Source organism: Anoplopoma fimbria, chromosome 17 (assembly GCF_027596085.1).
Source record: "Anoplopoma fimbria isolate UVic2021 breed Golden Eagle Sablefish chromosome 17, Afim_UVic_2022, whole genome shotgun sequence".
Taxonomy (NCBI): domain Eukaryota; kingdom Metazoa; phylum Chordata; class Actinopteri; order Perciformes; family Anoplopomatidae; genus Anoplopoma; species Anoplopoma fimbria.
In genome coordinates, this window is record NC_072465.1 from 29,437,980 (window position 1) to 29,559,988 (window position 122,009).

The window sequence follows — 122,009 nt, forward strand, 5'->3', positions numbered from 1 at the left end:
GGGATTGCAGCAGCATAGAGTAAAGTGCAACACAAGAGACATAGTAAAAGAAAGACAAGATAAAAATAAAATGAAATAAAAAACAGGTATTATAAATAAGCAATAAAAAAAGTAAAAAAAAAAATCCACAATAACTGAAATATTATATGTACAGACAGAAAAACTATTATAGCTATAAATATAAATTGCACCGTGTATTTTATTGCACATGTGTCATGTGGTCTGCTGGGAGCAGAGTTGGAAACTGTGAAAAAAAGTGAAACTGCTGCTGGAGAGTCCCGCTGTGTCCACTCGCCCTCACTCTTTAAACCTACTCACACTCATACAGGACTTATGAGCACACTTTCACTGTCCGTCATGTCTACAGAGAGGCGTCCAGGTCGTCACCGTGTCCCTTTAATCCGGCTAAGCAGCTTTACAAACTCTGTCATGGTCAAGGTGTCTCTCTCTCTAAAACTCTGGGACTCTGTTTTGGCTGCTTGCCTGTTTGGAGTCTCATCGTTGTGTTCTGGGAGATCGGTTTCTAATTCCACACCGAGTCTAAAACGAAAGTTAGGAAATCTTATTTTTGATTTACAAACAATCAAATCTGTAGATTCTGACATCTCCCTTTTATTTAATAGTGTGTTAGCACGCTAAAATCTGCCACAAACTAGCACCAAATACAAACTTGAGGACCTCTATAGTAATATTCAGAAGTGTATTTGTTTGATGGTACTTCTCCATATTCAGTATTTTACTACAGTAGATGGAGTTTGGAGAAACAAGAGTACCAGCAATAGAAAATACGCTCTACTCAAAGCCACCAGAAAAAATAAATAATAATACAATTATTTATGTAGATCATCTCTAAAACAGATTAAAGAAAATAAAAGCCATTTTGACGCATTAAACAAATTAGATTAAACGTGTTGATATTTAAACTTTAGAGGTGTTTGTAAGTGTATTGGTCAGCCATGCGAGCTGTTTCCCCTTACTTCCAGTCTTTATGCTAAGCTAAGCTAACAGCCTCCTGGTTCTAGTGACATATTTAGCATCACCCATACAAGAATGGTATCAATCATCTGATCCAAACTTCCAACAAGAGAGCAGCTTATTTCCAAAAATGTGGAACTATTCCTTTAATTTATTTTCACTTTTTTATTTTGTTCTCTTCTCGCCAACGCTCCTCAAGTTTACACAACATCTTTGTTTGCATCGCTGACGATAAGAAGTGAAACAAAAAATGTTGCCTTTGAAAACACGTAGTCCTTTATTGTCCTTGGATCATGTGTGGGGCGATCGGTGTGTGTGTGTGTGTGTGTGTGTGTGTGTGTGCGTGTGTGTGTGCGTGTGCGTGTGTGTGTGTGTGTGTGTGTGTGTGCGTGTGTGTGTGTGTGTGTGAGTGTGCATTGTGGTAACACACGCACAAACACAGCAGCTGCCGGCCTCCCGACTACCAGCCGTCCGACAAAAAAAAAAAAAGAATCTTTTCAAAACCAACCTCAGGAACCAGCGGAGAGATGATTAAATTCTCCATGCGAGGAGTTCAAAAGCAATAAAAAATGAAATGAAAACACGGGCGGTGTGCAACACAAAGACCTCATTGTTGCCGGGCAAAGGAATGCCTGTGTGTGTGTGTGTGTGTGTGTGTGTGTGTGTGTGTGTGTGTGTGTGTGTGTGTGTGTGTGTGTGTGTGTGTGTGTGTGTGTGTGTGTGTGTGTGTAGCTGTGGGCAGAGGCCGGGAGGAATTTGAGTTTTTGCATGGAGACAAAAGGTGGCCTATGACTGTGAGAGAGGCAGCGAGGATGAGGCACCGAGAGGGAAACAGAAAGACAGACGGTCGCTGCTTCCATTCATGTTTCCACATTCTGACACGTTAAAACTCCACTTATTAATGAGTTTTACATCAACAATGAGTCAAATGACTAAAGGGGTCCTTCGAATCCTTGTTCAGCCATCTTTGTTTAACAAAAGCTAACATTTGCACAAAACCATCCATCCATCTGCTTCCATACAAAGTTTCATTTTGTGGATAAAAGAAGTCTCAAAAACAAAACAAAAAAACTTAGGGTTAGTTTGGATTCACAGAAGTTACACAATAACATAAACAAACCGATACAACAAAAGATCAAAACTATGCCTTTAAGATTCATTGTCTGGGAACTACTACTACTGATAATAATAGTACTATAAATATTAATAATAATAATATTGTACAAACCTCTATCCAAAGTTTAATTTACAGATAAAAGAAGACTCAAAAAAACAAAACATCCCCTCAAAATATCGCTTTAACGTTTTAAAACTTATGCTAACTCTTCCTTACGTTAATCAGGCTGTACAAATGCTCACATTTGGTAATCCATACAACGTTTAATTTAGCATATAAAAGAAGTGGAAACACTGAAAGAAATCTAAAAACACAAATAAACCTCAAAATATCGCTAAAAAGCTTCATTAAGTAATCGCTATATTACTTAATTGTTACAATAATCACTGTTTTTATACCGACAAAACTTTCTTGGAGGGCTTTCGTACGAGAAAACATGAAAAATGAGATATAATACAGATCGTTGTAGACGGATATGTTTTCCATCCTTTGAGTTTTTGACTCAAGCTTTTTTAAATTACATTTTGCTCAATGTTCTTCTTCTGTGGTGGTTAAATGGAGAAGGAGCTCAATCCGCTGTTTATCTCCAGCAACCAAAAGCATATTATTTAAAATTTTCTTTTGCTATATTTCTGGAAATTTGGTTAAAATGACGGCAGATACTTTATCTAAGTTTGTTCATAAAACCTCTCTGAAGGATGACATCCTGTATCTCTGTCTGTAAATTACATTTTCATTTCCACTTTTCCATAATTTGTCACCTTTTTTTCAGTTTGTGACATAGTGAGGAGTTACCGCTGCCATACTTTTGGACACTTTGGGTTTTAATGAGGTCAAAGAAAAAGGTCAATATTATAGTTATTATCACACAAACAGCAGGAGGAATGAGGACGTAAAGCCAAAGTCAACACAACACAAATCATTTTGAGGGTTTAGAGTTTAGAGAAAATGAAGATGGATGGAGATCTGAGGGCTTCAGGATGAATGTTGATATTACGGAGCAGTGATCAAGTCATGTATATACAAACACACACACAAACACACACACACAACCTCATTTCCTGTAATCCCCGTCACCTGACCTCTGACCTCTGAGAGGGTGTTGACAGATTTAAGACCCCCAACTTCCTCCATGTCTGCGTGATCTGCTTCGTCGAGAGGTCTCACTCACTTAAAAACAAAAAATCAACTAAATGTGCTAAAAACAGTCGCAATCACGATTTCTTTGTTTCAAAATGTGAATGAAATATGTTCTATGACGGAAAAAACACGTGACCCTGAATTTAGGAAAGATAAAAGAAAAAGTCAAACAATTATTGGTTAAATGTGACGTGATGTAAAACAGACGTGTTTATGTCGTTATAAACATGTCAGCGGTTTTGAATCTGGAACTAAATGATCTGATTATTCTACTTTTTGTGTGATGGTATTTGTAACGTTTAGTGTTCTAGTTTGAAGGACAGCGTTAAGAAACAAGAAACAGAGACAAGAGACAAGAGACAAGAGACAGGAGGCAGAAACAAGTGATAAGGGACAGGGTTGAAAGACAAGAAACAGAGCTAAGAAACAAGAGACAACAGAGACAGAGATAAGAAACCAGAGACGTTAAGAGACAAGAGAGAGAGACAAAGACATGAGACAAAAGAAGACAAACAAGAGACAGAGTTTAGAGACAGAGACAAGAGAAAAAGACAGAGACAATAAACAAGAGATAGAGACAAGAGACAAGAGAGAGAGACAAAGACATGAGATAAAGGAAGACAGACGAGACAAAGTTTAGAGACAGAGACAAAAGAGTCAGAGACGTAATTATACTCTTTAGTGACGGTCTTTCTAACTTTTAGATTAAAAATGATATTATTTGTAGTTATTTAGACTTTTTAATCAAATGAATGCAGAAATGCAAATTAAATGTCACATGGAAGCACAGTTATGTGGGTTTAGATAACTACGGTTTTCTTAATGTTATACAAAACAATATGAAACAATTCTCCTCAGTACTTATCTTACTGGTAACTTGATTTATTCATGAACTTCAGACAGGAAGTGTTTTGGTCTGCAGGAAAAAAACGCAACAGTTATCTTCTAATTCTTTTAATTTAACTAAAACTGGCAACTAACTGAACGTCTGCTTCAGATTCAGTTTTGTTTTGGAGCGTCCGTTGGTCAAACACATACAAATTCATTTTCTAAACTGGGATGTCCCAGTTTCCGTGGAAAGGCTGCTTTTTTTCTTCTTCTATGGAATAGTTAAAAATAAACGCAGAAACTTCAACGTCAGTCAAGTTATCATTCATCAGAAACACAATGTGAGTTAACAACATTTGTGATAAACTCAACAGGAAATTACATCCAAATGTAGTTCCACTAACACCGGCTTCATTTCACTTCCTCCTCACATTCAAATCAGAGCTGCAGGAAGAATGACAACGTTCATCCAGATGCAAATATTAATTCGGAAACAGTCAAAGTGATGCATGGTGGGTAATTTTTTGAGATAACATTGGTGTCAGGGTCAGAAAAGTTTTTTCACTTTGAACGGTGAATGAAAACATCCAACAGGACTGAACCTGTCTGATCACCATGCTCCAGTCCTGCTGAAGAGACAGATACAAAAGGGAGAAGAGACAAGAGACAAGAGACAGAGAAAAGAGATAGAGACTGGACACAAGAGACAGATACAAAAGGGAAAAGAGACAAGAGACAAAGTTAAGAGACAGACACAAGAGACAAGAGAAAGAAACAAGAGACAAGAGCTAAGAGACAAAAGACAGAGACAAAAGAAAGCGTTAAGAGATGAATGACAAGAGTCAAGAGACAGAGCTAAGAGACAAAAGACAAAAGACAAGAGACAGAGCTAAGAGACAAAAGACAAGAGACAGAGACAAGTGACAAGAGAAGAGAGACAAGATAAAGCGTTAAGAGACGAATGACAAGAGTCAAGAGTCAAGAGACAGAGACAAGAGACAGAGAAAATAGTTCAGGAGCCAAGAGACAGAGAAAATAGTTCAGGAGACAAGAGACAGAGCTAAGAGACAAAAGACAAAAGACAAGAGACAGAGACAAGTGACGAGAGAAGAGAGACAAGAGAAAGCGTTAAGAGACGAATGACAAGAGTCAAGAGACAGAGACAAAAGGGAAAAGAGACACAAGACAGAGTTAAGAGACAGACAAAAGAGTCAGGAGACAAGAGACAGAGGCAGAAACAAAAGGAAGAAGACTAAAGAAACAAAGTCACGAGACAGAGAGACGAGACAAAAGATGAGAGCCAGAGACAAAAAACAAGAGAAAGGAGATGGAGTGAAGAGACAGAGACAAGAGACAAGAGACAAGAGACAAGAGTGGTTGAAGTACAGAACAAACACCATTCAAATTTTAGAGTTGGACACAAACAGAGTTGACTCTTAAGATGGCTACGGCCGTGTTCAGAGATAGGACGGAAAGATCAAAGAGCTTCAAAACATCAGTCCACAAACCAATGGATGACATCACAATGACTACATCCACTTCTTATCTACAGTCTGTGAGCCGTAACGCCGCTGCTGAAAAGAGGACACGTTACAAAAACTAAAAAACTAAAAAGTATATTGCAGATAATGTCCTTACAATGTACGATAATTCATTTGATTTTGTTTTGCCCCAGGCTCTGAAAACAATATGCAATCAAACAAATGCCGTGCTGGATCGTGTTTCCTTCTTCATTAAAGCAGAGAGCAGCAGAGATGGAGGCAGATAACGTGAGACAGAGGTGTTGACGTGTTCTTTGAGATGCTCGGTGTGAACAAAAAAAAACATTCTGCCTGGTGAAACACGTTCTGGAAATTCCCACAAATACTCCAAAAGACACGCACACACGGGACAGTGCGTTAAGGTGTGTGTGTGTACGTGTGAACACGTGTGTGTGTGTGTGTGTGTGTGTGTGTGTGTGTGTGTGTGTGAACACGTGTGTGTGTGTGTGTGTGTGTACTGTCAGCCAGAGATTGTCAAAACAGAGCGAGATAAGAGAAGAATGTATGTTGTTAAGTCCACAAAACCAAACACACACAGGACTCTTGTTTCCATGCTGATGCTGCAGCTCCATTGGATGAAATGTGCTAATTTGTGGTCTCCAGAGGATGAACCCTACACCACCGGCTGGTTCTAAATATATATGACTTCTCAAATTGGATTGGAACAAAGAAATCTGCACAGACTTTCATAGACTCCAAGAAGATGTATCGTATTGACTTTGGTTATTTGCTGGTTTCTGCTTTCCAGCCATGTAGCATACGTTAGCATGCTAACACGCTAAACTAAAATGGTGAGCATGCTTAAACATTGTACATGCTAAACATTAGCATTTAGCTTAAAGCACCACTGCGTCTTATTCATAGACTGTCTATGAGAAGTGGACGTATTCTTTGTGACGTCACTGATTTGTTTGTGGACGAAAGTTTTGAAGCCTCGAGTTCAGTGATTTGGTCGTCGCCTTTCAAGTTTTTGTAACCAAAGAACAGAGGAGAAAAGGGACAAGAGACAGGAGACAATAGAGTAAAAAGACAAACACAAGAGACAAGAGACGATAGAGTAAAAAGACAGACACAAGAGACAGAGACAAGAGACAAGGTATTCGATTAAGAGGACAAGAGACAGAGTAAGGAGACAAGAGGCAGAAACAAGAGACAAGGAACATAATTAAGAGACAAAAGACAGAGTCAAGAGAGAGAGACAACAGACAAGAGACAAGAGACAGAGTTAAGAGACAACAGACAAGAGACAAGAGACAGAGACAAAAGAAAAGGTACTCGTTTAAGAGACTAGGGACAAGAGAAAGAGACAAGGTATTGTGTTAAAAGACAGAATTAAGAGAGAGAGAGACAACAGACAAGAGGCAGGAGACAGAGTTAAGAGACAAGAGACGAAAGACAGAAATGAGAGACAAGAGACGAAAGACTAGATACAAGAAACATTGTGAATTAAATTAAGGTAAGCCCCGCCTCCTCTCAGGTGCGTCTACCATCAGTGATACGGATAAGTTACGTGAGGCCAAACGTTTGGTGCAAACACATCAATGTTCTTGTCGTAGTTTGTGAGGAGTTGACGGACATTCACTGGAAGTTAACCTCCAACTCAACCTCTGAACACTAAAATAACCGGTTTACCTTGTGAGGTCCAGGTTTGCTCCCCAGATGTGAGGTGAGTCCCCAGAAGGTTGTCGTCCAACCAGAGTCCCGAAAATGTACTAATCACCTGCGTAAACACACACACACACACACACACACACACACACACACACACACACACACACACACACACACACATTAACAGTGCTGCCAACTGTTTGGCTTTGTAGAGAAACAAAGTTCACTGCAAAGTTGCCCTCCGTCTGGTGTGATTCAACCTGCGTGTGTGTGTGTGTGTGTGTGTGTTTTAGTGATACATTTTTTTATTGTGTTGTAAAGATGAATGTAAAGATGATGTATGTATGAATTGTGTGTTTTTCCCTGCAGCTCAGAGCCATCCGACAGGCTACAGCTTGTTAGATGGCTCTGTATGAATGTGAACACACACACACACACACACACACACACACACACACACACACACACACACACACACACACACACACACACACACACACACACACACACACACACACACACACACACACACACACACACACACACACACATAAACCAGGGCTCTATTTTGTTCACTATTTAAATCTCTAATTTGTAGAATTCTGACCAGAAGATCCTCCTCTGATAACTTATAGATATTTAGATCTAGATATTGTCGTATTCCTTCGTTGTTGTGCTCGTTTCCTTTTTTTAGGGTGGAATTCTCTTCTTGTGCAGAGAGGTCAAAGGTCAGATATCCTGACGACGACGAGGATTCAGCGTCCTCCTCATGAAGACGGGAACTTTCCCAAAACTGCTTTGAAATCGACGTCCTCAACACTTTGTACTTCTTTGTGTCTTCACTGTTTTCTTCACATTCATGTCCTTTCGGATGCGGTTCGTTTCCCGTCCTTTCCTTTTGTTTCCATGACAACGAACGGCAGACAAAAAAAAAGACACAGGTGAGTCCCGGGCCACGAGGGACAAAGGAGGAAATCTGACACCTGGGACCTTCAAACGGCTGGAAAGAAGTCCTGATGTGGCTTCATACGGAGGCTCTCATGCACCTCTGTACCGAGGCAGTACATGTACTCAAGTACAACGTCCAGGTACTTATACTTTACTTTAGTATATCCAGTTATTATACGTGTACTCCACTACTTACCTACGTTCATTAAAAAAAATTGCAGATTCAGATTAACACAAAACATAATAAAGTATGATGTATTTATTTTCGAGTATTAGTATGTAAAGTATTTGAAATTAATTTATAATCCAATAATATAATGTATATTATTCTGAAATATACCTTAATGTAATGAGTACTTTAAGTAGGTAAGTAAAACTTTGAATGCATGACTTTCAGTACTTCTACACCGTGGTATTGCTATTGTTACTCACGTAAAATATCTGAGCTCTTCTAATAATTCTATTTTTTTAATTAAATCAAACCTAATAGCCATTTAATATATAATATTACATATTTATAAAGCTGTTTTCATGGTTAGTGGCAGAGTCCGCCATTCTCATTTATAAAAACTGCAGTTTTATTCTATTAACAATTAATGCAGCGTGATTTTTATCAAACATAGAATATTAAAAACAAAGACGAGGCGTTTTAAAATGTTAATGTGCATAAAAATAGCTTTATTTCCAATAATAAATCAGAACCTGCATGCAGAAACCAATGATTCATTGGCTTCTCCACTCCATTGGTGATTCACATGTGGTGTTTTGTGACATTAAGCAGCAGAACGTACGTTTCTCTCCCATGATCGCTGAACAGACCTGGAGACCATTACCAGCTGAGATCTTTTTAACTGTTTGCTGTCTGACCTGGAAAGTGTTTTCACCCTCAAAAGAGACAGAGAAGTTGATTCATTTGTCCAAATCTAATCAGAGATACTCCTCCGTCTGAGGCTGAGGTCAGTATCCGTGTTTTATCTGATTACAATGTTTTTATTCTTTGTCTGGAGGTAAAAAAGCCTTGAACAGTGTCGAGACCTTGACTTTCAACATTTATGTTAGCAAATTTTACCAGGCTAATAGAAAATCAAGAATTTTCTCAGAAAAAGCTGAAACTGTTCCAGCTGGTAACGAACCCGGGTCTGTTTCTGACGACATGGCTCATCACATCCCCTGAACAAACGAGATGAACAGCGACCACATAAGCAATCCTTCTACGAACAAACGACATAAATACAAAGAGCAAAAAAAACAAAAATAGGTCTAAAAGATAATAGAAACTCTTACAAAATAAAAAGTTTCAAAACTATTTGCCTCTGAAAATCTCACACTAGTGTATATAAAACTTTTTTTAAATCACATATACAACAGCTTAAAAAGGGGGAAACACCCCAACCTGAAAGAAGGCAATAAAATAATTTGACAGTTAAATTAATAAAAATAAAAAAAGAATAAAAGGAACATGTTGATCTACGGGAGGAAAAACAAACAAAAATAACCCACTGGAGATCAATGAGGAGTTAGTATTAGCATTGGTAGTATCAAAACAGTCTCATTTACATTTACAGGAAATCACATGAACGTTACTGCCGGGGGGGAAACAAAAATAAAAATAATTTGGCATTTAAATATTTGGTAGATATTTGTTGTTGCCAGGAAGTGGCAGAGAACCAAGTTCATATTTTTTTTGTTTTTGTTTATTTTTTTATCTGATGACTATATACACAAATCCTTGGTAGAGCAGTCTGAAATGTGAGCATCAAACCTGTTTCCATCACAGCTTCAGTGAATGCTCTTAGACCCCACAATGAAAAATATATAACCGTCGTTGTAGCTTATTAAGAAACTCATCAAACCCCCATGATTTAAAAAAACAAACAAAAAAACCAACAGAAAGTACCAAAAGTACCAGTTTCTCCGATCACAGAGCTTAAAAAATGTATTTTCATTTCATTCATTGAATATAAACGTTTTAACAAGTTAATGATGATAAGCACGAGAGCATCACGACAGGGAAAGCTTCACAGCTGGGAGGAGTTACGTTGATTTGATTTCTGAGGATCGATGCAAACTCTCGAGTGTCTGCAGCCGGTTATCTTAGCTTAGCTTAGCACAAAGACTGGAAACAGCTAGCCTGGCTCCGTCCAAAAGGTGACGGAGATTAACACGTTCTCTCGTTTGTTTAAACTTCATTTTAAAAAAGCAGATATTGTGCCGGACTATTTCTTTGCTGGAATCTTCCTGACATAGTTATAACCCTCCTGTGGAATCACACAAGGCTTCTTGCTCATTGGTAAACATAAGAGGGCGCTCATTAACATGTGGTTGTCATCGTAACAAAACTACATTTTGAAAGTTACAATATAAATTACTTTGTAATGCGGAAGTACCCGAGAATGAATGTAAAGCAAGTAAACCCAAAATTTGTTGGATAAAGCGCTGCATCGTCAGCGTATGGTATCGTTAACTCTCACACGTTCTAACTCTGTGATCATACAACTGTCCTGAGTTGTTGAACAACGCCAGGCTAACTGTTTCCATCAGTTTCCAGTCTTTATGCTATGCTAAGCTAACCATACCATGCGCTGGCTGTAGCGCCATATTTATCACTGATAATGAGAGGTTTCCATCGGGCTCATCTCAACTCTCCGCCAAAATGTTAAACTATTCCTTTAAGCTAAAGAGGGTCAGCAGCTTCAGTCGTCATGGTGTGTGTGTGTGTGTGTGTGTGTGTGTGTGTGTGTGTGTGTGTGTGTGTGTGTGTGTGGAATGTAGGTGTGTCACCCTGTAGGAGCATGTTGGTTTTGACTCCAGTCGAGTTCACCACAATAACAGAAAACAAACCCTGGAGGCACAGCTGTAACGATCATAGTGGTAAAAACATCCTCCAGACTTAAAAAAGGAAAAGCACGCTGCAATGCAACCGTGTGTGTGTGTGTGTGTGTGTGTGTGTGTGTGTGTGTGTGTGTGTGTGTGTGTGTGTGTGTTTGTGACCTGGGTCATACAGTATTTGCAAATTCTTTTCCCGGATTAGTTCAGCTTCCTTATCGGCAGCTACGTGCCAGACTGACGGGACTTTCCCCACATGAGGCGGTACAAAACATGCCAGAAGGTTTTAAAGACTAAAGTCGTTTTAATGAACTTTTACTCGTCATAGAATCTGAAACAATGATTTGCAAGTACTTTCCTGCCCGTCCTGTAACTGCAGGGGCAGTGTGAGGATAAAAAGAAAGGAACAAATCTTGAAATTATTAACATTTTTAACGGATGACAGAAGTAAAATCTACACAGCTTTCCAGTAGCTTTTTCTCTAGTCAAAATGAATTTGAACAACGTTGAGCTCAATTCTTTCCCCATAATGAAGGGATCTTTAATAGAAAAAAAAAAAATAGCAAATCTCTCTGCGTTACAAGGAGTTCTTTAAAAAAAACATTTCTAATAAAAGTGTTCACATAAAAGTCATTTTTCTACAGCGGTGTGAGGAGCTGCAGGAGGAATAACAAGAGAGGAAAATAAATAACTGGACTGTTAACGTGTACCGAGACAAAGAATCATTGCACAGTGTTAGTGTTTTTAACTGGAGAGGTTGGGGGAGTAAGAGAGGGAGGGGAGGGGAGAGTCCTCAGTTGTAAGTTCTGTTGATTGTTTTTAGTTTTTTCTTGAAATGGAGACAAAATGATAAAAAAAAGAAAAAAAAAGACAAAACCATGTACCGCAGCTGAAACTGTCCACTCCCGTTGCTCCTTTTTCTTGTTTGACAAAACCAAAATAAAAAAGAGGGAGGGACGAGAGGGCCAAGAGAGCCTCTGATTGGTTGAGAGAGCACCGATAACATTAGCATGCATCAGGTGGGAGGAGTCAGTCAATCGATTGTGTGGTCGGGGCTTCTCTCCTGATGCGTTACCGAGCGTCAATCCGCTCAAGAAAAAGTGAGGAGGAGGAGGAGGTATGATGATGATGATGATGAGGCACTGTGAGGCCAGACGCTGGCCCTGATTGGGTGGTTAAGGGTTAAGGGAGTGAGGTGTGTGTGTTTGTGTGTGTTTGTGGGTCTATGCGTAGATCTCTGTGGTGGGGGCTTTCTTGTAGATGGGCTTCTTCCCCAAGTCGTAGCTGCCCTCGTCCTTCTTCTTCATGCGGTAGATGAGGAGGAGGATGAGGAGGACGGCGAACATCAGGCCGACGGCGCCGCCCGCGATCAGAGCTGGAGGAGACGAACAAGAGAGAGAGAGAGAGAGAGGTTTTTTAAAGTAGGAGAAGAAGAGAACGAGGAAGCAACCTTCTCAGGGATTCAGCCGAAGAGAAGATCACATTCACGCCAACGGCTAAAAGAAGTCTTCGTCATTTATCGGCAGCGCAAAATTGTATTTCAATTATGACGACTGTGGGAAACTTTCCTGAAGATTTTGTGTAGAACTTTTCCAGCTGAGGAAACGCCTCATGTAGTTTCTCTCTTTTCAAAACGTTTGTTTTTGATTCTAAAATGTAAATAACCGGATAATCCTTTGAAAACAAATCATTTCTCAAGGACTAATACATGGGAATGTTTTTCTTCAGCCCAAACAAAAACTTGTTTGTCTTGTTTTTGTTTTTTTTACTCAAAGGCTGATGTCCTCATAAATATTTAACCAAAACACCAATCCTGACTTTTAGATCTGACGCTTTGACGTCGCTTTAAAAAAAGGAAAACTCAAGTACTGACCTGCGAGGACTTCCGTCTTGTTAAAGATGCTCTCGTCGCTGGCGTGGGACATGAGCACGTTGGACCGGTGCTCCTCGCCGGGCTCCGCCTCCTTCTTCAGGTGGGGGATTTCGTTGCGGTTCTGGACGAGGTCCACCTCGTTGACGGTCGGCCGCACCGGGCGCTCCACCTCTGGGATCTTGTTGTCGTTTACGTCAGGCTGAGGAGGAGGAGAGGGATTTCTTTTTTTAAAAACACACCTTCCAAATTCCATCAACATTAAACTGAATTTAAATCATTTTGATTTAGTCCAAGAAATAGGACAATATCATCAATAAAAAAGCTGAATAAAAGACAGAATAACAAATACAGATTGTTGATACGACACGAGAAGTGAATATTAGAACATCTTAAATCAAATCTAAACTCTGGACGTTTCTCACCTTAACTGATGGTTTGGACTCTCTAACGGGTGACACGGTTGTTTCTGTGGAAAGAAGCAGATTCTTCAGTTAATCTTCATGGTTATAGATACAGAATTTAGCTCCATAACAACAAGATAAACATCTTTAAATGTTCTGAAGGGTTCGTAGAGACCGACCTCCATCACCGGATCCGGAGAACTCGTAGTCCTCGTCCTCGTCCAGCGTGTCGTCGTCTTCCTCGTCATCGAATCCGTCGTTCGTGTCGTCTTCGTCGTCCGTGAAGCCGAAGTCGGAGCCGTTGGGCGAGTCTCCCGACGACTCCAGGTTGCCATGGCGCGTTGACATGGCGACCGTCTGCGGGGTCTTCATGGGCATCCATGTCTCCGTCTCCCTCACCTGCTGGGACACCAGGGACAAAGCGGGGGTCAGAGGGAGCGTCTGACAGGTGATGTCGGATCTCTAATAAGAGTATTAAAGCCTTTTTTCACACATTAATCACTGGGATAAACTTTCACACGTGTGCAGGAGGTTTCGTATGGGAACACTTATGGAGGCCAACCGCCATAAAAATCAACAGAAGTAGCCAAAGTAGAAGAAAAACTAGAAGTAGAAGAAGTAGAAGAAGAAGCAACGGTAGAAGTAGAACAACTAGAAGACGTAGAAGTAGAAGCATTGGCTCAGGATCTGGGAAATTGTAATCAGCATTTTTCGAAATGTTCTGACATTTTATTGGCCAATGATAGATAAAGAAAAGCACAAGCAGAATAACTAAAACATAAACATAATTTAGCTGCAGCCACTATCCAGCTTCTGCCTCGTTGAGACATTTTTAGACCAAACAATGAATCCTAAAATAGTTGGCAGAGCCCATAATGAAAACCTCCGTCAGCCCCACATGAATAAGCAGACTTCCCTCGGCAGCCTGTAAAGCCGCTGTCGCTCTAAATCACCCTGAAGATTAACATAATGAAGACACATCAACCTCCTCTAATCACATTAGCACACTTCATTTCATTGACCATTTGCTCAGTAAGCAGCGTGAATGGGATTAAAACACATGGCTGTTGAATGGGTTCGAGAAACACACACACACACACACACACACACACACACACACACACATACCTTCATCAGCCTAATTGTCATTGCAGCACACATGTACTTAATCAGCATTAAGGCAACACCAAACAGGAGGTGAGAAAAGCTTCAAACCAGCTCCTAAACCTGTAGAGCAGCTCAGTTTAAAAGCGAGATAGTTTGTCAAGTTTTTCCTGGCATACCTACAAATAAAGACAGGTTGGTTTTTTTTTTTAAATGTTTTTACTCCATGTTATCTACAGAAAGATCAGAGTGCAACAGTAAAAAAAACTGATTTGTAAGAGATTAAAGAAAGACAATCAGACAACTGAGATTAAATGGCAATAAAAGGTAAAACTGAGAAAGAAGGAAAAGCTGCTGCGTCTTTCTCTCTCGTTACATTCATTATATAAATAAATCGCTCTGTTAACGTGTAAATAAGGTAGAAAACATGGTGAAGAGATTAATGTCTCGTTGAAAACATTTTAATCCCATCAGGCAGTAATTCAATCAATGCAGAGCTGAAACGAGCGGCACATTCCTTGATTTGTCAAATGACCACGAGTCATTTAAAAAAGGCAGAAATGGAAGAAACTCTCAGATTCCAGCTTATCAAACATTAAGAGCTGCTGTTTTATATCAATTAGTATTAAATTAATATATAACATTTAAAAAAAAGAAGTGAACAACTGTTTCCAGTTTCTTAAATGTGAATATTTGCTTATTTTTTGGTGTTTTTTTTTAAACATTAAAGCAAAAGTTTTGGGGTTTTGACGGTGCGAGTTTGAGACTTTTGATCTGTTAATTGAAAAGAAAAAAGCAACAGATACTGAAGATACTAGAGAGCGAAACATTTTCCAATGCAAACCGTCTATTTACCACACACACACACACACACACACACACACACACACACACACACACACACACACACACACACACACACACACACACACACACACACACACACACACACACACACACACACACACACACACACACACACACACACACACACACACACACACACACACTCTGTTGACATCATGAGTTCTCATAATTACTTCCATCCGAGTCTTCACTTCATGTTTTAATGGTTAGCTGGTGTTCATCCAAATACTTGGCAAAGTAACAACTTGTGTTTTGAAGGCAATTCCCCCGCCTTTAAAGTAGCCTATATGAGAAGAAAGAGTGTGTGTGTGTGTGTGTGTGTGTGTGTGTGTGTGTGTGTGTGTGTGTGTGTGTGTGTGTGTGTGTGTGTGGGGGGGGATTGCCCCATTGTGATTGCACAAGGGCTTCAAACAACGGCGGCCATTTTACTGTGATTCCTCTCAGCAGCCAGTCCGGCTGATGAGGACTCCAAAGCTCCGTTTGATTTCTGACATTTTCTGCCTTTCTTTGTTTCAACTCTCCCTTTATTCCCTTTCATTATTGTGAGTTCTCAAAGAGACACTTTATGTTCATCTAATTAAATGTTCCGGTCGGTTGGGTCAAGCTTTTAGACGTACCATTACCACTTAACCAGTTATCTTCCACTTTAACCATTTAAACTATTCATCCCGTAGGCTACTTATAGCATCTGTATTGTGTACTTCTAGCTATGTATTTCTATTGTGTACATTTAGCTCACTATTTACATTGTTTAATTTAAAATCAACTAATTCATTTACTTTTTCGGCCACTGTGTTCGCTTGCTAACTTCTTTTCATAATGTTACAGCCGACTCTGGTTGGTGTAGGCGTGTACTTTTTTTAACAAATAATAATAATAATTCTAACGATTTCAAATTAGTTGAGCTCCTCCACAATCTTTCCACGTATCCCCTGGCAACTACAGGAGTTACCCCCTGGGGTACAAGCCCCCTGGTTGGGGATCACTGCTCCATTATGTCCTCATTTAAACCCTATACATGGACACAGGGGAGGTGTGTGTGTGTGTGTGTGTGTGTGTGTGTGTGTGTGTGTGTGTGTGTGTGTGTGTGTGTGTGTGTGTATAATCCTGAGCCTTAAAATGGTGACTACTGGCTCTTCATTTCCGCACTGCCATTCAGATGGAATTTGACTGCTGCTGCGTCGTGCTGGAACAAGCCCGGCGAGTCACATTTATAGGAATCACGCTCATTCAGATGATAATATGGATCCATCTGAGTCAGACTTATTCAATACTGCATGTCAGCGTGAGTCATACTCATTCAACCGCTAGTATCTGACTTCTACCCTGAGGCAAGTTTTACTATGTGTACTACTCTGTGGTTCAGCATGAGCAGGTTTAAAAAGACCTTCGGACCTATAAAAAAGGGAAATTAGCTTTTCTTTTGAACTAAATCTTTAATCTCCATATATGTTTATTGGTATCCTTGCCTTTTACTTGTTGGATAAAAAAAGAAATACTTAAATAAGTATTTTTGGTGTGTTTGCCTTTAAAAAGACAAGAGTTTGCCTGATAAGCAAAAGACAGAAACGTCCTGGAGTGTGGATAAACCCTGGTCCTCCTGGCCGCCCCTGACCTTTAAACCCCCCTACGGTGAAACGTGGACATACACTTGTGTCCCAGAGAGACCCGCTAAAAGAAACTTCACCCTTTGCGTCCTTTGTGCGCTCTGAAACGACATCATACGGTCTTACGGGCTGACTGAGACCTGTCCCAACAGGCCCGCTTTATTCAGTAAGACAGCAGGAAGAAAAGGATCAAAAGCTGAAGGTTTTTCTTTTTTGTTATTATTATGGCAGCCACTGAATTTACTATCAGATGTGGGCGGGGGGTGCGGGGGAGATATTCCATCTTCACTATATTCTCCCAGGAAGCGAGGCCAGGCTGGGATTCGGGCCAAACCCCGGTCGGCCTTGACAAAAACAAGCTCACTGTTCCCAAAACCCAAGAATGTATCCAGGAACACAGCACAGAGGGTGAAACGTCACTGTACATTTCATAAAAACAGTAATAAATCTGTTTTATAGTACAGAAATAATGAAAGGAGATATTCATGACCATAAATGTCAGCCAGGATTGCGTCTCTTAATATTAATTCACTGGGTGTGTAACCAAACACCGTCATTATCGCCCAGCATCGCTGCCAAATCCCAGCCGAGTGGGAAACTGGTCGCCCTCGTATTAAACCCGATGTGTTCACAACAAACGCAGCCTTAATGGGCTTAGCAGCACAAACCGGCTACGTGCTTTAATTAAAGCGTGGTTTTCAGAGGGGAGCCAGAAAAAAGGCTGACCCGACATCCTGGAGAGCTGAACAGCAACATACTTCATGTACTGTACACACACACACACACACACACACACGCACACGTACACACGCACCAGACCGATGTTGACGCTTTTAACAAGAGATTTTCCAGGAATGTAGATATCCTAAAAGCTCATGATTGCTTTCTGCCAACCATTGTTTCCAGGAGAAACCAAAAAGAATGTCCATTAGGGTTGTGAAAACAGTGTCATTAAATCTCCTTTCAGAGAGAAAACTCTTGACTTAAGAGCTGGTCAACCACATCGTTTGTCAGACGTTTTAAAAAGGCCACTTTCGACACAAACAGATGAGCGTTTAGTCCTCCCCTCTGTGATTCACAGCCTCTCGTATGCTGCCCAACAGCTGAGAAGCAGCCAAACGCAGCGGGTTTCATGGAGACGTACATCAGTATTGCACCACGACACGCTGCAACAATGGAGTTCACCACTCTCCGGTTCCAAAAAGGATCCACGCAGTGAAAATATTGGTATTCAAACAAACATTCCTTGTGAGATTCCTGCCTCATAAAGACTTTAAATACTTAGTAGAAAGTTCAGACGACCTTTTCTCTGGGACTCACGGAACAAGGCCTTCTCTTGTTTAATGAAAAACCTCTTAATTACAGAGCTTCATTTGGCTTCTTTGTTTCAGAACAGAGACTGCAGTCTGAGAGCGTCGACCATGTGACCTGTCGACCATGTGACCTCCACGTCATCACATCTGACAGAACAAACAGGCCTTGGTCGACAGACAAACAGGAAACAAAAAGGGAACATATTTACTTTAGCAGCAGCTCTACCGTGACAAACAGATGGATATTTACCATGACAATCAATATCCATTTCCCTTCTAACTAAACAAAGACATTCATAACTGGGGCTGCAACTAAGAATTCATTTTCATCATTGATTATTCTTCCATTAAATCAATAAATATTTTTATGAAATAGCACCACCTTGGGAAAAATGCCCAACACCAGAAATGGTCGGACTACAGCTCGTACAAACTCTTGGTTGGTTTCCACACTTTCCTCCTCAGTCTAGCCTCTTGTTTATCCTGCCCGTCTCAGCATGGAGGTCCTAAACTTTCCTACTCCCTCGATTGTCCGCATTCTCTGAAAAGGCAGTCTGTCAGGACACACCCGCCACCCGGCCTTCGGGTCCGTCCCTTCCATTGACGCCGAACAATGCCGGTGGACTCCTCGAGAGCATATCAATGACCAAGGTAACCGGGGATAAGCCTCCGGCAGCCTCCCTTCATTAAAGCTGGGGGAAACAATCCCCCCCCCCCCATCTGCCGGCACACTGAGAGGCATCTGGTCCATTCACACGGCGGCCTGGAGGAGGTTCGGACGCATGAAAAGACAGAAAAGAAACACCAGCACTCAGGAATGTGCTTCCTTGTTCTTTGTGATGTCCAACGTCTCTTGACCTTCTTCAAGAAACACAATTATTGTTGTTATCTAAACTTTTCTTGTCCCCCCCCCCCCCCCCCCCCCTTTTCATGTGATACTCGGCTGCCATTTTGTGGCCCTGATATGGACTCAGGTGGCCAAATAAACCAAAATGGAAGATATGGTTTTAACTCTTAATCTCCCTTCACTTCCTTCCTTCTTTCCCTCCTTGTACACTCCCCTCTTCCCTCTGGCTCTCAACATCTCACTCCTTACGTATCCCGTCCTGTTTTTCAACTCCTCTCCCCCTCCCCCCTACTGCTGCTGCTGGGTGATACCTGAACCAGCAGGATTTGCACCATGTATTGTGTCGCCTGGTCTGCTTGTAAGATGCACTTCTGACCCCTGATGTAACTCTGCTAAAGGACACACACACCAAGTTCTAGAGTTCATGGTGTCCAAAGGGCCCCATAAGGAGGGATCCATGATGGGGTCATTACTTTGTTAATAAAGTGTTTTCTGCTGCTTCTCCGTACCCCACAAGGCCTGAAAACCACTGAGTGACCTTTTTCCAGTTTAGGCCTCTTTCCTCCTTTGATAAGCAACTAGAACCGTGCTGCTTCTCAAACACACACCTACCTTTGCCTTTCGCTCTGACAGCCGAGCTCTAGATTCCTTCTACCTACGCCCGTTCTATCTATAGCAGTATTTCCACCTGCCAGCACCATGTGAGACTCCGCTACACTCAGCAGCCTCCGGTCCTCACAACGTACAGGCGGAGCGACAGGATCTAAAAATCCCTGACCTACGTGACGGGCGTGTTGAGTCAACGAGGGCTGTTCTGTCTTTATCACAAAGACAAATATTACTCAGTGAAGGGAGTAATACTGATGCATTCAGCTTTGACTAAGACCTTTGGCTGCTTGTTTTCTGTCTGGCTGCTTTACTGACAGTTACAGATAAAGACTGTGGCCGTACAGACGGGGCCAGCTGGGCAGCAGACAGTGTTGATTCAGTCTCTGCTGATAAGCCTAATTGAGTTTTGATGAGCACCTCCGGAGGGAACGTCCCCGGTCTTATCGCAATGCCCTTTATTGGTCACTTCCTCCCGCCGATGAAGCCACCCTGTCACGCCGATCGGATGATTCTCCGCGTTATTACCAAATCCATGACTGATGGGGCAAACCAGCCCAATGCCAGCGGCGAGTCGAGCTCTTCCAGAAAGGCCGAGCCTCTGTAATGTCTTCCCTGCTGCTCTTCCATCTCTTTGATGTCACTCCCTCAGGCGGGCATATCGCTGCCTCGGATCAAAGCCACCGCAGCCTGATGGACTCGGTGTACGCTGCTGAGGAGCCATTATCACCAAAAAGATCGGCTTGAGGCTTTAAATGACAGGAAGTAATAAAGGAAAGAAGGCAGGAAAACAGGAAATATCCATCAAAGACAAATCAAGTCAGTGTGTAATAAAAGCCTGCATATGAGTCATCCAGTAAACTGACTTATTTATACTTTAGAGTGTTTTCAGACACGTGAGGATGTCCTTTCATTCAGAGTGGGATGTGATTCACAAAGACCCCGATTCAAGAGCAGACGTTTAAAAAAAAGAAAAAAAAGAAATCAACCCTTTATAGCTTTGAATCAGTCAAATGTCAAGCTTATGATGCCAGAAAACAAAAAGGGGCACCAGAGACAGTGTGAAAGAGTTTCACGTTGATATAAATCACAGCTCAAGTTAAATTAAATGTTCAGACATTCATTAACGCCACAGCAAAGAGATCTACTTTTCTTATGTTGGGGAGGTTAATATTCAACACAAAAGAGACGAAACATTACTGGATAGAAACTTGTTTGGTATAAAACTCTGGTACTGATTAACCTGCTGAGGTAATGGCTGCGTACTGTGACTCTGTGTATGAACTAAAACTTTTCTACTCGAGTCAACACATTCAAATTACCAACACTACATTCTAACTAACCATCTTCTTTTTTTAACCGATTTAAGCTTCTCAAAAGAGAGGATGAGCTGCTGTTCTTCATACTCTAAAAAGGTAACAAAGATCATCCATCATCTCCTCTGAAGCTCACTTCACTAATGAACAGTTTCTCCCTTTTGTTTTACCACTTCATGGGAGATAATGTGCCAAGTCTTTATGCTAAGCTAAGCTAATCCAGAGCGTTATATGCAAGTGCCAGTGGAAACAGGAAGTAGATTGGTTTCTTAGTTACAGAGTATTATAGTACTCTTTGATGATAAAAAGGTCATGCTTGATGCTTAAAATATCTCTCTTTCTCACACACAGATTAATCAGATTAATTTAATACATTATGTGTTAATAAAATTTGATCAACACACATCTCAACTCCTTTTTCAGTGTTGTCGTTGTCCGATTTCACTTGTAGCTCAGCCGGAAGCTGAAGTCTCAGTCGCACTGGAAAGCATCCATGCTTTTGTTTTGAAACTCGTAGCAAAAGTAGCAAATATATGTGCTTTAAAATGGAAACGGTGTAGTGTGGATGTGGCTTTACTCTCGGAAGGGAAGCAAATAAACACATTTCCCAAAATGTCAAACGATTCTTAATTTAAAGACATCGAAACAGCTGGTATCTGCGACGGACGTGCATGGAGCCGTGTCTGCTGCTGTCGAGCGTGTTTGGACTGAGGAATGTGTCTCTCCGTGAGGGTCAGCTAAGTGGCAAAGACCTTGGTGAGTCAGTCAGCCGCCACATTCCTCTCCTCTCTACAACGGAGCCAAGGCGCTCTGCTCAGAGACGCACAGCAAAGAGCTCGGGCCAAACCACCAACGCTTCTTGGTGGGGAAGTGGTTTACAAGGAGGTCAAGAAGGTTTTTGTATGAGTAAGAGGAACCCCACCCTCTTACTCATATGAACGAGGTGTGTTTAAATGATTCTGGGTTTTAGGGAGGGATCAAATTAACGCAGCACGGCTCCTGATGCATTAAAAAAGGGGTAAAATTCCTTTACACACCTCCCTGTAATCGTTTCAGACGGGCAGGGGCAACACCACGGCTGGAGCTGGAAAACCAATACATCAGCAGCTTTCCCTTCAAGTAGTTAATACTCCATGCAGAGGAAAAAGCTGATGTTATGCCTTTACACACCTGGGGTTACTTTACGCGATTCATTTGCATGTAAATATATTTTTTCTAACTGTTTTTGCAATGAGTACTTTCACACAGAACATAAACATTACTTGAATAAAGGCATCAGCCAATCACGTTGTGTGGAACAGACAAAAAAGTACGACAACACAGACACTCTGTAGTACGTTCAACACTAAACAGTGCAGGCCAGATCCACCCCTTCCATTCTTACCTTTCACAATAAAAGCCCTAGACATAAACATGTCTAGTGTACTCAAATTCCCTGAGAGGAAACTGAATAATAATAATAATAATAATAATAATAATAATCTTACAGTAGCTTACATTACACAACAGTTTACCTCAGACAGACTGCTCTGGGTGATACAGTGCAGATACACACACACACACACCACATCAAAGCGGTACTGTATTATTGAGACACATTTGTCAGGAAGGAGGTCTGAAAGGGGAAGCCCACATACCACCCAAAGCACTCTGATCTCCGGTGGCTCTCTCTATGAAGACGCCCGACCCGAAACTACGTCAATAAAGTTGTTCGCTGGAAGTACATTTCCAGAAAAACACAGTGCAAGAATTCCATTTAACACAAACAAGTTTTTACTATAGAAGAGCTGCAAAAAGTCCCACTAAAAAAACCACACATCATATCAAGAACAAATGTTCTGCCACGAGCAGATAAACGGCTAATGTCAATGGTTGCTAGGTGACGGACATGGTCATAAGCTTCTGAAATATCAAACAAATACCAAAACCTTCTTTTAAGAAATGAAAATGACTGAAATAATAACAGTAGAGTTGACTAATCATTGCAGCCGGGGGTGTCATGATATACCGAAATTGACAATAAAACATGTTGCTGCCCGGCTGCAGCATGTTGATCATTTCATGCGACGCTCCCTCCCCTCCAGTTATCCAGTCAGATACATCTGTGCTGCACTGAGTGCATCAGCGCCGATAGTTGCAAAGAGTCTGGCTCCAGGCCTGGAACAACCATCTGTCAGAGTATGACAGAGTATCATGGGACAGCAGAGGCATCAAACGGCTTCCCTCCAGGCGCACCGATACGTTTCCCGATGGAAACACAGCAGGGATCATATTCCATGTTCTGCTTTTTGATTTTTACTCATCCAGGAAGCCGCAGCAGATTCTCTTTTAAAGAACGAGGGCGCAGAAGAAAAGCCAGACCGTCGACATAAAGAAGAGCGAACCGTTGAAGTGATTAATCAATGAATCTATTGGTCCATAAAAGATCGTGATCTTCTCAGGGGAGAATCACACTCAAACAAACGACTGTGCTCTTGTTTTAGTAAAGACCAGTTATTAATTATCATTTGATCACGAAACTGGTCGGTTTGATTTACTTCATCCACAGACATTTTAGCTGCAACTATTCTTAACGGATTGATTATCTTGGTCATTTTTCAAGCAAAACAAACCAAACATTCGATGGTTCCGGCTACTTAAATGTGAGGATTTCTTTGTCAGATATGATAAAAATATATAAATGAATGAACGGTCATTGCGATCAGATTAATTGGATCATGAACACAACAGTTAGTTGCAGCCCTTTATACTTGTGTGCTGCTGAAGGTCCAGACTATGTTGGATGACCGTGATATAGCCCGAGTCGGAGGGGTTTACCTTAAATGTATTCATATAGTTCCCGTTACAACTGCCAGAATATGTAGTGGTTGAAAAAGGGTGATGGGAGGGCGATGGGGGGGGGGGGGAAATCAGGTTCTTGACTACTCTCCATCAGTGGCAGGAAGGACAAAAAAAAACCCTCCTCTCTGTGCCAACATTCCTCGGCCCAAAAGGGATTTTATAGACCAGCGGACAGCAACGCAGGAACCATTATTACATCCTAGTGATGCTATTTATCATGCTCCCCCCCTCCCTCCCTCCTTTTCAACCACACAGGCTTTCAGTGCATCCCATCATGCAAAAGAGACAAGACAAAAAAAAAAACTTCCTTGGAAATAAAAAAAAAAAAAAAAAAAAAAAAAAAAAAGAAACCCTGGCTCATTCTCGTGCAAATGATTCAGGGCTAAATGCAAAACCAGTGACATTCCAACAAGACATAACAAATGGACTCAGCCCGAAGGCTCCAAAGGCAACAAGCTGAGGTTTGGTGGAGCAACATGGATTAACTCTCAGGCAAAGAGGATAAAAACCTGATTAACCATCATAGATGCAAACACAAGCACATTTGGTAAATTGAGGTGATTTGACACGGCTAATTGGAATAAAAACAAAATTTGTCCAATAAAAGATTGGACAATCACCAACTCAGCTTATATTCCAGACACAAAAACAAACAGTCCCTGTACTTTCCTATCTTTCACATTCACTCAATACTTGGTCATGGAGGACTTGTGCTGACGTTTGCTCCCATACATGGGCAGGAAATGCTGAGGTCAATGGAAAAAAAGAAAAGGCATGACGAACAGGATTTGTTGGGCCCGGCGTATCTTGGACAAACTGATAAAAACTGAACATAAAACCTCACCGCAGCTCAGCTTATCTCACAGGAATCAAAAAGGTCGACTTAAAAGACGATTTCTTCTCATCGGGCAGCAGAAGGCTTTGCTGAATGAAGCAATAACTTCCCAGGATTAGAAAAATCATAAGAGTCCCTTTGCGTCCACGTGATGGGACGGATAACAAAACAAATTCCGATCGTGCCAAGTTTTTTATGCATTCAAAGCACGATCTTTTGTCAGGTAGCAGAACATTGTTATCGATTAGCTGGGAACGCACAACCCACATACCAATAATGACCCCAGTGGGTAGAGAAGAAGAAAAGGCCGGGAGGAGGGAGGGCCTGTCATAGCGCGGAGGCTAAGTATCCATCAAAGGGAAGCGCAGCGCAAAAAAGGAGAAAGAGAAAAGGCAGAAAAGCGGCCGACTTAAGAATGACAATTGATCAGAGAGACTGAAGACGAAGTCTAGAAAGTAAGAGCTCGTTTAAAAAAGGAGCATAAGAAAACATAAAGTAGCACGTCTTGGTGGGAAAGCTGTAGGTGTATCCACGCTAGGCTAGGGGAGGAGAGTGTCCCTTGTGAAAAAGGCCCCGGGGCCCTATTGAGATCCCTCCAAGTGTGCAAAATCCCCAAGAGGGCCGGTCAAGGTCACCAAAGGTCACATTCCAGTGTGGAAATCAAAAAAAGCAAAGAAGAAGAAGAAGAAGAAGAAGAAGAAGAAGAAGAAGAAGAAGAAGAAGAGGGTAAGGGAGTGTGTCTGTGTTGGGGGGGGCGATGACAACGAGATGAGGCAGAAGCTCTGAGGCGTTGAGGAATGTAACGGGTCTTAAAAGGCGAGGCGGAGCCGACCAACTGGGAGTCGCCGGGCTCACCAGTGCAACGTGATGCTGACGATGAGAAAAGCTCCTCTGTCTCCACACGGGGACATTTTTAAATACAAGAGGCATCCCAGTGACACTGGTGCTCCCTTTAAAATCATTTCAAGACCTCACTTAAGTGTAACGGGTATTTCAGGAATGTGCTAAAGTCAGTGTGTTGCTGCTATTCACCCATTTCACACCATTTGTACTGACCAACTGGGCTAACTGCTGGGGGAGGGGGGGGCATGTGCTTGTGTGTGGGTGGCATCCGGACAGACGGAATTAGCACCGCAGTACACACAGAATTAGTAGTTGAAGTACTTCAAAAGCTGCAGAATGTGAGGTTGGACACAAATGATGATCAAAGATATTATTATACTTCGATGCCGGATGTATGGACACCAAATCTGACTTATACATATAGTAATTATCCATCCATGGCTCGGTTACTCTAACACACACACAGCATTTGTCTCCTTTGAGTGGAGCAGTCTTTACGTTTCATGTATAGGTAACGGTGGAGAGGCGTTCTGGCAGAAGACTAGAAGGTGTCGGTGATAAACAGGACAGCAGTCGGACTATATGTGACTAAAAATGATGGAAAAGATAACAGAGGGGACCTTATATGTCATACACAAACAAATCCAGAAAGGTCACATCTTCATAAAAAAAAGATATAACAGCACATGACTCCTTAAAGTCAGGAATTAACATTTGTAATAGTCAGTGACGCCTCAGCACACAAACTCTGTTGGCGTTAAGTCAGCGTTTCGCTTTTCACAACACAGGAAGACGACGTAACTTATCCCAAAGTATCAGAACCAGGAACGCACACTTTACTTTACAGTCATTTAGCAGACGCTTTTATCCAAAGCGACTCACAATAAGTGTATTCAACATAGGTATTCAAGAGAACTACTAGTCACCAGGAGTCATAAGTGCATCTCCTTTCTTAAACAAGCATAAACCAGAGCAAAAGTACAGAAACAAACTATTACAAATACAATAAGTGCAACAAACTAATAGTAATAAACATAATAAAAAGGTTCCACATAAGTCTCTCTCTACTGCACATCGTTATGTTAACTGTACTACTCTATATGCTGTAAACTTTTATCTCTTGACAGCTTCATCATTTTAAAACAATGTATTGTTCTTCAGATTTAAATCTATTTAAAGTATGTTTTCTTATGAGAACTTTATTTTTTTATATATATATATATATATCACTATATTCATTGTTATGCACCAAATCTCCCAAAACTAAAATTCCTTGACTATGCAAACCCTCCTTCAAGATGCTGGAAAAGAATAATACCTTCATTCATAAATCATATCCACACAAACAACAACAACAACAACAGGAGGGGAGTTGCAGTCTGCACATTGACCTCTGACCCTTCCTGATTGATGTTAAACAGCAGAACCCCCCCTCTCATCCGGGTCCTGCAGCAGGCTGTGGACTCCAGAGGTTCAGAACCAACACCCTGCAGAATCTCACTTATGCAACTTTTGAACAACAACAACAAAACCACGTGTGCACACTTTAAACCAAAACAAATCTACCAAAACTAAAAAAAAAAAACATTATTTTTATTTATTTTTCAAACTTGCATTTTAAGTGAAAAGTGAGAAAATGTTTAAAAAAAAAAAATAACAATAACTTACCGATTCTGAGAGAACGGAGGCAGACAACAAGAACACGAGGCAGATGTGCAGCATGGTTGTGCCGTAAAGTGAAGAAAAGTGTCGTTAAATGTTTGCGTTGAGGAGACTTAAAAACCAGTGTTGCGTTCTGGTGTTTCTTCACTGGGAGTTCTTTCTGAGTCCCAGTATAGTCCAGGGAAAGTGAAATCTGTACGTCCGCCGGTCCTCCCGCTGTGCTCCTGCTTTACGTCTCCTCCTGCTTTACGTCTCCTCTGTGCGGTGCTTCACTGAGCGCTGCTCTCTCTGCGCGGCTCTATATTCACTCTGCAGCCGCGGCTCTCCTCCAATCAGCGTCGAGCTCTCCGTCATTTACGGTAAACGCGTCACAGTCAACAGGTTGGCCCCGCCCCCCCGCTGTACGCTTCAAAATAAAAGCATAAACAAGTGGAAGTTACACAATGCTTTTCTTTTTCCTTTTCTTTCTTTTTCCTTTTCTTTTATTTTCTTTTATATATATATATATATATATATATATATATATATATATATATATATATATATATATACATGCTGACTAGCCCCCCCATGTGATATACTGTACATTTTTATTTTCATTTTTATATTAACATTAATATTTCAATTATTGTGGATTTTCTTTTACTGTTTTTTATTGCTTATTTATAATACTTGTTTTTTTATTTCATTTTATTATCTTGTTTTTCTTTTACTATGTCTCTTGTTTGCACTATCGTCTATGCTGCTGTAATCCTGTAAATTTCCCCTTATTTTTATTTTTATTTTTGTTTTCATTTTTATATTAACATTAATATTTCAGTTATTGTGGATTTTCTTTTACTGTTTTTTACTGTTTTTTATTGCTTATTTATAATACTTGTTTTTTATTTAATTGTATTATCTTGTTTTTCTTTTACTATGTCTCTTGTTTGCACTATCCTCTATGCTGCTGTAATCCTGTAAATTTCCCCGCTGCTGGACTAATAAAGGATTATATTATCTTATTTTAATTTTAATTTTAATTTTAATTTTATAATATGTTGTATTTTTTATCTGTTTCTATGTAGTTGAGCTGCTGCAACACCCGAATTTCCCCCATGGGGATCAATAAAGGAATATAATAATAATAATAATAATAATAATAATAATAATGTAGGGAATGTAGGATAGGCATATATAAGCTTAATGCTTCAGTCTATGCCTTTTCAGTTATAGTGTATACTATATATTATATATAGTTTGTATACATTGTATTGTGTTTGATGACTGAATAAAAAAACACTAACTAGTATTAGCATTTAAAAAGATATTTAGACATTTCAGAATAATAACTATACTTTTACTGGATTATAATATATATATATACTGTATATTTCTTGCATCTCATATCCACTGTTCATACTGTTCATACTGTTTATACTCTCATACTGGCATTTGTCTTTTTCTTATTATTATTTATCTGTTATTTATACTGTTATTTATCCAGCACAGTGCACTGCACCTTTACTGCTTCTTTTGCACTTCTGGTTAGATGCTAAAACTGCATTTTGTTGTCCTAGTACTTGTACTCAGTGCAATGACAATAAAGTTGAATCTAATCTAATCTAATCTAATCTAATCTAATCTAATCTAATCTAATCTAATGAATGATTATTCAATGTGTTCTGTGAAATGCAATCTACTAATATGCTAATAAACAACTACTTTGCATGCTGCAGGGAAACCTGATCCATAACAACACAATATTGATATATTGAGATATTGAATAGTATGTATAATCATCTGCATCTGCAAAGTAAATGATGTTGTATGTAAATGTAATGGAGTAAAATGTCATATATATGTTATACATGTTAAATACTTAATATATATATATATTTTTAAAACAGAGATCTTTTTATTATCAGTGAACTATGTCTATGGTCACCAGTAATACCGCTTTTAACTGTTGTAGATAGGACGTCAGTAAATCATGGCTCTTTTTTTTTGTCAAAATTTTAAATACTAACTCCTACGAGTGACATACTCTTTATGGTGACACAGTTCCAATGATTGTAAATACGAGAAATGTAATATACTGATGCTTTTAAATGAAAAAAAAAAATCTGCTTGTCTTCATTAATTACTCGATGAGGAGCTAATAATGGGGCCGTTTTATAACGAGCCATAATGAGCCACAGGGTGTTATCTTATCTACCCAAGTGTGTGAAGGTCTGCTAGACTTTGGTTAAATAAAGGAGACTGTTTTCACCCAGCAGGAGGATATATATCAGGGTTTAAAACGTTGTTGTGGGAAAATATTATTACTCCTTTAACTTATAAAGCAGCATGTATGGCACAACTCTATGTTAAACACAAACAACATTAATTCCTATCAGTTAGTGTCCACTTTAAGTCACGTGGATTTGTTTTCAGCAGTTAGCTTAAGGTTTCCCTAAAAGGGGAAGCTGGATGTCTGCGGGCTTTTTGTGCTGCTTCATGGAAACTCTTTGAGTGACGACACTCTTCCGGTAAAAAGTAAAACAGTTCCTCCTCTTAACTCCTCCTCCCCTCTCCTCTCTCTCTCTCTGTTTGGCCTTTAACCACATTCCCGTTTCCACATGACGTCACCCTCTGGAGTTTTCTCTGACAGTGACTGCGTTGGTCTCCATGTTCCTGTTTTCGTTTTTCCTATTGCATCACTGATGTTTTCACTTTTCCTGAACATCTTGATGAAGTAAACTCTGCTGTGTTGTAATACTCACGCGATGCATTGGTCGCTGTGTTTTGTATATATAAGTATAGAAATACTTTATTTGTCCCCTTATTAATAAAATACTTATATCAATCACTCAAGTATCTGGGAAATGTACTCAAAGTAATAAAAGTAAAAGTACACATATACAATGTGATATAACTCTACTACAAGTAAAAGTACTGCATTGAAAATTAAACTCAAATATCAGGGAAGTGTACTCAAAGTATTAAAAGGCAAAGTACATATATACAATGTGATATAACTCTACAACAAGTAAAAGTACTGAATGAAAATGAAACTCAAGAAACTCAATTATCAGGAAATCGGCTCATAGAATTAAAAGTGAAAGTACACATATTCAATGTGAAATACTCTACAACAAGTAAAAGTACTGCATTGAACATTAAACTCAGTATCAGGGAAATGTAGTCATCCCAATATACCTGATTGTACATTACCTTGTTTTTGACTTGTAGTACAATTAACAATTTAGAATGCAAAATATTTTATTTATGTTTTGTAGTATATTTCATTATGTTTTTATTTTCATTTTTTCATTACAGTTTGAAAACTCTGATAGAGTAGAAGAAAAGAATAGTACAGAAAGAAAAAGATCCACCCATCTACGCACTCATCTAATTTAATCCATAACCTCCATGATTTCACTTTAATTTTAAAGAACTTCTTCTAATTGTTCAAAGTAAACATTGTTCCCTTTATCCATTATTTCAGGAGGCATAAATAAAACGAAATACAAATCTGGAGAAAAAACCAAAACACTTCTGAGATGATTATCAAGCCTGAAAGAAAAAAGAAATTCTTTTCACAATCAAATCACTTTCTGATTAAAATGAATGCAATTTAAATGCTGTGTGTTTTGAGTGTTTTTTTACGTCAGCAGATTGGAATGCAGTGCTCATTGTGTATGTGTTGATACAGATATATCAGTGGAAATCAATTTTAATTAAGTTGCCACTGGCACACAGCATGGGGATTTTCTGCTCGTTCAAAGGATGATGTAACACAAAGATAACGAGATACGAGCACACCCACACACACACACACACACACACACACACACACACACACACACACACACACACACACACACACACACACACACACACACACGGACTAAAGATAAGGTGAATCTGGAAAAACCCAAGACAAAGCCATATTGTAATGTGTGTGTGTGTGTGTGTGTGTGTGCTTACATAGTTACACAAATGTTCATGAGCAGCAGAGTGACATGTTTACATACCTAAAAGGATATTTAGTGTGTGTGTCACTGTACATGTGTACATTTTGTACAGTGGTACAAAAGTATTCATATTAGAAGTTAAAGTAGAAGTACCAAAGTGTATAAATACTTGATTACAAGTAAAAGTCCTGCATTCAAAATGTTGAGGAAAAGTATGAAGGTATTAGAATCATATATACTTAAAGCAACAGAAATAAAGGACTCATTATGCGGAATGACTATTTTCAGAATGAATATTACATTATGGATCATAACTATAATTCAAAATGTATAACTGGATTATAACTAATAACACATTGTAATTTGTTGTAAATGATATTCTATATTAACTATGATTCTGCAAAGTGGTAACTATAGTTTAAAACAAATGTAGTGCAGAAAAATCTAATTTTTGTGTCTCTTTGTAGTTGTTGTTTCTCTTCACTTTGTGTCTCTTGTAGTTTTTTTGATGCTCTTTGTAGTCATTTGCATATCTTTGAGGTTGTTTGATTCTCTTAGTTCATTTTAATTCTCTTCATAGTTGTTTTTTGTCTCTTTGTGGTTGGTCATTTCCATCACTTTGTTTTTGTTGGTTCTCTTTAATTTGTGTCTATTTGTTGGCATTTTGCATCCCTTTGTACTTATTTGTTTCTCTATGTTCATTTTGTGTATCTTTGCTGTCATTAATTATCTCTTTGTAGTTGTTTTGTTTTCTCTTTATGTTCATTTTGCTTCGCTTTGTCATTTGTTGTGTCTCTTTATGGTCATTTGATATTTCCTTGTAGTTGTTTGGTTCTCTTAATTTTGAGTATATTTGTAGTTGTGTAGTTTGTAGTCTTTATGGTAATTTGGCTTCACTTTGTAGTTCTTTGTGTCTCTATGTGGTCATTTTTTGTCTCTTTGTAGTTGTTTTGTGTCTCTTTAGGGGGAAGTTTGTATCTCTTTTGTAGTTCCTTTGTACCTCAAAATGAAAACAAATTATGCACCACTGCTACTTTGTGTGTGTGTGTGTTTTTCTGTGTGCGTGTGCACTACTTGGTGACATTAACAATTAAATGTAGCACACCTTGTGAAACTTGTTTGATTAGGTCACTTCATAAATAAAATGATTATAGGTGTGTTGTTTGTACTTAAAAGAAGAAGTAGGAGTTTCCAGCTTCTCTTCGCTTTCCTCACATGTTTGGTCACACCTGCTCAACTCAGATGGACAGAAGCAAAGGATTTTCACCAGTCACACTGTTTTATATATATGTGTGTGTTTGTGTGTGTGTGTCTGTGTGTGTGAGAGAGAGAGAGAGAGAGATGTTTGGATTGTGAAATATTCCCAGGGGAGACAGGAAAACTCCCTGCTCAGGTGACAATAAACAGTCAGGTGTGTGTCTCGTCTAGGTGTGTGTTGTTGTGCACAATGGGAAACCAAAGGGGGCAATGACAAAAGTGTTACCAACTATTAACACTGTCACTGAAATAACAGTGAAGAAAATAAATAACACACACACACACACACACACACACACACAAACACACACTACACACATTAAAATAAATAAATTATATTAACACACTTAAAAACTGAATAAATTAAAATAAAATCAACGGCAAATTCATTTTATAAAAATAACCTTCAATTGTGGCTGAAATCCCTGCACACCTTCACAGTGATGGACCACTCAACCATGACAGGGAAAGACATAAAGGCAAAGTGAAAATGTGGTGGTTCGGGCCTGTATGCACACACACACACACACACACACACACACACACACACACACACACACACACACACACACACACACACACACACACACACACACACACACACACACATATCTCAGATGACATTTAGAAAAGGTTCCATGATACCATAAGGATGAGGAAGCCCCAAAGGTCACCAGCCAACACACCACAAAGTCTCATTCAAAAGTAAATCTTCATATTTGATGATGAACTAAAAAGAAAAAAAAAATGTGTGAGATATGAGACAAAGAACAAGGGAGGTTTTGATAACACTGAAAGAATAGACGGAGGTAGCGAGGTGATAGACCAGTTTGAGTAACAGGAACTGAATCATAAAGGTTGGGATTATCGGAGTAAATGTTTATGACTCAATGAAAAGATAAAGATAATGAATGAGTGAAACGTTAACAACTTTTTTTTTTTTAATCTTTGATGTTTAGCATGTTTGAATCAAATCTGCTAGTTAGCACCAGGCGGCAAACTCCAGTTCTGCCGAGTGAAGCCGATGCAGAAGTGTCTTAAAACTTGCATTCTCTCTACTGACCACCAGGGGGCGACTCCTCTGGTTGTATAGAAGTCTATGAGAAAATGACTCTACTTCTCTCTTGATTTATTCCCTCAGTAAACATTGTAAACTTGAGTTTATGGTCTCAATCTCTAGTTTCAAGTCTTCTTCAATACAGCATGATGTTCATTTAGTAAATGATGCTCCATTTAGAGTCAAACAGACCATAAAGCAGGGGATGCTTTAGGGCGGGGCTACACACTGATTGACAGGTCCACACCAGAGACGTATACGGCGTCTCTACGTCACTCCTCCTCAGTCCATATATGGTCACTTCCTGTTCACTGATTGCAAAATGTCAAGATGATGACGGCCGTAATCACTCAAACGTCATTGCAGAACTCGAGGCTTCATAACGTCAGTCCACGATGACTACGTCCACTGCTTATCTACAGTCTATGGTTAGAACTGAATACAGATGTGAACCCTAACTTACATTATTTATTACTGCACATAGTATCCGCCTCCAACAATATTCCACATTAACCCTTTCCTTTGATGTTCCATGGTCTCCCATACCGAAAAAATTCACAAGATCTTACTAAATTTGATTTAAACTCCTCCACTTCATTCAACCTGCATTCAAACTTTGAAACCATCATAACTTTTGCAACAGCCTGCTGCTCTCTTCTCAGTCTACATATCCAGCAATAAATCAGTACTTTGGAATGAGACACACCTCAGTGTTACAAGTGATCCAACAACATTCAGCAGAGGAGGTGTGACAAAGCTCCACCCCTCATATGACTCACCTGAAACAAACCAGGAAACAGTTTATTATTCGTCCTCACTAAAGAGAGACACACAGACTGAAAACCAGACGATCAGATTCATCTTCAGAACAAACTAACAACTTCATCTGAGTGAGTTCAGCTACAGGAGAGAAAAGAGGAAAACTACAACACTGCTGCTTCAACCTGCTGACACTCCACACACTGAACGTGAGTTTGACTAAAAACACGACTCAAAGTTAAAGTAGATTTCAGTGAAGTTAGTAGAGGAAGGAGGTGGAGCCATGACTGACTGTTCTTTCTGTCTGCTGTGTTTTCAGCTTCACTCAGAGACAAAATGGCTTCCAGATTAGAGGAGGATCTCTGCTGTCCGGTCTGTCATGAAGTCTTTAGAGATCCTGTTGTTCTGTCATGTAGCCACAGCTTCTGTAAAGACTGTCTGAAGAGCTGGTGGAGAGAGAAACCAACACAGGAGTGTCCAGTTTGTAAGAGAAGATCTTCAAAGTATAAACCACCTCGTAACCTGGCGTTAAAGAACCTGTGTGAGAGTTTCTTACAGGAGAGAGATCAGAGAGCTTCAGAGGCTCTCTGCAGTCTGCACTCTGAGAAACTCAAACTCTTCTGTCTGGACCATCAGCAGCCAGTGTGTGTCGTCTACAGAGATTCAGAGAAACACACCAACCACAGATTCAGACCCATCGATGAAGCTGCTCAACAACACAAGAAGAAACTTCAGGAAACTCTGGAGCCCTTAAAGGAGAAGTTAAAGGTTTGTGAACAAGTTAAAGTGAAGTTTGATCAAACAGCAGAACACATGAAGGTCCAGGCCCGACGCACAGAGAGGCAGATTCAGGATCAGTTTAAGAAGCTCCACCAGTTTCTAGAGGAGGAAGAGGAGGCCAGGATGGCTGCACTGAGGGAGGAAGAGGAGCAGAAGAGTCAGATGATGAAGGAGAAGATGGAGGCTCTGAGCAGAGAGATAGCAGCTCTTTCAGACACAGTCAGAGCCACAGAGGACGAGCTGAGAGCTGAAGACGTCTCATTCCTCAACAACTACAAGGCTGCAGTGGAAAGAGTCCAGCAGCGCCCCCTGCTGGAGGATCCACAGCTGCTCTCAGGAGCTCTGATAGACGAGGCCAAACACCTGGGCAACCTGACCTTCAACATCTGGAACAAGATGAAGGACATGGTCTCCTACACTCCTCTGGTTCTGGACCCAAACACTGCTGGTCCAAGACTCATCCTGTCTGAAGATCTGACCAGTGTGAGACTAGGAGAGAGACAGCAGCTTCCTGATAATCCAGAGAGGATTGATTATTACTGGTCTGTTCTGGGCTCTGAGGGCTTTAACTCAGGGACTCACAGCTGGGATGTCGATGTAGGAGACAGTTCATTGTGGTCACTGGGTGTGTTAGCAGAGTCTGTCCAGAGGAAGGGAGACATACTGTCTGGATTATGGAGAATACGGTTCTTAAAAGGTAAATACTTAGCACGGTCACAATCAGGTCCACTCACTGATCTCAAAGTGCAGAAGAAGCTCCAGAGGATCAGAGTGAATCTGGACTGGAACAGAGGAAAGCTGTCGTTCTCTGATCTTGATACTAACACACACATACACACCTTCACACACACTTTCACTGAGAGGATGTTTCCATTCATTGACACTGTTGATGAACTGAAGATATTACCGATGAAGATCAGTGTGACAGTGGAACAGAGCAGTTAGAGATAAAGAGGATGATTATTATCTTCATGTTTATGTTTTAAAGCCTTAAAGCTTCATCTGTCCTTTTCATGACTCATGAATCCAAATATATGTTTATTATTTCAGTTATTGTTTTATTATTGCTTTCATTCCCTTTTTATTGTTATTTCATTTGAAAGTCCGCTTTTTGTTTCTATTGTCTACCTTTATACATGTTAAAATATATCACTTAGTTCCTCATGTTTTGGTTTGTTTGAGACGTTCAATTTAAGGTGGACATCTCTGTTTTAAGGTGGATGTCTAAGAATGTATGTAATTTTAGTGATTTGATAACTGAATCTTTCTCTATTTCTCTTCATGAAACAAATATAAAGATCAGAGAATTAGCAAATCCACTCCAGATATGAAAAGGTCGACAACAGAAACTTGAAAATAATGACGACTAAAAGTAAATTGTCATAAAAAATAGCAAAAGAACAAAACAAAAACTAAATTTTTAAATCTTTCAAAACACCAAACACTGAAAGTAACATCTTTGTAAGTTTCATTACTTTCGGATCTCTTTTATTAAAGTTATATTCCTTCATTTTACAGAATTAATCATTTCAAATGTTTGACTCACAAAACTGGAACTTATTGTATCTTTGCTGCATACTGTGTTAATCTTTAAAATCTTAAATTTCAGCAGGTAAACTGCAGTCTGGAGGTCATGTAAAGTATTATGAAGAGTGGACTTTTCAGCTGATGCTGTAGTGCCCTCTGCTGATCAAAGTGTGTTCAACTGAACAGGATTGAACTATCTGTGTAATGACTGTTACCATCTATTTTATTCAAGTCTATTAAAGTTTGTCTTGAAAATACCCCTTTTGATTTTATTTCATAAATCCTCAGAATAACACTTTTTGAGTCATGGTTTCTGTAGAGAGACATTGCTCTTGAGTTTCAAATGCATGTTTTTGCCACTTTGAGCATCACAAGCCTGTAAAAAGCAAGTTACAAAAGAAACTAGACTGATTAATATCACTACACAGGTAAAAGAATGTAATTTTGATTTTCAGGTGAACTGTTCCTTAAGAAAAAGTATTTATCAGAATCAGAATCAGCTTTATTGGCCATGTACGTGTATGCTTAGAAGGAATTTGACTCCGATTTCTTCTGCTCACTAACGTACGTACACAGAAATAGTCAAATAAACAAAAAACAAGGATATCAAAGAAGATCAAAGAAGATCAAAGGTAAGGATAAACATTTAACTACTATGTTCACATGAATATAAAATGCAAAAGTATATATATATACATAAAAACACAAAAACAATGCAATGAAATAGTGCAATGATGCAGAGTGCAAGGCTGCTTGAATAAATACGGAAAGGTTGTAACAGGATATTTTATGTACATGAGGAAGGTATGATATGTATATGTATATCATTTCAATCAGGAGAGACTTCTTTAAAATTAACAATAATTTATTACACATAAGATATTAATAATGCAAAGTCTTTGGCGATTGGGCTCCATATCGAAACGGCCCGACAGAGGGGTTGTGATGCACAATCTGTAACAGTTTGTCTTCTATACTCCCTGTCACTCTGTTTCACTCACCTAATTGGCTCACTCTGTTCACCTGCCTGTCACTCTCTCTCAGTTCACTCCGGCCACTCCCAGCCCCCCCTCTCTCACCACACTCTCCCTCACTCACCTAATCAGCCTCATGCAGTGCACCTGTCTGCCACGCCCACCTCATCAGCACAATCCCTCTCACCTGCTCACTCTTCTGCACCTACACCCTGCAGTATTTAAACCCCAGTCACTCACACACTTGCTGCCAGATCGTTCATTGTATTCATGCTAGACCTTCCAGCAATTTCCCGTGGACTGATTTCCCGTTGCCGACCCTGCCTGTCTGGACTTCCCTGCCTTGCCTGTGCCCCGGTCAACGACTCAGCCTTCTGTCCCCGACCCCGAGTTTAGCCTCCGCTTCCTCTGGTTTCCGTCTGCCTGATCCCCTGCCTGTTTCCTACTGTGAGTCTTATCCTGCCTGTTTGTTTGCTGTTTGTCCCACTCACAAATACATCTGCTGCACTATATTCCTTGTCCAGTCGCACTGCTATTGGGTCCACACTACCCCTCCCTGACACAATCCCCCAAAAGAGAGAATTATTTTATATAAATATATAAAATAAATAACTTGCCTACTGCTGCAGAGATGAGAGAAAGGTTATGGGTAACACTTGTTAGAATGAGCTTGCATGAATTGAAGTTAGGCCAGCATTAAGAGGGGTCAAGTAAACCATAGCAAAGGATAGGGAAGGGTCTAGATAGATTGCAGACAAGGATAGGGGGTCTCGATTGACTGCAGTAAAGTCTGGTGGGATCTTGATAGATCACGGAATTGAAAGCAGCGGTCTCGACAGACGCAGGAAAGGATAGGTGGGGTCCTGTTAGACCGCAGAACAGAAAAGTTGCGGTTCAAGTTAGAATGCAGCACAGGACAGTTGTGGGTCATGTTAGACCGTAGAACAGTATAGTTGTGATCACGTTAGACATCAGCCAAGATAGTTGGTCAGCTAAGATCGCAAACAGAATAGCAGGGTAGAGTAAGATCAGAGACAGACCTGCAGAGTCCCCGGAGACCGTATAAAGGAGAGGACAGTTTATTTTAGTTTTGTTTTTTGTGTTTACCTGAGAATGAGTAATACTGTTAGACCAGGTCTTGTTCAACCAGGAATTGAGAAAAGCAGACGTCCTTGACCAGTTCATGTTAGACCAGGAAATGAGAAATTGGGTCATCGGGACTCGGTCACATTCTGACCGGGAAATGAGAAACGGTCACATTAGACCTGGGGAATGGAAAACAGTCATGTTAGACCAGGTAAATGAGAAAAGGTCATTTCAGACCAGGTAAATGAGAAAATGGTCAGGTTAGACAGGGAGATTGAGTAACGGTCTGTTAGAACAGCAAATTGAGAACATGGACACGATAGACCAGAGAATAGTCTAACGGTTTGACAGTTACTGCTCTGTTCTGGGCTCTGAGGGCTTTAACTCAGGGACTCACAGCTGGGATGTTGATGTTGGAGACAGTACAGTCTAGGAACTGGGTGTGTTAGCAGAGTCTTTCCAGAGGAAGGGATTCACATCAGACCTGGGGAATGGAAAACAGTCATGTTAGACCAGGTAAATGAGAAAAGGTCATTTCAGACCAGGTAAATGAGAAAATGGTCAGGTTAGACAGGGAGATTGAGTAACGGTCTGTTAGAACAGCAAATTGAGAACATGGACACGATAGACCAGAGAATAGTCTGACTCAATGAACAGACAGGAGTGCAATGGCATTATACAGTGAATGAGAGAATATACGCTTAAACAATTGACTGTATGTTGACAATATCTTTGAAGTTGTTTGGTTTTATTTTTTGCTGCACAGTGGTGTAGTGGTTAGCACTGTTGCCTCACAGCAAGAGGGACCCGGGTTCAATTCCCGGGCCAGACAACCTTCTGTGTGGAGTTTGCATGTTCTCCCCGTGTCTGCGTGGGTTCTCTGGCTTCCTCCCACAGTCCAAAGACATGCAGCTTAGGTGCATTGAAGACTCTAAATTGCCCGTAGGTGTGAATGTGAGCGTGAGAGGTTGTCTGTCTATATATGTCAGCCCTGTGATAGGCTGGCGACCTGTCCAGGGTGAACCCTGCCTTCGCCCATTGACAGCTGGGATCGGCTCCAGCACCCCCGCGACCCTTAACTGGATAAGCGGTTACGGAAGATGGATGGTTTTATTTTTTTTCATTTTGCCACTCTTCATAGTTGTTTTGTGTCTCATTGTGGATATTTTTTGTCTCTTTGTCGTTGTCTGTCTCTATTTGTTAAAGGCCGTTTTCCATTCATCCCCCTCCCGTATGCGAACTAGATGGTAAGCATCTCTCAAATCCAGTTTAGAGAAAATGGACGCCCCTTTTAACAGCTCAAAGTCAGAGGAAATGAGTGGAAGAGGGTACCTTTTCTTGACCATGACGTCATTCAGGCCTCTGTAGTCGATGCATGGACGCAGGGATTTGTCCTTCTTACCAACAAAAAAGAAACCAGAACCAGCGGGAGAGGAAGAGGGGCGGATAATACCAGCAGCCAGAGAGCTTTGAATGTATCCGTTCATGGCCTCCGTCTCAGGGGCAGACAAGGAGTAGAGACGACCCTTAGGAAGAGAGGCCCCAGGGAGGAGTTTGATGGTGCAGTCATAGGGCCGATGGGGGGGGTAGGGAGGGAGCGCGGGATTTGTTGAAAACCTCCCTTAAATCCAGGTAGACAGGTGGAACATCAGAGAGGTCAGGAAAATCTGAGGAAGCGTCAGAGTTCTGGGGGAGGCAGACACAAGGCAGGATGAGAAACAGAATGCACTCCACCCCAAAATCAACCCAGTTGACCAGTCTATGTGTGGGTTGTGTCTCTTGAGCCAAGGCAGGCCCAGAATGAGTGGCACATCAGGTGAGTCAATGATCAAAAATGAGAGCATCTCAGTGTGGTTACCTGACATAGTGAGGCTCAGAGCTGGAGTGCGGTGGGTGACAAGGCAAAGGGGCACAGGGAGTGGTTCTGGGATCAGCTGGAGCTGCTTCGCTAACCCCCGGTCCAAGAAGCTCTCATCAGCTCCAGAATCCACGAACACCGCCAGTTCCAGGGAAACCTCAGGAGAGGTCAGACGAGCGTGGGTTAAAGGTCTGGAGGGACTAGGGGAAGTGGAGGTTCGGCTCACCAATAACCCTCTCCTTATTGATGAGCCCGGTCTTTTAATGGACATGAAGCCAAAAAATTACCCAGCTTCCCGCAGTAAAGGCATCTCCCTTCCCTACTGCGGCACTGACGTTCCTCAGAAGAGAGGGGGGTGCGCCCAAGCTGCATGGGTTCCTCCTGACCACTGGGAGACAATGTGGCGCTGTCCGCTGCCTTCACTGGACCAGAAGGAGGAGCAGAAAGGCAGAAAGGCAGAATGGCAAAGACTGCCCCCATCGAGCTGGCGGTCTATCGGAGAATCGAGCCTTCTCCATCCCCCTCTCATGGAGTCGATTGTCAATCTATATGGCCAGGGTGACCAGAGAATCGAAGTCGGAAGGCAGATCAAGTGGGGCCAGGTGATCCTTAATGTCCTCAGAAAGACTGTGCAGGAACGTGTCAGATAACGAATTCTCACCCCACTCGCTCTCCGAATTTAGCTTCTTTTTAGAGTTGTTTAAATCCCTTTGTGGTCATTTTTTGTATCTTTGTAGTTGCCTGTGTCCCTCTGTGGTAATTTGCATCCCTATTTTTTTGTTGGTTCTCAATTGTCAATTTTAGGGATTTTGCATCACTTTGTACTTTTTTGATTCTCTATGGTCATTTTGCTTTTCTTTCAAAATGTTTTTTTGTCTCTTTGTGGTCATTATGCTTCTCTTTCTCATTTATTGTGTCTCTTTGTGGTAATTTGCAACCCCTTGTAGTTGTTTGGTTCTCTTAATTTTGAGTCTATTTGTAGTTGTTCTGTGTGTTTTTATGCTATTTTATGTCTCTTTGTAGTTGTTTTGTGTCTCTTTAGGGGAACGTGTTATGCACCACTGCTTCTTTGTGTGTGTATGTTTTTGTGTGTGTGTGCTACTTGTTTGCATAAACAATTAAATGTAGCACACCTTGTGAAACTTGTTTGATTAGGTCACTTCATAAATAAACTGATTATAGGTGTGTTGTTTGTACTTAAAAGAAGAAGTAGGAGTTTCCAGCTTCTCTTCGCTTTCCTCACATGTTTGGTCACACCTGCTCAACTCAGATGGACAGAAGCAAAGGATTTTCACCAGTCACACTGTTTTATATATATAAATATGTGTGTGAGAGAGAGAGAGAGAGAGAGATGTTTGGATTGTGAAATATTCCCAGGGGAGACAGGAAAACTCCCTGCTCAGGTGACAATAAACAGTCAGGTGTGTGTCTCGTCTAGGTGTGTGTTGTTGTGCACAATGGGAAACCAAAGGGGGCAATGACAAAAGTGTTACCAACTATTAACACTGTCACTGAAATAACAGTGAGGAAAATAAATAAGTTTATCTAACACTCCTCCACTTCACTCAACCTGCATTCAAACTTTGAAAACATCATAACTTTTGCAACAGCCTGCTGCTCTCTTATCAGTCTACATATCCAGCAATAAATCAGTACTTTGGACTGAGACACACCTCACCCCTCACCTGACTCACCTGAAACAAACCAGGAAACAGTTTATTATTCGTCCTCACTAAAGAGAGACACACAGACTGAAAACCAGACGATCAGATTCATCTTCAGAACAAACTAACAACTTCATCTGAGTGAGTTCAGCTACAGGAGAGAAAAGAGGAAAACTACAACACTGCTGCTTCAACCTGCTGACACTCCACACACTGAACGTGAGTTTGACTAAAAACACGACTCAAAGTTAAAGTAGATTTCAGTGAAGTTAGTAGAGGAGGGAGGTGGAGCCATGACTGACTGTTCTTTCTGTCTGCTGTGTTTTCAGCTTCACTCAGAGACAAAATGGCTTCCAGATCAGAGGAGGATCTCTGCTGTCCGGTCTGTCATGAAGTCTTTAGAGATCCTGTTGTTCTGTCATGTAGCCACAGCTTCTGTAAAGACTGTCTGAAGAGCTGGTGGAGAGAGAAACCAACACAGGAGTGTCCAGTTTGTAAGAGAAGATCTTCAAAGTCTGAACCACCTCGTAACCTGGCGTTAAAGAACCTGTGTGAGAGTTTCTTACAGGAGAGAGATCAGAGAGCTTCAGAGGCTCTCTGCAGTCTGCACTCTGAGAAACTCAAACTCTTCTGTCTGGACCATCAGCAGCCAGTGTGTGTCGTCTGCAGAGATTCAGAGAAACACACCAACCACAGATTCAGACCCATCGATGAAGCTGCTCAACAACACAAGAAGAAACTTCAGGAAACTCTGGAGCCCTTAAAGGAGAAGTTAAAGGTTTCTGAACAAGTTAAAGTGAAGTTTGATCAAACAGCAGAACACATGAAGGTCCATGCCCGACGCACAGAGAGGCAGATTCAGGATCAGTTTAAGAAGCTCCACCAGTTTCTAGAGGAGGAAGAGGAGGCCAGGATGGCTGCACTGAGGGAGGAAGAGGAGCAGAAGAGTCAGATGATGAAGGAGAAGATGGAGGCTCTGAGCAGAGAGATAGCAGCTCTTTCAGACACAGTCAGAGCCACAGAGGACGAGCTGAGAGCTGAAGACGTCTCATTCCTCAACAACTACAAGGCTGCAGTGGAAAGAGTCCAGCAGCGCCCCCTGCTGGAGGATCCACAGCTGCTCTCAGGAGCTCTGATAGATGAGGCCAAACACCTGGGCAACCTGACCTTCAACATCTGGAACAAGATGAAGGACATGGTCTCCTACACTCCTCTGGTTCTGGACCCAAACACTGCTGATCCAGAACTCATCCTGTCTGAAGATCTGACCAGTGTGAGATTTGGAGACGAACAGCAGCTTCCTGATAATCCAGAGAGGTTTGACAGTTACTGCTCTGTTCTGGGCTCTGAGGGCTTTAACTCAGGGACTCACAGCTGGGATGTTGATGTTGGAGACAGTACAGTCTGGGAACTGGGTGTGTTAGCAGAGTCTGTCCAGAGGAAGGGACGCATACAGTCTGGATTATGGAGAATACAGTTCTATGAAGGTAAATACTCAGCACGGTCACCACCAGGTCCAGTCACTGATCTCAAAGTGCAGAAGAAGCTCCAGAGGATCAGAGTGAATCTGGACTGGAACAGAGGAAAGCTGTCGTTCTCTGATCCTGATACTAACACACACATACACACCTTCACACACACTTTCACTGAGAGGATGTTTCCAATCATTTACACTGATGATGAACTGAAGATATTACCGATGAAGATCAGTGTGACAGTGGAACAGAGCAGTTAGAGATAAAGAGGATGATTATTAACATTATTTTAATTGTTTAAGGCATTAAAGCTCCTCTTGATGTCTCATGAATCCAAATATATGTTTATTATTGTTTTCATTGCCTTTTTATTGTTATTTCATTTGAAAGTCGGCCTTTTGTTTCTATTGTCTACCTTTTCATATCTAAAAATATATCATTTAGTTCTTATTGTTTTGGGTTCTTTGAGACAACAGAAATTTGAAGATATTGAAGATTCAAATTCAAATTACAGTCATTTAGCAGACGCTTTTATCCAAAGCGACTTACAGTCAGTAGTATATTACATATCATTCACCCATTCACACACTGATGACAGGCTACCATCAAGGTGCCACCATCAGACTCTAACTAACATTCATCATCCAGTCCACACCGATGGCAAGCCTTCAGGAGCAACTTGGGGTTAAGTGTTTTGCCCAAGGACACAGCCGGGTATCGAACCACCGACCCTCTGATTGGAGAACTACCTTGCTCTCCACTGCGCCACAGCCGCCCCGTAAATTGTCACTGAAAGTAATATCTTTGTGCGTTTCATTACTTTTGGATCTCTTTTAATAAGATTATATTCCTTTATTTTCCAGAATTAATCATATCAAACGTTTGATTCACAAAACTGGAACTTATTGTGTCTTTGCTGCATATTGTGTTAAACTTTAAAATCTTAAATTTCAGCAGGTAAACTGCAGTCTGGAGGTCTTTTTAAATGTAAAGTATTATGAGGAGTGGACTTTTCAGCTGATGCTCTAGCGCAACTGAACAGGATTTAACTATCTGTGTAATGATTGTTACTATCTGTATTATTCAAGTTCATTGATTTTATTTCATAAATCATCAGAATAACACTTTTCGAGTCATGGTTTCTGTAGAGAGACATTGCTGTTCGTGTTCATTGCCTTTTTTTTGCCACTTTGAGCATCACAAGCCTGTAAAAAGCAAGTTACAAAAGAAACTGGACTGATTAATATCACTACACGGGTAAAAGTATGTATTTTTGATTTTCAGGTGAACTGTTCCTTAAGAAAAAGTATGCACATTGCAAGGCTGCTTGAATAAATACCTAAAGGTTGTATATACCTATGTTGAATACACTTCCTGTAAGTCGCTTTGGATAAAAGCGTCTGCTAAATGACTGTAATGTAATGTAATGGTTGTCACAGGATACTTTATGTACATGAGTTAGTAACGCCCTTCGAAGTATCCATAAAATCCAAAATAATAGACAACTTAAAGGACATTATCCCGCTCATATCATGGTAATTTCCCAAAGATTAACGAAGGTCTTAACAATCATAACCATCCCTTAAGGTTCTTATGCAATAGAAACATTATTTACTCCTCCAGTAAGTAAGACGGACCTTAGATATGACGAAGCTTTGGCTCAGCTGAGAGCCACAATGCTAACGTTATGCTAGCAGCATTCAAAGTCAGTAAAATTGCGTGGGGTTGACAAAGAGTAAATGTTAGTCAGAGTCAGTCTGTTTAACATAAAGACAAACTAGATATCCAGCCGATTCATTGTCCCCAAATCAACATCGAGATTTTCACTAAATCTTGATTAGCATAACATTAGCATAATAATTCATTTAAGACGGTTAACTGACAGTTTAAACTACTCAGTAGGTGTCCACTCATCTAGACTATGGTATGGATATTATTTTTGTAATTTAATAATTGGTACATTAACGTTACAGCTGCTAAAGATGTAGCACATTTGAATTACTTTACATATTTTCTTGGCAGCTTGTGAATTAAACATTTCCACAACTTGAACTAAATGTTGTTGAAAGAGAAAGTTTCAGTTTGAAGCAGATCAGTTTACAGATGAGATGGCTTTACACTCTGCATGTTGCGTCTTGTATTTGGGCAGGATAGCGGGGAACTGTGGCAGTGATGACCAGCAGTCTTCAGAACCAAACCCATTTTAATGACACACCTCTGCCTGTAGATGGTGCTATGCTCTTACAATCAAAGGTGCATGTTGGCTCTCTCTCTCTCTCTCTCTCTCTCTCTCTCTCTCTCTCTCTCTCTCTCTCTTCATCTTTTTCTCTCTATATATAATTATAAATATATGTATATATTTATATATTCACCTCTGAGCTTGTATTTGTTGCCAAATGTAAGTGTTTGTATTTAATTCAGTTGTGTACTTCATGATACATTGGCATTTAACTCGTACAAAGAAAATCTAGCAGTACCACAGTGTAGAAATACAGTAAAAGTACTCATTATTGAGTAATAGAGTAGTAACAGTTCTCATAAATAATCAAACATAATTCTTATCAATCGCATCACTTCATCATTTCTGATCCATTAAAACCAAAATCTTTAGCAGATCAGTTGAGTGTCTCTGTCACTTTTCTCAGTCTGGGGGATAGTTGAGATGCTGCAGGTCAAGGACGTCTGAAACCTTAATAATGACAGTATTTTATAATATATGAAATAAAATATAATATATATTGTGTATACAATCAAAATTATACTTGTAAATCAGCCTGATGGCTGTAGGTTCCATGCTAGTAATGATAATCCACACACAAGTATTCATCGTAGTACTTGCTGTAGTAGATCTACTCATGAAAGATATATGAACTAAAGTCGCAGATTTATTTTTTTTGCCAATAGTACCATGACTAGTTGTTGTAGTACTAGTACTACTATAGTATTAAAGCAGTAGGATTAGTAGTGGTGGTGTGCTTTACTTTAACTGTGTGTTAATGTAAACTGAAGTATAAGAAACAGTTTAAGTAACTGCATCATTATTTTTAGTTTATGTAAATAGAATAAGATTAGATACAACTGTATTAATCCCGAAGGAGTTTCATTAAAGATTACAACAGAAGAATAACAAAAAAAAACAATAGAATAAAGTGTAAAAATAATGATACTGAAATAAATTGCAAAAGAGAGCACAATAGCAATACGAGCAAGGTAAATAAATACAAGAGTGAGACTATCAAGTGTAAAATAAGTGATATTAACACCAAGGTAGTAATGACCTCTTAATTAACAGTTCAACAATTAACCCCGTCTTACTTTTAACCCCTGGAGAGTCATTCAATATCTGTGTGTGTGTGTAACAACAGATCTGCAGTCTCGCCCCTCAGACCCTGAAAGAGAACACATGCAGCCAGATGTAAACCACAGCCAGTCCTGCGTAACCCAACCCCCGAATTTCGCCAGAACAGATCCATCATCATTTACGCCCCTGCTGAGCGCCGTTTGTCTCGGCAGCTCCCCCCGCCTGCTAAAGGTCAGAGCATAAGAGACTGTTTAGTGGCGTATGAAAGGCCGGCCTTGACGGCCTCGGCAGCAGCAGCAGCAGAGCGAGGAAATGAGCGTGAAATGAATGTCACGTTGAAATCAAAGGCAGGGAAGATGAATGAGAGAGGTAGTTGGAAATCACCTGGACCGGGAGCGAGAAAAGACATAAAGAGAGAGAGAGAGAGACGGTGGATGGATGGATGGACGGACGGATGGAGGGAGGAGTAATTATTAGTGATTGAGCAGCTTCCCCCCGCGTGTCTTTCATTAGCAGTATGGCCGTTCACACACAATCTCCTCTCTGTTGCAGCCGTGCCAGAGCCAACTCCCGGTTTATTTGACCATCTGAAATCTTAACAGTTAATACCTGTATATTTCCAGCATAATATTGTCTCTGGCAGAGATCGCCAGAAAATGTATCCCCGCGAAAATAAACGGCCGCATTCGCGTGCCAGGTAACACAAGGGCCATGTGCTGAAAAAAGGAAGGGGCTGATAGGGAGGGAGGGAGGGTGGGGTGGGGGGAGGTCAGGCAGGTGAGGGGAAGAAGAAGGAGTAAGGATGAAAGCAGCTGTTGGACAGAGAGGTAAAAGGTGATTTAAAAACAGGAAAATACCATTGAGACTATCTACCAGAGTTACGGACCCTTTTACAGCCGATGTGATGATAACGTCACCTTGTTAGCTGGAGGCGGAACAAAGGAAGGACTGGAAACGAACTCGAATTTAAAGTTACACATCTTAAATGTCTTCTTGCTGTCATGTTGGGTGCCAGAACCATGATTTTCAGGTTCTAGCAAGCTACAATATCAGCAAAGTGTGTCCTCCTCAGCGGTCCTGTTTTCTGTTACTAGTGTTGTATGAAATCATGGTCGAATTAGCAAGCTAACTAGCGGATGGGTGGCTACTAAATTAGCGATGATTTTAATGAAACACTGGTTACAGAAATAATATCAAAACAAAGTTGTCACTTTTTTTACAATAGCAATGTCCTATGCTGAAACAAGATGGTGTCAATTAAGTTGTTAAATTTTGCTCAATAAGCAGCTGGCTAGTTAGCTAGCTACTTTGCCAATTCCACAATGTTTTCTTACTACATAAATTGCAGAAAATGAGTCCAACAGCCTGCTAGTGGTGGTTCCCTATCCGCATCTGTCCTCCTCGCTGCTAGGAGACCAGCTTGCCAGGAGGAGAGCATGCAGGAGCTCCAGAGACTTGATAGCTAACTAGCCAGCCGTGTTAGCGTTGTAGCTCTTCAGCTGGCAAAAGTCAAGTTTCCATTCAAATGTAGCACATAATCTCACATCATTTCCAGAAAATCTACAAATGAAAATGCAAATATGAGTTCACAGGTTGGTGGAGATAAACAGCTGGTGGAGGTAACTCTCCAGTCAATGCCCACTGCAGAAGAGGAAGAGGTCATTAAAAGAACTTCAAACGATGGAAAACCATGATGAGAACCAAATGGAAATATGACATTACTGATTTATTTTAAGTGTTAATGTCTCCTCATCGTTCCACACAGGTTTTTCAGCTCTTCTTGTACTTAATCATTTATTAATTACTTCTGGTTCCATTCACCTTATTTGCATTTTATTTTTTTATAAACAGTGTTCCACCTCAACCAAATTTTAAAACTTTTTGGGAATATTTCCTGGACACTCTGCTGGATGTTTATCAAGGCCAAGAAATATGGATTTTGTTAACTTTGGACTGACTGGTTACAGTCTTTATGCTAAGCTAAGCTAGCCAGATGCTGGTGGTATAGCTTCGTATTTACTGTAAAGACAGTGTTTCTCATCTCACTGCAAGAAAACATATGTGTAATTCCCCGAAAATTGTCAAACTATTCCTTTAAATGACAGTTTAAGCCTTCTTTACTCAAGCAAACAGTATCTGTGTGCTTCACCAGAGTTGCCCTCACTTATCCTCTGTGAAAACACAGAAACACCTGCACTCACGCTGTGATTCTTCATCATCATGTTACCGAGCTCCGCCTGCCTGCAGCCGTTTCCACATCCACACATTTCCGCCGTGCGTCAAAGGAAAGGGGGGGGCTGTGGAAGGTGATAGGCTACAATCACCACCACCGCCATCATCATCATCATCATCATCATCGTAAAACACACACACACACAGGGACATGTTTACACACACCGTTTATCAGAAGCCAGGGTGGGTTTTTTTCTTTTCCCCCGGGCTGGCAGGCTTCAGGGAGGAGGAGAGCTTTAAGTCAACATTTCCATGGCGAAGCTAAATGACGGAGCTGCAGCCGCTCAAACCACAGGCACGTTAAGCAAACACCTGTGGCTCAGGTGGAAAAGCAAGGCCTCTCCGGCCGAGAGAAGGAGCTCTTTCTCTCAGGATCAAGCCTCTCAGCGTATGGCCACTTGACACTCCGGCGGCTTACGACTGAAAGCTGTAATTTTATTGCAGAACGTCAACCCTCTGATGTCTAAACAAGAACTGAAACAAAGTCGAAGAATCGTAAGAAATGCAGCTATATTTTTAATCCAATAACTTTATTTGAAATGTCAATAACAAAGAGAGTGTTTAGCACCAAAAAAGTATTTTTTAAAAGGAGTGTGCACTTTTGTTCCGCATTGAAACATAAAAAATGAATCTAGAAACATGATTAAATAGCTTCACTTCATGTACATATAAACAGTCCCATACAAATACATTCCAGTACAAGAAAACTGAATTTATGAATTACAATTCGAGATAAAAGTATTTTGTCCTGGGGTACATTTGCTTCCGACGGATCACATATAAGTCCATGGAAGTCCGCGTCGGGAGGAGCTTGGGATGATTGAAGGGAATTGTTTTTCTGCTGGTTTGCATTCGCTTTGAACTTAAAAACTTCCTAAAATGTCTTAATATGAATCTCAAAAGCACCTTTGTGAATGTGCCCACTGGTGTCAGTTGATTGGTTCTGCCATGTCAACGACCAAATAAACTCCCTCTGACACACAACAACACCAACACAGACAGGAAACAAGTCAATCACAATGTATATACAAAAACCAACGTAGTCTTTCATGACAACAACAACGAAACACGCTGACGTGACTGCGGTCGGTCTGATTGTACGTTTGTTCCTCCCTCTGTGTTTTAACTCCAACTCTTTTTTGTTCCAGCGCTGCCTTAGAACTGTGTTCCACGCTCGCTGCGAGGGTCACCACGTAGAGGTTTACAGTTCACCGAGCGTTTCCGAACTTGTCACAGTTTCCATGTTTGCGCCACAGTCTCACCAGCTCTCTTTCTGTCGGCCTCTGCCGTGTCAGAGGAGCCTTGGCCCTGAACCGGAGTTGACTCATTCTCCAGCCACCTCCGATGAAGAAACCAATAAACAGACTCTCGCTGTGATCCGTGTCACATTGTTTGGCCCACCTGCAACCCTGTAAACTCCTCACCGCGGACTGGATGTTCTCAATTTGTTCCACGAGGAGGCCCTGGCTTATATTAGCCTAGAGGGGGCACTGGTAGAGCATCTGTTTCCGAGCGGCATGCAGTAAATACAGCAGCACGCTCGCCTGCTCCGGGTTCGGTTTCAAGTCAATTACCGAGTCCCAGAAAAACCACAAGACGGGGAGCAGAACTTCTGTCAAGAGAGCGGGGCAGATCAGGGCACAATGAGGGGTTTTAAGAGCTCCAACGTTTCGAGTGCCGCAGTGAGAAGAAAAAAAAGAGTCATTTCCAAGAAGTGGGGCGCTCAGTTCGTGTTAAATGCTGGTGAAAAACTGTGATAATAACAGAAATAACAGTAAAAACAGAAAGAGAAAATGACAACACAAGAAAGCAGATGTGGAGAAAGCACTCAGGTTCTTTACAGAAGATATTTGAATGTAATATCACTCCCAAAAACAATCCTGCATTTTAATATCCAGAAGTATTGTAAACAAAATATACAAAACTTAAGTGCTCTTGCAGTAAAATGTCTCTGATATCTCATTTATTAAATGTATAGATAGAGCAGCATGTTGCTCCAGGTGAGGCTAGATCCAATGGGTCTCAACCTAAGGGTTGGGACCCTCAAAAGGCTCATCATAGTAATAATGAGATGATTAACAAGTCTAATACACAGATGCATCTTACTTTTTTTAAATAAATATTGTCTTAAGGCCTTATTCATGTAAATTAACCTCAAATTTGTTCTTTGTTACTTTCCACTGCGGACAACACAAAAAGGTAGCTGCAGTACTTCAACAAACCCGAAAAGAGCTTCTCTTTGAGTATCGAACAGTAAAACTCAATATAATTTGCAGATTTCCAACACATTCTGGCCTCCCAGCCCTCTAAACTTTGCCTGCAATTTCTTATTTACGTGATGAATTTAACCAGCTGGCGACACACACGGTCACACAGTACCGTTCACACACAAACCAACCTCCTGATGCACAAATCCCATCTTCTTCTGGTTTGTTCAAAGCGCTGTTCAACAGTGAGACACCTGGTGAACACGCACAGGACAACATTTACAAACACAGTCTTAACTCAGAGCAGATGACGTGGAGCTGAAGTCAGGAGGGAAAACTGACGAGAAGCAACCGGGGACAATTATTCTGCTCCTAAAGAGACAATTCACCAAAACAAACTGTAAATGAGCTGCAAACATAGAAATCTGTTGGAGGTTTTCTTCACTCAGCCGCTGTTCCAAATATGCCTTAACCGTGCCGGGGCAGACGTACAGGAAACACATGAAAAGCTTTATTTAAGACTCAAAGATCATTAACCTCAAACAATGTTTCAACCCAGTCGGCAGAAAAAATGTTGGCATTGTACGTTTCCGCAAATCCCTTCATACGTTGAAGATCGATGTTTCTGAACCCAAAATATGTTTAATGAAGCTTTTCTTATCAGCCGCATATCAAGCTTGCAGTAACGCACATGGACATGTGATTAATACTATTCAATTTCATTTGTGTAGACAAATATCACAACTTACCTCAGACGAGAATCTGTACAGTATCTTCTGTCCTTTGTTAACGTTGTGAAATTATTGGTTTGGTTTAGGAAACAAACTACTTTGTTCAGGTTAGAAAAAAATATATTTTTGTGTTGTAAAAATAAAATAAGAATGTAACGCTACGTAACAAGCGAAATTACAACATTTAAATGTTGGTTTCACACGGGACACAAACAGCTATCTCCTGGGTGAAGGTCCTGTGTTTGTCCACATTCTTATACTCATAACTTGACTATCACTTCACTTTCAATAACTGTCATTTGATAGATTACGTCACTGACTCTGACCGATGCAAAACATTGACATTCAAGGTGTCCGTGGTATCATGAGTTTATTTTACTCATAAACCAAAGTATTGGACAAATAAAAATGTTGAGCTGAAGTGATGGGATTGCCAAAGTTGTTAGGATTCATCCTCTTGAGACCATGAATGTCTGAATCAAATACCATGGCCAATAGCTGTCAATGCAGGTCAGTGGAGACAATGAAATGTTGCTACATGTAAAGTCGGGGGATAACCAAAGTTTACAAAGACCACGAATATCTGCACCAAGTTGTATATGAATCCATTTAACAGCTGTTGAGACATTTCACTCAAAAACAGGAAGTCAACAGATGAAAGGTTAAGGGGTCACCAATATTATAGAACAAAACCCCGCTGGGGATCATAAATGTCTGGATCAAATTTGGACCAAATTTGTGGACCGACCAGCTGAAATACTGCCAATATGCAGCTAGTGTAGCTACAAAAGTATGATAATTAGCATCCTAGCTCTAATGAGCCAATGACAATGATATCCTAACAACTAATGGATGGATTGAGACCTTGTACAGACATTCATGATCCCCTGAAGATGAACAGTAATTGTTTTGGTTATCCTCTTATTTGTCCAATAATTTGGTTTATAACCAAAACTAGTGACGTTTGCGTCAAACTCAGCTTCTGTCGTTAAGATGCTAACAGGGCAAAATAAAATGTGAAACATGTTAAAGGGAAAAGTTTACCCTCAAAATCAAAAACACACATTTTAACTGGAGTTCTATTTTTCCATCTAGATTGTTTTGGTGAGTTGCTGAGTGTTGTATAGATATATCGGCTCTAGATATTATTTCAGTTTAATGTAGGAACTATTTTCTTTTAACCAGAATTACCACATAAAACGGCTCAAAACAAGGTCTGTGAGGTATCCTGAGTCATGATTTCTGGAAGGAGACACTGCTGTTTGGTTTTTAAAATGTATTATTTTTGGGGGGGCTTTGAGCATCACAAGCATGTAAAGTTGCATTATATTAGAGATAATTCAGACATCTCTAAAGCAACTCACACCACATTAATCTAGATTGATAAATAGCACTACAGGTAGGACAAAAACATGTATTTTATGTGAACTGTCCCTTTAAAGAATATGCTTTCTAAACATAAACACGTTAGCATTTAGCTCAAAGGAGTTCTGTGCCAGAGTATAACTTCTCAGTCTTGTTATAATGATACCTTCAATTGAAACACACCATTGGGATAAAACATTTAGAACTGAATATCAATACTGCAAAGTAATAAATGCAATTAATACATAAACGCTGACTCCTAACCTTCTTCACTGGACAGCATGAATAAACAATAAGGATCCCAAACAGCTAGTGGAAGGTTTTCAGTCACGAACACCACAAAGGGATTCAAACACATCCACACTCATTCAACACAGCTACTTTTGTAACTTTAATTATAGCGCAACCGTGTGTTTAGTGGACAATGTGACTAATATTTCCAATCATATAGTGAAAGACGGCCCACCGACACATCTGTTCAGCCAAACCTGGGGTATTCTATATTTCCTGCCATCTAAACAAACCTTTTTTTTCCCCAAGAGTGTGATGTTTTTATAAACACAGCGGCAGACTTCCGACAGGACGTGTCTCCAAGGCTCACGGTTATGGAAGGAGGGTGACTGGTAACAAATTGACTCTTTATTTTTATTGGTCTAACCTCACGGCAGACGCTGTCTCGCTGTGCGTTTTTTTAGCAGTGTCACTCACCCCTGTCTGTCTAAATACCAGCAGTGCAGCCTACACACCCGTCTCGCTCTCTGGGTTATTCTGGGCGTGGCGTGGAGAAGCCCGGGGGCGGACAGCAGAGCACAGCGGAGAGCACATTCAAAGAAAGGCTGCAGAGAATCTGGAGTTTCACCATTTATTGAATAGAACTGACAAGATGATCTAATCAGAAGTTTATACTAATAATTATAAAGAGCAAGCAGCAACCTCCAGTACATGAAGGAGTTCCCTCCAGGCGTTCCTGATATATAGCATTCACAAATGGACCGGACGTACAGCATTAAAACAATACAACGTCAAGTCTCGAGCCACGGCTGTTGCATAAAAAAGGCTAAACAAACCAAAACATGAGAAACAATGTGAAATATTTGTACATATGTAGCGATAAAAGAAACAAAGAGCCAATTGTCAAACTAAATAACAACAAAAAGAGAATGAAAACAGTATAACAATAACTGAAATAATACACATATATTTGTAATTATGGGAAAGCAGGAGAACAGGTCCAACTTTAGCGCTTTTAAAAGTAAACATAATGATAATAATCATCCTCTTTATCTCTAACTGCTCTGTTCCACTGTCACACTGATCTTCATCGGTAACATCTTCAGTTTATCAACAGTGTTAATGTATGGAAACATCCTCTCAGTGAAAGTGTGTGTGAAGGTGTGTATGTGTGTGTTAGTATCAGGATCAGAGAACGACAGCTTTCCTCTGTTCCAGTCCAGATTCACTCTGATCCTCTGGAGCTTCTTCTGCACTTTGAGATCAGTGTCTAGACCTGGTGGTGACTGTGCAACGTATTTACCTCCATAGAACCATATTGCCCATAATCCAGACTCTATGTCTCCCTTCCTCTGGACAGACTCTGCTAACACACCCAGTTCCCAGAATGTACTGTCTCCAACATCAACATCCCAGCTGTGAGTCCCTGAGTTAAAGCCCTCAGATCCCAGAACAGACCAGTAATAATCAATCCTCTCTGGATTATCAGGAAGCTGCTGTTCCTCTCCTGGTCTCACACTGGTCAGATCTTCAGACAGGATGAGTTCTGGATCAGCAGTGTTTGGGTCCAGAACCAGAGGAGTGTAGGAGACCATGTCCTTCATCTTGTTCCAGATGTTGAAGGTCAGGTTGCCCAGGTGTTTGGCCTCGTCTATCAGAGCTCCTGAGAGCAGCTGTGGATCCTCCAGCAGGGGGCGCTGCTGGACTCTTTCCACTGCAGCCTTGTAGTTGTTGAGGAATGAGACGTCTTCAGCTCTCAGCTCGTCCTCTGTGGCTCTGACTGTGTCTGAAAGAGCTGCTATCTCTCTGCTCAGAGCCTCCATCTTCTCCTTCATCATCTGACTCTTCTGCTCCTCTTCCTCCCTCAGTGCAGCCATCCTGGCCTCCTCTTCCTCCTCTAGAAACTGGTGGAGCTTCTTAAACTGATCCTGAATCTGCCTCTCTGTGCGTCGGGCCTGGACCTTCATGTGTTCTGCTGTTTGATCAAACTTCACTTTAACTTGTTCACAAACCTTTAACTTCTCCTTTAAGGGCTCCAGAGTTTCCTGAAGTTTCTTCTTGTGTTGTTGAGCAGCTTCATCGATGGGTCTGAATCTGTGGTTGGTGTGTTTCTCTGAATCTCTGCAGACGACACACACTGGCTGCTGATGGTCCAGACAGAAGAGTTTGAGTTTCTCAGAGTGCAGACTGCAGAGAGCCTCTGAAGCTCTCTGATCTCTCTCCTGTAAGAAACTCTCACACAGGTTCTTTAACACCAGGTTACAAGGTGGTTCTTCCTTTGAAGATCTTCTCTTACAAACTGGACACTCCTGTGTTGGTTTCTCTCTCCACCAGCTCTTCAGACAGTCTTTACAGAAGCTGTGGCTACATGACAGAAGAACAGGATCTCTAAAGACTTCATGACAGACCGGACAGCAGTGATCCGCCTCTGATCTGGAAGCCATTTTGTCTCTGAGTGAAGCTGAAAACACAGCAGACAGAAAGAACAGTCAGTCATGGCTCCACCTCCCTCCTCTACTAACTTCACTGAAATCTACTTTCACTTTGAGTCATGTTTTTAGTCAAACTCACGTTCAGTGTGTGGAGTGTCAGCAGGTTGAAGCAGCAGTGTTGTAGTTTTCCTCTTTTCTCTCCTGTAGATGAACTCACTCAGATGAAGTTGTTAGTTTGTTCTGAAGATGAATCTGATCGTCTGGTTTTCAGTCTGTGTGTCTCTCTTTAGTGAGGACGAATAATAAACTGTTTCCTGGTTTGTCTCAGGTGAGTCAGGTGAGGGGTGGAGCTTTGTCACACCTCCTCTGCTGAATGTTGTTGGATCACTTGTAACACTGAGGTGTGTCTCATTCCAAAGTACTGATTTATTGCTGGATATGTAGACTGATAAGAGAGCAGCAGGCTGTTGTAAAAGTTATATTCATGTCCTACTCTACTCGGAAGGTATGTATGTAGACCAGATAAACTTTGGTTTTTAAAGTTAAAATATAATTTAATTAAATCCTGGGAAGATTCTGAGAATGGGGGACAGTGGAACATCGAGGGAAAGGGGTCACATGTTGCTATTGTGGTTTAGTAGTACAATGGAATGGGCTACATGTTCTGTTCTGTATTTTATGAAAGGGTACTAGAGAATACTGTATAAAAAGGGAACATTGAATCAAAGGCTATCTATGGAATATTGGATAAAATAATCCTTTATTAGTCCCGCAGCGGGGAAATTTACAGGATTACAGCAGCATAGAGTAAAGTGCAAAAACAAGAGACATAGTAAAAGAAAAACAAGATAAAATAAAATGAAATAAAAAACAAGTATTATAAATAAGCAATAAAAAACAGTAAAAGAAAAATCCACAATAACTGAAATATTATATGTACAGACAGAAAAACTAAAAGGGTACCAGGGATTCTTGAATTAAAGGGTACCAGAGATTATTGAATACAATACAATACAATACGACTTTATTAATCCACAAGGGCAATTTGATTTTGGGAATAAATAAAAACAGACAAAAATTAAAGGGTACCAGGGATTATTAAATTAAAGGGTACCAGGGTTATTGAATGAAAGGGTACCAGGGTTATTAAATTAAAGGGTACCAGGGACTACCAGGGTTATTGAATGAAAGGGTACCAGGGTTATTGAATTAAAGGGTACCAGGGTTATTGAATGTAAGGGTACCAGGGTCTATTGAATGAGTAGGTATGAGGGAACTTTGGATGAAAACGTACCAAGCAATATTGAAAGAAAGGAAACCAGATAAACTGTAATACTTTCTGGACCCTTTTTGGTAAAAAAAGGAAACTTTTGGGTCTGCTAGCCTTGTGTTCTGGAGAGTGTGACATGCCAAATCTTGGTCCTTTTCAAAATGAATGGAAGTGCAGAAATGTCAGCATGTTCACCTTTTCTGGCTTTAGTTGTGCTTGTTGAGGTGTTAGAATGTTCCCACGGGCACTAAACACTTTCTAGTTAGAGGTATGCATAGAAGCCTGCATCACATCATCATTTAACCCTAACCTCTTCTTCTTGGGTATTGTGTTCTTCGTCGGCTCTCTAAGATGTTGGAACATCTTATATGTTGATCCCCATCGAGTAAGGAAAGCATGGATCAACGACATCAGTTAGAGCGCCAAAGCTGCCTGCTTTGATTTGAACTCCTTCTTCTTCCAGCTCCTCAAGAATCTCTGGGCACCAGGAGTTATTCCCTCAGTAAACATTGTAAACATGAGTTTATGGTCTCAATCTCTAGTTTCAAGTCTTCTTCAATACAGCATGATGTTCATTTAGTAAATGATGCTCCATTTAGAGTCAAACAGACCATAAAGCAGGGGATGCTTTAGGGCGGGGCTACACACTGATTGACAGGTCCACACCAGAGACGTGTACGGCGTCTCTACGTCACTCCTCCTCAGTCCATATATGGTCACTTCCTGTTCACTGGTTGTAAAAAACTAAGATGGCGACGAGCAATTTGTTGAACTAAAGACTTCAAAACATGAGTCCACAACGACTATGTCCACCTCTTATAAACAGTCTATGGGCGTACCTAGCTATCTATGCACGTAGCCACCATATGGCTTTTGGTTAATGTAACAACATGGCCTTCTCTAGCGCCACCTTTAGGCCAAACTTTGCATTTTTACCCATTTAAGTCACTCAAAATAGCTTAATTGTCTTTCCAGCTTTCAGTTTCTTTCAGCGTCACACAGCTGAAACTGAAATTATAGTCAAAGACAATTGATGCTTTCACTTGTGGTTCCTTATATGTCTTATAGCCACAATTATCTGTTATAAAGTCAGTCTGGCACGATTTTGGCTGTAATTACATCTTAACTTTGAAAAGGCTGAGAGAAAAACAACAGCATACTCTGTTAATGCAGATGTATTAGGCTGCGGGGCGTATGTTACTGAGGCTCGTATGTGCTGCAGCTACTCGGCCAGTCACCGTTTCTCACATCCTTTGACTGTTTAGTTGAATCGACTGGATCGGGTTGATTTTATACGCGATCCGTGACAGCCTCGTATTATCCAATCACTTCGGTTCATCCATCATGCCCTCATACGGAGCTGAGCGGTGACAGACAAAGACGGAGAGAAGAGGAAAGAGAGTTGAGGGAGACAGAGAGGGAAAGAGAAACGCTGAACCAGAACACCAGCTCTTGTTTCAAACCACCAGAGACCCTCCTCGACTGCCAACAATCTCCAAATTTGAACCCGAGCTTTCTGGTTGCTAATTAGGAGCATGGTCTAAACTAAATTTATGACACTGAGTTGGCGCTCCTCGTGGCATCATAAATTAAACTGGCAAAGCGTTTTAGAATCAAAAGCTAGGCCCCCCCTGTCCTCCCGCTAAAGGAAGGGAAATTAAAAAACGTTAACGTGGATTTGCACGGGGTCGACTCTGTGACCCCATCTCCATTTTCTGTCATTTCTTTTCTAAAGGCTGAGCAGAAGACAGAAGGTTGCAGAAAGATGTCAGGATCAGTTGTTTAATAATAAGTCTGCCAAAAACTTTATTTGTTTACGTTCAGGTGACAGCGCCCTCTAGTGGACGTAGGGATTATGACTCCAGGTGAGTCTTAATTAGGTGACTGTTACAGAAACACAGAGTCCTCAGAGGGTGAAGGTTGAGGTCGACGGATGATTCAACGAAAATGAAACCTAATTTTAAGGAGGAAGTTGTTGTTTATCACTGTAACCATGGCAACAAACAAGTAAGTTTGAGTACATTTTCTCAATTTCTTTACTTACTTACAATTTTAGGAACTTCACGTGAGGATACTTTATTCATCTCCTACAACACAATTATTTAGTGTTTTCAATTACAATTTTACATCTTACGTATGGTCATTAGTTTGATATAAATCTATGAGGAATAATATATTTAAAGCACATATAATATATTTTCAGACACAAACTATAAATGGCTTCATCATTGAGTTTAGGATTTTATGTATTAGTTTGCAGAAACATTTTTTCTTGCAAATGTGTTGTTAATAACTTAACGGTTCAATGCTATTTATGAACTGATGTTGTGTTCTGGTGGAGAAACGCTAAACCAACACAATACTGGGTTAACTTTACAGTGTATCGATCGGTCGGTATAAGCAGTGTTTCCAAGGATACACCTTTTAAAACAATCAGCGATGAATAGTGAAATGAGTCAAAACCATTTGTTTGACAGTGAAAAATAAAAACCCATTGTATTGGATGGTTTTCTGATCCGGAACCAGTGTTTTCTTTGGCAGCACAATTCAAAATACTAAGTATAAAAAGAGTAGAATCATCTTATAAAACAACCATCATCAAAACCCAGAATGTCCAGATGAAATACAGAGAACACGTGTCCTAAATGCTGTGTGTGTGTGTGTGTGTGTGTGTGTGTGTGTGTGTGTGTGTGTGTGTGTGTGTGTGTGTGTGTGTGTGTGTGTGTGTGTGTGTGTGTGTGTGTGTGTGCTACTTTGCCATCACCTGACACCTCTCTCACCCTTTTGTTTGGACAAAGTGGAAGCCTAGAAAAGCTGCTCACTTCAAATGACATAATGCAAAGTTTTTCTTTTCTCTTGTTCATGCTGATGGAGGTGGTGGTGGTGGTGTGTGTGTGTGTGTGTGTGTGTGTGTGTGTGTGTGTGTGTGGTGGGGGGGTATTGGTTTTTGCCATTTTGGTGTTACAGCTCGAGTGAGTCATCGGTGGAAAGAGGGGAGGAAGATTTGAGAAGAAATATTGCTGTTAAATGACTTTGGACAGCATGACATCACGCAGTAATTAAAACAGCTTTCTGGAATTCCGTTTCCAGTTCCTGCTCAGGTTTGTTGGAGCATTTTCTTTTCTCGAGCACCTGCAGGTTGGTGTGTGAGTGAAATATTTTCACTGGACGGGGTTCAAACTTTGAAGGGAAAGAGAGGAAAAAAAAAAAAAAAAAAAAAAAAAAAAAAAAAAAAAAAAAAGAGGCAGCGGCATTACGCCATTCTTGCCTCTCTTGGAAAAAAAAAAAAAAAAAAAAAGTGGGATTTAAAGAAAGTTCCTTAGAAGATATCCAGCAGAACCGTGGAGTCTACCCGGGTTCTCCTCAGCCCAGAGTCTGTGATCCCTGCTCCACACACACCAGGATCTCTGCAGCACTATGGTTCTCACACATGACGGATGGGAAGAAAAGGGTTTGCAGGATTTGTTTCTTCAACTTATAAAACCCAGTCATAGTCCACATCTTTGCCTTTATGTCTGCAGCCGCTTGCAGACGGGAGACGCGCTTTTTATCCATCTCAGCTCCGGCAGAGCGCAGGGGAGACTCAGAGGATGAGAGGCTCTGGACAAACACCACCTCTTCTGCTTCTTCTTCTTCTTCTTCTGCTGCTTCTTCTGCTTCTAACCCCTCAGGTTTAACTCATTCTGCGCTTCACTGCCATGACGGCCTGGCAAGAGGCACAAGGGCTTTAGGATGAAAGCTGGGACGCGTCTCTGTCTTCTGCTGAGCTGCTGGACTCTCCTTCACCTGCTGCACCCCGTCCTGGGGTCGCTCAGACCGGCCGACCACCACCACCACCACCACCACCACCACCACCACCACCGGGAGGCTGTGGAAGGACAGCAGCCCCACCTTGGAGCCGGTGTGCGCGCTCACAGACCGGCACCGGGGAGGATTACGCGCATCCGTGCAGAGGCCGTGCGCCCTTGGGTGCCCGGCGGGGACGCGCACACTAAAGCGCGCTCTCCTGCGGGTTTCAGCGCACATGCAGGTGGAGGTGCAGGTGCAGGTGGAGGTGGAGGCTCACCGGGGAGGAGGGTGGGGAAAGCTGCTCCAGGGCCTCCGCAGAGAGCCATCCGTGCGCAAAAGAGTCGGGGCGTCGGCAGCAGGAGCGACCGGGAGGAGAACCACAGACAGCCGCTGGTGGTTCCTCACGACTACATGCTGTCCCTGTACTGGTCTCTGACCAGTGGGGACCTGAACAGCAGCGCGCTGCACGACGCGGGGCTGGCCAACACCATCACCAGCGTGGTGGATAAAGGACAAGGTGCGTCTCCATCCTCCACTCCATCCTCCTCTCCATCCTCCTCTCCTCTCCATCCTCCTCTCCATCCTCCTCTCCATCCTCCATCTCCTCTCCATACTATACAACTACAGACAATAACTACACATACTATACAACTACACAGACAATAAATACACATACTATACAACTACACAGACAATAAATACACATACTATACAACTACACAGACAATAAATACACATACTATACAACTACACAGACAATAAATACACATACTATACAACTACACAGACAATAAATACACATACTATACAACTACACAGACAATAAATACACATACTATACAACTACACAGACAATAAATACACATACTATACAACTACACAGACAATAAATACACATACTATACAACTACACAGACAATAAATACACATACTATACAACTACACAGACAATAAATACACATACTATACAACTACACAGACAATAAATACATACATACAACTATACAATAAATACACAGACAATAAATACACATACTATACAACTACACAGACAATAAATACACATACTATACAACTACACAGACAATAAATACACATACTATACAACTACACAGACAATAAATACACATACTATACAACTACACAGACAATAAATACACATACTATACAACTACACAGACAATAAATACACATACTATACAACTACACAGACAATAAATACACATACTATACAACTACACAGACAATAAATACACATACTATACAACTACACAGACAATAAATACACATACTATACAACTACACAGACAATAAATACACATACTATACAAATCGTCCAATACATCGTTCCATATTCGGTTTTGTTGAGCACATAGAACAAACGTTTCTTCCAAAAAAACAGCTAAAAAAACGTTTTGTTTCTTTTTGGAACTGATCAAATGTGACACAATGTGATATATCTTAATTCTTGTGATATACATTATCTTTAAATACTTCTCATGTGGCTCTTCCATGTGATGTGTGCACTAACACTGCCTCAGCTTTACATTAACACTGTATGTGGTATGGATTGGGAAGGTAAAGTCGACAGCGTTGCACACTCAAAATGCAACTGTGCATCTCCTGCTTATTTCTCCTTGGGTTTGAAGCATGTTGGTCATTGATATGATCTGAGTTATTTCTCAGAAAAAACCTGGCAAAAGAAGGGACACAACAGCTGGTGCATGATCCAAAGATTCAAAGGTTGGGAATGAGGAGGAGGGTTTTTTTTGGGTGTCTGATCTCCGGGCTGGGAGTGTGGAGAGGACCGGAGGTCAAACACCCGTCTGGAGGTTACTAGAGGAGGCCAGCGCAGGGAACAGGGCTGTAAATTGTCTGGATGCAGACATGTCTGTGTTGGGGAGTCCATGAGGTAAGAGGGTTGGAGCATCTGGAGGGGAGTCCGGAGGGGAGCGATGGGAGAAGAGATGACTCTGTTACTCATAACTACGCTGAGCTGACTTCAAAGCTGCAGGAAGCTGCTGCAGGAAGCTGCTGCAGGCTGAGTGAGCTATCACACAGCCAAACGTCACTCCAGCATGTGAGAAGATTGATACCAAACTGTGTGCTAAGTATGTAGCTGGAGCCAGTTAGCTTAGTTTAGCATACAGACTGGAAACCAGGGGAAACAGCTAGCCTGGATCTGTTCAAAGGCAACAAAACCAACCAATAACGCTCATTAATAAGTTATATCTTCTTGTTCTTTTCATTTTTTTTATCCAGTCAAACCAGAGTTTAAAATCGTCAGTTTGTTGAGTTATATCCTGGATTAGATTTGATGTTTTTACACTTTGGTTTTTGTACAGATTAAACAACGTGTTAGTGAGCTGCCAGGTGGACATCTCAGGCTAGCTGTTTCCAGTCTTAATGCTAAGCTAAGCTAAGAAGCTGCTCGCCACGGCTTCATCAATCTCGTCATGCAATTTTCAGCAAATTTTATAAAAAATTGCAGATTTTTTTAACAGAATTCTTCCCCTGAACTTTAATTTTGACTGCTTCTCATTCAGCCGTGAATATGTAATATTAGTAAGAAATATTTTGGATTTGAAACCAGGTATTCAGGGGCCCTTGAACACACATGTACACAATACGTACTTATACGTATTTATGTGTGTGCAGTTGCATTATGGTTTCTGTGTGTTTCTAGCCATCTGGTCAGTCACTGGCAGCACTGCTGCTGTCAGTGATATACGGCCTCAGGAGGGTAAATAAACACTCCTCGCAGCCACAAGTAGGGTGGCCCCCCAGTGTAATGTTATCTTTACGGTGTAAAACTGTTTAAAACAATGTTTAAATGACCAGAGTTTAATATTTCTAGCCCGGCTAAAGGTTTACATTTCAAGCACTTAATGTACTTTTAATTTGGGCTTTATTTGTTTAGTGTGTCCTCAGCAAATGGCCGGTGACCTCCTCCGCATGTTGAGGGGGTGAGCGAAGGTGTAACTGATGGCCTGACACACTCTTCCCTCTCACTCGTACACAGTAACTCACTTCCCCTTTACTTTCTCTGCCTTTATACCGCTCTTGTATTTTGTCACATGTTGCTTGGATGGTTTTAATGCTTTCAGATCAGTTGAATAAGCAAAGAGAGCAGAGAGAAAATAAACAAGGGAGGACTAAAAAAAGTAAAGGAAGAAAAACTTAAAAAAAGTAAAGGAAGAAAAACTTATTCTTGCATTGTTTTGTTTACATATCAATGCTAGTAGCCTGATTAACAGAAAAAAACATCTTTGTACAATGCAATAGAGTTCAACAGCACAACAAACTAGTTCCTCCAAAATGCTCTCTCTAAAACAGAATGCAGGACGGCTCCAACAAACACCAAACGTTCACCGAGCAGACCGATGTGTGAAACGAGAAGCAAATGTTGATTTATTTGTCACCTAAGTTCCATAATTAAGTAACGCTTCTTCCATAGTTATTTTAACCCAAACAACGGTCTTTTCCTCAACCTAACCAAGTTGTTTCCTGTGAAGCCGAGGTTTAAATTGAAAAACTGTCTGCATGAAACAAGCAGAATTAAACACATGTTATTGGACTTTCATATGAAACACGCCAAAAATGAGGAATACCTTTTTTGTAAGATATCATGCGAATAGTTGTCCACATTAACTGCTGCAAAAACTAAGACGAGACCAGCTCTGCTGCAGACTGGAGGGAATTATTTTCCAACTCCTCCACCAGCCTCCACCTCCCACGGTTCATGACTTTGCATCCTTCTTTACAAACAAGGTCAGAGTGGCCAGTTAACAGAACCACCCAACTGCACTGCCTATCCACCGATTGCTGGATTTGTTGGCAGCCTTTGACACGATGATCCACCAAATCACTCTGTCCACCCTCCCAGAATAGGGCATCTACGGGGCAGCACCACTCTAGTTTGGGTCCTACATTAATGAGCGATCCTTTAAATTGGCATGGCAATGAGAAGAGTACAAGCGTCACTTTCTTTCCACTGGGGTACCACAACGACCTGTGCCTGGTCCCCTACGCTTCTCAATGTACACCACCTCCTTTGGCGTGATTATTCACTCAATTACATTTTTTTTTCTTACCACTGCTACGCTGATGAAACCCAGCTCTATCTGTTCAAACCAGGTGGCAACCTCTGGTTCTGCCGTGTGAAGGCAAAGCTTCATGTGTTAAAGCTGCATTCTCTCTGCTGTCCACCAGGGGGCGACTCCTCTGGTTGTATAGAAGTCTATGAGAAAATGACTCTACTTCTCTCTTGATTTATTCCCTCAGTAAACATTGTAAACATGAGTTTATGGTCTCAATCTCTAGTTTCAAGTCTTCTTCAATACAGCATGATGTTCATTTAGTAAATGATGCTCCATTTAGAGTCAAACAGACCATAAAGCAGGGGATGCTTTAGGGCGGGGCTACACACTGATTGACAGGTCGACACCAGAGACGTTTACAGTATCTCTACTTCAATCCTCCGCATTCCAAATATAGTAACTTCCGTTCATTGGCTGCAAAAGAACAACATGGCGACGCTGAATCGCCGATTCAGAAAATCACTTTTAAGGGACTTTTTTAATCAATTCTGGAGAACGTCCTCTCCCAGAACACGAGGAACCGTGAGTGACGTAAGCGTACGATGATTGGTCGAACACATGAGCCAACCGCTATTTTTAGAAACCCTGATCCACCAGAAGCACAAAGGCTAATAACCCTGAAGTCGATTCCAACTGAAATTGCAAAAAGGTCATTTTGTGATGGCTCTTGTGCTTGTGTTTGTATGATTGTGGCGTATTACTTAAAAGCTCAGAGAAGCTTGTGGAACATAGCACAAGTCACTAATGCACCCGCCTAACTGAGGTTCCTCATTCAGGTTCATGAGCCTTCTTGTTCACTACGATCTGCATATGAACCATCTTATTACGTTATCAAACTTGATTCAGTCAGCAGAATCCCTTTCTGTCTTCAAAACTGTTCTTACTTCACAATCTAAGTCCTACCTCTTCCTAACCTATTACTCTCTCTCTCTCTCTCTCTCCATCTCATGACACTTCCTCTTCCTCAAAATAAGAAAAAAAGGAATATATTAGCCACTTATATGTCACTTAATGCACCTGCAAGCCTTGTGTTACCTGTGTCAGGTGCACAATAAACGGAGTGTTGAGGCATTTAGTCTCAAAGGCTTCTCCCTTATCTACTGTGGCTCGGACTGAAACTCATTTGCATGTGGCAAAATGAAATAATGAAAATCTAAATCATAACTCTTTACAATTGTCGGATTAATTGTAAAGTGTTTTATTAGATAATAAAATGGTAATTGAGTGCACATACCCATCACTTAATAATTCCAGTTTGACTTTAAAACAAACACCTGACAGTTCATCTGAACTTTCGTCCTTTGTTTTTAAAGTACGTGACTCTCGGTTTGAGCTTTAATCAGATCTTCCACAGAGAAGTGCCAGGATGTGTGTGTGTGTGTGTGTGTGTGTGTGTGTGTGTGTGTGTGTGTGTGTGTGTGTGTGTGTGTGTGTGTGTGTGTGTGTGTGTGTGTTGTCGATGGTTTGTTTCCTCTACAGCAGATGCTGGTTAACTGTCTTTCGGCAGTTAAATAGCTGCAGGTCCATAATAACAGGCCTGTTTACAGTCCGATGTGGTCTCCCTGTCTGGTTCCAATGTACTTGCAATGCATGCTTAAGTCCTGGATGGGAAGGAGAGAGGAATGACGTGAGAAGAAGGGAGCAGAGTGGAGAGATCTGCTGTTTCTGATGTGCGTGTGTGTGTGTGTGTGTGTGTGTGTGTGTGTGTGTGTGTGTGCGTGTGTGTGTGTGTGTGTGTGTGTGTGTGTGTGTGTGTGTGTGTGTGTGTGTGTGTGTGTGTGTGTGTGTGTGTGTGTGTGTGTGTGCGCGTGTGTGTACTTTAGTGGATTTCATTACTGGATTCCATTTGGACATGGAAGTTCACTGGTTTCCCTCACCGACAGCAAATGAAAACATTGCACACCATTCAGTTCATTCCTGCTGATGTGTTTGTGCTTATGTGTTTATATATATATGTGTGTGTGTGTGTGTGTGTGTGTGTGTGTGTGTGTGTGTGTGTGTGTGTGTGTGTGTGTGTGTGTGTGTGTGTGTGTCTACCTGCAGAGGGAGACTATTAACATGCTGAAAGGAAATGTGTAAATATTTTTGTTATTCTTGCCCTTGACTGTGTTTTTCTTGTGGTATGTGTGTGCATTAAAGCTACAACCAACTACCGCATTTACCACAGCCCAAAGCGATGTTTCTAAATGTCCAACAGTCAAAATCCAAAGATTTTCATTCCATATGACAAAGGAAAGCAATAAATAATCCTCATCTGAGGATCTGGAACCAGCAAATGTTTTGTAAAAGTTTAGCTTGAGAAGAAAACAAAGTTGCAGATTCATTTTCTGTTGATTGACTAATCGATCAGTCGAAATTTGTCTTTGCAGCTATCTGTGCATGCGTGTGTGTTTCTACATCTGTGTTCATGTAAATCGTTTACTTCCTTCCGTGTGTAGTCGCCTCTCCGTCAGTTGGAACTCATGCGTCTGTGTCTTTGTCTGTCCTCCCTCACAGACGAGCGTGGGCCACAGCTCAGACGGCAGAGGTATCACTTCAACGTCAGCTCTCTGGAACGAGACGGGCTCCTGGGGGCCGAACTACGCATCCTGAGGAAGCGCCTGTCTGACCCCCGCAGGGCCTCAATGGGATCCACAGCCGCTGACGGAGGCGGCGGAGGAATCTCGTCCCCGTGCCTGAAGCTGTACACCTGCGCTTCAGGTAAACAACTGGCTGTTCTGCTCCAGACGAAGACCGCGGAGGATCTGCTCGGCGGAGGCGGATTCGGAGGCAAATGGGAAGTGTTTGATGTTTGGAAAATCTTCAAAGGCTTCAAAAACCAGCAGAACCAGCACTCCCAGCAGCTGTGCTTTGAACTGGAGGCCCTGGAGCACAGAGGCGGTCGCCCCGTGGACCTGCGTGCTCTGGGGTTCGCCCGACCCGGCAGGACCAACAAGGAAAAGGCATTCTTCCTGGCGTTTGGCAAAAGCAAGAAGCGTGACCTTTTCTACAACGAGATCAAAGCGCGATCAGGCCATGACAACAAAACCGTCTACGAATACCTGTTCACCCAGCGGCGAATGCGCAGAGCTCCTGCTGCGAGGGCGGCTAAAAAACCTCTGCAGCAGCAGCCGCCTTCACTTCAGATCCTCCCCCAACACCAGGTGGTGAAGATGCAGACGAGGCCGCGGTGTCACCGGAGACGACTCCATGTGAACTTCAAAGAGATGGGCTGGGACGACTGGATCATCGCGCCGCTGGAGTACGAGGCCTTTCACTGCGACGGCGTCTGCGACTTCCCCATCCGCTCGCACCTGGAGCCGACCAACCACGCCATCATACAGACCCTGATGAACTCAATGGACCCGGATTCGACGCCGCCCACCTGCTGCGTCCCGACTCGACTCAGCCCAATCAGCATACTCTACATCGACTCGGCCAACAACGTCGTCTACAAGCAGTATGAGGACATGGTGGTGGAGTCGTGTGGCTGCAGGTAGCAGAGAAAGGTGGGACAAAGAGCGAGACAGAAAGACAGACAGATCCTGCCCTCCACTTTGAGGGAAGATAGACATGTTTGATCAAACCTAAAATGAGAAGATCAACACTGAGCAAAACGGCTCATATCTCAAGCTGATTGGGACCGAACTCACTGCTATGCAACAGACATTACTCTTCACACTCAAGTGGACTATCAGACTGCATACCAAAGACGGCTAGACACTGTTCAAGACTAAACAGAGAAAGATGAACTCGCGGGGGTGATGCTCTTTAACGCCCACTCACTGAAACTAGTGTATGATGTTGATGGCGACGAGGAAGATGCAGCCGAGAGAAGCCAAAAAACAACCAGAGACACTTTTGGATTAAAGTTCTGGTCTCATATTAGACTCAAAACCGATTGTTACTGCTTTTGTTTTCTCTCTTGAGATTTGTATCTGTGTTCTGATTGATGTAAAAAGTTTGTGTGTAACAGAATTGCTATTGAAACATTAGAGAATTATACTCAAAAATGCCCTTTTTTTCAGCACTTCTCTGCCATTGTGCCCTTTGCCCATTCAGATGCAACAATGAAGAGTAATTTGTGTGTCTTATCCAAGACTTTTTTTAGGAAGCATGCAAAGAATTTCTGATGTATAAATACAGGCCAGTGATGAAGTGCATATCTGACCTGCTCCAAATGTGGGAAAGTTGCATAAACTACTCTTCAATAAAAAATGTCTAATTGTCCGAGCTCCAAACTCCTATCAGTCCGAACCTCTGCCCCCCAGACTCTGTAGACTAAACTATCACAGGAATTCACAAGACTTACAGAGGCCAAATCACAATTTAACCCAAAAGTGACTCTGTTCAGTTTCCTCAAAGTGTTTTTGAGGTCGGTTTTTAAACTGCTGCCAGTTTGGTGGACAGTCACAAGTAGTTCCAAGAAGTTGGGCAATGGAAATGAATTATGAAAACAGGTATTAAAAACACTTTTCTTTCTCAATTACCTTTGTTAATTGCAACCGGGAACTTGTATTTATAGCTATCATGTTTTATACATCTCAGTTAACGTTAACTATGCGAAAATCACATCAAACACATCCATTCCCTGTAGGCTCGATTCATTTTCATTTTGTTCTCCATGAGCACGGTTGCTGACGGCCCAAATGCCGAATTCGAGGCTCCAAAGCTGTAGCGCACTAACCAATAGGTGACGTCACGTTGACTATGTCCTTTTTTTATATACAGTCTGTGGTTTTTGGTCTGAATTATTATATTGTCAGAAGGCTATGGATTAATTTGCTCTTTTATTGGTCAGAAGAAGCTGTTGAATCTTCTTTCGGGTGTCCTGTTTATTAATTACTTATTAAATATATTAGTGACATACATGAGAGCCAATCAGAAAGCTAAAAAGAATTTAAACAAAATGGGAAACAGAAATGACATAGAGAGAGGACAAAGCAGGTCTAAAGTTAGTGCAAAAATGCTGTGCGTATAATCCCCAAAACAAATGGTAGAATTCCAGTCAACATACAAGACTTGATCCAAAATTTTACAAAAAATGTTTACAAAGAAATCAGCGTTATTTTTGCTATGTAACACATGAAAAAAGCAGCAGCACTTTTCTGTCAGTGTTTCATAAAGTCAGCAGCAAGCGCACCTGTCCGCCTGCCAATTGTAAAACTCCAAAACCATTGGACGGAGCCATCTGCACCGAGCGAATGGCTTGTTTCTCTTGGAGACGGAGTGATGTAAGCATTTCCTTTAATCAAAGCTGTGGCATGCCAGTGGTATTACCCCCCCTCGCTCAAAACCTGAACTGACAAGGCGAAGGTGGGGAGAGAGGCTGAGCAGACTGGACTTAAACAACTTAAGAATTCATCTTCCAGCTTGAAATCAGGAATTTCGGATTAAAAAATTACAATGTGCAGAGCTTTTGAGGAAGTGTCTGGATAGATGTATGAAGACAGACAGGAGCTTGGGAATACCAGCACTGTTCAGGTTGTGTTGTAATCCCAAAGCAACTCATTTGTCCTCAGGACACATGTTGAAGCCTTCTTTTTAACATTAACACATAATGACATTTTTTTTATTTAAAATCATGCCACAGTTTTCTTTATCACTTCTAGAGATGTAAAACGTCAGCTTTAGTCTTTGTATATGTTGGCTTTGAATGAAATGATAAATATGTTTGTTTAAAGGAGGTGATTTATTGCACTTGTGATTTGTGTGTTGATTAACAATCAGCTCATTCTTTTCAGATGCGGGAAGGAACCCATTCACTCAGACTTGACAGACCCAAATTTAGCTGCGTACAACAAATGCCACAGATAAGGAGTCTTGCAGTGTTAGGGTTAGGTTGTTATCTTTTTCTCAGCCTGAGACCCACTTTAAAAAACCAAGGCCAAACCCATGTCCATGTGAACATATTGCTTGTTTAATATGTTTTAAAACATAACTATATTTAGAAAGGTATGAGCTTTGCCATAAAGATGTAACATCACTGGTACATTTCAAGTCATTGCACTGTTGTATAACAAAGTCTACAGTCAAGCTTAAAGCTCTGTGAGACTTTGAGCTAAATCAGATCAGAATCAGAAACTGTTTATTGCCAAGTACATTACACATACAAGGAATTTGGCTAGGTGAATGCTGCAGAACAATAAACACAGTACAATAGTATAAGACATAATTTAAAAATAGAAAATATGAGAATTTACAATTAAATATGGCAAAAAAACAAACAAATAAGAGTATGTTATAAGAAGTATGTTATCAAATGCAAACATTGTCAAGGTAACATGCTCAAAATAACAACTCCAACATGCTGAGACTAAGCAATGTTTACCACATTCACCATCTATGTTAAGCATTTTATCATGCTAATATTTGCGAAATAGCACAAAGTGTCCCTGATGGTGTCTGTTGTTCTGCACCTATTTGTGCATAAACCAAAGTATTTTCACTTGATAATGGAATGAGATAAAGTGAAACTTCTTTATTTGCACAACAATTAGTGAGAGCAGCTGTTAGAAATGGAAATCTTAGGTCTCAGGCTTTTTAGTAATAAAATGTTGTATAAATGAGGCTATGAATGATCTATGAACAAACCCTCTGTAAAAACCTTCAGAATATAGAGAGGAATGAGACTGTAAAGTCTGCTTTGTGTGCATGGATCAGAGTCTGAGAAAAAACTCATTTAGAGAAAATGTCCTTTAAAGATATGTTTTGTTAAATTACATACATTTTGAAGACTCTACAGGTGAATAGGGTAAGAAATTACTAATAGATATCAACATGAAACTTCACCAGTTTATTACTTATATAAAGAACATTATTTTTTGTGTTACAAGTTTTCTGAAATGTTATGTTTTAATATGCAAAGTAGGCGTTATCTAATAGTAACTTTTGTTGAATTTAGGAGAAATTTGCAGACGCAAATAGACAAAGTAGCGAAATAAACACCTAAATGTGTATTTTGGATGTTTTCTTCCCTCTAGTATGAAAGGAAACATCAAAATAGACTAAAATCTCAAAATTGACCGGCTAATGAATAAAGATTGGTTTTGCCTGAAGTGTCTATCTTCCCATTCAATTGTCACATTTCAACAATCTTTGTCAAAATCCTTCAAGGAACTTCCAAAGTTCTGGTCTCATAAATTCTTGAAGTAACTATCAAGACAAACTTGTTCGTGGCTGCTACTGCGGCCCTCTAAACAGAGTCCTAACAAGTTGAAAGAGGTATTGAGGTAGATTGTTGTTAAATGCACATAACAGTATTCCCTACAGAGAGAGCGCCTGGCTTTAATTATCACACATTTCCACACATTAGCCCATCTGAGATACAGGCACAGGATTATACAAACAGCTGATTTAAATCTCCATGTATGATTTATGGCGACTGATATTTCCTATGATTTATGACAATGTAAAAGTGTGCTGGCTCGACAGGAAATGAAACATAATTGGGAAATTGACTTCACGGTATGCTTTCTGTTATGTTTTTTCCTCTTATCATGGAATGGGATTGTTTAGAAGGAGGAGAAACACAATGGCTTGGAAGCGAGGCTCTCGTTGGGTATAATGTAACTGCTCTTGGAGTAAAAACTTCATATCTTCAGTTTTACATTCTCTGCTTTCACTCAACATTTACATACGGGTTATTGTAAAGATTTTATCTTTCCGTATGAAAACCTTTTAAAAACCTTTTTTTTTTTAGCTATTATCTGTTATATCCTTCTAATACAATCTAAATATGGCACAATAGTTAACTGTGCTTTTAAAGTTTTTACTAACTTAAAGAAACAACTTGTCTTGACCTCTGTCCAATAAATCCTCCAAATCAAAAACACATTTACGCATTTTCTTCTTCCTATGGTTAAGGTTTGGTTAGTTTGAGTCACAAAAACAACTTGGATGGGGAACAATACAAAATATACCTTGTTGTAGTAATATTACAACATTTTATTTTACTCTTTTTAGTCTATGTAAATATGAAACTAACAGGATAAGACAGCAAAATTAGCTTAGCTTAGCACGAAGACTGGAAAAAGAAGTAAACAGCTGGCCTGGCTCTGTCCAAAGGTATTTCTCAGTCTGGCAAAACACCAGGAAGTCACTCTAAATAATCTCCCCATAAAAATAATTTATTAAATAATTTGTCATTTATACACATTAATAATATGTTAATTAAGGAGTGTTAGAGGTGTTGGTAGTAGGGTTTTGTTAATTTAAGACAGCCAGGGTGGCTGTTCCTCCTGTTTCCAGTCTTTGTGCTAAGCTAATCAGCTGTTAGCTGGAGTTTAACATTTACAATGCAAACACGATAGAGCGGTTTTCATTAAGTTTAAAACATTCAATAAACGCTAACTGAAGGTTTTTGCTTCCGCCCGCCCTCCTCTTGGCAAAGAGGTACCCTGGTGGTGGGGAGGATGAAATGTATGTCTAGTTCCTGCTAATTTGGATTTAATCCAATAACCAAACACATAGATGGCTACCATAAACTTTAGGCTGACACCCAACGTAAAGATTATAAGATAGGATTGTTATTTTGACAGGCTCTCAGAGTTTCAGCAGTTTGGTTGAAGTTTACGTACTTTTATTATTACCGTTGACTGTAAATTTAGATTGTGTTGACCCGATATTCGAGGTAAAATGCTACCCGCTATTTGTTTGGCGCATGTGGCCAGATACACATTGCACCTTTAAATCTCTGCCAGAAAGCATATTTCCCAAAATATGGAACTGTTCTTATAAGGTTAGGGAATAAGTGGGTGAAATAATATGACCACATTTTTAAGACAAAGATTGGAGAAGGGCGGTTGACTGTCCGTAGGAAACAGGAAGCGAACAACGATCTCCTGTTTTAAAGATGGACGTTAAAGATGGACGTTAAAGATGGACGTTAAAGATGGACGTTAAAGATGGACATTAAAGATGGACGTTAAAGATGGACGTTAAAGATGGACGTTAAAGATTGGAAAGATGGAAAGTTAAAGATGGACGTTTTGTGAAGGTTTCGTTGATGGACCCATCCGTGAAGGTTTCGTTGACCCATCCGTCGACCTCAACTTCCTTCCTGCGCAGACTTTGTGGCTCTAAAACAACGTCAAGCTACTTCCTCTTCTGCTCCAGATGGATTAAACTCACAACTCCTACAGCTGCTTGTTTCGGGCATTTTGCTGAAACAATGATGCCTTCATTTTTTGGGGGGAAACCAAGGAGTCACAACGACAACACAGAACAAGTAATCCGGTTTATTAGAGCAGCGATCCTGTAGAAACATCTCAACAAGGCGTAAAATATAAAAAAGTTCAACAACAGTCTTTTGTTTCTTGAGATATCTCAGCAAGATATCAATCTATGATGACGTTACAAACCTTGAAGTCACAGTTTGGAGGAATTGTTTGAGAGGAAATGAATGATGAACCTTAAAGCACTTTTCTTCTCAAAATGGACATTATGGAAACGGACTCCTCATATTATGAAGTTACGCTGGCCCGATGCCACGGCCGTCCCCCGCCCGCCTTTGGCCCACAGAGCCCATAATCAGATTACGTTGTAGTTTGAACTCTTCGGCTCGCCCAGGAATCTGTAGTAAAGCAGAAACATGGATTGTTTACGGGTTTCAGGTTTCCTTGTCGCTGTTTGTGGCCCGGGAATTGTGGCAAAGTGTCAGGCCGAATCCAAGTGAACAGGATCAAGAACCCCGGTTGAAGAGGGCTATTGTGTTTCCCTGCTCGGATGTAATCAGAACCATATGCCCTCCATCTTCAACGCTTTAAAAAAAAGTGAGTCTTTAACAGGGCTTAACTTCATTGAACACAACTTTAATGGTCGCCCCTATTACACCGTTTAACAGTGATGTTTCAGGAACGCTTGCAATAGCACGTGTGTGTGTGTGTGTGTGTGTGTGTGTGTGTGTGTGTGTGTGTGTGTGTGTGTGTGTGTGTGTGTGTTGTGTTTGTGTCCCATGAGAGGACCGTACACACCCAGAAGGCTTGTGTTCCCACTGAGAGCTACAGACCTGAACAACCTCCAAGGTTACTGTTCCACATCTCCATCACATTTTATGGAGCACTGCATTTTGAAAATCACATATTTTGTCCCACTTAATCTTAAATTTGTTTTTCAAGTTACCAGGTAATTACAGTGTGACAATAACAATTTGATGCAAGAATTTTATTTTATTAACACTTTTTTTTAAAGTTTGACGTATTGGCTAAAACACACATATACAAATGCAACATGCATACAAAGACTCATAGAAGTGCATTACACATTAAAGCAAACAACCAAAATAAAACAGAACCAAAAAGGCCTATCAGAGTGTATTTTATTAATAAAACATAGCAGATTATCCGATGACTAGCAGTTTTGTAATCCGATAATCACAATAATCCTTCCACCCTGCGACCTCTGGCTCCTTCTTTCTGCCCCGCGGTGATTTTCACCACATCTCCTCCTAAAACCTCTTTCGACTGGGTTTTCATTGCTATCAGATCTGGCCCGCCCGAGCTGACCGGTGTTTTAACTTCTCAGTTAATGCGGTCGTGGTTTTTTTTTTACTTGACAGATGTTAGGGAGGAATTTTATCATGTGGCAGCGCCAAAAGCCGCTGAAAGAAAAACAGAGCCTTTTTTATCTGGCACGCCGTGTATGACACCTACGTTCACAGCTGTGTATGTCTTTCCCAGCATGCATGTGGGTGTGTAGTTGAGTGAGTGTTAATAGTTTTTACTTGCCTATTATCTGTGAACTTGTACATGCATTTCCTTTTCATAGAAATAGGATTTTAAGTAAGATTTTTTAAGTATGTGTTTATGTGTGGCTATGTGTATAAGTTACCTCATTGGAACGTTTGTCTATTTTCACATTATGGGGACTCACTTTCCTTTTTGGGAGAAAATGAACATCCCTATTACATGAATCATTACATTATAGGTTGAAGACTAAAGGCTTTGTTTATACTCGCACTTTATGAAGCCTTGAGTTTGGCGATTACCGTCGCCATCTTGGATTACAGCCGTCGCAATGCCTTTTTTTTTGCAACCAATGAACAGAAGTTACCATATTTGGACAGCGAAGGAGTGACATAGAGACGCCATATACGGCTCTGTTAGCATCAACGACCAGTGTGTAGCCCCGCCCTGAAGCATCCCCTGCTTTATGGTCTGTTTGACTCTAAATGGAGCATCATTTACTAAATGAACATCATGCTGTATTGAAGAAGACTTGAAACTAGAGATTGAGACCATAAACTCATGTTTACAATGTTTACTGAGGGAATAAATCAAGAGAGAAGTAGAGTCATTTTCTCATAGACTTCTATACAACCAGAGGAGTCGCCCCCTGGTGGACAGGAGAGAGAATGCAGCTTTAACACACAAAGCATTGACTTCACTTGGCAGAACCGGAGGTTTCAGCCTGTCAAAAAGACAACGAGTGTAGCCGGCAAAACACCATAACCCAACCTCCACAATGACGAGGAGGGATTGTATTTAACAGTAAACTCATATACTACTTTATTACCTTTGTACAATCCTTGTATGGAAAGAGGTCAATTAAATTAAATTAAATTCATTATAAAGAAACAAAGGTTGAATATCCTGCAAACAATTTGATTTGGCTGGGTAATATTTACTCAAATTAACATTTTTAGGACTTTCTAAAGCGTCTAAATAAACAAATTGGCCTTCTTTGTATAACCCAGAGATATGTTAATTGTAATTTTATCAGTGAACTATTTGTGTCAGCAATGTCTAAAAAGGTGCACGCGGCAATTTAGATAAAGTTCAGTGGTTCACGATCAAGTGCCGCAACCACTTCTGGAGCTTTCTTGCCAGCTTCTCCAAGGCGACCACAAACTACACTTAAAGATTAGAGAAAGTCTCCAGGAAAGGAATGTAAGTCAATGTAATGTCCTCTAAAGTGATCGCAACACAAATGTGTGTGTGTGTGTGTGTGTGTGTGTGTGTGTGTGTGTGTGTGTGTGTGTGTGTGTGTTTGCGTGTATTAAGGACGTTGTGGGGACACAAAGATATTCACGCATTGAAGGGTCTCCTCTTCCTATTGGGGAAAAAATGCACGTCTCCGTTATGTAAATCATTACATTTTAGGGTGAGGACTTGGTTTGAGGTTAGGTGAAGGTTAAGATTTATGTATAGTTGAGGGTAAGTCTCCAGGAAATGAATATAAGTCAAAGTAATGTCCTCTCAAGTGATAGCAACACGACTGTGTGTGTGTGTGTGTGTGTGTGTGTGTGTGTGTGTGTGTGTGTGTGTGTGTGTGTGTGTGTGTGTGTGTGTGTGTGTGTGTGTGTGTGTGAGTGCACGTGAACAGGGTGGATTTTTAAAGCACACAGACCAGGTTACGGTCTAAATGTACAGCTCAGAAGGGGGTTGTTTTTCTACAGAGTTCAACATCTCCGAGCCTTGGCAGACGAGCAGCTGAGTCGATTTTCGGTCCATTTTAACCTCCAACTTTTTTTATCATGACTTAGTGCTGCTTCTGCTGCTACTTCACCCTCCTCCTCCTCCTCCTCCTCCTCCTCCTCCTCCAGGAATCACTCAAAAAAGCCACAATTTCTGTTCTGCTGTGAAAACATAGCCCTCTTTTCAAGCTTGAACGCCGGCCTGGAAAGCATTTGATGGAGGGGTACATGTTTCGTGTTCAGATACAGAAGGTCCATTCACTTCTGTTCACTCGTTGAGTGTAAGAGCAGAAGCACAACCTCGTTTGAGGACGAGACTTGTTTCCATGGCAGTGTCAACAGCTGCTTCTTGATACTTTTTCCTAATGTTTCTGCTCCCGCTGTGAGACATTGGATTTCTATGTCTACTCTCTTTTTTATCAGTTTCTGTCATTTTTATTCCTGTTTAACACACAAGGAATGTCGCCAGGTTACCTACTGCAAGAAACAACCATGAAGCAAAATCTTGTTTCTTCTCAAAACATTAATAATTATGTCATGAATATCATCTGGAAAAGTAACTGAAAATGTTTAGGGAAGTCAAGTTAATTTGCAAATTATGAAAATATATACTTTCTTTAATACAAATTTCAGCTTCATCCATCATCCAGTCCACATTAGCACACAAACGCTAATCTGCCATCCTTTGATTTAGTTTTCAGTAATTTCAAGCAAACACTCTTTGTGTTATATTTATATGGTAAAACAAACCAGGATCATTTTGACCACATAAAATATTTGGAATAAATTCGTTAACGTTTTTTTGGGGCTCTTAGATTGTGTACTTTCTGTGTCTTCATTTTGGATTTGAGTGGGTACGGTGACCCAAAAGATTTGTGCTTTGTCTCGTAGTTGCGCTTCACATTGCAGCTTTAAATAATCACCACATATGAGACACACCGGTTTAGAACTGTCCGTGGGAAGAATGAACATAAGTATGAATATAAGAGTCTGTCCATATGTGTTGAAAGCCTCTGGTTACGCTGTCCATTTTGCCTCCTGTTTGTGAATATCTCACTGGAATTGCAATACTTATCGGAATACACATATTGGATTGGATGAGTGATATGATTAACAACGCGTACAATTGGTCGGTGTGTTTCCTGGACGGCTGAACGAGTGCTGTGAAGGCTAGAAGAGCTGCGCTGGTTCAAATAGAAGTGCTTTGTCAAAATGTTATAATCCTCAATTATCTATCGATTATAGGTCGAGGTCCCGAGCGCCATCTGGGTCCAGACCCGGACTGCAGCCCGTCTGTTAGTGACCCCTGTGCTACATATGAGTGAGCAGATCAACAAAGATATTCATTAGCTAAAGAACTCCCGGTGCTGTGCTGGACCAATGCAGCAGGGTTTTACTGTGGTTACCATGCATGATAATACAATTCATCTCGAGGGGAACATTAAAGATGAACCTCATTTCACGACAAACTAAAGTCAGTAGGATTCATCCCCTGGGGACAATGAATGTCTGTGCAGAATGTCACAGAGTAAAATACATAACATCAACCGTAACAATGATGTAGAATGTTTCTTTCTCTCTTTTCTGTCTTCCTACCAAAGTTTTTTTTATTTTACGTTTTCCACTCTTAACCAGCTCTGATTCATTTTAAGCCCCTGTATCTTTGCAATAAAAGTTCATTTTAAATAGAACATTTGCATAACTTTTATTTACAATGCATTTTTAAAAAATGTACTTAATTTCACTTAAAGTTATGGATATCATGTTCTTTTTTCCACAGAAAATTGTTTAAGCTTTATGAGCCAATAAACCACACTTTAACCGTAAACAGAGATTATTTCACAATGAAATGAGGAGGACAGGATGACTTTCTCTCTTTTTTCTGCCGACTCTTGTCTCCTTCCCTCTCACCCTCTCATACATGCTTTCATGGCCACACACCGAGCCTGATAGATACTGGACACACACACACACACACACACACACACACACACACACACACACACACACACACACACACACACACACACACACACACACACACACACACACACACACAGCCTCACTCTGTGAACCATTATCATTACCAGGTGTTGAAAGGATGAGATATCATTGCTCATCAATCAGCACAACTCCCCTCACATGTACCTCCAGTTGCCAGAAGTCAAAGTAAAAAAAAAAAAAGATGTAAAACATTTTGGCCACCTGTGCGCTTCGACTCAATGCGGCCAAAACTAATTCTTCACTTTCAGAATGTCAGGATAAAGATGAACATTATGATATGAGTTTTAGGTGGAGGAACTGCCCTGCAAAAACTAAGCAAGTTTTATTTTTGATGCCAAAGGTCATAAACAAAAGCTTCAGTTTCAAAGTCAAGAGATGTATATCTGTAAAGGCTGTTATATAATATATTTACTATATATATATGTATATATAACTGTGTGAAAGTGATTATTGTATCAGGGTGGCAGCTGAACGGAGTATTTATTACTTTAAAAATCTGAGCTTTGAGGTCCGAGTAGACAGAAAACACATTTACACCATCTGCAACATTTCCAGCAGTTTATTCAAACTTTGGCCGAATGAAAACATTCTGCGTTATCATAACTGCCTGCAAATGTGAGTCCACACTTCTGCATGTAACCTGAAGCAAGTAAAGGAAATGAGCATGTTAAAGTAACGGAACATTTGTGGGTAAGAGGAAACAAGTCCAGACAAAAATCATCTGTAACAAAATGAACAGAGAAAAAACGAAATGTTGCAATAAGCATCCATGCAGTTTTTTCTAACAGATAAGAGCAAACGTCTGCTTGTCGTATCGGGGATGTAAACAAACATATATTTACTCGGATATGAACAGATAATGTCCGAACAGATTAAAACTGTGACCTGTCGAATATAAAACACTCACACCTGCAACAATCAGCTGAACTCACTCTTTCATGAGGTTTCAATCCAATATCAACTTCCATAAATGTGATTAGAAATCCTACAGAAAAGCTGCTTCCTGTATCTTCTGAGGTCATCAGATTCAGACATTTTCTTTAGTGTCAGAACAGCTGATTGTTGTCTGAACGCTAAGAACAGAAGCAGCTGGTGGATAAAGAAAGATGCAGATTTGCCCGAATTCAAACAAATGTGCATAAAACATTGAGGTGTAGATAGTTTTCATTTCAATGATTGGACATTACGTTTGCAGCAAAATCAAACCAGCAGCACCTCCAGAGCTCACTGATTAGCACGTTTTCATCACGTTTGTTTATTTTGCACAAAAGCCAGAGAGTAGAAATAACAGATAGTTCTTTTACAGGGGGATATGTGCAGAGCTATTTCCTGGTTTGGAGCGTTGATGTCTAAAGAGAAATGGTGACAGCGTTGGAGAAGGTGCCTTGTTTATTCCAACGAATGAAGCTCTTTTTTTAACACTACATGTCATTCACCCATTGATGCCGTATGCGTGTAGCAGCAGTTTATATTGGACACATCAATGTGTTATTTGAAAGCATATAGAAATACATAAGATGGTTGGTACTATTATCTATATCTAAATCTATATTTGATGAAGAGCAGCTTCTTGTAATTCTCATGTGAGATGGAGCGAATGTTGGACAGTGTCTTCTCGGTGAAACCTTTAGTGCTCTGCTCTTCCTGCTGTGGTGTCTCTTCTGGCCAAACACGAGCTGTTAATCAATCAGTGAGGGCGTAAATCACCCTTCAAATCGGAAACGCCGAGTAGCGAAACGGACCGTTTGTTTATATGAAAATGTTACAGATAATTAATATGCCAATGCACCGTGCACTGCCTGGAGACGGTTGACTGGTCTATTTATCATAGTCAGCATGAAGGGAGAAAAGGAGCCCAGACTCCAGCACATCCAAGTTTCACACTGCTAAGCACACACACACACACACACACACACACACACAAGCTGTTTTCATTCAGAAAGTTAGCATGTATACCCCCCCCACCAGACAACGAGGGCAGAGAGAAAACCCGGGTGGTACGGATTCTTTAACAGTCTCCAGTCGCAGTGTTTGGCCGACGCTCTTCTCCATCAAGGCATTCCAGGAAAGACAGATAATTTGTCTGTTTCCTCCTATTTGCATCCACGCGGCTACTCTGTGTGTGTGTGTGTGTGTGTGTTCATGTGTGTGTGTTCATGAAAGAAAGTCAGACAGAGTGTGTGTGTAATCATGGTGTGAGAGACTGTGTGTAATCGTGTTGGAACACATGCTTAAGAGACAGAACGTGTGAGTGTTACATGTGCAGGAGTAAATATGTGTGTGCACATTCACATCTTTTGGGTTTGTGTGTGTGTGTGTGTATTAGTTTTTAGTTAGATACCCGACATAACAGCTCAGTACCGTGACAGGACGTGATATAGATCGTGTACATGGGCACACATTGTCTGTTTCTTTTTTGTGTTGCTTAGGACAAAAATATAGCCAATGGAAAGTCAATAAGGACTAAATACTGCCTTATTCATGGTGGACACACAAATGAAATGCATCCATGTTGATAAGCAACAGTACTTTATAATATCCAAAAAGACAACTATTGGAGGATGGAAGGGGATGTGGACGGGTCCAACAAACTAAGACATTCAACCGGAAGACCGGTGTGAAGTCATGTGACTAAACGTCCTCACTAGAACACACTTTGCTTTACATATCTTGGATACACATCTGTGTGGAGGTGGTGAGTGTGTGTCTGTGTGTGTATGGAAACAGCAACTTTGTGTGTATATATGTTCATATTCTTCCTCAGAGTATCCCTATATGAGAATGTTTTTATGCATTTATTTAAGTGTACGTACTCGCTAAGATATGTTTCTGTGCACAGCGGTATGTGTGTGTGTGTGTGTGTGTGTGTGTGTGTGTGTGTGTGTGTGTGTGTGTGTGTGTGTGTGTGTGTGTGTGTGTGTGTGTGTGTGTGTCTGATCGCATCGTCTGGCTCTTGTATGTGTGTCCGTGCATGTGGGAGAGAGAGAGGCCTATTTAAGCAGCATTACTCTGGTTGTGAGCTGCCAAGTACCTGTCGCCTCGACATCGCCTTCCCTCTTTGTCTTCTCTTTCTCAATATGGCCAGCACCTGCAGAAACAGTGCACACACACACTCACATACACACACATGAAATCACACACATGAAATCACACACATACACGCACACAAAGAAGCACGCTCTCAAGTGTCGTCTACACCGGATACGATGCGCCCACATTTTGAGAGACTCACCCATCACACTGTCTCACTCGTCCCCACTCGGTCCGTCTGGTGTCCGTTTAGACTAAACAGCCTCTTTTTTTCTGTCTTTATGAATTTATTTATTCACATGTGTAGCTTTTAAATATGTGGCAGTCTGATTATCACTGAACACTGACAGGACCAGGCGGCAACCTCCGGTTCTGCCGAGTGAAGCCAATGGGGAAGTGTCTTAAAGCTGCATTCTCCCTCCTGTCCACCAGGGGGCGACTCCTCTGGTTGTATAGAAGTCTATGAGAAAATGACTCTACTTCTCTCTTGATTTATTCCCTCAGTAAACATTGTAAACATGAGTTTATGGTCTCAATCTCTAGTTTCAAGTCTTCTTCAATACAGCATGATGTTCATTTAGTAAATGATGCTCCATTTAGAGTCAAACAGACCATAAAGCAGGGGATGCTTTAGGGCGGGGCTACACACTGATTGACAGGTCCACACCAGAGACATGTACGGCGTCTCTACGTCACTCCTCCTCAGTCCATATATGGTCACTTCCTGTTCACTAGTTGTGAAAAAAACAACAGGCCAACAGCCCTATCATTTGCAAATTCCTTCATGCAGTCAGTCACTCAGAGTAAGAACCTGACCTTTGGCCTATTGGTTAGTAGTCAACAAATGGGTGACCTAACGACCACTACGTCCAAACCTTACATACAATCTATGGACAGGACCCATGCATTCAACTGATGCTCACAATAACATGTAATTAAAGGAGGAGGCTGACATCATTATTGTTTTGTTATTGCTCTTTACTAACATTTCCTTTGTGGTATTTCAGCTCTAAGCCAATTTATATCTACTTAGGACCTAAACCTTTAAAAAATGTAACTAACATCTCGAGTTTCATGTTTCAAAAAGGCTGGTTAATCAGCGTCATTGTAGTTTTTAGCAAAACATAAGGAAAAGGTGCATTGTTGGGGACTATTTTCAGCGGCGGATGAATCCACATTTGTTGCTCTAGTGAGTATTTGTGACAGCCGGATGGTGTATGTGGAAAAGAGTCAAAATAAACTGCAGTGTTTGTGTGTGTTAATGATGAAGGAACACGTCAACCAGTCAACAAAATGCCAGTTAGTTGCGTTTCAATCAACTGGTTGGAGCGAATAAACTACCGTAGTTCGGTGATAAGTTGGCCCTATAGTCCACAGTACAGGCAACTTGTTGGACTCGCTGGTTAACCTTCAGGACGCTCTTCCTGTCAAACATCCCATGAATGCAGTTGTGCACGGCGGCCAACTTGGACGCCCTGGAAGTTGGACATTCTCACCGGCACAATTAAAATACACAAACGCAGACTGTAGGCACCCACGCAGCGCCGGCTTTGGACAGAAGTGAACGCCTCTCAGCCCACTCTTAGCCTCTTCATAAACACTGTTACCCCAACGTTTAACCACGCGGAGCCGGCGCGCTACATAAACGCAATAGAACCACATAAATGGCTAAATAAATATCACCACAGGGTGGCCTGCTAATATTATTGAAATCTGGTTTTCACCTTCAACGGGAGGAAAAGGAAGGTGTGTGTGTGTGTGTGTTAGAGGTGTTCTCCCATCTCTGAGTTACATTTAGTGTGTGTGTCCAGTAGTATGTGTGTGCATGTATTTAGATATTTCTCTGTGTTTTATAGGATCATTGTGTATATTTCTATTGCTATTTTTGTTCATCTCTAACCTGTTTACATGCATCTATAAAACACATTCTTACGGCAGTTCTCGAAAATAGTCATGAAATGTAACCTATTGGTTTCATGTACAGGGACACAGATTGTGCTTTTTTCTGTTTGGCTTGGAACAACTTCTTCTCAGGACGATGTTATGTTAAAAATTAAAGTTAGGTTTAGGAAAAACATCATGGTTGGGCTTAAAATAACTAAGAACAGTTAGGTTTATGCAACAAAACCAACAGTTAGGTTTATGCAACAAAACCAACAGTTAGGTTTAGACAACAAAACCAACAGTTAGGTTTAGACAATAAACCAACAGTTAGGTTTAGACAACAAAACCAACAGTTAGGTTTAGACAACAAAACCAACAGTTAGGTTTAGACAACAAAACCAACAGTTAGGTTTAGACAACAAAACCAACAGTTAGGTTTAGACAACAAAACCAACAGTTAGGTTTATGCAACAAAACCAACAGTTTTTAGACAACTAAACCAACAGTTAGGTTTATGCAACAAAACCAACAGTTAGGTTTAGACAACTAAACCAACAGTTAGGTTTAGACAACTGCAACTAAACCAACAGTTAGGTTTAGACAACTAAACCAACAGTTAGGTTTAGACAACAAAACCAACAGTTAGGTTTAGACAACTAAACCAACAGTTAGGTTTAGACAACAAAACCAACAGTTAGTTTAGGTTTAGCAACTAAACCAACAGTTAGGTTTAGACAATAAACCAACAGTTAGGTTTAGACAACAAAACCAACAGTTAGGTTTAGGCAACAAAACCAACAGTTAGGTTTAGACAACAAACCAACAGTTAGGTTTAGACAATAAACCAACAGTTAGGTTTAGACAACAAAACCAACAATTTGTTTCCCGTCTTTATGCTAAGCTAAGCTAAACATTTGCTGGCTGTACTTTAATATTTGGCACACACACACACACACACATGGGAGACGTATAAATCTTCTCAAGTAACTCTGAGCAAAAAAGAAAACAAGTCTATTTAAAAATGTGGAACGTTTCCTGTAAACAGACGTGACACGCAGCAAACATTTCAAGCTCAGACGGCTGACGTGCGCGACACGCACCATCACCTGCTGAGTCACCGGGAGACTCCTCATCACCGTCTTATTTAAAGGTGGATAATCACACCTATAATTTTCACTTCTTCTGCTGTGTATATTCAGGCCTCTCTGGCCATCTGGAGTGTGGGCCGCGGTGTCTCCGTCCTACAGCCAACCACAGTTTATTTCAGACCTTTTCCTTGTTTAAGAAGAGCAGTGAAGTGTGCAGACGGATCAAAAGGCCGTGTATATCCTGAGGTTTCTATACACAGGTCAGACTTAGACTGCACGCGTTTCTATACTTACATTTAATGCATGCATACACAACTGTATAACTGTACAACTGCAGAGCAGATACAGTTATTCCCAAACCTCAAGAACTGACACTAATCTTTATAAATCCTGAAGGCGGGAGTCTTGTCCTCATCTTCCTTTCCTTATGAGGACATTGGATCGTTGGCGAGAACATTTGTTATATTCTTATCCTAAATCCCTCTGACTTTTTCTGTGTTTGGTTTGGTGTATGGGTCAGACTCACCTAACTCTCTCTGATGCACATGCTTGTTGTATTTTGCTTGTTTCAGCCTGATGAATACCACCTCTGCATGTGCAGGTGCAGGTGCACGCTCGATATGGCTACCTGTGCCACTCTGCCTGTGCTCAAGTTCTATTCAGAATCAATTTTATCTGCGAGTAAAAAAGGATTTTTACACCAGGGAGCTTCATGACATCAGTAGATGAAGACATAATACGTCGTCGTGTTGGGGGTCCTGGGAAAAAAAGTGAAAAAATGTACAGCTGCCAACTAAATGTTATCTGAACAATTGTACTGTGACAGAAAAAAAAGAGAATAGTTTGACAGTTTGATCAAGACGAAAGGAAAGCCAGACAGATATTGAATTCAAGGTTACCAATAAAATCTATTTAAAAAAGACAGATGTTGTCAAACTTTTAGTAAATTGACATTTTATCACCCGAACACTTTATGTCAGAAATGTGTTTTGCTGATTTATACTTTGTTGATTTAAGTACTTTATACTTGGATGTTTCTCATTCACAAAAGTTTATTTTAGCTTACACGTTTTTGTGACATTAAAACTTGTTTGGAGCCAATCATGGTGCAATATGGAACTCAAAGTGTGATGTGCAGGTACAGTATAGTAGGAAAAAGAACATAATTTGCATTATTTCATAGATTCTGGATCTTTAGATTTTTTTTTTTAATGAGATAATTCTACTTTTCTGTGTGAAAACCCTATTAATTAATTCCAAACAAGCGACTTAAACCCTTGTTGGGTGACTATTTTTAAATTTAAAGGTCACAAGTTCTCTTAAATCACACAAAAGTGCCGTGTCAGAATGAATCTGTTTTTTTCAGAGACACAGAAAGGCACTTTTCATTTCCAGACTCTCTCCATGTTGCGTAACATGAAACACTGATTTAGAAGCGAAACACAGTGTTCTAGTTACATCGACCCACATGCACTCTTCGTTAGCCGAACTTTAGCCTCATTAAAGGAATCCATCTCTGGTTTGTGTAACTGAACCGCAGCTCTTTTGTCTCTCACAACTGAAATGTGACCATTTCCTGATAATATAATTCCATAATAATGTTTGGCAGCTTTTCATCTGAAACCATATTGTATGCATCTTCTTTACTCACTGCTCCATTTTTGAAAGAACCCTTGAGTTCTCCAAAACAACCCAAACTAAACGTTGTATAAGCTTCTGAAAAGTCAGCTTAGGCTACGGACATTTACAAGACATACATGCATGGAAGGATTACTGATCGGAACAGGGGCCTCTGGGCCTTCAACTATAAAATGTCAAGTAAGAGACTGCAAAGATATCAAAACAACTACAAATAGATGCAAAACAGCTGCAAAGAGACACAACAAGACTCACAACTAATATGAAAATGGACAAATCAACCACAAAGAAATATAAAATGATTATGAAAAGAAAGACAGACACTACAAAAAGAGAAAAGACAAAAACAAGCACAGATAGAAAAGAACTACAAAAAGACAATTAGCAACCAAAAAACATTTCAAAGTGACACAAAAAAGACAATGAGGCTTAAAATGACCACAAAGAGACAAGCAAACAACTACAAGTAGACACAACATGATCATAAAGAGCACAGCTATAAAGAGACACAAGATGACTTCAAAGAGACAAAACAAACCAAAAAAAAGATGCAAAACTACCTCAGACAAAAAAGAACTACATAGTGACACAAAAGTGACCAATAAGAGACTCAAAACAACTACAAAGACACAAAATGACCACAAAGAGAAACGTAATGACACAGAGTGACACAAAGTAATGACAAACACGCAGAATGACCACAAAGAGACAAGAAAACAACTACAAAAAGAAAATGACTCTACTTCTCTCTTGATTTATTCCCTCAGTAAACATTGTAAACATGAGTTTATGGTCTCAATCTCTAGTTTCAAGTCTTCTTCAATACAGCATGATGTTCATTTAGTAAATGATGCTCCATTTAGAGTCAAACAGACCATAAAGCAGGGGATGCTTTAGGGCGGGGCTACACACTGATTGACAGGTCGACACCAGAGACGTATACGGCGTCTCTACGTCACTCCTCGGCATTTTAAATACGATCACTTCTGTTCATCTTCTGTTCACAAACCAATGGAGGTGGAATGAGGTGGAATCCATCTCAGTCAGTCCAGCACTAAGACGCAACTAACGATGGTTTAAAGAGTCGTATGTCAAGTAAGAAATCTACAGCGCACATTTCATTCTTTACTCTCCATCACATAGAATAAGGTCAACATTGCTTTGTCTGGATTTGTTCTAAAACGAAGGATTGGCAGCAGATATTTCATTCATATTATTTTAATGGTGCTAAATTCTCTTTTCACCTCTATAATCTGTCTTTGGGGATCACCCTTAGTGCCAGCATGGGGAACTATATAAAACATGAGACCTGTGCTGTGGCACCAACACCATAACTTCCTGTATTTCAGCAAGGGGAGAAGGCAACGAAAAGAAACAAAATCACTTCCTCAGGGAGCGTTTGCAGCCGTATCAACTGTCGAATGAACTTACTATTGGGACTTAAACAGAATACAGGTATGTTTTGTTAAATTTTATTGCACACTGCCTTTGCGTGAAACCTAAGCCCGGTGGGTAAATACAGAGTTACGCTATTTTCAACAATGGCCCTGCCGTTAACCGGCTGAATAACTGCTCAAAGTCCATGTACACAATTATGTCACTTCCTGCGTAAAATGTGGCTGCGTGCCCCCGAGCCTCACAGTTCAACTCGGTCAACGAAATATTGATGGACGTTCTCGTCAGCGGCGTTTCGTACGGTGGCAGCAGATCATTTTTTTCTGGCACTGAAATGGCTCTAAAAAAAACCCTCTTAATGTCAGGAAGGAGCTGGAGGCTAAAAGTTCAACATGATCAGGCTGTAAAGGAAACGACTGAGAGCCACTGAGCGTCCACACAGACTCCATCTGTAGCTGGGACCGTGTACACCGCAGAACCAATCGGGCAACAATAACTCAAGAATCTGAGTGAATGATGTTTCGACAGAATGAACTCTGGCTTAAGGAAACACCAGGAAAGAGGGTGGATTGTGGGAAAAGCTTTTCAAAAAAGTCAAGAAAGAAAGAAAACAACCTTTTCCTGAAAGTTATGAATGAGTTTGTGTGAGAATAAATCCACCAACACAAACATATCTGTTATTTATGGTGAGATTATCTGATTCATGGCCTCATAAAAAATATAGAGACGAGGAAAAGGAGAATTACATGAGTAAACACATCCAATACAAGCACAGGTATAATGAAGAGCTAGCACACACACACACACACACACACACACACACACGCACCACAGCGTCTGGAATGATATTTAGCAAAGAAACCAAGTCCCTTTCTAACAACGTTCACTGCTCTGCTTGTTAAAGTTGACCTTCACACAGACACACAGTCATTTTACACTTTTAAACAGTCTTTCCATGAAAGCTGTGACTGATTTCAAAAGTATGTATAGGTTCGCTTGAATGTACACAGCATTTACATATATTCCTATTATTTTTTTCACTCACAAAAATACCAAGTGGGGAACTCTGGTGCTGAGAAATGAAGCAAATCACACAAGTGCCAAAAAATGCAGTTCCTCAAATGGCCACTTGAGGCTCCAAAAGAGAGTCAATCCCCATAGACCTACTTTTTTAAAATGACAAACTCTTACAGCAGAAATAAACATGTTTACAACCTGGTAAAAAAAATAAGTATTAAGGCTTCAGAAACCTTCAGGCATATCTTATGTTTGTTGACATTTGGTTTTCACGGTCGCCTGGGTGAAAGTCCTGTGTTTGACCCATCCATCCACCTAGGCCTCCTACCTACATGGAGCTTGATTAAGATGTATTTTTGTGTGTCCAACATGACAAAGGCTCCTTATTGACTTTCCATTGTCAGCCTTTACATGGTGGTGACTCGTAATTTGAGGACATTTCTAGAGGTTGTGGTTATTTCTGTGAGAGTCTGGATTTTTTTTAAGTCTGTGTGTGTGTATTTCCTTGTACAGCTATCTTTCTGAGGACCAAATGGAGTTCCAAACCTTCAGAGTGAGGACATTTATGAAAAGTGGGGACTTTTTTGGCGGCCCTCACTCTGGGACAGACATTCAGAGGCCTGCATGAGGGTTCAGACTTGGTTTAAGGGTTCAGGTTAGAGTTGGGCAATGATTAGGTTGAGGTTAGATATTTAGTTTTAAGGTAAGGACTAGCAAATGCAGTAGGCCAATGAGTGTCCTCACAAAGATAGAAGTACAAGGTTGTGTGTATTTCATAACCAGTCTCAGAATGATAATCATTCAATGTTTTTTCAAACTTAAACAGAAACAGTTGTTGAACTTATTTTTCCATTTCGTACTGCAGCTCATAAAACACACATTGTTGCTAAATTTGATAATGAATTTGGAAGCATCTTCTCTTTCTAAAACAAATGTAGCTCTGTTCTCCCCTCAGTTGCCTCCATAATCAGTCTTACTGTAATCCTGCATACCGATTGTTTTTATTCTTTCTCCATGATATAGATGGCCACCATGGGTAACAGTATGCATTTAGTAGTGATCATACATACAGAACAGTATTCGCACAAATGGCGAATAAAAGGGATTTTATTTATTTGAAAATGTAGACACATTTCTTATGTAATATCTAAAAAAGCATAAACACTAAAGAAAGCATAGTTGGCACACTGCATCATTATAATGTTGCCCTTAACTTCATGAAAACCGGGACCAATAGCGCCACCTTGTGGCAGGTAAGGAAGCATATGTCTGATGTCTCAGTTTTCCAAACTTGGTAACTACCATATTCTGATGACCCCAAACATGCATTATCTTTTCAATGTTGCTTACTGTTTTTGGGTAATGGTCACCAAATTCTTGGAGGTGTGGCCTTTTAATATTAACTTGATTGGAACCAGGCAGCAACCTCCGGTCCTTTAAAGTAAAGCCTATGCAGAAGTGTCTTCAAGCTGCATTCTCTCTACTGTCCATCAGGGGGCGACTCCTCTGGTTGTATAGAAGTCTATGAGAAAATGACTCTACTTCTCTCTTGATTTATTCCCTCAGTAAACATTGTAAACATGAGTTTATGGTCTCAATCTCTAGTTTCAAGTCTTCTTCAATACAGCATGATGTTCATTTAGTAAATGATGCTCCATTTAGAGTCAAACAGACCATAAAGCAGGGGATGCTTTAGGGCGGGGCTACACACTGATTGACAGGTCGACACCAGAGACGTATACGGCGTCTCTACGTCACTCCTCCTCACTCCATATATGGTCACTTCCTGATCACTGGTTGCAAAAAAAACAAGATGGCAAAGGCCAAAACTCAAGGCTTTAAAACTGCTGTCATGGCGACTATGTCCACTTACTATGTACAGTCTATGATTAAGACGAAGTCTTCAAATAAGTTACCAATGTTGGACATTTATGAAGCACAGTAAAGATGCACCCCATGGGGATTCAGCAGTGAACAAACAAGGGATGCAACGGTATGTTCTGCAGATGCAAGAGGGCTGCAAGCTCCACTTCACACTCTTCATAGTAACCCTCTTACATGTCCTTGAATCATCTGTAGACTGTCTTTTCCTCACACACACACACACACACACACACACACACACACACACACACACACACACACACACACACACATGAACTGGCGAGAAGCCTTCAGCCATTTGATTCGCTACATTTGGACCTCTGGCGAACCTGCAATGAACCCTTAACTTCTCAGAGTGCACCTCAAACAGTAAAAGTGAAATGGCCGTTGTTATGAAGGGGAGACCTCGGCTCACCCGTCAGAAGGTAACTGTTAAAGTGTTTTTTATCTGTTCATCTGAACCTTGCAGCCTGCAGCCGCTGCTCCTCAGAGCTTTGCCCCGACAAAGGTGGCTTTATCCCTTCCTGTCGACCCCCTTTCCTCTCTGTTACCCCCACTTCTCTTACATAGTGTTGTATTGTTGAATCCAGACCTCCAACATCACGGTCAGAGAAAAGGTAATGAGTGGGTTGAACACAATGTTGCACCTGCTCTCACTCATTGCTTTAAAAACGCTGGGTTTTTGATATTTGGAGATACTGAGTAATCAACTGATTATTACATTTAGATTTCTTCCAAAAGTTGTTCCATGTGAGTGTTTTCCAGCTCAGAGCCCAACAAAGCTGACTTTGTCCTTCACCATCAACAACATAACAACATAACTTAACAAAATGTCAGAATACACTACAGTCTCCTGCAGGAATCACACACAGGCTGCAAACTTCAAGTAGGAGGAAAAGGTTTAACTGAAGCTTCACCATGAGCAACTCCAACTCCACTTTGCAATGCATCACTTCAAGAAGGTCACTGCTGTCGCTGAGGCTGACAAAGCTGAAGTTTGGACATGCCACTGGTTATCATTATTTTATATTAATATATATATAGTATATATCATTCATACATTTATTGTTTATTGCTCTCTTGTATCTGTTCCGCTGGTTCAGTATAAACATTTTTTTGTATTAGAGGTGTTTCAGGTGTTTCTTATTGAAATTGATACTGAAATAAAAAAGTTTCTATGTGTGTGAGTGCGTTTGCTTTATTTCGAGCCGTTCTCATACAGCATGCGTAGCTTCGCTACAAAAAATAATGAGCTGTAAACTGTAAATAGTCCACAAAATCCAATCTTATGTAAATCACATCATCATAAACCAGGAAGTATAAACACCGCAAGAAACCCCCACAAGGTGGGCGGGAGGGGAGGTGTATGGTTCAAACAAAATCAATATTTCACCCAGAAGACCGCTGTGAGTTCTCTTTGTGAAACAAGAAGTCAAAATGAATTTATTGTCAAGTAACTTCCGTATATTCCTAACTCCACTTAAGTATTTAAGCCTAAACTGTTTCCTGTGAAGACGGGAGTTTATTTGAAAAGACTGAATGCATGAAACGAGTGGAAATTATACGGACCGTTGTATCAGGACACGTTGTATCAGGACACGTTGTATCAGGACACGTTGTTTGGTAAATAAAAGGAATTCAGATAAGTTAAGGGACGTCTCCGATTCTCTAAGAAGGAGCTGGAAGAAATACTGTGGGAAACAGATATGTGGGCGTCTCTGCTCAGTCAGCTCCCACATGCTCAGACCAAATTAGGAATTGGATGGATGGATTCATCTCTCTGCATCTCATCTTTTATGTGCTCTTCATTTCCTCCTCTCTTTTCTCTCCGCTGACTTTTCAGTCTCTCTTCTCAGTTCTTTTCTCCCTCTCACTCAACCTCTGATGAATTCAAATGTCTCTCTCTCTTTCTTCTTCTACCGCTTCCTCTGGACGGAATGGAGGGGCCTCCTGGCGATCGTGATTCCCGCTGACGTTTTCACCCGTTGCTCGTCATTAAGAAAACAGTGTCCCTCTTTCTGCAAGGTGCTGGGCAAACACAGCCGTCGCCAAATAAGAAAATATCAACTCTCTCCAAGGCAATTTCCTACAGCAGAGGTTTTCTTCGAAATGTTGGACTCTGAAGTCCCGGCCTCGCTCACCTCGCACTCCATGTTCTGCAAAGAAAGAAAAAGAGAGGATGATTTATTGTGAGGCAGTTGTTATTGGTCAGTACAGGGAGACCTTATCTCTGACAGCCTGTTTGTTTGCACCTAACAGACTGCACATGTATTCGCATTTGAACAGGTATTTGTTTGTGTGTACGTGTTTGTGTTTATGTGTACACAATGGGAACCAGGACCTGGTTTTCAACAGGCCTGATGAGTCAAAGATGAGACTGTGACCCGTTTGAATCCATGAAGGTAATAATGATCAGACACCGTAGGAGCCTGTGTTTAAAAAGCAACTCATATTCTGCAGAGTAAGACTTATGAATTATTTATGCAACTACTATCGCTAATCATTAAAACAACAGCCTGTTATGGTGCCCACAGACTGAGACCTACAGACTCTTCTTGTGGTGCCACCATGAAGTTTGTGAAATATCTCCACAACTACTGGACGGTTTGCCACGACAATTGGTTCAAATGTCGACGGCGCTCAAAGGATAAATCCTGATGATTTATGACATCTACGAGATGAAATGGTACCAAATGTTGTAAAGACATTCATGGTTACCAGCAGATGAATCCTACCGACTTTGATTCCCTGACGTTTTGTCTAGTGAAATGTCTCAACAACTATTGGATGGATCTTCATGAAATGTTTTTAACAAACAACATCTTGTTAACATGGTTATATTAGCATTTAGCTCGAAATGCCGCTTTGCCTGAGTGCAGCTGCAGGCATGGCCTTAGACTGCTAAGGCCCTATGATACACGGTGCAAAGCAACGCGCGGCATAACTGTCACTGCAAGTTTCAGGCTGCCACTTATAAAGAACCACAAATGTTCTCTATGACATCGAGTGTAGGAGTTGATGAACTGCATCTTTCTGCAAATCCCCAACCTCATGTCTCCCGCTGCATTCTAGGACTGCGATACTGCAGGGCAACACAGATTTTGTTGGTGTTGCCAGTTGGCCATGTGCTGAGGAACGGCACAGTCCAGTGTCTGAGCTCTTTCAAGGATCTTGTTTTCCCAAAGTAAGGCCCAACAACTCAATGGTTGAGTTTTGGGTTTGTTTATTTGAGTTTCAGGTGGGCTGGAGACTCTGCAACATTTTATTTTTTTTCAAATCTGTGTTTTCCTTTGATGAACCTGCAACCTGCCCAGCATGGTTCACCTTCTGACTCATCAATGCTCTGATAGGTTCCAGCCCACATGACCCTCAGAGCAATTAAGCACGTAAAGGCAATTTCATCTGCTGAACTGAAGGTTTTAAGGATGACTCGCTGCATTAACTGTGAGCCACAATGTGCTTTTGCTTTAATGCCAGCAATTTGTTTCCCACAGTGGATGTATCATTTTGAGGTCACTCTACAGACTTTCCAATAACAATGGGTCTAAAATGGTTGTTGAGTCTTAGGCTAAATTTATACATGCTGGACCACAATGTGCTAATGTCTGTGACTGGATAAACAACTTCTAAGAACTAAGAGTTCAGGAATGCTCATAATGGGGGCATTTTACCTGATTGTTGCTAAGCCACTTTGCCAAACACATACCCTCATCATGGGCCACCCTGCCAAACACATGCACACGCACACGCAAATACAGACACACACATGAACGCATACCATTGTTGCAGACAGATGTTCAGGTTTGGGTTTGCTGTACCGTTCCCCAGGGGACTACCATGATGCCTTGCACCTGCTTGCGAACACAGTCATGTCTTCTTCCCGGTCATCAGTCATTGCGAGCCACCTTCGCGATTGGCAAACGGAGGAGCCAAGACCACCAGAGTAACTCAGTAACTCACAGAAAAGCACAAAGAAAAGACAAAAACTAGTCAGTCAAACAAACCATTTAAACGGCGGTGGAAATCCACTGATTGGGTTCGCTCTTTGAATACTGAAGCTTACAATGAAATGAATAAAGTGCACAGACTAGAAGAATTCTGAGCAACATGGGTCTTGGATTACTCCAATGATTGAGTCTGTTGACTATTGTCTTTTGTTGTTTGAAAGTCAAAAGTTTAACTCAACAAACTGACACACCAGAGAGTCCTGCTGTACCTGCAGAATGTCACTGAAAGAGATGCAAAATTACAACAATATGACCATAGAGAGATGTAAAATCAAAACAGAGAAAGAAAATCACTACAAAGTGATGCAAAACAACTACTAAGAAATACAAAATGAACTTAAAGTCAACAAGACAAGTACAAGGGGACGGAAAATGAGCAACAACACACTTACAAAAGGAGGCAAAATGACCATAAACACAGAAAAAACAACTACAAAGAGATGCAAAATGACCATAAAGACAAAACAAAATAATGATAATAATAAAATAAGATGCAAGTAAAAAAGTGATGATGCAAAATGAGTAAAGAGTCCAACAAAACAACTTTAAAGAGTTAAGCAAAATGAGTAAAATAACCCGTTGGACTGTGTTGCTGTGCCTGGTGTAGGTTACCTTAAAATAAACGTGGTAACAAGTAATTATAATACTAGATATAGCACCTTTAACAGAAGTTGTGGTATACGGTGGTATAGTCAGCATGTAGACATTCGCTGCTGCGGGTATTGAACCTGTGACGTTTTCATTATGGGGCAGGATCTCTAACCTGCTGCCAGGTTACATAAAACCAAGGTCCAACACATAACCGCTGTCTTTGTTTGGAGGTGCTGGAGCCACAAGAGCCCCTAGCACCCTGAGGTGTTTACTGGAGGCAGCAGCTGCACGAGAGAAGTCTGAAGAAAGGAGCTCTTTCACCTGGGGCCTGGGGGGGGGGGGTAAGGTTATGACAGAAAGAAAGGTGAGATAGAGAGATAAAGCAGAGGAGAAAGTCATGATGAGAAGGTGAGAGACAAAGAAAGCAAAGGGAGCATCATCTTAATTCAGTGTGCTAGCATGCTAACATGTGCTAATTAGCAGTAAACACAGAGTCCAGCTGAGGCCGATGTGAATGTCTTTAGTTGTGCAGGTGTTTGGTCATAAATGAAAATGAAAAGTCAGAAGAGTTATCACAATTCATCCCTAAATGTTGAACCTCATTTCATTCCAACAGGTGTTGAGACGTTTCACTTTGATCCAAAATCGTCCAAGTACGACAAGTGCTGTATTTAGTTATTTAGTGAACACAACTCACAACTGGCTAACCCCGTTTAGACACGATTGGCCTGTAACTCCAAAAAACAAACTTCATTCAAACTCAAAAACAAGCAGAGACTTGCACAGGCCAGTTGTTGTATATGACATGTCATAAAATCTTAACAAAAACAAAATTAAACCAGTGTGTGTACTGGTGTTTCTGTTAGGAGTAAGCAGAAAGCCAAACATAACGTCCAAACTTTTTAAAGTGAGCAAACTAACAACCGGTGATGTATGCAACCAATGGGCTGTTAAACATTGTAAAACACACTTCATTCAAACCAGGCGGCAACCTCTGGTTCTGTCAAATAAAGACGATGCGGAAGTGTCTTTAAACGTTCATTCTCTCTCCTGTCCACCAGGGGGCGACTCCTCTGGTTGTATAGAAGTCTATGAGAAAATGACTCTACTTCTCTCTTGATTTATTCCCTCAGTAAACATTGTAAACATGAGTTTATGGTCTCAATCTCTAGTTTCAAGTCTTCTTCAATACAGCATGATGTTCATTTAGTAAATGATGCTCCATTTAGAGTCAAACAGACCATAAAGCAGGGGATGCTTTAGGGCGGGGATACTGTGATTGACAGATCGCTGCCGCTACTATCAGTCAACAAACCAATGGGTGACATCAAGATGACTACATCCACTTTTTATATATACGCTTTGGTCTTTACCAAATCAACCAAATAACTGATTGCTTGCAAATAAAAGATTGGATCTGTCCTTAGTCTTAACAAAGCCGAACATCCTAACCAGAATTAAATCTGTGATAGACTCTGTTGTTTCCTCGAGTTTGTCTGTTTAAATATCCTTCGGGAGAAATTTGGGGTTCAGAGTCTCTCCAAAGGACACTTTGGCAAGCGGACTGGAGGAGCTCGGAATCAAACCGCCAATCTTCCGATGGGAAGGCGACCAGGCTGTTCTTATAGAGTGTTTGAAGTTATACCTAAAAAGCATGAATTCAATGCAATCCAGCAAAGTGTATGTCAACATTGATTTTGTAACCTGTGTAGTTATTTTAACCCAAACCAAGATCCTTTCCGAAACCTAACTTAGTTGTTTCGTGTGAAGACATAAGTTTATTTGGAAAAAACTTGAAAAAAGACAGCCATAACTGGACAACCAACTGTCATGGCAATCCATTCAAAAGTAGTCAATATATTTCATGAAAAAAACTACATCACAAAAGCCGTTGGTGTATATCCTCTGGTGACAATGACTGTCTGTACCAAGTTTTGTTCCATTGGCTCTTGGAGATGTTTTCATATTGGGAGTCAGCAGTTTACATTCCTCCCTCTCAGCACCATGAATGTCTACAACAAATGCCCTGGCAATCCATTCAATAGTTGTCAAGATGTTTTTACTAAAAACTAAAATGTCAACCTCATGGTGGCTCACTAAAGCTATTAGTATTCCTCCTCTGGAGAACATGAATGTCAGAACAAAATGTCGTGATCAATCCATTTAAATTGACTCCATGCTTTTCAAATTAAAATCAGTTCACTGCCACAGTCAAACTGCAAGATTGAATATTGAGAGATTGAATGTCACATCGACAGATTTATTTCATTTGCTTCAGTGCAGTTAAAAGCAGGAAAAGCATATGTAGCAGACATGTTGGATCTCGACAGTCTTTTGTGTTTAGAGGTCCAGAGCTGAGCAGAAACACGTCTTAAATTCTGATCGCTGAACGTTGGATCGCCTGTCCTTGGTTTCCAAACATCCTCTGTTGTTGATTCCTACTGAATAGGACCCCTTGACTTTTACCCAAACTAAACAGGCATTTGTTTCCAATGAAAACACAAGCGGAACAATTCAAAACAGTCTCGCATCATCTTTCTTTGGTTTTAAGAGGAAGATGAAATAAGTGTTTTTCTCTTCTCTTTTCTCAGCAGCAAAGAGAACAAAAAGGAGTTCTAAATACGCATATCATGTTTTCTATTGTCCCAATTATTAATATCAAATGGTTGTGTTCGCTAAAGGTCCTGTGGAGTTTTATTTTCACTATGGGTCTGTTTTTTATGATCTAATATATTATTCATATTATATGCTTTTTATTTATGAGCGTTTCCACAAAAGAAGACGGTGGCTATGGTTTCACAATATTCCTATGACCTACAGGTGGCAGCAATGCAACCACACAGGCAGAGAAGATGAAGACTGCAAGCTGGTTAACATGGATGTGAACAATGCAGGATTCAAAATGCTCAAAAGAAAATCAGCTTTGAAAAGGTTTCATGAGAAAGGAAAGACAAACACAAAAAGATCTTTCAGCCAGGAGACTGCAAGTCAACGATGATTTATTTGTCACACAACTTCCGTATGTAAGAAAAAGCCCTTCTGTAGTTATTTTAGCCCAAACAACAATCTTTTCCTAACTAAGTAACTTTGTTGCCCAAATCTAAGTATTTCACAACCTTTAACCAAACCAAATGAAGTTGTTTTGTTGCCTTAAACTAACTAAATTGTTTCCTGTGAAGAACGAAGTTTGTTTTGAAAACATGTATCGAGCAAAAATGAAGATAAGATAAGATAAGATAATCCTTTATTAGTCCTGCAGCTGGGAAATTTGATACTTGTTGCTGGATTTTTTAGGAAAACGCAAGAAAAATGAGGATAAACTTTTCATAAGATATCATATGAACCAATGCACAAAGGTATGTTTTCATGTAATGAGCGGAAACTGACACGCTGCCACTGACTCGTCCAAGAACCGACACTAGAAGGATACCTGGAGCGTCATAAAGACTTTAAAGGGTTCCAAGGCGTGGCGGTATCGGAAGCGGAGGGCCGATGACCAAGCGTCAATATTTGATGGGTTTGGAGTGAAACCTGTCAAAACTGTCTTAAGCCTCAAACGCCACACGGCCTGGTCCATTTCCTGATCCACACTCCATTCCAGTTGATGGTGTTGCCGTGACGTTGGTTGCCAGGTGTTCAACATCATTTATTTGTCTCTGTATTCCTTTAAAGATCCATTCATCCATCTTCCGTAACCGCTTATCCAGTTAAGGGTCGCGGGGGTGCTGGAGCCTATCTCAGCTGTCAATGGGCGAAGGCAGGGTTCACCTGGACAGGGTTCACCTGGACAGGGTTCACCTGGACAGGGTTCACCTGGACAGGGTTCACCTGGACAGGTCTCCAGTCTGTCACAGGGCTGACATATAGAGACAGACAACCATTCACACTCACATCCACACCTACGGGCAATTTAGAGTCTTCAATGCACCTAAGCTGCATGTCTTTGGACTGTGGGAGGAAGCCGGAGAACCCGGAGAGAACCCACGCTGACACGGGGAGAACATGCAAACTCCACACAGAAGGTTGTCCAGCCCGGGAATTGAACCCGAGCCCCTCTTGCTGTGAGGCGACAGTGCTAACCACTACACCACCGTGCAGCCTCCTTTAAAGATGAATTATATAAATTTGGAATCTCCTTACACAACCTCTCTACAAACTCGCTACAAGTTTTGGGGTCACGCAGACTTAAAAGTATGAAATGGCCTTAACTGAAACATAAAGTAAAAAAAGCATAACTGTGTAGCAATTTAAAAAAAGGAAAACAGGTTTACAAAAAGCTTTGGGGTTACAAAAAAGCATCTGGATTCATATTTGAATGGAAAACAAGCAAACCGTAGATAATAAGAGCAAATCAGTGCAAGGAAGCATCAACAAAATAAATTACAAGAGGTAATTTCCCCCAAAAAACACGGACAATGAATCTTAAATCATACTGACATTGTTTTTCATTCCAAAATGCCAGTTGGTCCTAATGTCAGTACGTCTTAAGTATGTTGTCTGGATGGTTGCTGATGAAATAGAAAGAACAATGAGTTGAATATTTGAGCAGTTTTGTTACAAAATACTTTATCGTGCTGTGTTAGCTGTTGGAGAAATGTGAATGACATTTGTGCTTTTTTTAAGCAGTAAAACGTCGGATATCTTAACTACAGTTTGGGATTAATCTGGGACACATTGAATGTGCTGTGATGAAGGTGATGATGCAGTTTTACCTGAAGGAGAACACTCAGGATTTTCCATTTCTTAATGAAATCATTCTGGTGGTTTACGGATAATTCCTGTGTTGTCTTTGCGTCTGATGACGACCCTTTAGTAATTTGGCTTTCTGAGACAAAAGCCTTTCAAACTTCAGCGGATTTAAACTGTGACTAATCCTAAACGAAAGTGACTCATTAGGTGAACTGTGACCTGTTTTAATGTTTGGATCAAGGATTTCAAAACATGACTCTGTCTCTAATGTGACTCTAATATGAAGTTGAGTCATACCTTCTTTTTTTCCAGCACAATAACATTTTGTTTTTTGCCTCGTGGCTGAAATCCAACCCACGCTTTGGAGCAGAGGAGTGTCATTTTCACATTATTCTTGTCCACAACATGTGATTTGTGTTCTCAGAGTTTCATCTCGTGGCATTGTGCGAGGTTATTGGAGCATCATATTGCGACCGCTGCTGTTGAACACTGATTGAAGTTTTTTTCAATGTTGTATTTCAGCATTTTGTGGCCGACTGTTTAATGCTTCGGTACATTTACCGAGCTGGTCCAGGAACAGAAAGTTGAACAAAAGCTGCTTCTGCTTCCTCGCTATCGTAGATTTTGTTAATCTGGTCAAAAATGTCTTTGTTGCCTCATGATGCATCAGCAGTAGCGTTTTCTTGAGATGTCAGGGATTAAACGATTGTTCATGTGGTCCCATAATGCTGCCTTTTCATAACCTTTAGAATTGTAGAAGCTATAACATCTATAGAAGCTATAATATCTATAGAAGCTATAACATCTATAGAAGCTATAACATCTATAGAAGCTATAATATCTATAGAAGCTATAATATCTATAGAAGCTATAATATCTATAGAAGCTATAATATCTATAGAAGCTATAACATCTATAGAAGCTATAACATCTATAGAAGCTATAATATCTATAGAAGCTATAATATCTATAGAAGCTATAATATCTATAGAAGCTATAACATCTATAGAAGCTATAACATCTATAGAAGCTATAACATCTATAGAAGCTATAACATCTATAGAAGCTATAATATCTATAGAAGCTATAACATCTATAGAAGCTATAACATCTATAGAAGCTATAATATCTATAGAAGCTATAATATCTATAGAAGCTATAATATCTATAGAAGCTATAACATCTATAGAAGCTATAACATCTATAGAAGCTATAACATCTATAGAAGCTATAATATCTATAGAAGCTATAACATCTATAGAAGCTATAACATCTATAGAAGCTATAACATCTATAGTGTCCTGGTTTCTGCATTGTTGTGCCGTGAAAACAAATATCCCAAGTCTCTTAAAACAAAGCGTTGAGGATAACATCTGTTAAAACACCAGATGGAACCAACATTCCAGCATTACATCCGCCCCAAAAAGATCTCTAAATAAGCTGTGTGAGCATTTTGGATATCCACAAAATGGCCAGTGAGTTTTCGTAAAAGATGGACCTCCAATTTGCAAATAAGCCGTTGAAAAGTGACTGAAAATACGTTGCAACATATTCGTGATAATCATCCACAACTGGATATAGTTGATGATGATAATAAATATTTTAGTTCATTGTCTGTATTACAAATATTCTGATCAACACTTTTGATAATGACCCTGAGATTAAAATCTCATATCTCATATATTGTTGTCTGAATTCAGCAGCAGAACAAGAGTCGACTGATTTCACAAGAAATCGCCAACGTGATTCCAGTCACACGTTGGGAATGAATAAAATGTTCTAATTTAACTGTGCGTGCAATATGTATTAGTCTGCAGGTGTGGGTGTGTGTGTGTTCCAGTGTTTTGATAAAAGTGTCATAACATTATTATGGGATGGAGATGCCAAAAAAGACAAAAGCGGTGTAATCCGGCCCGTCTGTCAAACACACTTTAATCCTGGACAATGAGAGGTGTGTGTGTGTGTGTGTGTGTGTGTGTGTGTGTGTGTGTGTGTGTGTGTGTGTGTGTGTGTGTGTGTGTGTGTGTGTGTGTGTCCTGGTGATGACAGGGTGTGGTGGACCACCCTGTCGAGGAGCCGTCTGTTCTGGACTTCTGTTATTGATTTCGGTGCTGCGATGCCAAACGTTGAGTACGCTGACTCAGAGCGGCTTCGACCTTCCCAGAAACAGTTTTGGAAGAAACAAAAAGGTGCATCTGCATGTGTGTGTGTTTATGTGTGTGTGTTTATGTGTGTGTGTGTCTGAACGAGTTGTTTGTATCAAACTTAATTTAGAGTCGGATCGAGACATGAGAGGATTCAAACTCGGCTGTAATCAGTTCAAGATCGAACACCTCTGTCTCCTCACGCGCCAGAAAAACTGCCTGTCCAGAGGAAATAACAAGTCAGTGCTTTTAAATAAAGGTGAACCAGGTATTTTTGAGAGGATGTCAGGTGACTTCATGCTGGACGACTGTATGGCTGTAAACACATTAAGGAACTAGAATGCGTTTGCACATAAACCCGATGGACAGACACAAATGGGCGGGATTAAACACAGAATTGTATTTGTAATCTGTAGTTTCATAAATGTACAGAGACGTGGAAAAGCGAGGGAGACAAAAAAACTGCTTTCTGTGTGAACAAACTTTGAGGAATATAACGTTAAATTTCACTGTTGATATTGGCTCTGCTTTGTTTAGCATTAATGTGGTAAGCAGCGCTTGTTTTGACTCTAAAGAGCAAACGGATCAACACCACGTTGTAGGAGGAGCCTGTATGGACAAAACGGTCTCACGTTAGTTCGTGAAATATTTATGAAACAGAATCTATTAGTAAAGTTTGCGTGGAAACGTTCTTAGGCAACAAAACCACCAACAGTTGGGTTTCAGCAACGAAACAACGTCATTATGTTGATATTTTATGAACTGCGATGATGTTGGGCTTCGGCGGATTATGAGATAACGGCCCTGTTGTTTTTTGTCTTTGGTTGTTTTGAAGTAATTTTGTGTATCTACGTAGTTAAGTTGTTTAACTTTCTGGTCGTTGTGTCTCTTTGTAATAATTGTGCATTTCTTTGGAGCTGCTTTGCATCTTTTTATAGTTGTTTTGGTGTCTTTGTAGTGATTTTGAGTCTCTTTGTAGTTTTGTTTGTGGTTGTTTATCCTTTTTTATGTGTTTTGCTTCTCTTTGTGGTAGTTTTAGTGTCTTTGTAGTCATTTTTTGTCTCTTTGGAGTTGTTTTATGTATTTTAGTGTCTCTTCGCAGCCGTTTTCCATCTCTGTTGTTTTGGTCTGTTTGTAGTTGTTTAATGGTTCTTTGTGTTTTGAGTCTCTGTCCTGGCTGCGATGTCTCACTTCGGGCCCATGTGTCTCTGACCAGCAGGCCCGTTCAGTCATCCACCCATGACTTTTCATCATTGTGTTAATCCATGGTGTCCTCTGGTATGGAGCAAATTACATTTTTCAATGCTAAAGAGGTAATTTTTTTAAATGAAAATATAGATTTTGGTGGATTATTCCTTGTAAAATAGCTTTGTCGTTGTACTGTACTAAAGAAATACTAAAACGCTTCTAGATTCTTTAATTCATCTTTTGAAAAAGGCCATTCATGTGTTTTTGACTTGTTTCCCAGGAGGTCGGTTGACATTGTGCTGCTGTGCTTCTTTCTCACCTATATGTCAAATAAAATCCATAAAATGCCCCAAAAACAATCTTGAAATTTGAAAAGCCCAGTCAGAGCGACGCCTCGTTGTCAGTGCCTGTGATGTCAACACTTTCCCAAAGGCGGACCAGTGGTCATAAAATGGCTTATTTATCCCACAATGAGATAAACTCAACAACCTGCAGCGTTATTTGCCAAAAGCCCCAATGTTCACGTGAGGAGCCTTCGGGAAGCCGGTGAGTTAATATGAGCCGAGTGTTGACAGCTGGGGGGGGCACGTCGGCTCGTTACGTGAGGACAAACTGTGGAGGTTTGTGTCCAGCTTCTATAAAAACGATATGAGCTCTTTCTGTCCGTCTCACTTCCACTTCTCCGTCGTTCAGCCTTTATTTCTTCTTCAATAAATCACAAAGTAAGACAGAGACACTCTCTCTCTCTCTCTCTCTCTCTCTCTCTCTCTCTCTCTCTCTCTCTCTGTCTCTCTCTCTCTCTCTGTCTCTCTGTCTCTCTCTACTTTCTCTTTTGCTCACTAGTGGTGGAAGACCTTTTCAGATCCTTTCCTTCAGTATCAAAACCTAAAAATATTTTTCAAACACACAAAAAATTGTGGATTTCTATTCTTAATGCACTCATAAATCATTTGCAATAAAAAAAATGTTTTTTCTGTAATTTCCAAAGAATCTGAACTAATTAAAAATGAATAAAAAATGTGTCTATAAATATTTTCATGAATTGTTGAAATAAACCCATTGCATATATATATGTATATATATATATATATATATATATATATATATATGATCTTTCTCCCCCATTCTATCTTCTGATCGCCTCTTTTTCTCCTCTCGAGCTTTGCCCCTCTTCCTCCTCCTCCTCCTTCTTTTCTTCTTCCTCCTCCTCCTCCTCCTCCATTGTGTGCAAGGTAAACTTTCGCTCCGGCAAAGGAAAACATGGAAAAGGCAGCGCTGCCCTGTAGCTGTCATGATGTCATGGAGTCCCTCTACTCAGCTTAACTTATCTGGAGCCGCTTTATGACTCGACCGTGAGAGTGTGTGTGTGTGTGTGTGTGTGTGTGTGTGTGTGTGTGTGTGTGTGTGTGTGTGTGTGTGTGTGTGTGTGTGTGTGTGTGTGTTTTTTACGACAGGCCTGGGGGGCTCAGCGGGCTCACCTTGCCTAATAAATCCTGACAAGCTCTCCACAATAACCTGGATGAGGTTTCTCTTTTCTCTCACTCACACACTCCTAACCTAACCTCTACACATTAGACCTGCCACCTACTGTTTCCTCAACTCCTGGACCGGGAGAACACACACACACACACACACACACACACACACACACACACACACACACACACACACACACACACACACACACACACACACACATACATTGTCTTTATGGCGACATGCAGAAACATTCATATTCGCCACATTTACCAATCACACACATGTGAAATGAAGTCGCTCTGAGCTGTAATATTTATTGACTGAATGGGATTCGAACCCCCGGTCTCGTCCATTCACAGCCGGAGTGGATCATAATCACCAGACTACTGTGTGCAGAGTCATTTTGAACGTTTCTTTATCGTGGCGTTTGCAGAGCGACACAGCGTCTGACCGCAGAGATCTGAGGAGTTCAAAGACGTATTTTAACACTGAAGATGCATTGATCTTTTATTAGAGAGCAAAAGAATGGGATCATTTTCAGCCATGTAAGGAGAACAGCGCTATGGTGCTTCATGGGTTTCAGTTCAAATTTGTCGCCCTTGTCGAACTGAAATATGTGAAATGGCAACAACCTCTTCACAGCAGCATTACACTGCCATTTGGAACCAAACCAGTGCCACATGGAAGTCAATTTGGATCCATTTTCCATCGTGGACGCACAAATGTCAGGCATCCATGTGACCCTGGAACAGACAGAACCAGCTGTGCAATATTTAACAGTGAGAAATAATTAGAAACACCAGACTTTTACCCATTAGACCGGTGAAAACATAACGTTTGAAAGTCGTGAAATAGACAATTTGTATCCATGTACGGACTAAATGTCACGATTATTTTTAGAACTGCAGTGAGACTTGGTTGAATTGATTAAGTTAAGGGAAGAAACAGCAGCAGTTTATCACAACATCTGGACAACAAGCAGAACATCAGTCTGCAGAGATGATGATTGTTCGTGAGAGAAACATTCAGATCAGCCCCGCTGCAAATAAACATAAATAAATGACACATTTATGATTTGACTATACAGTTCAGTTATGAATCCTCCTTTACAGTCGTGATCTTGAAGTCTGGAATAAGGTTTGATAAAAAAGAACACGACACTAATCATTTCCTTGTGAACTACTTTTGTTTTCTCGTTATTTTCTCATGAGAAATCAGCCTTCAGTGAATGAACCCGTTATCACGAGAAAATAAACTTTGTTATCTTGAGAAAACGAAATAATTAACTTGTGATCTTTGAAAAAAGCACAGACATTCTCGGCTTTTGTTCATTTGGGGAAAATGTAAATCTCTTCTTTCTCCCCCTTTAAACTTTTAGTTTCCCAGGATTACATAACTCTGTAGTGATAAAGCCGGTAAACTGATCCTGTGTTTGTAAGCAAACAGAAAAACCCTGCAGCAGAAAGAAGACTAACTAGAAGTCTTTGGCCCTGTGACTCAGAATGAATGAGCTCTAGTTTTGTAGTTTTGACAAATTAGCAACTGAGTGATGCTTGGCTAGCGTTGTTTAGCTCTGTAGTGGAAACTGTTAGCAGAGATCGCCGCTAGCGTGTGAATAATCTATGTTCAGCTAAACACGTGTGTGTGTGTGTGTGTGTGTGTGTGTGTGTGTGTGTGTGTGTGTGTGTGTGTGTGTGTGTGTGTGTGTGTGTGTGTGTGTGTGTGTGTGCACTCTTCATACATTGTCAGTCATCCGTATGGTTCATGTTTTCCACGCGTTGCAGTTGTGGAGAAAATAACCTGTAAAAACACACAAATACACAAAAACAACACACACACGCGCGTTCGCACAGAGTTGATTTACAGGTGGTGTTAAGTATGACTAATGGCGTCGTTTGTTTTGCTGTCATGTTATTTCCCTGCAGTGCTGTGGAAATATCTGGCACGTCACCTATTAGAGCTGATAATGACTTCATCCCTCACTGCTTTTCTGTGTGTGTGTGTGTGTGTGTGTGTGTGTGTGTGTGTGTGTGTGTGTGTGTGTGTGTGTGTGTGCGTGTGTGTGTGTGTGTGTGTGTGTGAGAGAGAGAGAGAGACGAGAGGGGGAGCAAGAGAGTTTGTTTGTGTGTGAGAGTGAGAAGAAGAAACAAAGATGGAGAGAGAGTCACAGAGTTAGAGGACAGGAGGAGAAGACTTTTCATGTTCACCATGAAAAAGTGTCAAGTTATTAATATCTTTATGGACGTTTACACATTAATAATTCTCGTTCATGATGGATGGATAACATATGATATATTTATATATGAATATAATCCTGGTTTGTTTGACCCGGCCTTCATCAGTAGCGTCTGTCGCGTTTTATATTATGTCACTTGTTCAGAGTATCTTATTCATGTGGATTTGTTTACATTACAGTTATTATGGTAAATATGTTTCACTCTGAACTCGTATATAACCCCAATAGAGAGGATTAACGTTGGACGAGTCAAACAAACACAGGACTTGCAGGAACCCAAAGTTTTATTTTGTGACGTTGGTGGCATATTTTACTTTGTCGCTGCTTCCATCCTTATTTACTCATTTTAATAACTTAATTTAAGCCCAGAGATGCTTTTCATTATATTGCTGTCAGTGCAGAATACAAAAAAAACGTCCTTATAGCACAAAATGACTCACAAACTGTCATTCATACACCAATTGGTAAGAACGGGCTTTCATTTTAAATCTCCCACCGATTTTCAGATGCATGAAGTTGCAATAAAGTTTGATATTAAAGTCATAATATTATGAGAAAAAGAAAGAAAAAAGTTGCAATATTTCATGAAGAAAATCTGAATATTATTTAAGAAAAGTTGTAATATTTAGTAAAATACTTTATATATTTAGAATTTATGTGTTGAGTTTGAAAATAAAGTCATAATTTCATGAAAGAAGTTGTAATATACATGTATATTGTGCAAGTCAGGCTTTTCATTATATTGCAGTCAGTGCAGAACACAAAAGAAACGCAAGAACAGCATTCTTATGGCGCAAAATGACTCATAAACTGTCATTCATACACCAATTGGTCGGAACGTGATTTCATTTCAGCATCAAATATGTGTTGAGAACAGGAACCTCGACGGGCGGAGCAACAGCAACTAAGGTGAAAAGTTAATTATTAAGATTTACAGTTCAGGATTTTCCACTTAAAACGTGACGCCTCTTCTCGTCATGAACACTCAGCGACTCTTCCCTCCTCCTGGATAACGTGGCGTTGTGGAGACGACGAGGCTTTACGGAGAACCGGTGATCCTGAGAGTGTTAATCCTCTAAACTCTCAGCAGCTGGAACCTGCAGAGTACCAAACATAAAGCCGGAGAGCTGCTGAGTGTAAAGAGTCTGATGGGACCGTCAATGAAAACCAGGCTGCAGCAATAAAACACCAACCAAACAAGGAGCCACTCAGCACAGCCACGACCCCCTACATGCACACACACACACACACACACACACACACACACACACACACACACACACACACACACACACACACACACACACACACACACACACACACACACACACGGACACACACACACACACACACACTCTGGTTGGGTAATATTCTACTGCCAACTGAACAATAAAAATAAACAGCACCATTGTTTTAGAGTTGTGTGTGTTTAGTCACTTTTGTCTGAAGGTATCAGTGTTAACATTAGAAAGCACCAGTGAGTGAACGATGGAGTCTGACAGCTGAATAACAAGAGAAGAAGAAGAATGTGTGCGAGCCAATCAGGACGGAGCAGGAAGGAAATGATGAACTCGTCTTTGAACATCGTCCAGAACGATCAGATCAACCCGACGTTCAAACAGGAACGTTTAAATGTCTGAATGTGATTTCAGGAGATAAATATCTGCTGCTCTGTTGAGTCCCAGACCTCTTGTTCATTATGTTTGTGATTAATCTTGTTGTGAGGAATCAGAAGTGATTCTGAGAGCCATTGTTAGGATAAGAAATGAGAATTTAAGAAAAAGATGTAATATTTCAAGAATGAAGTTGTTATAATGTTTAAAAAATATCGTAATACTATGAAAAAGTTATTATATGTTGAGAATGAAGTCAAAATGTAATGAGAAGAAAGCCCTGATATTTTGCGGATTTTTTTAATAATATTTCATGAATGAAGTTAAAATAAAGTTGGAAAATAAAGTCATTATATTATGAGAAAGAATATATAAAAATATTATATTTCAAGCATCATCTTGCATCATCTTGCAATATTTGATGAAGAAAAATTTCTGGATATTATGAAAATAAGTTGTAATATGTTGAGAATAAAGTCAAAATTTTATGAGAAAAAAATATTGTAATATTTCAAGAATTAAGATGTAATAAATGTTGAAAATAAAGTCCTAGTATTATGAAAAATCATTGAAATATTTAATGATAAATAGTCATAATATGTTGAGATTTAATTAGAAATTATTGAAAAGAAAGAAAAAAAATTATATTTCATGAAAATAAAGTCAAATTATTTTTGAAAGGAATTGTTGTAATCATTTATGCATAAGGTTGCAAAATTTTGAGAAGAAAGTCATAATTTGAGAATAAAAAGGTTATATTTCAAGAATGAAGTTTCACAATAAAGTTTGTAAATAAATTCAGCAATAATGAAAAAAAATGTAAAATAATAAAGTCATTATTTGGTGAATAAAGTTGGATTTTTATGAGAAGAAATATTACAATATAGCTACCACCTGTTTGCTACACGTATTACAACCTCATCATATTTATCTAGAACTATCTAAACTTAATTCTCATTATATATTACAGTTACCCGACTACTCCCTCCTAATGTAATGAAATATAAATAGTCTAAATTCTCTCCTGGTTCGTCTTGAAAATGAGATCAGTCTGCCACCGAATGTAGTCACCGTTTAAATTCTTCTTCTGTGGTTTGGCTCCTCTGCTGCATATTTAAGCTTTAAGTGGGCAGTTACAGCGAGCTGTGAGTGAGAGTTTGGCCCGGGGGGGTGAGCGTGTTCATGAACACCTCAAACGTGTTCGTGCCCCTGTTTTGAGAGTGTGTGTGTGTGTGTGTGTGTGTGTGTGTGTGTGTGTGTGTGTGTGTGTGTGTGTGTGTGTGTGTGTGTGTGTGTGTGTGTGTGTGTGTGTGTCTTTAATTCCTGAGCTCTGGGAGTCTATAAAGCGAGCTCTGGCCATTCAGCGGGTGATTATATGTTCGCACAAACTTTACAGAAGTGAGGTCACCTCTGCTGGAGAGCTGGTGTTTGTTTTTGTGTGTTTGTGTGTGTGTGTGTGTGTGTGTGTGTGTGTGTGTGTGTGTGTGTGTGTGTGTGTGTGTGTGTGTTTGTGTGTGTGTGTGTGTGTGTGTGTGTGTGTGTGTGTGTGTGTTTGTGTGTGTGTGTGTGTGTGTGTGTGTGTGTGTGTGTGTGTGTGTGTGTGTGTGTGTGTGTGTGTGTGTGTGTGTGTGTGTGTGTGTGTGTGTGTGTGTGTGTGTGTGTGTGTGTGTGTGTGTGTGTGTGACAGTGTACCAAAATGTGTTGCCAACACCAACACTGAGCTGGCTGGACTGGTCAACCTGTTGGCTTGTCACTGGCCTCACGCCTCCCTCCATCAATCCCTCCCTCCCTCCATCCATCCATCCCGTCCTCCCTCCCTCCTGTTATTTATTTGTATTTACACGATGTCTAGCATTCCAACAGTAAAGGTTCCCTGAGTAAAGTTTAGAATGATGAATATATCCTTTGATCTCATCCTGTAGTTACAGTAACTAATTGGCACCAAATTACATATTCTTACCTAAGATGAAGAAAGATATATTTTCTATATTTTAAGGATATTTAGCTGATAATATGTCTTTATTTATACTCAGCTAACATTTTTAATGCCAGTCTTTTACTTGTATATGCATATTTTTTCAAACTTTTGATTTAGTCAATGATCTGAATACTTCCTTGAGCAGCTAACAGACATTTGTCGAGCAGCACTGATTTACCTCCAGACCTGCTGTTTCTGTTTAAGTGTGCAGTAATATGAGTTTGGGAAGTTGTAAAGCTCCAGGTGATCCTTCATATTTATTGAACAATAATAAAAAAATAGAAGAAGTAGAATTACTTTCTGCTCTAAACGGCTTGGAGCGCTCAAGATGCATCTGAAAGCATGTGGAGTGGATATCTGCCCCTGCTCTGGCTGGATGTGTTTGTGCTGTGAAGAAATGAATCAGTTAAACGATCTGCAATCGGATTATTTTGGTGGTTTTCTTGCCGGTTTGCATTTTGTCGTCTGTTTAACAAATTCCATCTGTTGAGTTGGATGGTTTTTTCTTTCAAGCTAATTTATTCATTTTGGGATTGTCTTTCTTCTTTTTCCTTAAAAAGAAGTTGATGTTTGACAAACCTACGCTAGGACCTGGTGTGTGAGTGTGTGTGTGTGTGTGTGTGTGTGTGTGTGTGCATGGGTGTGAAGCGAAGTGTGCAGGATTCAGTGACACCTAGTGGTGAGGTTGCAGATTGCAGCCAAATGAATAACCCGTCCACTCAAGCTTTGTTCATACCGACACTTTGCATCGTAGCGTGAGCCACTGCCGACGGCGCTCGAGCTCAGAGCATGAACGGAGGCGTTTATACTCAACACGCTGTTCATTGTATTATTCTCTGAAACGCCAGAGAGCGTACCAACAAAACAAACTCATAGATATGCCCATGGACTGTAGGAATAACCGTCAAAATGCAATAAAACCAACCTCCACAATGCTGTAAACTCATATCTCATATTCATGGACTACTTTGTTGCCTTTGTACAATCCCTGTTAAGAAAAAGGTTGAGTATTTAATGCATTATAAAGAAACAAAGGTTGAATATCTTGTAAACTTTTTGATTTGGCTGCAAAATATTTACTCAAATGCAGATTTTTAAGACCTGTTTCTAAAGCATCTAGAAGGTGCACCAAGTTACAAACCACTTGTCGAGCCTACGCGCTGGCCATGATTGCGTCATTTTCACAGAGGCTTCACTACAGGAAGTATAAAACAGGCATCACTCCTCTATTTCAAAGACTGCGGTAACGTGAGCCGCCGGGTGCAAAACCCTGGTAACGCCATCTGCCTCGCTCAGAGTCCATCCATACCACAATAACACTACTTTAGAAGCAACTGAAGTCCGACGGTGGCTGGCAGGACCACGGTTTTGCACTCTGCAGTTCAGGATACATCCGCTTCACAAGTGTGTAGAGAACTACGGTGGCCTTCAGGCAACGTAAAAACCATGAAAGGCTTTCTTTGGAGCCAGTGTTTGGTTTGTCCGTTCTGGGCTACTGTAGAAACATGGCGATGCAAAGTGATGGAGTCAGTGAAGATAAGATATGAAGGGCTCATTCTTATTGTAAAAACAAAGATTCTTAGTTTCAGGTGATGAAAACATACTTGTGAATATTATTTTCCATTTCTGCTAATAGATCCCCAGAAATGCTACACACTGACCCTTGAAGTCCTGATGAAATTTAAGTACTATTTTTCATCCCTTTAATTATATAACGTCTCATTCCAATTGTGTAATCAAAACTAAAATTAGTTGCATGTCTAATATGTTATGCTTAATATCAATAGTTGCGCTTCGTAGCAATCCCTGGCTGCACATTATTGTTTATTGTCCCCTTTGGATGGAACACTGAGACCTTAGAAAAGTACTCATGGGTCTATTTGACCCCCCTTCACACAAACCTGGCTCAAACACTGGATTTGACATATTATTCAATATAATTCAATTCAGCTACTCTTGAACTGGTAAAAACCAAAAAAATATGGTTGGTGGAAAACCCCTGCAGCTCTCTCAAACAAGCACAAGCATTAATGTCAAATGTTTTGCTCCCAAACAGAATTGATCCATTGTGGAAAGACTTATTCCCTGCAATTCATCAGGGAAAACTTAAAACCACAGATGATGTTAACCTTCAAAACAGAAATATATTGTGATTCAGAGGTCTTACGATGACTCATAATCCTGTTACTAATCCTAATAATGTCTTTTGTTTTCATTTCAAAAAGCACTTTATAAACCTGGTTGTCATTTTTTCAACTGGTAGCTGAAAAGTTTATTTTTTGTATTAAATCTTTCTTAAGTTGTTCTGTAAAACACATAATAAAATGTCATGACCTCAGCTGCAGATTTCTAAACACTTTCTGGGGACATGAATCATCACTGTGGAGATGCTGTTGAAAGCTAAGAGTCTTCAGTCATGCTAGCAGCTCGGTGAGGCTGTACTTCAGCACAGTGGTGCTTTGAGCTAAAGGCTAACATCAGCGTGAGAAGATGCTCATAATGACAATGCTAACATGCTGATTAGCGGGAATAATGATTGGCATGTTCACCTTTTAAGTTTAAGATTTAAGCATGCTCACATTTACTAGTTAGCACAAAACTTGTCATAACATGATGGGAATGCCATTAGTTTTGCAGGTGTTTGGTCATATAGCAAAGTGTTTTACAAAACAGAAGTTTGACTTAATGGTGGTGCTACATAAAAAGTCAGAAGATCATCAACGTTATTACAAATTCATGCTGTTGGGACCATGAATATCTGCCCAAAATCAATACTTGTCGGGACAGGTCACACTAAACCAACAATGTTAACCAATTGGCGACGCTCAAGGAAAAGTCAAGGGATCACCAAAGTTATTGGGGTTCATCCTCTGGGGACAATGGATATCTGTGCCAATTTCTGTCCAAATCTATTTAGTAGATGTTAAGATATTTGACAAAATATATGAAAACTTGCTGGTGGTATTACAAGGAAGTTCAAGAGATCACTAAAGTTGGTAAGATTCTTCCTCTGGGGAACATGAATGAGTGTACCAAATGTTGTCCCAATCCATCAAGTAGATTATGAAATATATGACAGAATAGGTTTTACAGGTGAGGCCAGGGTATAATCAAAATTAGTAGAATTCTTCCTCTTGGGACCATGAATGTGTGTACCAAATTACATGGCTATCCATATTGTACGTGTTGATATATTTCCATATAAAGCTAAACATGTCTACCCTAATGGTTAGAGGAAAAAGTCAGAGGATGACTAGAGTCGAGGATTCATCCCCTTGGGAACATGAATGTCTGAACAAATGTCAATGACAATCCATTAAATAGTTTTTCAGATATCGCAGTCTGGACTGCAAAGTGGTGGTCCGACCGACCAACATTTCCATCCATAGAGCAAATAAAATACATGGATTATTTTTCATGACGTTCGGCTGAAGTTGCCATTTCACCTGATTCTACATTTTCAGGCCTCTTGTCTAACCTTTCGCTCACCATCCACCATGTTTTCATTCTGCAAAGATCAGCATACACATTCGTTATAGCAACCGTCATTAGCATCTGGGTTGCCAGGGTGACTATGACAAAACACACGTTCGCTTGTTCTTCAAGTGTAACTGAAGTTTTCCATTTGTTTAGTTTACTACTAAGGTCATCACAGATTTTGTTTTCCTACTTCATTGGAAGTGTGTTGGCCGGATTTGCCACACTGGCGCCCTCCGATTGCTTTGTTGCTGAGTCCCAAACTGCAGATGCTTTTAGTTCCCATGAGTCTTTACCACTGACACACACACACACACACATATACACACACACACACACACACACACACACACACACACACACACACACACACATATACACTGTGTGTGTGTGTTGGTTTTGGATGTTTTCCCGTTGTGGCTATAATCAGGGGCGTCTTTGACATGTCACAGTTTCCCCACCTAGGCATGACCTGCCCTCAGCCAGGAAACACTGAACAAACCAACCGTGCTCAAGTGTGTGTGTGAGTGAGTGTGTGTGTGTGTGTGTGTGTGTGTGTGTGTGTGTGTGTGTGTGTGTGTGTGTGTGTGTGTGTGTGTGTGTGTGTGTGTGTGTGTGTGTTACTGACAGCAAAGGAAAGAAATTGTGTGTTTTTATGGAAAGTGTGTAATAACATTATGTGTGCATATAAGGACGGTACATGTACACATATATATATATATATATATATATATATATATATATATATATATATACATGTATATAATATGTATGCATTGGAGCTGACTACTGAATGAGTCATATTTTCACTCGGCAGCACTGAATGCACACATTTAAACAGCTTGTTCACCTGGAGCTGTCAGGCAGGTTGGAATAACTATATAAGAGGATTCTAAAGTGGGATCACTGGGACACAAATACATAAGAACCACAGAGCCACAGATTCAAAGAGATATCATTTTTAAATTATTTTTAGTCGTTTCGCGTCTCCTTCTGTTTCTCTTTTTGGTGGTTTTGTGTCTTGTCGGGTTGTTTTGCATCTCTTTGTAGTCGTGTTGAATGTCTTTGTAGTCATATTTTCTCTCCTTGTAGTCCTTTTGTGTTTTTTTTGTGGTTTTGCATCTCTTTGTAGTCATTTTGCGTCTCTTTGTAGTCATTGGCATGTGTTTGTAGTCATATTTTATCTTTTTGTAGTCATTTTCCGCTTTTTTTGGTTGTTTCGAATCTCTTTAGGGAATTTTTTCATCTTTTTGTAGGATTTTATCTCTCTGTAGTCGTTTTTCGTCTCTTTGTGGTAGTTTTGCGTCTCTTTGTAGTCTTTTTGCATCTTTGTATTCATATTATATCTCCTTGTAGTCTATTTGTGTCTCTTTTTCCTGGTTTCAAATCTCTTTGTGGAAGTTTATTCGTTGTCTTGCCTCTCTTTGTAGTCATTTTGCATATCACTGTAGTCATTTTCTGTCTCTTTTTGGGGGGTTCGAATCTCTTTGTGCGTGTTTTTTCATCTGTTTGTAGACGTTTTTGCGTCTCTCTGTGGTTGTTTTGCATGTCTGTCTTTTATTCATATTTTATCTCCTTGTAGTCATATTGTCTTTTTTTGGTTGTTTTGCTTCTCTTTATAGTTGCTTTGCGTATCTTTGTGGTCGTATGCGTCTCTCGTCATCTGGAATCTTTTTGGGTGTTTTGCATTTCTCTGTAATCTTTTTTTAAGTCTGTTTGACGTTTAGTGTCTTTTTGGTTGTTTTGCTCTATGTAGTTGTTTTTTACTGAATCTGCATCAACTATTATATGAAGGGCTGACAATAAAAGCAAATAATCTTGCCAAAAGATTTTTATGTCAGCAAATGTTTTTCTCACAGTGTTGAAAGAAATTTACTTTTTACGATTTATGTTGAAGTTTGTAGATGCTCAACATATCTGAGTGTGTAAAAATAAACTAATAAACAACAACGTACACGTTGTAATGAATCAGTGAAACATCATAAAGTGAGAAATCGGGCATGGAATATTGTACTGAAGTCCCAAATGATATTGAGTTCTGTTTAGTTGGTCTCAAGTGAGGACAAGTCGAGGTCTGTACATGACTTTCAGCTCAGACCAGCAGGAAGTCCAGGTTCACTCTGCTTTTACCATTTCTGTAAAATCAACAGCTGACATTGTCTCTCACACATATGAAATATTTTAATAAAAACCTAAAGCCAAGACAAACCACTGAAAATATATTCGAATGTAAAAAAAGAAGCTCACTGGAGGCTTTTTAGGGAGCAAACAAGACTATAAAATCTGATCTCTCCATTCCTGCACGATTGACCTTTTGGTGAGAGGCGTTGCGTTGGCGCTGAGTTGTGATGTTGATAATGTTCGCATGTGCATGAATGTTAGCAGAGCCCGGCGCAAAAAGCATGCCGAAGATCTCATACATCACAACTACATGTTTATCCTGACCTTATTCCCATCGCAACGCTTAAACTTCAACATCATTTTGAAAACGTGAAGACTAGGACCAAACATGTCCCCAGATTTGTGATCAGTGATGCTTATATAAACTATATCAACTGACTTGATTTGACACACAGATATTAAGGAATACATGCACACTTGCAAACAGATCAAATTCTTACATGTGTTAGCTCAAACATGCACACTCAGAGGAATACAGTAAAAATACTGTAGTCTTGATGTTTTGGTTTGAGGGGCACACACACACACACACACACACACACACACACACACACACACACACACACACACACACACACACACGTTGCATTGCCAGGAAACACTTTAGTGAAACTTAGAACTTAACTTCATTGCCTTCTGACTCCTCTGGGTCATTCCTTCACCTCAAGGCCACATCTCTCTCTCTCTCTCTCTCTCTCTCTCTCTCTCTCTCTCTCTCTCTCTCTCTCTCTCTCTCTCTCTCTCTCTCTCTCTCTCTCTCATTATACAGATGGAAGCGTTTCCAAACCTTACCGTCTGCATATTATCGTCTCTACCTGTCTGCTGCTCCAAAACCTTCTAGTGTTTCAGAGCCGGTGTTTTCCTAAGTAAGTGCTCACAAAGGATAAATCAGCCGGGGTTGTGGGGGGGGGGGTTATGAAATACATGAAATAAAGAGCTGATTGTTACCTACGATGGCCGACTGCCAAGATTGAAGGGCTTATGCAAAAAACAAAAACAAAAAAAAACACTGGTCTGCTCACCTCCAACCAGCCAGAACTGCAATTTTATGACAAAAGGTTTTAAGCAGAAGGATCAAATATTGAACACATGGAAACATGGAAGTGGGTTAGAAGAAAAACAACAGGGAGGTTGAAGAGATGCTGACTTGATGGCCCCAAATGTGTTTTCTGTTATCGAACACGTTACGTACAAATTCAGTTTAAGTTGAACCACCCAAACAAACGTAAAACTGCTCAAACTAAGAGAGACATTTAGTCCTGTCATACTGACATTAACAACGTAAAGGTGACTTTGTATTTAGGATCAAATAGACCATTTAGTTTAGAAAAAAAGGTTTGAAAACTTTGATGGTAAAGTGATTCATATTTCAGTATTTAAAGGGACATCAGAATAAAAGAACGAGAAGATGTTTACGGAAAAAAAAAATGCCACCGAAGAAGCGTTGGATGAGTTGTATTCTTAGTTTATCTGTATACTTCATATTCTTTTCATTCTTAATACTGTAAACCTTTCCACCAACCATATATCTTTGCACATTCCTGCAAAGCTTTTTTCATTTTAAAGGGATATATTGTGCACATTATTTTAAATAACAGGCCTATTGGATTGTATTTTTTCTATATTTATTGTTTCTTGTTTGTTAGCTTAAACACCAAAGCATATTCCTAGCGTCACAGAGGTGGAGTGGGGATATCTCCGTCTCTGCTGCTTCCACACATTTCAAATCCTTGTCCGTTGTGAGTTTCCCAACTTTATGGAAATGATGGACTAAATCACTGCAGTGCCCCTTGAGATCCATAATAAGCGTAGCAGGTATCTATGCTAGCCTGAGGCTGTGTTTATAATGTAGTGTAAGCCTCCGCAGACAGCACACGAGCTCCGAGCACGAACGGAGGAGTTCATACTCCGTAAACTGCCCGTTGCATTAGTGTACAAACAAAATAAACTGTGAAGAATCAAAAAGAGGACGAGTGTAGCCCATAGATATGCACATAGACTGTAGGTCTAACCTGCAAAAAGCCATAAACTAACCTCCACAATCCCATGAAAGGATTGTTATTATCTGTAAACTCATAGCTCATATTCATGGACTACTTTATTGCCTTTATCCAAGCCCCGTAAATAAACAAGTATTAAATGTATTACAAAGAAACAAAGTATCCTGTAAGCTATTTCATTTGGCTGCAAAAAGTTATTCAAATGTAGATTTTTAAGACCTCCTGTTTCTAAAGCCTTTAAAAAGGAATTGTTCTTCTTTGTAAAATCCCTAGACATGTAAATCGTGTTTTTATCGGTGAACTATTTGTGACAGTCACATGATTGCGCATGCCAAGTCACAAAATGTGAGAGGTGCACAACAAAGCGCCGCGACCACTCGTGGGTGTAAACTTATCTTTGCTGTGTATTGATGAATGCGTGGCGCTGTCCGTGGTGCTGAAGTAGCAGACGGATTTGTAATTGCGCGATTGTCTGAGTCCCGTCCCTCTGTCAAACCCAAAACGATTATTCCCAACCTAGGAACCCAAATGCTGCTGTAAGAGCTAACTAAATACAAAGTGTCCTAGTGAAGGAGGATTCTCCGCAACAAAATGGCAAAATGTTTTACTTTGAAAGGCTCGATAACTGATCTATAAAGCATCAATAAATGACTGATGAAGACGTCATATATCATATTAATACATGTGTTTTGAAATCACTTGAAAATAAGATTTTTTGTGTTTTTTGTTACTTTAGAATAAGCTGTTTAAATCTTAAATTTCCATTGGTTGCAATCTGCAAACTCACCTTTAGATGCCGCCAGATCCTACACGCTGGCCCTTTAATTACAGCTAAATATCCAATACATTTTGGATAGATATTTGTGGCGATCCTCTGTCTTCTCATTGAGCCCCATCATCAGATTAAAATGTGATTTATGTCCGGCACATTTTTTTATAAGATAAGATAAGATAAGATAAGATAAGATAAGATAATCCTTTATTAGTCCCACAGCGGGGAAATGTGCAGGATTACAGCAGCAGAGAGGAGAGTGCAAACAAGAGACATAAGGAAAAAACAAAATCAAAACAAGTATTATAAATTAGTGAATAAATAATTGCACAGTAAAGAATAATAAATAAGTAAGTAAAAAGAGTATAAAAACACTATAACTAAAATATCATATATACAGACAGAATAATTATTGTATTGATTATGACCAAATAGCTGTGACATCACCATCAAATAAGTCGTTTGTGTTTACTGCTAATTTTAGCAAGCTTAATATTCTAAACAAAGATGGTGAACATACTAAACATTCAGCATGTTAGCATGCTGATGTTAGCATTTAGCTCAAAGCAGCAAAGTGCAGCCTCGCAGAGCTGTGGTGTTATTTTAAGAACTACTGAAGCTGTTTCAATTAAGAAAGCTTTATTAAATCCTTGCAAAGTTGCACCAGACATTAAACCTTCATTGGAGAATAATCAAAAATGTTTAACGGATATAACTCGTTTCTTATTCTGCAATGCCCTGCACACTGTATGTCACTGCCTCACTGAACAGCAGAATGTGTTCACGCACACGCACACACACACACACACACACACACACACACACACACACACACACAGAGCAGCTGTGTCGGTTAGATCATGGGTTTGTACAGCAGGCTGCTGCCCTGTCCCTGCGTCAGGAGGTGTTAGTGGTAACACTAGCCAGGAGGGTTGAAGGAAGGAAGAGCGAGGCAGTGAAAGAGGAGGAGGATGGAGGGAGTAAAGAGAGAGACAGAGTGTTAGCATAACCTCAAGGCTTAAACGTGTCATTTGTGTTGTTGCTTTAGCCCCACCATTCAAACACTCTGGAAATCAGGCCGTCTCAGCAGGAGAGCGCTCTGTCGTCACACACTCACACACTCTCTTCTCTTGTGTTCACACACCTTTCTCAGTATTTTGTGCTGATCCGCGCTGTTGTCGCCTCTTCCAATCTTTGACTCTCGTTTCTTCTTCTCGTCTCTCCTGTTTTGCTCTTCCTCCTCCTCCCGTCTTTCTCTGTTTCAGACCCAAAACACTGTGATGACACCAGCTGACCCGACAGGATGCAGACGGCCCAGACGTTTTGATGAGTTTTATTTGGCGTCCGTCTCCACTTGGTCTGAAGGTGAATAATATAAAATTCTGGAAGGTGCTTCAGTGTGGTATTTCTTTATTCCGACGTGCTGCATTTTAGTCCCGTTACACCAAGTTTGGCAGCGACGGTCACCACTGGGAACATCTGTGCTCACAACTAGTGTGTAGATGTTCGGTGGAAGGAACTGTGAAGGTGGCTGAGTAGAGTTTGGTGTTAATATGACTTATTTTGTTCGAGTGTGTCAATACATTTTCTGCACAAGCTGCATAATTTAAACTGCTGCAAACTGCCTCCAGAAGTTTCATCCCAACTTTTAGTTTGGTGACACTTCGCTGCAGAGTCAAACAGCCACCACAGCGTTCCACAGACATCAGCACAGCGGCTCGCCACAGGCCGACCTTCACCGCTGCTCTGGTGTGATTTGAGCTTTAACCTTGTTATTTGAGCAAAGTGGCGTCCGTTTGGCTGCGTTCATCCTCCTCCACTGACATCTGCATGTCTGCTCCTCCATTTTTCAACGTCTGTTCTCCATTTTCACCTCCCTTCTCCTCCGCTTTTTCCTCTGTACACCATCTCCACCAACATGCAACCCTGTATCCTGCTCATTATGGAAAAAAAATACTATTTTTATCAACATAAAGTTAATTAATTATTTCTAATTAATGCAGGAGAGTAATAAAGCTCTCCAGGTTATAATTCATTTCCTTCCTTTGCACTCACACTTTGAACTTTGACCCTCAGGGAAGTACTATTAACATCCTACTCTGCATTTCATAAACAATCTAGCCTATCTCCTTTTTTTATTTAATTTAATTTTTACTGACTTTATGTATTTTGAATCATATTAGACT

At 40.4% G+C, this 122,009-nt stretch overlaps 6 protein-coding genes across 7 annotated transcripts; 4 read left to right on the plus strand and 2 right to left on the minus strand.

Moving 5' to 3' along the window:
- Positions 1-8,807: 8,807 nt before the first annotated feature.
- Positions 8,808-27,415, minus strand: sdc4 (syndecan 4). Of its 2 annotated transcripts, none has more exons than XM_054616455.1 (5): positions 27,108-27,415; positions 13,440-13,659; positions 13,282-13,325; positions 12,860-13,058; positions 8,808-12,361 (listed from the first exon to the last, which is right to left on the minus strand). In XM_054616455.1, the coding sequence occupies exons 1-5, from the start codon at positions 27,159-27,161 to the stop codon at positions 12,210-12,212; spliced, it is 669 nt and encodes a 222-aa protein (XP_054472430.1). In that variant the 5' UTR covers positions 27,162-27,415; the 3' UTR covers positions 8,808-12,209. The 2 variants fall into 2 exon arrangements, with proteins under 2 accessions (XP_054472430.1, XP_054472429.1); XM_054616454.1 differs by having other exon boundaries at positions 13,440-13,662.
- A 6,744-nt stretch (positions 27,416-34,159) lies between these two features.
- LOC129105432 (zinc-binding protein A33-like) lies at positions 34,160-35,928 on the plus strand. Its single transcript, XM_054616452.1, has 2 exons — positions 34,160-34,321; positions 34,432-35,928. Exon 2 carries the CDS (start codon positions 34,449-34,451, stop codon positions 35,835-35,837), a length of 1,389 nt encoding a protein of 462 aa, XP_054472427.1. The 5' UTR covers positions 34,160-34,321; positions 34,432-34,448; the 3' UTR covers positions 35,838-35,928.
- Positions 35,929-37,662: 1,734 nt separating this feature from the next.
- LOC129105180 (uncharacterized) lies at positions 37,663-40,987 on the plus strand. Its single transcript, XM_054616067.1, has 2 exons — positions 37,663-37,840; positions 39,686-40,987. Exon 2 carries the CDS (start codon positions 40,241-40,243, stop codon positions 40,985-40,987), a length of 747 nt encoding a protein of 248 aa, XP_054472042.1. The 5' UTR covers positions 37,663-37,840; positions 39,686-40,240.
- Positions 40,988-42,055: 1,068 nt separating this feature from the next.
- On the plus strand, positions 42,056-43,736 carry LOC129105533 (zinc-binding protein A33-like). The gene is made up of 2 exons (XM_054616608.1): positions 42,056-42,220; positions 42,331-43,736. Exon 2 carries the CDS (start codon positions 42,348-42,350, stop codon positions 43,734-43,736), a length of 1,389 nt encoding a protein of 462 aa, XP_054472583.1. The 5' UTR covers positions 42,056-42,220; positions 42,331-42,347.
- Positions 43,737-54,592: 10,856 nt separating this feature from the next.
- On the minus strand, positions 54,593-55,993 carry LOC129105735 (nuclear factor 7, ovary-like). The gene has a single exon (XM_054616907.1). The coding sequence runs from the start codon at positions 55,985-55,987 to the stop codon at positions 54,599-54,601; it is 1,389 nt and encodes a 462-aa protein (XP_054472882.1). The 5' UTR covers positions 55,988-55,993; the 3' UTR covers positions 54,593-54,598.
- Positions 55,994-61,354: 5,361 nt separating this feature from the next.
- Positions 61,355-69,404, plus strand: gdf5 (growth differentiation factor 5). Its single transcript, XM_054617371.1, has 2 exons — positions 61,355-61,551; positions 67,631-69,404. The coding sequence occupies exons 1-2, from the start codon at positions 61,446-61,448 to the stop codon at positions 68,611-68,613; spliced, it is 1,089 nt and encodes a 362-aa protein (XP_054473346.1). The 5' UTR covers positions 61,355-61,445; the 3' UTR covers positions 68,614-69,404.
- Positions 69,405-122,009: the final 52,605 nt, after the last annotated feature.

Bases quoted from the DNA above. Each gene is read 5' to 3' on its own strand.
- gdf5 (XM_054617371.1), top strand. From the start codon at position 61,446: ATGCTGTCCCTGTACTGGTCTCTGACCAGTGGGGACCTGAACAGCAGC. The intron at 61,552-67,630 runs GTGCGTCTCCAT...CCTCCCTCACAG, and splicing joins CGTGGTGGATAAAGGACAAG to ACGAGCGTGGGCCACAGCTC.
- LOC129105735 (XM_054616907.1), bottom strand. From the start codon at position 55,987: ATGGCTTCCAGATCAGAGGCGGATCACTGCTGTCCGGTCTGTCATGAA.
- LOC129105180 (XM_054616067.1), top strand. From the start codon at position 40,241: ATGTGTGGGTTGTGTCTCTTGAGCCAAGGCAGGCCCAGAATGAGTGGC.
- sdc4 (XM_054616454.1), bottom strand. From the start codon at position 27,161: ATGCTGCACATCTGCCTCGTGTTCTTGTTGTCTGCCTCCGTTCTCTCA. The intron at 13,326-13,439 runs GTCGGTCTCTAC...TTCTTTCCACAG, and splicing joins CTCCGGATCCGGTGATGGAG to AAACAACCGTGTCACCCGTT. The intron at 12,362-12,859 runs GTCAGTACTTGA...CGTCTCCTCCAG, and splicing joins CAAGACGGAAGTCCTCGCAG to CTCTGATCGCGGGCGGCGCC.
- LOC129105432 (XM_054616452.1), top strand. From the start codon at position 34,449: ATGGCTTCCAGATTAGAGGAGGATCTCTGCTGTCCGGTCTGTCATGAA.
- LOC129105533 (XM_054616608.1), top strand. From the start codon at position 42,348: ATGGCTTCCAGATCAGAGGAGGATCTCTGCTGTCCGGTCTGTCATGAA.